The sequence below is a fragment of the Hyla sarda genome, chromosome 1 (assembly GCF_029499605.1).
Source record: "Hyla sarda isolate aHylSar1 chromosome 1, aHylSar1.hap1, whole genome shotgun sequence".
In the NCBI taxonomy this organism is placed as follows: domain Eukaryota; kingdom Metazoa; phylum Chordata; class Amphibia; order Anura; family Hylidae; genus Hyla; species Hyla sarda.
The window spans coordinates 580,601,375-580,745,553 of NC_079189.1; the positions used below are offsets into that span (position 1 = coordinate 580,601,375).

At 45.0% G+C, this 144,179-nt stretch overlaps 3 protein-coding genes and 1 pseudogene across 7 annotated transcripts in view; 2 read left to right on the top strand and 2 right to left on the bottom strand.

The window, feature by feature from the left end:
* Window positions 1–23,202: 23,202 nt before the first annotated feature.
* On the top strand, window positions 23,203–113,584 carry LOC130311939 (serum amyloid P-component-like). 2 transcript variants are annotated; one of them, XM_056552551.1, is made up of 4 exons: window positions 23,203–23,332; window positions 24,873–24,916; window positions 106,788–107,025; window positions 112,861–113,584. In XM_056552551.1, the coding sequence occupies exons 3-4, from the start codon at window positions 106,962–106,964 to the stop codon at window positions 113,490–113,492; spliced, it is 696 nt and encodes a 231-aa protein (XP_056408526.1). In that variant the 5' UTR covers window positions 23,203–23,332; window positions 24,873–24,916; window positions 106,788–106,961; the 3' UTR covers window positions 113,493–113,584. The 2 variants fall into 2 exon arrangements, with proteins under 2 accessions (XP_056408526.1, XP_056408527.1); XM_056552552.1 differs by lacking the exons at window positions 23,203–23,332; window positions 24,873–24,916 and adding an exon at window positions 29,663–29,677.
* On the bottom strand, window positions 41,851–42,878 carry LOC130311981 (serum amyloid P-component-like). The gene has a single exon (XM_056552553.1). The coding sequence runs from the start codon at window positions 42,876–42,878 to the stop codon at window positions 42,258–42,260; it is 621 nt and encodes a 206-aa protein (XP_056408528.1). The 3' UTR covers window positions 41,851–42,257.
* LOC130311965 (serum amyloid P-component-like) lies at window positions 72,758–73,381 on the top strand (annotated as a pseudogene).
* A 14,612-nt stretch (window positions 113,585–128,196) lies between the features above and the next one.
* C1H18orf54 (chromosome 1 C18orf54 homolog) overlaps window positions 128,197–144,179 on the bottom strand; it is a 17,794-nt gene continuing 1,811 nt past the window's right edge. For 2 of the 4 annotated variants that reach the window (XM_056544949.1, XM_056544959.1), the window contains 7 exons: window positions 141,871–142,146; window positions 138,172–138,903; window positions 137,927–138,068; window positions 136,216–136,327; window positions 129,510–129,641; window positions 129,165–129,238; window positions 128,200–128,365 (listed from right to left, as the gene is read on the bottom strand). In XM_056544949.1, coding sequence (XP_056400924.1) covers window positions 128,275–128,365; window positions 129,165–129,238; window positions 129,510–129,641; window positions 136,216–136,327; window positions 137,927–138,068; window positions 138,172–138,903; window positions 141,871–142,108 — 1,521 coding nt within the window. In that variant the 5' untranslated portion in view covers window positions 142,109–142,146 and the 3' untranslated portion in view covers window positions 128,200–128,274. Of the gene's footprint in view, window positions 128,366–129,164; window positions 129,239–129,509; window positions 129,642–136,215; window positions 136,328–137,926; window positions 138,069–138,171; window positions 138,904–141,870; window positions 142,147–144,179 lie in introns of all 4 variants that reach the window. The other 2 variants (XM_056544968.1, XM_056544978.1) reach the window with 2 other exon arrangements.

The window sequence follows — 144,179 nt, forward strand, 5'->3', positions numbered from 1 at the left end:
CACCGCAGTGGAAGGTACCCGGACAAAATTTTTTTGCACTAAATGCAATCCCCAACCTTTACTCCAGTGTGCAAAAGGAAATTATGGCATGTCTGGCACACAGTGTAGGGGCAAGGGTCCATCTGACCACTGATATCTGGTCTGCAAAGCATGGTCAGGGCAGATATATCACCTACACTGCCCATTGGGTAAACCTGGTGACGGCTGCCAAGCATGGGATGTGTGGCTCTGCAGAGGAGTTGGGGACACCGCCACGACTTGCAGGCAGGCCTGCTGCCACCTCCTCTACTCCTCCTACTCCATCCTCTTCCATTACATCCTTGGCCAAGTCCTCTTCCACTGCTGCATCTTGCTCCACATCACCGGCACCCCCCCAGCTCCTCAGATGCAATTCCACATCCCGGATACGGCAGTGTCACGCCATCTTGGCGTTGACTTGCCTCAAAGCGGAGAGACACACCGCACCAGCGCTCCTGTCGGCCCTGAACGCACAGGTGGACCAGTGGCTGACTCCGCACCAACTGGAGATCGGCAAGGTGGTTTGTGACAACGGAACAAATTTGTTGGCGGCATTGAGGTTGGGCAAGTTGACACATGTGCCGTGCATGGCACATGTGTGTAATCTGATTGTACAACGCTTTGTGCTCAAGTACCCAGGCTTACAGGATGTCCTGAAGCAGTCCAGGAAGGTGTGTGGCCATTTCAGGCGTTCCTACTCGGCCATATCACACTTGTCAGATATCCAGCGGCGAAACAACATGCCAGTGAGGCGCTTGATTTGCGACAGCAAGACACGTTGGAATTCAACACTCCTAATGTTCAACTGCCTGCTCCAACAAGAAAAAGCCGTCAACGAATATTTGTATGACCGGGGTGCTAGGACATCATCTGCGGAGCTGGGAATTTTTTTGCCACGTTACTGGAGGCTCATGCGCAATGCCTGTAGGCTCATGCGTCCTTTTGTGGAGGTGACAAACCTGGTCAGTTGCATCGAAGGCACCATCAGCGACATCATACCATTTGTTTTCTTCCTGGAGCGTGCCCTGCGAAGAGTGCTGGATCAGGCAGTAGATGAGCGTGAAGAGGAAGAGTTGTGGACACCATCACCACCAGAAACAGCCTTATCAGCATTGCTTGCTGGACCTGCGGCAATGCTGGAAGAGGATTATGAGGAAGAGGAGTCAGAAGAGGAATGTGGCTTTGAAGAGGAGGAGGAAGACCAACCACAGCAGGCATCCCAGGGTGCTCTTTGTCACCTATCTGGTTCCCGTGGTGTTGTACGTGGCTGGGGGGAAGAAGATTATACCTTCCCTGACATCACTGAGGACGAGGAACGGGACATGAGTAGCTTGGCATCCGTCCTTCTGCAAATGGGGTCTTTCATGCTGTCGTGCCTGTTGAAGGACCCTCGTATAAAAAGGATGAAGGAGAGCGACCTGTACTGGGTGTCCACGCTACTAGACCCCCGGTATAAACATAAAGTGCCTGACATGTTACCGCATTACAGCAAGGCGGAAAGGATTCAGCAGGTCCAAAATAAATTAAGAAGTATGCTGTACACAGCGTATAAGGGTCATGTCACAGCACAACATGGATCTAACAGGGGAAGAGGTGAAAGCAATCCTCCTCCTCCTCCCACGAACACGCCGGCAAGGATAGGATGCTGTACAGACATGCTGTTGATGGAGGACATGTGGAGCTTTTTAAGTCCTACGCATCGCCACAGCCCTTCGGGGTCCACCCTCAGAGAACGACTTGACCGATAGGTAGCAGACTACCTCGCCTTAACTGCAGATATCGACACTCTGAGGAGCGATGAACCCCTTGACTACTGGGTGTGCCGGCTTGACCTGTGGCCTGAGCTATCCCAATTTGCGCTCGAACTTCTGGCCTTTAGTGCAGCAGGAGGTATTGTCACTGAGAAGAGTAGTCGCCTTGGTCAAAAAAGTCTGGATTACCTCACCTTTCTTAAGATGAATGAGGGATGGATCCCGAAGGGACTGACACTGGGCGATACATTTGACTGAACAAGGCCTGATCAGATGAGCTGCCTTGGCCTAAAAATGGTCCACACGCTGCTGTATTTGAACTCTGAATGCCGAATGAATTGCGTGACTTATCCGCCACCAACTAGGGTTCAAGCCGCAATGTTTTAGGGCACTTTCTGCCTGGCGAAACAAACAGAAATTTTCAGGCCACTGCTACAGCAGCGGCTGCGACAATACCAGATTTTCCAGCCAGGTGTACATACCTCATTTTTCGGGACTCTGCTGCTGCACTTGTTATGGTGCTGCAATTTTTATGGCCGCTGCTACAGCTGCGACAATACCAAATTTTCCAGCCAGGTGTACATGCCTAATTTTTCTGGCCTCTGCTGCTGCACTTGTTATGGTTCTGCAATTTTTATGGCCGCTGCTACAGCTGCGAAAATACCAAATTTTCCAGCCAGGTGTGCATGCCTAATTTTTCTGGCCTCTGCTACTGCACTTTTTCTGGTGCTGCAATTTTTCTGGCTGCTGCTACAGATGTGGCTGCGGCAATACCCAATTTTTGATCCATGTGTACATGCCTAATTTTTCTGGCCTCTGCTGCTGCAATTGTTATGGTGCTGCAATTTTTATGGCCGCTGCTACAGAAGCGGCTGCAACAATACCAAATTTTTCAGGCACGTGTACATGCCTAATTTTTCAGGTACTCTCTGCTGACATCTCTGTCCATTTTTGCAACCGTGGATATAAGATGTATGCTAAGGGTAGCATGGTGGCTCAGAGGTTAGCACTGCTGCCTTGCAGCGCTGGGGCCTTGTGTTCAAATCCCACTATGTGCTGCCCAATATGGGGGAATCTTATGTGCTGCCTAAAGGGGAGCTCTAACTATGTGCTGCCTAACATGGGGGAATCTATGTGAAGCCTAAAGGGGGGATCTAACTATGTGCTGCCTAGAGGGGGGAATCTATGTGCTGTCTAAAGGGGAAATCTAACTATGTGCTGCCTAAAGGGGGGCTCTAACTATGTGCTGCCTAATATGGGGGAATCTATGTGCTGTCTAAAGGGGGGAATCTAACTATGTGATGCCTAAAGGGGGGCTCTATGTGCTGCCTAAAGGGGGCTAAAGCACGTTATTCCAAACCATTTAGGAATAATAGGTGATTTATGCCCTTTATGGATTAAAACCAGACTCTGCATCAACTATGTAATTTTCCATGGGAGTTTTGCCATGGATCCCACTCCGGCACACCACAGTCCAGGAGTTAGTCCCCTTGAAACAACTTTTAAATCACTATTGTGGCCAGAAAGAGTCCCTGTGGGTTTTAAAATTCGCCTGCCCATTGAAATCAATGGCGGTTCGCCCGGTTCGCCGGTTCGCAAACTTTTCCGAAAATTTTATGTTCGCGACATCACTACACATTATGTGAACCCTAATTGACCAGAATAAAAATATACATAGTATAATTTAATACATGGTATTCAGCCATGATTGTATATCCATACTTATGACAGTGACATACATTCAAATATAACAACAGTTTATATTGTATAAAACATATTGCATATTTGCCCTCAAGGTGCACATATTTTAATACAGAAAAATTATTAAAATTTTCCTTTTTACTTGTAGTGGTGAAGAAAACAGTGAGAATAAACAAACAAAAACAAAAAATAAAACAGTGATCACCCAGTGAAAAAAGAAAATAAGAAGAATAAAAGACCCAAGAGCCCGTGAAGTGAAGGGGATATGGTTCCATTTCATTCTTTATACCTTATAACGTCATGAGTCGTACAAAACTCATTTTTCTTTTAACTATTCGTATAACATATAAATTGAAATGAAACCCATTATAATCTTATTCTGTCTTGTTTATTACGCCACCCCTGTTGTTTTTCACACTAAAATATTCTTCCGGAATATTCAAGGCTGGATTATGAAAGGACATCAAATTTCTCTAAAAAAAACAAATACAAAAGAAAACAAGTTAAAAATCAAGGTGGATGCATATTACAAAAACGGTGCAAAACTATATTGTTCATTGAGACCCTCCTGGGCCATCGTACCTAAGGTAACAATCCAGCAGCTGTTCTTGACAAAATTTGCTTTGCATTGCCCCCTCTGATGCCACTTTGTATTTTATCTATTCCTCTAATCCGCAGTGATTTTGGATTGCACCCATGGACCTTTTTAAAGTGACGGCGCAAAGTTTTAAGCCGGGTCAACTCTTCAGTGCTTCTAGCTGCAACAATATCTCTTACATGTTCCCTAGTGCGGATCTTAACCCCTTAACGACGAAGGACGTATATGTACGTCCTCCACTGGCTCCCGCGATATGCCGCGGGGTCACACGGTGTCCCGGTGTCATATCGGGCCGGTCCCAGCGGCTATCAACATCCGGGACCCGCGGCTAATACAGGACATCACCAATCGCGGTGATGCCCTGTATTAACCCTTCAGACGCGGCGATCAAAGCGGACCGCCGCATCTGAAATGAAAGTGAAAGTAACCCGGCTGCTCAGTCGGGCTGTTCGGGACCGCCGCAGCGTCCCGAACAGCTTACAGGACACCGGGAGGGCCCTTACCTGCCTCCTCGGTGTCCGATCGATGAATGACTGCTCCTCCAGGCAGGAGCAGTCAAGCGCCGATAACACTGATCACAGGTGTGTTAATACACGCCAGTGATCAGCATGAGAGATCAGTGTGTGCAGTGTTATAGGTCCCTATGGGAGCTATAACACTGCAAAAAAAAAAGTTTAAAAAAAAGTGTTAATAAAGGTCATTTAACCCCTTCCCTAATAAAAGTTTGAATCGCCCCCCTTTTCCCATAAAAAAAATAAAACAGTGTAAATAAAAATAAACATATGTGGTATTACCACGTGCGTAAATGTCCGAACTAAAAAAATATATCGTTAATTAAACCGCACGGTCAATGGCGTACACGTGAAAAAATTCCAAAGTCCAAAAAAGCGTTTTTTTGGTCACTTTTTATGCCATTAAAAAATGAATAAAAAGTGATCAAAAAGTCTGATCAAAACAAAAATCATACCGCTAAAAACTTCCGATCACGGCGCAAAAAATGAGTCCTCATACCGCCCTGTACGTGGAAAAATAAAAAAGTTATAGGGGTCAAAAGAGGACATTTTTAAATGGATAAATTTTCCTGCAGTTAGTTATGATTTTTTCCCGAAGTACGACAATATCCAACCTATATAAGTAGGGTATCATTTTAACCGTATGGACCTACAGAATAATAAGGTGTCATTTTTAAAGAAATATGCACTGCGTAGAAACGGAAGCCCCCAAAAGTTACAAAATGGCGTTTTTTCTTTGATTTTGTCGCACAATGATTTTTTTCCCGTTTCGCCTTGAATTTTTGAGTAAAATGACTGATGTCACTGCAAAGTAGAAAACTAAGCCATAATATGGATTTTTAGCTGGAAATTTGAAAGGGTTATGATTTTTAAAAGGTAAGGAGGAAAAAACGAAAGGGCAAAAACTGAAAAACCCTGAGTCCTTAAGGGGTTAAGCTCCCTTGATGTAAGGCCGACATGTATTTTTTTCCATCCACATGTGGCATAATATACCACATGTGTGCTCGAACATGTTATGTATTGTCGAATTTCAAAAGTTTTATTACCATAAATGGAGCTAAAGTTCTTTGCCCTCTCCATATTTTCACATCCCTTACAATCACCACAGGGAAAAAATCCTATTCTGGGTGGTCCCAACCCAAATGGGTTTTTGATCTTAGCCACATAATGGCTCCTCACCAGGGAATCTTTCAAGCTTTTAGCTCTTTTTGCTGTCATTGGGACATGATCCGAGATAAAGTTTGACACTATTGGATCTACTTGTAAGACATATTAGTGTTTCTGGATCGCATTTCTCATCATGTCCCACTGACAGTTATAGTTGGTAATATATCTTGTCACATTTTGGTCCTTTTTTGCTCCTTCCTCCTGTTTTTTAGAAACTAACAGTTTCTCCCTCAAAGTATACCTTGCTCTGTGATATACTTGCTACACTGATCTCCTACTATATCCTCTTTCCAGGAATTGTTGCATTAGGTCTTTGCTTTGTCTTTCGAATTTATCTGTAGAGGAACACATTCTCCTCATCCTTAGAAATTTCCCCACCGGGACTGCCTTTATTGTACAGTATTGATGTGCCGATGTGGCATACAGTGAGGAATTCGTTGAAGTGGATTTCCTATACACATCTGTGGATAACAATCCATTAGATTCTTTTTCAATTTGTATGTCGAGGAAATCAATTTTATGACTATCATATTTGTGGGTTAATCGGATGTTCATAGTATTGCAATTTAACCGTTGAATAAACTGCTCCAATTGGAATGACGACCCCTGCCATATAAACAAAATATCATCTATATAACATAAAAAGAAGAGTCAGAGAGAAATGCACTCACCATCCACAGGGTTTATTTGCTGGAGTACGGACACATACAGCGGAGGCAGGGGCACAATGGGACAAGTTGTTTCTTGCTAATGTGCCCTTCTTCTAGCCGGTTAGAAGACCGGCTAGAAGAAGTGCACATTAGCGCGAAACAACTTGTCCCGTTGTGCCCCTGCCTCCGCTGTATGTGTCCGTACTCCAGCAAATAAACCCTGTGGATGGTGAGTGCATTTCTCTCTGACTCTTCTTTTTATGGATTACGCCTCTTGATTTGAGTTCCACCACCGACATGCACACCTATGCCTTACCTCACGGTTCGTGACAGCCTACATCCACGTGCATGACAAGGCTGAAGTGAAGATAGCTGCCGATTATATAGGGCTGTGACATCACGAGGGGGCTGGCTGATGATAGGCTGCATGCTGCATGTGATTAAGGGTCATCCCTCCTTCCCGCCTTTCCAGGATTCCTTGCCCCATATTCTCACATGTGGATCCGCCATTTTAGATGCCCTGGAGCCTGGACCTCACTAAGTGGAGTTTAATAAAGCGATTTGTGCGATCGAATTGCGGCGATATTTGCATTTGTTGCGAATCAAATTTTTCCTGAAATTTGTAATGAATTCGGATTCATCAGATTCGATCCGCTCATCCCTAGTGCTCATAGGTTACATAGTTACATAGTTAGCACGGTCGAAAAAAGACATATGTCCATCAAGTTCAACCAGGGAATTAAGGGGTAGAGGTGTGGCGCGATATTGGGGAAGGGATGGGATTTTATATTTCTTCATAAGCATTAATGTTATTTTGTTCCAGGAATGTATCTAATCCTGTTTTAAAGTTGTTAATTGTTCCTGCTGTGACCAGTTCCTGAGGTAGACTGTTCCATAAGTGCACAGTTCTCATGGTAAAGAAGGCGTGTCGCCCCTTGAGACTAAACTTTTTCTTCTCCAGACGGAGGGAGTGCCCCCTCGTCCTTTGGGGGGGTTTAACCTGGAACAGTTTTTCTCCATATTTTTTGTATGGGCCATTAATATACTTATATACGTTTATCATATCCCCCCTTAAACATCTCTTCTCAAGACTAAACAATTGTAACTCCTTTAATCGCTCCTCATAGCTAAGATGTTCCATGCCCCATATTAGTTTAGTCGCGCGTCTCTGCACCCTTTCCAACTTCGCAGTGTCCCTTTTATGGACAGGTACCCAAAACTGAACAGCATATTCCAGGTGAGGCCGTACCAATGCTTTATAAAGGGGGAGTATTATGTCCCTGTCCCTTGAGTCCATGCCTCTTTTGATACATGACAATATCCTGCCGGCTTTGGAAGCAGCAGCCTGACTGTTACGCCTAGCGCTCCGGGTCCCCGCTCCTCCCCGGAGCGCTCACGGCGTCCTTCTCCCTGCAGCTCCCCGGTCAGCGCTGACCGGGAGCGCTGCTCTGCCATGGCCGTTGGGGATGCGATTCGCACAGCGGGACGCACCCGCTCGCGAGTCGCATCCCAGGTCACTTACCCGTTCCCGTCTCCTGCGATCATGTGCTGGCGCGCGCGGCTCCGCTCTCTAGGGCGCGCGCGCGCCAGCTCCCTGAGACTTAAAGGGCCAGTGCACCAATGATTGGTGCCTGGTCCAATTAGCTTAATTGGTTCCCACCTGTTCCCTGGCTATATCTAGTCTCCTCCCTTGCACTCCCTTGCCGGATCTTGTTGCCTTAGTGCCAGTGAAAGCGTTCCTTGTGTGTTAAATAGCCTGTGTACCAGTACCTTTGCTATCTCCCCTGACTACGAACCTTGCCGCCTGCCCCCGACCATCTGCTACGTCCGACCTTGCTACTGCCTACTCCCTTGTACCTCGCCTATCTTCAGTATCTTCAGCAGCCAGAGAGGTGAGCCGTTGCTAGTGGATACGACCTGGTCACTACCGCCGCAGCAAGACCATCCCGCTTTGCGGCGGGCTCTGGTGAAAACCAGTAGTGGCTTAGAACCGGTCCACTAGCACGGTCCACGCCAATCCCTCTCTGGCACAGAGGATCCACTACCTGCCAGCCGGCATCGTGACAGTAGATCCGGCCATGGATCCCGCTGAAGTTCCTCTGCCAGCTGCCGCCGACCTCCCTACATTGGTCGCCCGACAAGAGCACCAGCTGTCGTACTTGACCTCCATGACACAGCAACTCCAGTCGCAGCTACAGCAGCTCCAGTCACAGCAACAGCAGCAACAGTCGCAGCTACAGCAAGTTCAGTCTCAGCTACAGCAGCAACAACCATCTCCTCCGCCAGCTCCTGCACCCCTTCCGCAGCGAGTGGCCACTCCTAGCCTCCGCCTGTCTTTGCCGGACAAATTTAATGGGGACTCTAAGTTTTGCCGTGGCTTTCTTTCCCAATGTTCCCTGCATCTGGAGATGATGTCGGACCTGTTTCCCACTGAAAGGTCTAAGGTGGCTTTCGTAGTCAGCCTTCTGTCCGGAAAAGCCCTGTCATGGGCCACACCGCTCTGGGACCGCAATGACCCCGTCACTGCCTCTGTACACTCCTTCTTCTCGGAAATCCGAAGTGTCTTTGAGGAACCTGCCCGAGCCTCTTCTGCTGAGACTGCCCTGTTGAACCTGGTCCAGGGTAATTCTTCCGTTGGCGAGTATGCCGTACAATTCCGTACTCTTGCTTCAGAATTGTCCTGGAATAATGAGGCCCTCTGCGCGACCTTCAAAAAAGGCCTATCCAGCAACATTAAAGATGTTCTGGCCGCACGAGAGACTCCTGCTAATCTGCATGAACTCATTCATCTAGCCACTCGCATTGACATGCGTTTTTCTGAGAGGCATCAAGAGCTCCGCCAGGAAAAAGACTTAGATCTCTGGCCACCTCTCCCACAGTCTCCACTGCAATCTGCGCCTAGGCCTCCCGCCGAGGAGGCCATGCAAGTGGATCGGTCTCGCCTGACCCTGGAAGAGAGGAATCGCCGTAAGGAAGAGAATCTTTGCCTGTACTGTGCCAGTACTGAACATTTTCTGGTGGATTGCCCAATCCGTCCTCCACGTCTGGGAAACGCACGCTCGCACTCAGCTCTCGTGGGTGTGGCGTCTCTTGATGCCAAGTCGGCTTCTCCACGTCTCACGGTACCTGTTCGGATTTCCACTTCAGCCAGCTCTCCCCTCTCAGCCGTGGCCTGCCTGGACTCTGGAGCTTCTGGGAATTTTATTCGGGAGTCCTTTGTGAATAAATTCCGTATTCCGGTGACCCGTCTTGTCAAGCCACTCCACATTTCCGCGGTCAACGGAGCCAGGTTGGACTGTACCATACGTTTCCGCACGGAGCCCCTTCTTATGAGCATCGGATCTCATCACGAGAGGATTGAACTTTTGGTCCTCCCCAATTGCACCTCGGAAATTCTCCTTGGACTTCCCTGGCTTCAACTTCATTCCCCAATCCTGGATTGGTCCACTGGGGAGATCAAGAGTTGGGGTTCCTCTTGTGCCAAGAACTGTCTAAAACCGGTTCCCAGTAACCCTTGCCGTAACTCTGTGGTTCCTCCTGTATTCGGTCCCCCTAAGGTCTTTAAAGACTCTGCCTGCCACAGGAAATGCCCCTCCCCCCCTCCCAGTTCCATCAGGCAAGCTTCGGTGTCCCCTCATGGCCCTCGTCCTGGTGTCACACTGCCCCGTGCCAGGTCTCGCCCTCTGCCCTCTCTCCCCATTCCTACTCCTGCGGTTCTGCCTGCCGTTGAGGAATCCCTCCATCCTTTCCCGGTGTCCTCATCCCAGGGGAGGCAGTTACCCGATAAAGAGAAGGGGAGACCTAAGGGGGGGGGTACTGTTACGCCTAGCGCTCCGGGTCCCCGCTCCTCCCCGGAGCGCTCACGGCGTCCTTCTCCCTGCAGCTCCCCGGTCAGCGCTGACCGGGAGCGCTGCTCTGCCATGGCCGTTGGGGATGCGATTCGCACAGCGGGACGCACCCGCTCGCGAGTCGCATCCCAGGTCACTTACCCGTTCCCGTCTCCTGCGATCATGTGCTGGCGCGCGCGGCTCCGCTCTCTAGGGCGCGCGCGCGCCAGCTCCCTGAGACTTAAAGGGCCAGTGCACCAATGATTGGTGCCTGGTCCAATTAGCTTAATTGGTTCCCACCTGTTCCCTGGCTATATCTAGTCTCCTCCCTTGCACTCCCTTGCCGGATCTTGTTGCCTTAGTGCCAGTGAAAGCGTTCCTTGTGTGTTAAATAGCCTGTGTACCAGTACCTTTGCTATCTCCCCTGACTACGAACCTTGCCGCCTGCCCCCGACCATCTGCTACGTCCGACCTTGCTACTGCCTACTCCCTTGTACCTCGCCTATCTTCAGTATCTTCAGCAGCCAGAGAGGTGAGCCGTTGCTAGTGGATACGACCTGGTCACTACCGCCGCAGCAAGACCATCCCGCTTTGCGGCGGGCTCTGGTGAAAACCAGTAGTGGCTTAGAACCGGTCCACTAGCACGGTCCACGCCAATCCCTCTCTGGCACAGAGGATCCACTACCTGCCAGCCGGCATCGTGACACTGACATTGCATGCTATTCTGTAGTCTGTGATCTACAAGTACACCCAGATCCTTCTCTACCAGTGACTCTGACAGTTTAATCCCCCCTAAGACATACGACGCATGCAGGTTATTAGTACCCAGATGCATAACTTTACATTTATCCACATTGAACCTCATTTGCCAAGTGGATGCCCAGACACTTAGTCTATCCAAGTCATCCTGTAACTTATGCACATCCTCTATAGACTGTAGCGTGCTACAAAGCTTGGTGTCATCTGCAAAGATAGAAACAGAGCTGTTAATACGATCCTCTATATCATTGATAAATAAATTAAACAACAGCGGTCCCAGTACTGAACCTTGGGGTACACCACTAATTACCGGGGACCAATCAGAATACGAATCATTGACCACCACTCTCTGGGTACGATCCATGAGCCAGTGTTCAATTCAGTTACAAACTAAAATTTCTAAACCCAAAGACCTTAACTTACCTGTCAGACGTCTATGAGGGACAGTATCAAATGCTTTAGCAAAATTCAGAAACACTATATCCACAGCCATTCCTCTGTCAAGGCTTCTACTCACCTCTTCATAAAAACAAATTAGATTGGTTTGACAACTTTTATCCTTAGTAAACCCATGCTGGTTATCACTTATAATACAATTATCCCCTATATATTCCTGTATGCAGTCCCTTATAAGTCCTTCAAACAATTTACCCACAATGCACGTTAAACTTACCGATCTATAGTTTCCTGGGGAAGACCTAGAGCCCTTTTTGAAGATTGGCACCACATTCGCCTTGCGCCAGTCCCTTGGCACAATACCAGACACCAGAGAATCTCTAAATATCATGAAAAGGGGTACAGATATTACTGAACTTACCTCTCTAAGAACTCTTGGGTGTAGCCCATCTGGCCCTGGAGATTTGCTTACATTTATATCACTTAACTTACCTTGTACCATCTCTACATTAAGCCAGTTCAGTACATTACATGATGTGTTACCAGCACTGACCTGGCCAATGTCAGCTCCTTTTTCCATAGTGTATACAGAACTAAAGAACCCATTCAGTAGCTCCGCCTTCTCTTGATCGCCCGTGACAACCTCCCCATTATCATTATTAAGGGGTCCTACATGCTCTGTCCTTGGTTTTTTTGTATTTATATATCTAAAAAAATATTTAGGATTAGTTTTGCTTTCTTTGGCCACCTGTCTCTCGTTTTTAATTTTTGCTGTTTTTATTACATTTTTACAGATTTTATTGAGCTCTTTGTACTGTTTAAATGTTATCGCTGACCCATCAGATTTGTATTTTTTGAAGGCTATTTTTTTGTTGTTTATTGCTCTTTTAACATCATTTGTTAGCCATGTAGGATTTAGTTTTAATCGTTTATATTTGTTCCCCTTTGGTATATATTTAGCTGTATAGTTATTTAGAGTTGATTTAAAGATGTCCCATTTACCTTCTGTATCAGTATTTGACAACACCTCCCCCCAGTCTATGTCCTGTAGTGCAGCTCTCAGCCCAGGGAAATTTGCCTTTTTAAAGTTATATGTTTTTGCTTTCCCCGCCTGTCTTTGTTTTCTACATTTTAAGTCAAAAGTAACTATATTGTGGTCGCTATTACCAAGGTTTTCCCGCACAGTTACATTACCAACCAGCTCTGCGTTGTTGGAAATGATCAGATCCAACAAGGCATCACTTCTTGTTGGGTCCTCCACAAACTGGCCCATAAAATTATCCTGCAATAAATTCAGGAATTGTCGTCCCTTTGTAGTTTTAGCCAACCCCGGACCCCAATCTATATCTGGATAGTTAAAATCTCCTATTATTACCACTGTACCTGCCCGGGCGGCCCTCTCTATTTGTTTATGAAGCCGAACTTCTATCTCTTCAGTGATATTAGGGGGTCTGTAGATTACCCCAAATATTATTTTTTCAGTATTTCCCTCCTTTTGTAATTCTACCCACAGTGATTCCACCTCCTCAAAATCATCACACACTATGGAATCGTTCACACTGACTTTCATACCACTTCTTACATACAGACAGACTCCACCACCTTTTCTGTTCATTCTATCCTTGCGAAACAATGTAAACCCCTGCAGATAAACGGCCCAGTCATGGAGTCCAGCCATGTCTCAGTGACCCCAACTATATCAATATGTTCCTCCAGTATCAAGGCCTCAAGCTCCCCCATTTTATTTGCTAGGCTTCTGGCATTTGTGAACATACACTTTACATTTCCATCCTTTATGTTATTGGGGTTAATGGTATTCAAGGGTGTAAGTTTTATTTTCCTATGAAGCCTATTCCTATTAACTATTCTAACCCCTCCCTCCGCTCCACCCCCAGGTACATTTATAATTCCCACCTCTCTATCTACACTATCTTCCCCCTCTTTGCTGTAGGTTCCCTCCCCCCAAGTCCCTAGTTTAAACACTCCTCCACCCTTCTAGCCATCTTCTCCCCAAGCACAGCTGCACCCTCCCCATTGAGGTGTAGCCCGTCCCTACGGTAGAGCCGGTAACCGACAGCGAAGTCAGCCCAGTTCTCCATGAACCCAAACCCTTCCTTCCTACACCAGCTTCTGAGCCACTTGTTTACCTCCCTGATCTCCCGCTGCCTCTCTGGTGTGGCTCGTGGTACTGGTAGTATTTCAGAAAATACTACCTTGGAGGTCCTTGCCTTAAGCTTGCATAAGGTGTATAAGGAGAAGTATTAGCAGCAGAGAGGAAAGTGCTCATGGGTGTATATGGAGAGGTATTAGCAGTAGAGAAGAAGTGCTCATAAGTGTATAGGAAGAGATATTAGCAGTAGTAAGAGGAAAGTGCTCATGTTGCTGTAGAGAACACTGGTGAGACATCACTTGGACTATTGTGTGCAGTACTGGAGACCATATCTCCAGAAGGATATAGATATTTTGGGGAGATTTCAGAGAAGATACTAAACTAGTACATGGATTGCAGGATAAAACTTACAAGGATAGCTTAAATGGGTACTCTTTAAAAAAAAAAAATTTCACCACCGCCGCAACACCAGTGCCCACGGGGGGGGGAAACGACCCACCGGCAGAGCGGCCCCAATGCCACTCAAACCAGTCTATGGGCCGCACCTCCCCGCAGACACGGTGCCATGGCAGCAACGGACGCCGCACAGCACCACACCAGTGTGAACAAGGTGTAATAGCACACTTATCTTCATATAAGATAGAGATAGGAAGAAGGCTATTCATCATATAATATAGGGATAGGCATAAGGCTATCCTTCATATAAGATAGGGATAGGCATAAGGCTATCCTTCATATAAGATAGGGATAGGCATAAGGCTATCCTTCATATAAGATAGGGATAGGAAGAAGGCTATCCTTCATATAAGATAGGGATAGGCATAAGGCTATCCTTCATAGAAGATAGGGATAGGCATAAGGCTATCCTTCATAGAAGATAGGGATAGGTATAAGGCTATCCTTCATACAAGATAGGGATAGGCATAAATCTATCCTTTATATAAGATAGAGATAGGTATAAGACTTTCCTTCATATAAGATAGGGACAGGCATAAGGCTATCCTTCATATAAGATAGGGATAAGCATAAGGCTATTCTTCATATAAGATAGGGATAGGCATAAGGCTATACTTCATATAAGATAGGGATAGGCATACGGCTATCCTTCATATAAGATAGGGATAGGCATAAGGCTATCCTTCATATAAGATAGGGATAGGTATAAGGCTATCCTTCATATAAGATAGAAAACTCTAAGAGAGCAGCACTCCTAGGGTCAATGCAGTGATGATAGGGTGCGTTCAGTTGCTGCAGATCCCGGTTACGAATCCCTCCAAATAGAAAACGAAAACCCAGGTCAGGTGATAGGGTGGCTTTTGTCTCTACATACTCGGAAGCATCACAAAAAATAACGAATATATTGAGGAAGCAATGGAATATCCTGAGGGATGGGCATGACTGCATCTCTGAGTTTGAGAACCCACCCCTGATGTCATATAGAAGGGGGTGCAATCTTAAGGATAAACTTGTCAAGAGTGACATAGCTCTGGTGAAATCTCAACAAACTTACTTTTCTGGGGCCAGTAAAGGCTCTTTCCCCTGTCGCTCTTGCATCAACTGCTTATATATGCAGAAGGGTAATGAGTTTACACATCCAGAGACGGACCACCAAAAATACAGAAAAAATTATGCACAAATAAACAGAGAATAGAAGAAAGTTAACAAAATCTTTATTAAAGTGTATCATTGATTAAAAAACAATAGTACAAATACATAATAAAAACAAGGCACCGAAAAAGACTACAGATGGGTAGGTGAGGACTGGAACTAAGTATAGAGAGGTAATAAATATAAATATGAGGTCAAAGGGCAATAAGAGTAAATATCAGAAGTGAAGATGCACCAAATTGCTGCTGAACGCAATAGTGGAATTGAGATCTTTGCCTGACGTGGTTATTAAACCATCAGACAAAGGTGGCAATATTGTTTTATGGCCAACATTCATGTACGAAAGGGAAGCATTAAAACAACTGTGTGATCCCAATTGCTATCGCAGGCTAACTTTTAACCCCACCACTAAATTTCAGATGGAACTAAAGACGATCTTGACTACAGCCCAATCAAGAGGGGTCATCACCAACAAACAAGTTGAGTATCTACAAGTGTCTAATCCCACGGTGGCAACATTTTACTTACTCCCTAAAATTCATAAAAATCCTAATACACCACCTGGGAGACCAATAGTCTCTGGTCGTAATAACATGTGTGAAAAAATTTGTAAACTAATTGATCATGTTTTACGACAGATGGTGGTTGTGCTTCCATCTTATCTCAAAGACACAACTGATGCTCTCAGGCGTCTCGAAGGGATTCATTTGGATGAAGACATGATGATAGTCACCTGTGATGTTGAATCACTGTACACCTCCATACGTCATGAAGATGGCATTCGAGCAGTTCGATCCTCTTTTCTCATGTCAGACTTGGATCCAGAAACGGGTGAGTTTGTCACTGAGTTACTTTTCTTTGCACTCACCCACAACTACTTCTTCTTCCGTCAAACGTTATATCTGCAAACCCAAGGGACCGCTATGGGGTCTGCTTGCGCGCCCTCATATGCGAACCTCTTTCTGGGAGCATGGGAGAGAGAGATCTTTATGACCCACCCCTGCCCACAGGTCGACAAGGTCCAACTGTGGGCAAGATATATAGATGATGTCATCATGATCTGGAAGGGATCGCAAGAAGACTTGGAAATGTTCATAAATGAATTGAACAATAACAATCTAAACATCAAATTGACGTTTAAGTGTGGTAGAATAGGAATGGAATTTTTAGATATTCTTTTCCATGTGGATGACGAAGGCTTCTTACATTCCAATTTGTATAGGAAACCGACATCGACAAATGCATTGTTACATGCCAACTCTTCACATCCCATGAAATTGATTCGAAGCATCCCTATTGGTCAGTTCCTTCGGGCTCGCAGAATCTGTTCATCCATGGAAGCATTTGAGACACAGGCGAAGGATCTTAGCCAACGATTTCGCGAATGAGGTTACGATGAAGCGTGTATCAAGAGAGCATACAAACGTGCCAAATACTCGGACAGACACTCCTTATTACAACAGAAACGATCACGCATCGACGACAACCAGGTGAGATTTATCACAAAATATAATTCACAATCAGGACATATACGCCAGATTTTGTCGAAATATTGGGATATACTTACTGTGGATCCTGTTCTTAGATTATACCTGAAATCACACCCGTCCATCACATACAAAAGAGCACCTAATCTTAGAGATGCTCTGGTTCAAAGCCACTATGGGGGCAAGAAACCTCAAAAAATATTTGGATCACGTGGCCCGAAATGGGAATGTAAACCATGTGGTTCATGTGTGGCATGTTGCAATGTAGTGGTGGACACACAATTCTGTGACTAGAAAAAAACTAGAGAATACAAGATCACACATACTATCTCATGCAATACGGTTGGCGTTATATACCATGCTACCTGCCCTTTTGGTTTGATTTATATAGGTCTCACCACAAGGGAATTTAAGAAGAGGATTCGTGAACATGTTTTGGGCATCCGGTCAGCTAAAGATGAAGAAGATGAAACTGCATTGACTACAATACCTCCTCATTTTAAGTCTCTTCACTCCTGCGATCCTTCTGGTCTTCAATTCCGAGGTATTGATCGAATCTTCCCTGGCCAACGTGGAGGGAATTGGAAAAAATTACTGGCCCAAAGGGAGGTTTTTTTGGATTTTTAAATTAAAAACCATCTATCCCCTGGGGCTTAATGACTCGCTTAGTTTTTCCCCCTTTTTGTTATTCCCTTTTTTCCTCAGTCATACCCGGAATGCCTCTTATGAGGTAGTTTCGATCCCATTGCCCTCATTCGTCTCCTATCTGTAGTGGGGTTCCTTGACGCTAAATCATTTTCCTCACCCTGATATGTCCTCTCTTTTTCTGTTGTGACCGTCCTAGGTTAGGCTCTCACAATGCTTTTATTCTTGGTTTTTAATCTAAGTTTTATAACTAGTTCTTATTTTGCTTTTCTCTTTTTCTTTTTCTCTCCTTTGCAGAGTCGTCTCCTGCGCCTTTGAGCCACCTTCGAGCCTTCTCCCATGAATCTATCTGTTATGTAGTATGCACTAGCACCTTATATTGCCCACATAGCCGTTCAGCCGCTTAACCCTTGTAGAATATCATACTTATGCATAATCTAATTTTGTATTGATCCGCATCCTGTCTACTCCTTCCTTATTTACCGTTCCCCATGCTTTTAGTCATCCGCCTGCCCATCCAAGTATTGCCAGACCCCTTTTTTATTTTCATTTCCTTTTTTCTCCTGTTGTATTTTTTATCATATGTTTACCTGGCTATCACAATGTATGTTTACCATGCATTAATATTTTTATTATTTGTTACATATATATATACACATATAGATTTCTATATTTTTCTATACATCAATTTTTGATACATTTTTATAATGTATTTATTATATTCTTGCACTTGCACCTTTATTTCATGTTTCACTCACCAGTATCTCAGTGTGTCTTACATACACTTATATATACACACATGTCTGTTTTTCACATACTAATTAATATTACACTTACTCACTTTCAGCAACTTTCCATTAGTAATCTCCATTCTTGGATATTTGCATCTTTTATTAGGTCTATTTATTCCTTACTATTATCTAAGGTTAATTCGTATATTTTACATTTACCGTACATTTATTCACTATTCACACATATATACTATTATTCTAAATATAAAACACAATAATAATATGTATTAAATTAAATTACATTTTTTTTTTAAATTTTATTTATTTTTTTATTTTTTTTTAACTATATTTCATTCATTATTTATTTATTCACTATTTGTTAATTATTTAATAAATTTTTTAAATGAATTAATTTATCTATTTATTTAGGTAGCATTCATTCACTTATGTTTTTAACTCTCTCTATCTTACCCACTGCATGATTATTATTTGGGTGCATTAGGTTACCTTTCATGTTCACGTTTGGTTTGCTGTGTTTCACTTTTTATTTTATTTTTCACTCACTCACTCCCGTTCCCTTCTCTCACTTCACTCATGCTCACACTTACCTCTTTCTTGATTTTATTTTATTTTATTTATTTTGATCACGTGGTACACTTATCACATGCCTTTACTTCCTTTTCCCTCTGCGCCTGCGCGCTTTCTCTTCAATTTTCGCTTGCGCCGTTTGATCCGGACTGCGCCTGCGTTCTCCTGCGTGGGAGCCCGGTCATGTGGTTGATGTACCACATGACCGTACCCGATTTGCGGCAGAACTCAGTGCGCCTGCGCACGCGTTCTCAAAGCCCGGTCACGTGATCACATTGATCATGTGACTCGGCTCTTCACCGGAAGCACGCCGACGGCGTCCCGGATATGTGAGTTCTGGCGGACACCAGCTCCAGGCAAACCCGGAACATCATTGGATACAGCCAGGTCTTATGGGCGGTGATATCTTTTAAGATGTATTGATTTTTGGAAATTTATGTCAATCTAAATGTGATGAGATGTAATTGGCTGTGATGCGGCATATTAGGCCGGTGAGAAGGTAGGATAGCCACACCCCCTGAGGAAGCCATTTAGTGGTGAAACGATCGTTGGGGTTGGTAGGTAAGGTCTGGCATACTTGTTCCCTCTGGTCCTTGGGTCTGATCCCTTTGTTTATTTTCTCCTTGCCCTCGTGCTTGCGTTCAGCAGCAATTTGGTGCGTCTTCACTTCTGATATTTACTCTTATTGCCCTTTGACCTCATATTTATATTTATTACCTCTCTATACTTAGTTCCAGTCCTCACCTACCCATCTGTAGTCTTTTTCGGTGCCTTGTTTTTATTATGTATTTGTACTATTGTTTTTTAATCAATGATACACTTTAATAAAGATTTTGTTAACTTTCTTCTATTCTCTGTTTATTTGTGCATAATTTTTTCTGTATTTTTGGTGGTGCTTCTATCATGCACATTACTTACCTCTTGGAGGTATAGTCTCTTATGTAGGTGTCTACATCCAGAGACGGGAAAGAGATATAAACTGAAATACTATGTGACATGTACAACGGATCATGTGATATAGGTCCTCTGGTGCCCCTGCCATCTTTTGTATGTAGGGGAAACTACTTTGTATGCCAAAAAGAGGATTAATCAACATAGGTACACGATACGCAAAGGACGTTCAGATCTACCAGTACCTAAACACTTTCTTGAAGCAGGACACTCTGAGAAGAAACCAAAGTTTATGTTGTTAGACCACATCCCCAGATCCAAGAAGGGAGGTAATCAAATTGCTATTCTTAAAAAAAGAGAGCTCTGGTGGATATATGAACTTAATTCATTAAAGCCACATGGGCTGAATGTGGATTTCAAAATCACCCATGATATATGTAATGCATGAATCCTGTTACATCGATTTTGCGTTATGATGAAGATTTCTCTTGTGTAAACATGATTTTAACATTTCTTTTTTATTTGTTATAGGCTGGAGGACACGGGCAACACCGGTAACAGAAATGGCGACAGACATGTAACCAAGAAAAATTTTTCCTGGAAGGGGATGGACGGCTGCAACCACATGCTAATTTACAATTGTGCCACATTATAACAAGGACTATGTTCACTTCTCCTGGATCCTGTTCTGTGCCACTTGTTGCCTAGGGCAACCGCCAACGCTGGTGGGACCAGAGGCAGACAGGGAAAGGTTAACGGGGCGGGCAGCGAGACCCGCAGCAACCCCGTTTGACCTATGGGCTAGAAGAACAGGTGGAGATTGCTGTGATCTGTTTGCCCTACATAAAGATGGCTGCGGTGGAACCAATAGCTTCAAGGCTCCTGCGCAGGCAGAAGCTTATACGTAACCTAGCAACAACCAGCGGATGTTTTAGCAGCAACGTCATCTCCGCTTCCAGAACGAACGCTGACAGGATCGGCGTTCTGTCGACATAACACATGGCTTTTGTTTACATGCTGTCTCCTGGATCGATCTGGTGAGTGCCCGTGCCCCCGCCCAGACAATCAAGAATGCGCACCTGCACATGGACACGTATACACTTGTTTTTATATACATATATTGTTTTAGATAGTTTTTAACTATTTGACACTTTAGCGTCCCGATATGGGAGGCCTTAAGGACACGCTTACTGCACTTTGATCATTATTTATTATGTTTGATGAACTGTCTTTATTGTATTTTGTAATATGACGTCACTAATTGATTGGCCCTGCGCGGCCATATATACCCACCAGTTTGCACATTGTATTGCTTGGTAATGGCTAGGTGAGCTAGCCGAAACGTCGCCACCTTCACGTTTGTGTGAATAAAGACCCTTTTTTCTGCAACATATGGGAGTGCGGTTGCCTTTCGTTTTCTTCATATAAGATAGGGATAGACATAAGGCTATCCTTCATATAAAATAGGTATAGGTATAAGGCAATCCTTCATTTATGATAGGGATAGGCATAAGACTATGCTTCAAATAAGATAGGGATAGGCATAAGGCAATCCTTCATATAAGATAGGGATAGGCATTAGACTATCCTTCATATAAGATAGGGATAGGTATAAGGCTATCTTTCATATAAGATAGGGGTGGTCATAAGGCTATCCTTCATATAAGATAGGGATAGGTATAAGGCTATCCTTCATATAAGATAGGGATAGGCATAAGGATATCCTTCATATAAGATAGAGATAGGTATAAGGCTATCCTTCATATAAGATAGAGATGGGCAAAAGGCTATTCTTCATATAAGATAGGGATAGGCATAAGGATATCCTTCATATAAGATAGAGATAGGTATAAGGCTATCCTTCATATAAGATAGAGATAGGCATAAGGCTATTCTTCATATAAGATAGGGATGGGCATGAGGTTATCCTTCATATAAGATAAGGAAAGGTGTAAGGCTTTCCTTCATAAACACCAATATAGAAAGAAAAGCTGTAGCAGACTGACGTAACAAATAATGACAACTTTATTGTTAAAAAGACATGATTTTAAAAAAAACATATTAACAAAGAGGAATGGCAGCTGAAACAGAGGACATCTCCTGAATAAAGTACATAATGATGCCAAAAATGGCAATTGCCACACTCTATGTTGCTACTAAGTCGTACTAAGGCGAAAGAGCTCGCCGAAACGCGTCACTTGTGATCCCCGTTTGGTGTCCCTGTGTTCTTCTACAATAAAACGGCTTCCTTGCTTTGGACCTGCAGTGCTGGACTTTCCTTTTCTTGTCAGTTTGCATTTGTACGTGGAGTCCACACGTTTCCCCGCACTGGGACGAGGAGTGGTGAGCTGGACACTGTGAGAGTGTGTGGTATACAGTAAGGTGGGTATATACAGGTTGCACACAACACGTAATATAAATGCGCCAGTACGAATGGATACAGACAATGCTATGCTGAGAGCGCAAGTAAATTTCAGGTATTAAACAATCTATCCAAAGTGGATTAGTGTAAAATGCGCAGCCAGGAGACGTCCACCCCTACGACTGTTTCGGACAGGAGTCCACTCCCGGAAGATGGACTCCTGTCCGAAACGGTCGTAGGGGTGGACGTCTCCTGGCTGCGCATTTTACATTGTATGTGTGGGTATTTCTGCAGTGTGCACCTTTTGTACTAATGCACTTTGGATAGGTTGTTTAAAGGGGTACTCCGGTGGAAAACTTTTTTTTTTTTTTTTTTAAATAAATTTTTTAAATCAACTGGTGCCAGAAAGTTAAACAGATTTGTAAATTACTTCGATTAAAAATCTTAATCCTTCCAGTACTTATTAGCTGTTGAATACTACAGGGGGAATTATTTTCTTTTGGAACACAGTGCTCTCTGCTGAATCATGAGCACTGTGCTCTCTGCTGACATCTCTGTCCATTTTAGGAACTGTCCAGAGCAGCATATGTTTGCTATGGGGATTTTCTCCTACTCTGGATAGTTCTTAAAATGGACAGAGATGTCAGCAGAAAGCACTGTAGTCATGATGTCAGCAGAGAGCTCTGTGTTCCAAAAAGAAAATAATTTCCTATGTAGTCTTCAGCAGCTAATAATTACTGGAGGGATTAAGATTTTTTTAATAGAAGTAATTTATAAATCTAGAAACAGACTATTTGGGATTGTGCAGCTCACAAAAAATTAGTCGAGGCTAAATGGAGTAGTACTTACACCTCAAAAAGTACAAACATTTTTAAAGAAATAAGAAAAAAGGGGGTACCATAAGCCTCCAGACTAATACCAGATATACTGGTACATGATGACTAAATTAGATAGATCATATTAATGATGAGAAAAAAAAATATTTTTTAAATTTATGCAATAAAAAACTATTTATTATAAAAATAATATTAATAACAGCGTCCTTGCACAGGGCCCTTGTGGGGGGGTAAATATAAACCATACAATAAAAATGCAATAAAATGTAGTTAAACGCTAAGTATTACTTCTAATAGGAAAGGGTCATTACACTAAGTACCCTGAAAGGCATCTAGAGAAAACTACCGCAATAATACCGCAACTCTACTGCATTATTTGACAATCCCTGAAGGACCGCTATCCACGACTATACAGACGCCCGTTCTTCAATCACCTAATCCAGCATTCCACCTTGCCGGTCTCTCTTCCATTCTTACCTGGCTGACGTCAGACGCCGAGGTTTCCTCCACGAGGCTGTTTCCATCTCCGGAGTAACTCCATCTATCTCCGAGACCAGCGGCTCTTCTAAGGCCTATGGCAGGCAGGCCAGCACTTCTACACAGCCTCGGGTCTGCATACCATCTACCTCCCGGACATCTAGCATTCAGCTGCATCTTCTACGATCTTCTATGAACTGCCTTTCCATCATAAGCTGGTAACTATAAATGGTGATCTGTTGTGCAAATTTGGACATTTATCAAATATCTATGCAGACTTTAACATACAATCACGGATTGTGAACTTTGCCGGTCCTTCCCCCCCCCCCCCTCGAATGAATGAATGAATTATCAGCCGCAGCATGATGTCCCCACATCGGGGAACCAATCATATGTGACCCGCGAGCGCTGTTCTGCTTCTCTCCCCCCAATGAATTATCAGCCAAGCGCTGTTCTGCTTCCCCCCCCCCCCCATTTATCAGCCAAGCGCTGCGGTGTCCCCCACATCGGGGAACTAATCCTATGTGACCCGCGAGCGCTGCTTCTCTGTACTGTACTATCCTGTGCCGGGGCTGCAAAAATAAACAAAATAAACTTTAACTTACCTTCTTACGTTTCCGCGTTGCTCCGGAACTGGCCTCACGGTCCCTCCGCTGCTCTTGCTGCTTCCTGGGGATGGGAATGTCACAGAGCCATCAGCCTATCACTTGTCGCTGCAATGTCCCGCCTTGGCCAGTGATAGGCTGAGCGCATTAATAATTCTCCAATCCCCTTCTGGGAGGGAAAACCCCCCTTCCGGGGAACAATACCCTAACTAATAACCCAATTAAAAATTAACTTTTATTCTTGTTTATTAAAAGATCATAGAAAATGTGAAAATTAAATGTAGTGATTTAAAACTTTCAGGAAATTCAGCGTGTCTTATATTAAATGCCCACTAGGTGGTGCTGCACATTAGTTGTGGAGCTATCCTATTCCTCACTATGCTGGGTCTCTACCACTGCATAGTAGCTCCACACTCTGACACAGGCTGTATTCCTGACACAGGCTGTTTTCGGCCGTATGCGGTTTCCCGACCGCAGGCAAAAACATGGTCGACCACGTTTTTGCCTGCGGTCGGGAAACCGCATACGGCCGAAAACGAAGCAGACCGGAGGCTGCGGTTCACTCCGGTCGGCTCATAGACATACATTAAATACGGTTCCCGAATACGACTGAGTGCGGGCGCCGTGATTAAGCCCCGCCCCCCTCCTCCCAACCATATACGGGAGCCGTATTTAACAAAACGTGGTGTGAACCCAGCCTTAGTCTGATCTTTTTCCAATACTCTTCCTTCCAATAAATAATTAGTTATGTCTTATATGACCATTCTCCAGGGTATCACCGTATTCTTTTTATTAATTATTCTTGTGTAATTCTTTCATATATATATATATATATATATATATATATATATAATACATTTTATATTATATTTTATATTTTTTTGTTTTTTACCCCTATTTATATATTTATTAGTCTATCATAACCTTATTTTTTCAGGTTATTAGATCTGTGTATTTATCGGTTACCATTCCCTCCCATCGTATGCCCGCCCCCTTAATCCTTATTTTTTTATTTTTTTTATTTTTGTTTACTATCTTATTCTCAACATATGTGTGTGTACGTATAGGCTTGCCCCAACAACCACAATATTATTTTATTTTTATCCTTGTCAATATAAATTTCTCGGATTATTTTATTTTGTTTTAATTCCAGATCTCATTCCTCTCACATCCCTACAGTACTCTCTTCCATCCATGGTAAGTATTTAATATCTCTAGGATCACTCCCAGTGGGAGAGAGGAGGGGAATCAGGGGGGGGGGGGGGAAGGGGAGGTTTTGGGGGGGGGGGGGGGGGATATGCAACCAGGATATGTATTATATTATTACGATATCTACTCGGATTTACTGATCATAGCTCATTCTACTCTCAGATTATACTGGGATTTAAATCTTCCTGTATTATAGTCTCCTCATCTTCTGTAGGGGGCTACCGACTTTCCGGCGATATAACCTGTATTTGCCAGTGTCGCTGAAAATTTTCACAATTTCCCAATTGATTTCTTATATTAGTTTATTTCTCAATATGTATACATCTAACTACAGGCTCTTTACTTTTTAAGTTCCTTTTCCTCAAGAAAGGGTGTCCTTCATTTAGACCTCTGGGATTTTTACTGTTGAGGCGATAAATCCATTTTGCTTCTTCTTTAAGCAATATCTAGTTTATATCTCCTTTTCTTGGGCCGATTTCATATTTCTCTAGGCCCCAGAATTTGATGTCATCCAACCTATTTCCATGTTTAGTTCTCATGTGCCTTGCTATAGGGGTATCTGTCCCTGTCCTGATTGTGCTGATGTGTTTGCTTATTCGTTTTCTCAGTTCTTGTTTGGTTTTCCCCACGTACAATTTAGGGCATGTGCATTTCGCCACGTAGATCACATTACGGGTACTGCAATTTATGAACTTTCTGATGTCATATTTTCTTCCATCTTGTGGGTTGGTGAAGTCTTTCGTCTTTGTCATAAACTTGCATGCGGCACAATGCCCACATGGGTACGATCCTTTTGGGGGATCTGGTAGCCATGTACCTGATTTTTGCTCTGTTCCTCCTTCTTTATGATGGCTGTGGACAAGAAGGTCTCGTAAATTCTTTCCTCGCCTGTAAGTTATACTTGGCCTTTCCGTTAATATTTCATTCAGGTCCGAATCAGACTTTAAAATCCTCCAATATTTGGTCAAAATGGTCCTTCCTTTAGAGGCATAGGCATCATATGTGCCTATGCATCTAATGGTCTGTTTCGCCATTGGTCCTCTTTTTGGTCCCAATAGTGTCGCCCGGTCACTTCTTTTCGCCCTATTATAGGCTTTCCTCATGCATCTCTTGGGATACCCTCTTGCGGCAAATCTCTCCATCAGATTATTACTTTCCTTTTGGAAGGTTCCTTCCTCGGAACAATTACGCTTGGCCCGTAGGTACCGACCTACTGGTATGCTTCGTCTCAGGGTTTCAGGGTGCCAACTCTCCCAATGTAAAAAGCTATTGGTCGAAGTTGGCTTCCTGTATATATCTGTTTGGATCCGCTGATTCTCATCTATATAGATGGTCAGGTCCAGAAAGTTTATTCTGCGTCCTCCAACTTCTGCCGTGAATTTCATGCCAATACTGTTATTGTTTAGTTTCTCTACAAATTCCCCAAACAAAAACCCATCACCATCCCAAAAAATTTAAACATCATCTATATATCTTCCCCAGAAAAGAATTTGCTCCATGTATTGTGAAAAAACATCACTAAAAACAATTGTGATTTCCCACCACCCTAAGAACAAATTAGCAAAAGACGGTGCACAGGCTGTCCCCATGGCGGGGCCCCTCACCTGCCGGTAGAGGGCACTGCCAAAGAGAAAGTAATTATGTGTTAAAATAAATTCAGTGTAAAAACAAATTGATTATGTTGGTGAAAGTGTATACTTCGTGTGGAAAGGAACGTGTTTACCGCAGTGATCCCCAAGTCGTGTGCTATATTGCTGTAGAGACTCTCTACATCAAGACTCGTTAACAAAGGGTTCCTATTTACTGTTAAATCATTTATTTTGAGAACTGTGTCCTTTGTGTCCTTTAAATGTGAAGGGAGGGAAGATACAAAAGGCGTAAGAATTTTGTGCACATATAAACTTATTTTCTCCGTTAGATTATTATTTCCGGAAACGATCGGACGGCCTTTCACTGGGTTTGTTGGTTTGTGTGTATAAAATAAGTTTATATGTGGACAAAATTCTTACCCCTTTTGTATCTTCCCTCCCTTCACATTTAAAGGACACAAAGGACACAGTTCTCAAAATAAATGATTTAACAGTAAATAGGAACACTTTGTTAATGAGTCTTGATGTAGAGAGTCTCTACAGCAATATAGCACACGACTTGGGGATCACAGCGGTAAACACGTTCCTTTCCACACGAAGTATATACTTTCACAAACGTAATCAATTTGTTTTGACACTCTTGGAATTTATTTTAACACATAATTACTTTCTCTTTGGCGGTGCCCTCTACTGGCAGGTGAGGGGCACCGCCATGGGGACAGCCTGTGCACCGTCTTTTGCTAATTTGTTTTTAGGGTGGTGGGAAAGCACGATTGTTTTTAGTGATGTTTTTTCACAATACACGGAGCACATTCTTTTTTTGGGAAGATATATAGATGATGTTTTAATTTTTTGGGATGGTGATGGGTTTTTGTTTGGGGAATTTGTAGAGAAACTAAACAATAACAGTATTGGCATGAATTTCATGGCGGAGGTTGGAGGACGCAGCATAAACTTTCTGGACCTGACCATCTATTTAGATGAGAATCAGCGGATCCAAACGGATATATACAGGAAGCCAACTTCGACCAATAGCTTTTTGCATTGGGAGAGTTGGCACCCTGAAACCCTGAGACGAAGCATACCAGTAGGTCAGTACCTACAGGCCAAGCGTAATTGTTCCGAGGATGGGACCTTCCAAAAGGAAAGTAATAATCTGATGGAGAGATTTGCCGCAAAAGGGTATCCCAAGAGATGCATGAGGAAAGCCTATAATAGGGCGAAAAGAAGGGACCGGGCGACACTATTGGGACCAAAAAGAGGACCAATGGCGAAACAGACCATTAGATGCATAGGCACATATAATGCTTATGCCTCTAAAGTAAGGACCATTTTGACCAAATATTGGAGGATTTTAAAGTCTGATTCGGACCTGAATGAAATATTAACGGAAAGGCCAAGTATAACTTACAGGCGAGAAAAGAATTTACGAGACCTTCTTGTCCACAGCCATCATAAAGAAGGAGGAACAGAGCAAAAATCAGGTACATGGCTACCAGATCCCCCAAAAGGATCGTACCCATGTGGGCATTGTGCCGCATGAAAATTTATGACAAAGACGAAAGATTTCACCAACCCACAAGATGGAAGAAAATATGACATCAGAAAGTTCATAAATTGCTGTACCCGTAATGTGATCTACATGGCGAAATGCACATGCCCTAAATTGTACGTGGGGAAAACCAAACAAGAACTGAGAAAACGAATAAGCAAACACATCAGCACAATCAGGACAGGGACAGATACCCCTATAGCGAGGCACATGAGAACTAAACAAGGAAATAGGTTGGATGACATCAAATTCTGGGGCCTAGAGAAATATGAAATCGGCCCAAGAAAAGGAGATATAAACTAGATATTGCTTAAAGAAGAAGCAAAATGGATTTATCGCCTCAACAGTAAAAATCCCGGAGGTCTAAATGAAGGATTTTCCTTTACACCCTTTCTTGAGGAAAAGGAACTAAAAAAGTAAAGAGCCTGTAGTTAGATGCATACATATTGAGAAATAAACTAATATAAGAAAACAATTGGGAAATTGTGAAAATTTTCAGCGACACTGGCAAATACAGGTTATATCGCCGGAAGGACGGTAGCCCCCTACAGAAGATGAGGAGACTATAATACAGGAAGATTTAAGTCCCAGTATAGTCTGAGAGTAGAATGAGCTATGATCAGTAAATCCGAGTAGATATCGTAATAATATAATACATATCCCGGTTGCATATGACCCCCCACCCCCAAACCCCCCCCCCAGACATCCCTAGCCCCCCAACCCCCCCCCCCCCCCCCCCGCATGCGCGCACTGACCAGCAAAGGAACTTGCATTCTACTAGACGGAGCTTGTGGTCCACGGAGAGTAGGAGTGAGAACGGCGCAAGCGTGGGAATAAGAGCGTGCGCAGTAGTTAGATGAAGAGGCCCGATGCCTCGACATCAATGGGCATGCGCGAAGCATGCGGCCGGATGTTACGGAACACCAAACCATAGCCTGATTGGATCAGCCCTTCACCGGCGCTTCGGAAGTGATGCGCCGATGTAAGGTTATAAAAGACATTGTCAGCACGCTGAACGCCATATTAGGCAGCTCTCTGAAGAAGTTTGTTCACAAACAAAAGGTTAGAGCAGATTCTACACATTTTAGACAGGAATACAGCCTGTGTCAGAGTGTGGAGCTACTATGCAGTGGTAGAGACCCAGCATAGTGAGGAATAGGATAGCTCCACAACTAATGTGCAGCACCACCTAGTGGGCATTTAATATAAGACACGCTGTATTTCCTGAAAGTTTTAAATCACTACATTTAATTTTCACATTTTCTATAATCTTTTAATTAACAAGAATAAAAGTTCATTTTTAATTGGGTTATTAGTAAGGGTATTGTTCCCCGGAAGGGGGTTTTTCCCTCCCAGAAGGGGATTGGAGAATTATTTAGTATAACCCATAACCCAATGGGTTTTGTTAGGCTGAGCGCATTGTCATGTAAGGAGCCGGCCGGCTCCTTACATGACAGTGTGCTCAGCCTATCACCGGTCGAGGCGGGACATCACCGCTGCCAGTGATACGCTGACGGCTCTGTGACGTTCCCATCCCCAGGAAGGAGCATGAGGCTCGCATTGCTGGACCGTGAGTCCGGTACTGGAGAAATGGGGGAACGTAGGAAGGTGAGTTAAAGTTTATTTTGTTTATTTTTGAGGCCCGGGCACAGGATAATACAGTACAGCGCAGCGGCTGATAATTATTTGGGAGAGGTGGGAGAGAAGCAGCGCTCGCAGGTCACATATGATTAGTTCCCCGATGTGGGGGACAGCACAGCGCTGGGCTGATAAACTGGGGGGGGGGAGAGAAGCAGCCCCCACGGGTCACATGATGGGGGGAGAGAAGCAGCACCCAGGGGTCACATGATTGGGGGAGAGAGAAGCAGCACCCACGGGTCACATGATGGGGGGGGATTTCCGTGAAATACCGTGGAACCGCCATAATTTACAAAAATACAGTGATACACATTTTTGGTCATACCGCCCAGCTCTAATTTATAGGCTTTCCTTCATATAAGATTGGGCCAGGGACTATTTATAGTATTTAGGATGTTGGGCAGACTAGATGGGCCGAATGGTTCTTATCTGCTGATACATTCTAAAAAATGTGTCAGCAGATGTTTAAAAAGAATACTCAATGGACATAACTTGTTAATAGACAATGTATTAGGATGTTTTCTCCAAGTAAACTTCATAAAATCTATAAGGTTATAAGGTTAGAAGTGGAGAGATATCAACCTACCTGCCTGGCCCAGAACTCCTAAGACCATCAACATCATCCAGACCACCATCTTCTCAATGGGGGAGATTTATCAAAACCTGTCCAGAGGAAAAGTTGCTGAGTTGCCCATAGCAACCAATCAGATTGCTTCTTTCATTTCTCAGAGGCCTTTTCAAAAATAAAAGAAGCAATCTGATTGGTTGCTATGGGCAACTCAGCAACTTTTTCTCTAGACAAGTTTTGATAAATCTCCCCCAATGTCCTTTGAAACTAATCTAAGAAGTATTCAGGATGTATCGTATCAAGTTCTCATGTAGTTTCCACCTGGACTTGAATATTTATTAACTAAATTTAAGCTGATAAGATCTGTCAGTTTCCTCCATGTGGCTTTGAAGAGCTTTAGAATAAAGAGGAACAATCTAACAAATTTCTCACGAATTTGTTTTGGAGGACGTATTTGTATTCTGCTGCACTTTGAGTCTCACAAATGAAGTATCCTTCACTATGTTCAGTCCAGTGGACTCATTCCACAGTATATGTTGGCATTTCTTCCCCTACTGATCCACCACATCTCCTGTTTGCCTATGTCCAGTCCTTCAATCTTCTCTCTCTCCTTTCAGGGTGGGGTACCAGGGCAAGGTTTTTTCTTATTTCTCATCCCCCATTACAGCATCATATTATTGTTTAACCCCTTAAGGACAACTGACGTAAATGTACGTCCTGATGAGCTGGGACTTAGTGCGCCAGGACATACGTTAACATCCTGTACATGACGCAAGCACAGGAATGGTACACGCATCATGCAAGGCAGGGACCTGCCAGTTATGGCGGACATCAGCCATCATGCTGATCTATGCCATTAACCCCTTAGATGCCGTGATCAATACAGATCACAGCATATGCGGCACTTTGAATGGATGATCGGATCACCCATGGCACTACAGCGGGAATCTGATCATCCAACATGGAAGCCGGAGGTCCCCGTACCTACTCCGGTGATCATCTTGGATCTTCTTCTCTGGTCTGACATCGAGCAGATCAAAGAAGAAGACCACCGCTAATACTGATCAGTGCTCTGCCTATGTATAGCACTGAACAGTATTAGCAATCTCAAGATTGCTTTAAAAATTCCCCTATTGGGGACATAAAAATTGCAAAATAAAAAAACATTTAAAAAAATGTGAAAAAAAACCTCCCCCAATAAAAGTGTCAATTGCCCCTTTTTCTCATTTTACCCCAAAAAGAAAAAAAATGATAAACACATTTGGCTTTGCCACGTGCGCAAATGTCTGAACTATGAAAATGTATGTAAATTATCCTGCAATGTAAATGATCCCATAAGGTGAACTGCATTAACGTAAAAAAAAACTTATGAAGTAATTAATGTCTCAGGAAGACAATAGAAAAGAAAACATGGGGGCACTCACGATACTTCATTCAGTGCAGGCTTCTTTATTCAGGTGATGAAGGAGCACATGTTCCGGCAGGGTGCCAGACCTGAGGAAGTGCTGGGATCGGCACGAAATAGCTATCCTCCCATACGCTCGCTCCTGGCGCCCCGCCAGAACATGTGTTCCTTCGTCACCTGAATAAAGAAGCCTGCACTGAATGAAGTACTGTGAGTGCCCCCCGTGTTTTCTTTTCTATTGTCTTGTTGAGATTGCCTTTTCTCTATATGGGTTGTGCACCGGTCGAAGTTCATGGTTGCATAAGTTGCTACCGTATCGCTGCACCAGCTGAGTAAGCCCTTAAATACTTAAATTATTTTCACAAGATTTACTGTGGGCCACCTATACAAAGTGGCGCATTGTGCTCCAGTTGGGTTTAAACAAGCCATTAACAGAAAAAGTATAATATAACAACATTTTTTTTTTCATGTGGTTAATTACATAATGGTCTTACCAGTACTGCAATTCCCAACAGCAGGGTGCAGATATGAAGAATCAAGCCTCAAAGCCACACTGAACTATGTATGTTAAGAAACCTACTTTCTCCCCAAATGTTGTACTTCTCCTTTCTTCTGTTCTTCTGCTTCCAGGTTAGAGCTACCCATAGATTGTCTACAGGCCTGACTTTTTAGCAGTATCTCCCATAAGTGAGTCCACCCCTCACATTATATACACAGTATCTCCCATAAGTGAGTCCACCCCTCACATTATATATACAGTATCTCCCACAAGTGAGTCCACCCCTCACATTATATACACAGTATCTCCCATAAATGAGTCCACCCCTCACATTATATACAGTATCTCCCATAAGTGAGTCCACCCCTCACATTATATACAGTATCTCCCATAAGTGAGTCCACCCCTCACATTATATATACAGTATCTCCCATAAGTGAGTCCACCCCTCACATTATATATACAGTATCTCCCATAAGTGACTCCACCCCTCATATTATATATACAGTATCTCCCATAAGTGAGTCCGCCCCTCATATTATATATACAGTATCTCCCATAAGTGAGTCCACCCCTCACATCATATATACAGTATCTCCCATAAGTGAGTTCACTCCTCATATACAGTATCTCCCATAAGTGAGTCCACCCCTCACATTATATACAGTATCTCCCATAAGTGAGTCCACCCCTCACATTATATATACAATATCTCCCATAAGTGAGTCCACCCCTCACATTATATATACAGTATCTCCCATAAGTGAGTCCACCCCTCACATTATATATACAGTATCTCCCATATGTGAGTCCACCCCTCCCATTATATATACAATATCTCCCATAAATGAGTCCACCCCTCACATTAAATATACAGTATCTCCCATAAGTGAGTCCACCCCTCACATTATATATACAATATCTCCCATAAGTGAATCCACTCCTCATATACAGTATCTCCCATAAGTGAGTCCACCCCTCACATTATATACAGTATCTCCCATAAGTGAGTCCACCCCTCACATTATATATACAATATCTCCCATAAGTGAGTCCACCCCTCACATTATATATACAGTATCTCCCATAAGTGAGTCCACCCCTCACATTATATATACAGTATCTCCCATATGTGAGTCCACCCCTCCCATTATATATACAATATCTCCCATAAATGAGTCAACCCCTCACATTAAATATACAGTATCTCCCATAAGTGAGTCCACCCCTCACATTATATATACAATATCTCCCATAAGTGAATCCACTCCTCATATACAGTATCTCCCATAAGTGAGTCCACCCCTCACATAATATATACAGTATCTCCCATAAGTGAATCCACTCCTCATATACAGTATCTCCCATAAGTGAGTCCACCCCTCACATTATATACAGTATAGCCCATAAGTGAGTCCACCCCTCCCATTATATATACAGTATCTCCCATAAGTTAGTCCACCCCTCACATTATATATACAGCATCTCCCATATATGAGTCCACCCTTCACATCATATATACAGTATCTCCCATAAGTGAGTCCACCCCTCACATTATATACAGTATCTCCCATAAGTGAGTCCACCCCTCACATCATATATACAGTATCTCCCATAAGTGAGTCCACTCCTCATATACAGTATCTCCCATAAGTGAGTCCACCCCTCACATTATATACAGTATAGCCCATGAGTGAGTCCACCCCTCACATTATATATACAGTATCTCCCATAAGTGAGTCCACCCCTCACATTAGATATACAGTATCTCCCATAAGTGAGTCCACCCCTTACATTATATATACAGTATCTCCCATAAGTGAGTCCACCCCTCACATTAGATATACAGTATCTCCCATAAGTGAGTCCACCCCTTACATTATATATACAGTATCTCCCATAAGTGAGTCCACCCCTCACATTATATATACAGTATCTCCCATAAGTGAGTCCACCCCTCACATTAGATATACAGTATCTCCCATAAGTGAGTCCACCCCTCACATTATATACAGTATCTCCCATAAGTGAGTCCACCCCTCACATTATATACAGTATCTCCCATAAGTGGGTCCACCGCTCACATTATATACAGTATCTCCCATAAGTGAGTCCACCCCTCACATTTTATATACAATATCGCCCATATGTGAGTCCACCCCTCACATTATATACAGTATCTCCCATAAGTGAGTCCACCCCTCACATTATATATACAGTATCTCCCATAAGTGAGTCCACCCCTCACATTTTATATACAATATCTCCCATAAGTGGGTCCACCCCCCACATTGTATATACAGTATCTCCCATAAGTGATTCCACCCCTCACATTATTTATGTACAGTATCTCCCATAAGTGAGTCCACCCCTCACATTATATATACAGTATCTCCCATAAGTGAGTCCACCCCTCACATTATATATACAGTATCTCCCATAAGTGAGTCTACCCCTCACGTTATATACAGCATCTCCCATAAGTGAGTCCACCCCTCACATTATACATACAGTATCTCCAATAAGTGAGTCCACCCCTCACATTATACTTACAGTATCTCCCATAAGTAAGTCCACCCCTCACATTTTATATATATATATATATAAATATATATATATATATATATATATATATGTAGTGATGGTGCCATGGTGGTGTTAGGAGAAATACCTGCTGTGATGCCAGGGCACCGTTATCCTATACATGGTCCGAGGTTGGGATCAGCTTCTCCTGGGCCAGACACAATGAGTAAATAAACACATCGATGTCAGGTTACGGATAACTGTCTATACTGAGCTAGGTGCAGATGGAATTAGTGGAGTGCAGCGTATCCCCTTGGGAGCCCTGTTGCCTGGCTGGGACTTGTGATGTGTCGTGCCGAGATGAATTTAAAAAAAAAACATTTTTTAAATCGACTGGTGCCAGAAAGTTGAACAGATTTGTAAATTACTTCTATTTAAAAATCTTAACCCTTCCAGTACTTATCAGCTGCCGTATATTACAGAGGAAGTTCTTTTTGAACTTCCTTTCTGTCAGACTACAAGTGCTCTCTGCTGATACTGTCTGCTGTCCATGTCAGGAACTTTTAAGAGTAGGATATGTTTGCTATGGGGATTTGCTCCTACTCTGGACTGTCATGTCTGTGTTCACACACAGCTACTGGATTTGCTTGTGGGTGAACAGTTTTATGTTCCCTGGCCAGGGAATAGTTAAAAGCATTTGGCTTACTAGCCAATAGCTCCTAGTGTGTGTACTTAAGATCAGCTCTGTCTAGACTCAGTGCTGTTGATTGAGATTATTTCATCAAGACTTGTTAACATGCTGGACATGCTGCTTTGGAGCTTTTGTTGAAACACTCTTTATTTGAGCTTTTAATCTATTATTTTGCTTTAGCATGCACTTAGCATTTTCTGGTTTTAGCCATGGTTAGGTGGCATGCTTATAGTAGATTTTAATCTGTGTTTGTATAGTTGGTTTTAGGATTTGTATATCCTTTCTGCTATGTATCTGTCCAGACTGTGTTTGCTCTTGTATCTGTTTTCTGTGTTATCGCTCCATGGGGACATTCCTCTGTCTACTGGAGGCTCTAATCTAGATATCCCTGTTACCTGTGCATAGTGGCTTCATGTATACTGGAGGTTTTCTGAAGGGATTGCAAATATTCCTGTCTTGTGTTTAGTGTGAACTGTGTTCTATAATTATATCCTGTTGTAACTGGGCATCCCTGTTGCCATTCCATGGGGACTCCTTGTCTACTGGAGGTGTTCTGAGGGATTGCGATTTATCCTGTCTTGTGTTCAGTGTGAACAGTGTTCTATAATTATATCCTGTTGTATCTGTTTTCCTGAGTTGTAACTAGGCATCCCTTTTACCTATCCAAGGGGAATCCGTGTCTACTGGAGGTTTTCTGAGGGATTGCGATTATTTCTGTTTAGCGATAGATCCCTGTTACCGGTCGATGGGGACTTTGTGTCTACTGGAGGTTCTGGGGGATTATGCTATATTCCTGTCTGTTCCTGGAGTCTGATTAGACTCATCCATTTTCCTGTCTGGTGTTTTGAACTCTATATGTTCATTAGTTCTTGATTTCAGATCTTTGGAGTTCTGTACATGGCTACTGATCTATAGTGTCCTCTGTTCACGACCACTGATCTATAGTGTCCTCTGTTCACAACCACTGAGTCCTCTGTTCATGTCCGCTGATTTATAGTGTCCTCTGTTCATGACCGTTGATCCATAGTGTCCTCTGATCTTAATCTGTTATATAGTTCTATGCTCCTGTTATGTTTCTGGTTTGTGACCGACTGTTTATTAGTATGTGTTTTTAGGCTCATGCACTTTAGTTCAGCTAGGGACCGGTGCCCAGTTGTCGATCCACCGTTTAGGGTGGATGGGCAAGTAGGCAGGGAGAGATGGTTTTAGGGTCAGTTTAGGGCTCACTCTCCCTGTCCCCTGCTCGGTCCCTGATATGGACAGTTTGTAAAATGGACAGAGGTGTCAGCAGAGAGCACTGTGATCAGACAGAAAGGGAATTCAAAAATAAAAAAAACTTCCTGTGGAGCATTCAGCAGCTGATAAGTACTGGAAGTATTAAGATTTTTAAAGAGAAGTAATTTAATTTAATTTCTACAAATAGTGAAGATCTATGCCAGTTTATTTTAGATGCATTATCTTATATTTTGTCTCACAATTTTATTAGTTGTCAGGACCAGTTTTATGTTCAAAGGACGGGTGCCTCAATAGGTGCTAAATCTTCCCCATTGGTGGCTAAAATATTTGTCCACTGGTGGGAGATTCAATACATCTTTTGTGACAATAATCCCTTTTTCTCCCATATCGTTTGGTATGGGAGATATGTGGATGATGTAATCGTAATTTGGTCGTCCTCTGAACATAATGCTTCCTTTTTTGTTGATTATGTTAACAATAATCCACACAATTTATTTTTTACATCTACCTGGCATAAATCTTCTACTCCTTTTCTTGACATCTTCCTGGAGGCCAAACAGGAATGTGTTCACACCTCTAAATATAGAAAGTCCACCGCAGTGAACACCATCCTGCAGGCTGAGTCATATCACCCTAAACATACGGTTTTAGCTGTCCCTGTTGGTGAACTAACTCGCACCCGCAGGAATTGCTCTACTGAGGAGGCTTTTCAAATGGAGTCCAAAAATATATATTTTCGCTTACGAGACAGGGGTTATCAACCCTGGTGTCTGTATAGAGTCAAACGTAGGGTTCAATCCAAAACTAGAGTGAACCTTCTTACTACCAAATCTAAATCTGGTTTATCTATTTCTCACTCTAAACCTACTTTTGTGCCCACATATAACCTGGAGTTTAACCCCTTAACCCCCTAAGGACTCAGGGTTTTTCCGTTTTTGCACTTTCGTTTTTTCCTCCTTACCTTTTAAAAATCATAACCCTTTCAATTTTCCACCTAAAAATCCATATTATGGCTTATTTTTTGCGCCACCAATTCTACTTTGCAGTGACATTAGTCATTTTACCCAAAAATTCACGACAAAACGGAAAAAAAAATCATTGTGTGACAAAATCGAAGAAAAAACGCCATTTTGTCACTTTTTGGGGCTTCCGTTTCTACGCAGTGCATATTTCGGTAAAATGACACCTTTTCATTATTCTGTAGATCCATACGGTTAAAATGATACCCTACTTATATAGGTTTGATTTTGTCGTACTTCTGGAAAAAATCATAACTACATGCAGGAAAATTTATACGTTTAAAAATGTCATCTTCTGACCCCTATAACTTTTTTATTTTTCCATGTACAGGGCACTATGAGGGCTCATTTTTTGCGCCGTGATCTGAAGTTTTTATTGGTACCATTTTTGTTTTGATCGGACTTTTTGATCACTTTTTATTCATTTTTTAATGGTATAAAAAGTGACCAAAATACGCTTATTTGGACTTTGGAATTTTTTGCGCGTACCCAATTGACCGTGCGGCTTAATTAATGATATATTTTTATAGTTCGGACATTTATGCACGCGGCGATACCACATATGTTTATTTTTATTTACACTGTTTTATTTTTTTCTATGGGAAAAGGGGGGTGATTCAAACTTTTATTAGGGAAGGGGTTAAATGACCTTTATTAACACTTTTTTTTTACTTTTTTTTTGCAGTGTTATAGGTCCCATAGGGACCTATAACACTGCACACACTGATCTCTCATGCTGATCACTGGCGTGTATTAACACGCCTGTGATCAGTGTTATCGGCGCTTGACTGCTCCTGCCTGGATCTCAGGCACGGAGCAGTCACTCGTCGATCAGACACCGAGGAGGCAGGTAAGGGCCCTCCCGGTGTCCTGCAAGCTGTTCGGGTCGCCGCGATTTCACTGCGGCAGTCCCGAACAGCCCGACTGACTAGCCGGGATACTTTCACTTTTGAAGCGGCGGTCAGCTTCGAAAGGGTTAATACCGCACATTGCCGCGATCGGCGATGTGTGGTATTAGCCGTGGGTCCCGGCCGTTCATGAGCGCCGGGACCGACGCGATGAGATGCGGGGTCGCAGCGCGACCCCGCTTCATATCGCGGGAGCCGGCGCAGGACGTAAATATACGTCCTGCGTCGTTAAGGGGTTAAGGATGCAGCCCTTTTCACCTTAAGGACTGAGCCCTTTTTCGCAATTCTGACCACCGTCACTTTACGAATTAATAACGCGAAAACGCTTTTACCGAATATTCTGATTCATAGATTGTTTTTTCGTGACATATTCTACTTTATTTTGGTGGTAAATTTTCGTTGTTACTTGCATCCTTTTTTGGTAAATAATCCCAAAATTTCATGAAAATTTAGAAAATTTTGCATTTTTCTAACTTTGAAGCTCTCTACTTGTTAAGGAAAATGGATATTCACAATAAATTTTATTTTTCTTCACAAATGCAATATGTCCACTTTATGTTGGCATCATAAAATGGACATATTTTTGCTTTTTGAAAAAATTAGAGGGCTTCAAAGTAGAGCAGCAATTTTCAAAAAAAATTCATGAAAATTGCTAAATCTGAAGGGACAGATGTTACAGAACTACAACTCCCAGCATGCCTGGGCAGTCCAGGCATGCTGAGAGTTGTAGTTTGGCAACATCTGGAGGGCTAACGTTTGGGCACCACTGTAACAGTGGTCTCCAAACTGTGACCCTCCAGAGGTTGCAAAACTACAACTTCCAGCATGCCCAGACAGCCTTTGGCTGTATGGGCATGCTGGGAGTTGCAGTTTGGCCTTCCTAGTGGTTGCCACAGTAAAGATCGCTTTACTTTCACTCTCAATCCCCCCCCCCCCCCCCCACCCCCACCGACGATTCCCTACCTGAGCCAGGATCCAGCAGTCTCCAGCGAAGATCCCGGGTCCCCAGGCATCTTCTCCTTCAGGGACGGCCTCCATCTTCTTCCCACGATCCCCTCGACATCCAGGGGCGGGCAGAATGGGGGGTTGCCATGGCAACCCCCTGTCCTGTGCTGCCATTGGTCAGAACTCTGTTCTGACTAATTGCAGGGGATAGGAGGAGATCGCAGCTCTGCGACCTCACTCCTATCCCTTAGGCTGATCGGGGCTGTCGCTGACAACTCTGATCAGCCCTATTTTCCGGGTGATCGGGTCACCAGAGACCCGATCAGCCCGTAATTGGAGAAAATCGCATGTCTGAATTGACTTTCGATTTTCTCCGATCACCGACATGGGGGGGTCTCAGGACCCCCCTGGGCGATGTGCCGGGATGCCTGCTGAATGATTTCAGAAGGCATCCCGATCCGGTCCCCAACCAGCTAGCGGCGGGGACCGGAATTCCCACGGGTGTATCCATACGCCCTGCGTCCTTAAGGACTCGGGATGCAGGGCGTATGGATACGCCCTGCGTCCTGAAGAGGTTAATGCCCATCTTATGTCAGGATCCGATGTTGGATAAGCATTTAAAAAATTGTATTAATTTCTCCAGTAGACGCGCTCCCAATTTAGGTAATCTGTTATCTCCCAGTGCTTTATTTTCTTCATCCTCTGCTTGCTCCCGCCCCTCATGGCTAAAATTGAAAGGATTTTTTAAATGCGGTTTATCCAGGTGCGTTGTGTGTGAATATGCCGTCAAGACTTCCACAATAGAGGTTCCTGACTCGAAACCCGTTCCTATGAAACAATTCATCAATTGTGAGTCCACTCATGTAAGTTTATAAAATTCAATGTAAAAGCTTTAATATTTCTTATATCGGTAGCACTAAAAGATAATTAAAGAAGAGGATTTAGGAACACTTGAGAGGAGTCAACAGCACTTCATACACAAACGCATCCAATGTCTCTAAACATTTTAAAAATGTTCATGGAGGTGGCACTTCAGATTTCTTGTTTTTGTGCATTGAAATTGTGAATCTACCGGACAGGGAAGGTGATCGCTTGAAAATTTTACACAACAGGGAGTTTTTTGGGATTTATTCCTTACATAATTTTCAACAACATGGTCTGAATTTACATTATTGACTGTTTTTGCAATTTGAGGTAAATTCAATGAATATTACTATATTTAATATGTACTTTTGTGTTGTGCATTCCACACTGACACTCAGCCATCATGTACTTAGTTTCTTTACAAAAAAAAACTTTTCTCATGTCTGCAATCTTCGAATTGTATTTGCCTGTGGCCATGGTGCTCAGCCGAAGGGAGAATGCACTTTTGGAACATATGGGGTTAATCCCAGGTTAGTGTTTTACTCACCTGTTCCACTTATTTTGCCCAATATACTCCCTGCCTTTCGGCTTCCCACCATGCATCTGATGAAAGGTCACATGACCTGAAACGAGTCATGCTAGGTGCTTTTTCCAAGGATTTTATCCATGTCTTCTATTGAAGTTTTTCCATGTCAATGCTTTTAAAGTGACGAAATAAAGGTAAAGTTTCTTACTCGCTGGCATCGCCCCTTTTCTTCTACCTAAACTTGGAGGATTTTCTTGCCGCGTGGTGAACTGGTGAGCTGACTATTGGTTGCTGTGCTTTAATTTACAAATCTGTTTAACTTTCTGGCACAAGTTGATTTACATTTTTTTTTTCCAGCGAAGTACCCCTTTAATACTGACTTGTGAGACGGGTAGATGAATCATGGTAGCTAGGTTCCTGCCAAGGTTACAGAGGCCTTCTCCGCCGGGGCATGAATGTCGACCGTACGGAAGATTCTTGCAGGATGACCAGGGAGATTAGATTTGAGCTAGGCCTCTCCAACACCTTGTGCTGCCAAGCTGCCTAAAGCAGACTGAAGCCACAGGACAGATATTGGTGCTGGGACACCACATATACAGTATCTCCCATAAGTGAGTCCACCTCTCTCCTCTTTTGTACATATTTTCTTCTATCTTTTCATGTGACAACACTGAAGAAATGACCCTCTGCTACAATGTAAAGTAGTGAGTGCACAGCCTGTATAACAGTGTTTAATGTTGTGTCCCCTTAAAATAACTCAACACACAGACAATAACGTCTAAATTTTGGCAACAAAAAAATTCACCCATAAGTGGTGCTCACTTATGTAGGATACGGTTTATAGCAAATTAGACCCTAATTTGTACTGATAAGGAGCAACAACTTGAAAGCAGAGTCATATTTTAACGGTTAGAAAAGGGTCGGACATTGACTTTTCTTGACAGTTTATTCCAGACAAAAGCTATTTAGGAAACAGAGTACAGGGAGTGAAATCTAATAATACCTTGTGTTTTACTTGGGTAACCTGCATGACCAAGAAAAATGTCACTTGATGTCCCAGTTGCTGGTATGAAAAGAGCCCAGGAGGAGGGCATTTTTCATTAGGTGCCTAGAGCCCCCTGTATTTAGTGCCTCCTGGTCCACACCTCTCTGTTCGACCTCTTCTTGTTCCCCTAATTGAATGTTAGAGCTGTCACTCAAGGAAGGTCTGCACATCTAAAGAGAAGACCCCACCTCCTGAGTACTTGTCTTAGTGGTATCATTACACACCCTGTCCCCTGTATAAGGCTAAAAACTACTTACACATTCCCTTTAACAGCATCACTATAACATATGAACATATTGCGGTGGGAAGACTCTATATACATTATACAATTTCACAAGGATAGGGATCTACATAAAGAAGTGTATTGACATTACCAGTAAGATTATACCGTAAAGCGTTCCAGTTAATGACATTACCACTTATTTCATTATCTGCAAAATAATCTATAATATTGTTATCAGTCAGAGCTTTATCCCACATATTAATATCTGCTATTTCTCCCACAAAGGACTGAGACGTTTCAAATCCTCCACCATATGAATCTTGTTCCTGACCAATAATAATGATAGGGTCAGCGCTGATCTTCATATTTGTTTTCCTATCGATGTTGTGCTTCTTCCCATCGATCCAAACCACCCAGACCGAAGAGTTCCACGTTGCACAGATACTTGTCCATTCTCTAAAATTATTGCCCTGTAATTTATAATACTGGTCAATATCACTGACTGATAGTGAAAACGTATTCATTTCTGGAGAATAATAGAGGAGAAAATCGTTAGATTTGCTCCATGTGGACAATGAAAATAAGGGATAACCCCAGGTCAGATCTGAGTGGAATCTCATGCAGACCGTAGCCTCTTCAAATGGGCCAGAAAGTTCTGGAAATAGCCAAACATATGAAGTGGACGACTGCTTTGGAAAAGCAAACAATTTCTCCTTCATATCTGTGTAAAACAACAAACAAACAAAAAAAACTGAGAATAATAAAACACTATAATATATAAACATTATACAACCCCTTCCCTCCACACAGGTTATGGCATTTTCAATTGTTTCTTTCTTAGGCTGCATTCACATCTCGGTTTTACACTACGGGTGCCGGATCCGGCTGGGGAAGGGGCAAACCGGGCTCTACCATACCCCAGGCAGCCCAGCGATGAACTCCATTCACTTTAATGAGCTGGCCGGAGTCAAACGGGTATACTACGGTTTTAGGTCCGGCCACAAAACTGGATACGGGTCAAAAATGAGCCGACCGGAGTCACCGTTTGACTCCGGTCAGCTCATTCAAGTGAATGGAGTTCAGCTCTGGTCCGGTTGGGGTACGGGAGAGCCCAGTTTGCCCCTCCCCCAGCTGGATCCGGCACCAGTAGTGTAAAACCGAGATGTGAATGCAGCCTTATCCTCAGCTGCAATTGATAATTTTTTCTTACAGCAAGAAAAAAGACAAAAAGCAGACAGGGATAAGCAACCATTGTCAGAATAACGTAGTGACGTGTCATTTCAATAGTTGTACCCCAAAAGATTAAACACTATCACAAAAATTAATCCAAAAAATCCATAAACATTCTTAGACATGTTACAAACAGTTTATAAAATCATGTTAAAAACGTATAGCACCAGTAACTACCTCTATGAATTACATGACATGATAAGGTGTGGTAAACAGAACCAAGTTATATCATATCTTAATAATAGTATGCAGGGATATGCACAATCAGTATCTATAAGTAAATAATATAATATAGTAAACAGACAATGTAGCAGCATACAAAAAGTCCCAGCATCTATGAATCAATAAAGCCTTACCAGACATGTAACAATCTCCAAAGCCGCCACACTATTCTTTGCCATACTTCCCTTGCCCTGCATCATAATACTACAAGTCCTGGTGTGGTAAAGTTTTCTGTGAGGCCGTAGTAAACTAAGAGGCATATGCGCAGTAGAGTCTCAATCAGTTTGGCCACTCCCCCAGCTCCCCGATTGGATGGGACGCACACATCTCAGCATAGCTCATCTTGCAGGGAACTTTACAAGAAGCGATGGGCATGGGCAGAGATTTCTACTAGAAAGCAGCGGGGACTAAGAAGAAACTGAGGGCTACTACTCCTATTTTACTGCTGCTGTTATTGCTATTCTTATTCTACTTCTCATACTACTACTCCTATTCTACTGCTGCTGTTATTACTATTCTTATTCTACTGCTTATACTACTACTCCTATTCTATTGCTGCTGGTATTACTATTCCTACTCCACTACTCATACTACTACTTCTATTCTGCTGCTGCTGCTGCTGCTGCTACTACTTCTATTTTGCTACTGCTACTATTACACCTATTCTGCTGTTGCTACTACTAATTCTATTCTGCTACCACTTCTACTACACCTATTCTGCTGCTGCTACTTCTAATACTATTCTGCTGCTGCTGCTACTTCTCCTATTTTACTGCTGCGGCTACTACTTCTCCTACTGCTATTCCTATTCTACTACAACCACTCTATGCCTACTTTACTACTACTAATACTTCTCCTATTTTACTGCTACTTCTACTCTATTCTATGTAGGAATGCTGTCTGTGCAATTAAACCTAGAAAATATACACAAAAATTCGGTTTAGATGATTTACTGCTTTGTGTGCGATTAAACCATGAAAATAGATGTAAATGAGCTTTAGACGGCTAATGCTTGTTAATGCTGTCTGTGCCATTAATCTCAGAAAATATATTTAAATGTGTTTTAAAGGGTTAATTCATGTTAAATTTAAACACATTTTTATCTGCTTTGTTATATTACAACCAGGTAGAAATACTGTCTGTGCGATTAAACCCATAAAATATAGAAAATCCGCTTTAGATGGCTAACGTGTTAAATTTAAATACTTTTTATTGCCTTGTTGTGTTATAATTAGGTAGAAATGCTTTGTGTGTGATTAAACCAAGAAAATTGATATAAATGTGCTTTAGATGGCTAATGCATGTTCAATTTACAGATTTTAAACTGCATTGCTATATTACAACCAGGTAGGGATACTGTCTGTGTGACTAAACCCTGAAAATATGCATCCATGCTCTTTAGATGGTTAAAGAGTATTTAATTTAAACTCCTTTTATTGAGTTATGTTACAACCAAGCATAAATGCTTTGTGTGCAAAGAAACCCAGACAAGACACGTACATGCTCTTTAGATGGCAATGCTATGTTCACAGCATTTTGCATTGCTACAATACAGGTCAGCCCATAGCTTTGCTCAGTTTTATAGATATTTGTATGTGATACTTGTTATAGGCTGGAACACTGCTGGCTGGGTATGATCAGACTTCTGCTGGCAGTGACAGGAGATCCCTGAGAACAGCCGGCAGATTAATGCTTAGTTTGCTGTAGAAATGTATAGATTAGAGTTTGTGCTCAGCCTGCTGAGGATTTTTGGAATTGTATAGGTCAGAATATGAGAAGGCTGTCTGGCTTCTGCAGAGCTTACTCCTTCTCTCAACGTCTGTCTCCAGAATGGTGGCTGCAAGCAATACATGAGGCTTTATTGGTGTCTAACACCCTACCTCCTTTGTCCTATTGGCCTGGAGCTGACACATAAATCATTTGATAACCTGAGGTCATGTGATAGTTGCAGGGTATGCTCGGCTACCCTGATGTCATCTCACTGTCCGTGTACTTCCTTCTTTCCTCTGGGCGCCAAAACACCAAGAGGGTTATTTACAAGGAGTGCAGTGTAGTTTTCTTTGGGAGTTTTGATTCCCGACAGGTATTTTCCCAAGGTAATTATTAATGTTTCCCTTCATTTTGCACTTTTCCCTACGTTTTGCTTTTTCTACAACTGTTCTGATCTGTCGGGTTTTTTTCCAGCTCAAATTCCCCACATTTTATGTGGAAACCTTAGGAAACATTTTGAGATTTTAAAAACTGTCAGGGACACGCCCCTTTTGTCGAGATCACACCCCGTTTCCCCGTGGTCACACCCCCTTTTTTTTCTCTCTGGTAAAATGAAGGGTTTTGGGTGCAAAACCTGAGAAAAAAGAGTCGGGATCACGTTAGTAAATAACCCCCCCCCCCCCCCCCCAATGTTCCTTATTGCCAAACCAGGCAATGTTAGAAAGTTTTGCAAGTCGCAGCCACCCTGAAATTCGGTTTAAATCCAAGTTTGCGGGGCTCAGCTTGCTCATCTCTAATTCTGACATATTGTTACGCCGAGCGCTCCGGGTCCCCGCTCCTCCCCGGAGCGCTCGCTACACTCTCCCCGCTGCAGCGCTCCGGTCAGATCCACTGACCCGGGGCGCTGCGATTCCGCTTCCAGCCGGGATGCGATTCGCGATGCGGGTAGCGCCCGCTCGCGATGCGCACCCCAGCTCCCGTACCTGACTCGCTCTCCCTCGGTCCTGTCCCGGCGCGCGCGGCCCCGCTCCCTAGGGCGCGCGCGCGCCGGGTCTTTGCGATTTAAAGGGCCACTGCGCCGCTGATTGGCGCAGTGATTCCAATTAGTGTCTTCACCTGTGCACTTCCCTATATCACCTCACTTCCCCTGCACTTCCTTGCCGGATCTTGTTGCCATCGTGACAGTGAAAGCGTTTCCTTGTATGTTCCTAGCCTGTGTTCCAGACCTCCTGCCGTTGCCCCTGACTACGATCCTTGCTGCCTGCCCCGACCTTCTGCTACGTCCGACCTTGCTTCTGTCTACTCCCTTGTACCGCGCCTATCTTCAGCAGCCAGAGAGGTGAGCCGTTGCTAGTGGATACGACCTGGTCACTACCGCCGCAGCAAGACCATCCCGCTTTGCGGCGGGCTCTGGTGAAAACCAGTAGTGACTTAGAACCGATCCACTAGCACGGTCCACGCCAATCCCTCTCTGGCACAGAGGATCCACTACCTGCCAGCCGGCATCGTGACAGTAGATCCGGCCATGGATCCCGCTGAAGTTCCTCTGCCAGTTGTCGCTGACCTCACCACGGTGGTCGCCCAGCAGTCACAACAGATAGCGCAACAAGGCCAACAGCTGTCTCAACTGACCGTTATGCTTCAGCAGTTACTACCACAGCTTCAGCAGTCATCTCCTCCGCCAGCTCCTGCACCTCCTCCGCAGCGAGTGGCCGCTCCTGGTCTACGCCTATCCTTGCCGGATAAATTTGATGGGGACTCTAAGTTTTGCCGTGGCTTTCTTTCCCAATGTTCCCTGCATCTGGAGATGATGTCGGACCAGTTTCCCACTGAAAGGTCTAAGGTGGCTTTCGTAGTCAGCCTTCTGTCTGGAAAAGCCCTGTCTTGGGCCACACCGCTCTGGGACCGCAATGACCCCGTCACTGCCTCTGTACACTCCTTCTTCTCGGAAATCCGAAGTGTCTTTGAGGAACCTGCCCGAGCCTCTTCTGCTGAGACTGCCCTGTTGAACCTGGTCCAGGGTAATTCTTCCGTTGGCGAGTATGCCGTACAATTCCGTACTCTTGCTTCAGAATTATCCTGGAATAATGAGGCCCTCTGCGCGACCTTTAAAAAAGGCCTATCCAGCAACATTAAAGATGTTCTGGCCGCACGAGAAATTCCTGCTAATCTACATGAACTCATTCACCTAGCCACTCGCATTGACATGCGTTTTTCCGAAAGGCGTCAGGAGCTCCGCCAAGATATGGACTCTGTTCGCACGAGGCGTTTCTTCTCCTCGGCTCCTCTCTCCTCTGGTCCCCTGCAATCCGTTCCTGTGCCTCCCGCCGTGGAGGCTATGCAGGTCGACCGGTCTCGCCTGACACCTCAAGAGAGGACACGACGCCGCATGGAGAACCTCTGCCTGTACTGTGCTAGTACCGAACACTTCCTGAGGGATTGTCCTATCCGTCCTCCCCGCCTGGAAAGACGTACGCTGACTCCGCACAAAGGTGAGACAGTCCTTGATGTCTACTCTGCTTCTCCACGTCTTACTGTGCCTGTGCGGATGTCTGCCTCTGCCTTCTCCTTCTCTACTGTGGCCTTCTTGGACTCTGGATCTGCAGGAAATTTTATTTTGGCCTCCCTCGTCAACAGGTTCAACATCCCAGTGACCAGTCTCGCCAGACCCCTTTACATCAATTGTGTAAACAATGAAAGATTGGACTGTACCATACGTTTCCGCACGGAGCCCCTTCTAATGAGCATCGGATCTCATCACGAGAGGATTGAACTTTTGGTCCTCCCCAATTGCATTTCGGAAATTCTCCTTGGACTTCCCTGGCTTCAACTTCATTCCCCAACCCTGGATTGGTCCACTGGGGAGATCAAGAGTTGGGGGCCCTCTTGTTCCAAGGACTGTCTAAAACCGGTTCCCAGTAACCCTTGCCGTGACTCTGTGGTTCCTCCTGTAACCGGTCTCCCTAAGGCCTATATGGACTTCGCGGATGTTTTCTGCAAAAAACAAGCTGAGACTCTACCTCCTCACAGGCCTTATGATTGTCCTATCGACCTCCTCCCGGGCACTACTCCACCCCGGGGCAGAATTTATCCTCTCTCTGCCCCAGAGACTCTTGCCATGTCTGAATACGTCCAGGAAAATTTAAAAAAGGGCTTTATCCGTAAATCCTCCTCTCCTGCCGGAGCCGGATTTTTCTTTGTGTCCAAAAAAGATGGCTCCCTACGTCCTTGCATTGACTACCGCGGTCTTAATAAAATCACGGTTAAGAACCGCTACCCCCTACCCCTCATCTCTGAACTCTTTGATCGCCTCCAAGGTGCCCACATCTTTACTAAACTGGACTTAAGAGGTGCCTATAACCTCATCCGCATCAGAGAGGGGGATGAGTGGAAAACGGCATTTAACACCAGAGATGGACACTTTGAGTACCTGGTCATGCCCTTTGGCCTGTGCAACGCCCCTGCTGTCTTCCAAGACTTTGTTAATGAAATTTTTCGTGATCTGTTATACTCCTGTGTTGTTGTATATCTGGACGATATCCTAATTTTTTCTGCCAATCTAGAAGAACACCGCCAGCATGTCCGTATGGTTCTTCAGAGACTTCGGGACAATCAACTCTATGCCAAAATTGAAAAATGTCTGTTTGAATGCCAATCTCTTCCTTTTCTAGGATACTTGGTCTCTGGCCAGGGACTACAAATGGATCCAGACAAACTCTCTGCCGTATTAGATTGGCCACGCCCCTCCGGACTCCGTGCTATCCAACGCTTTTTGGGGTTCGCCAATTATTACAGGCAATTTATTCCACATTTTTCTACTGTTGTGGCTCCTATCGTGGCTTTAACCAAAAAAAATGCCGATCCCAAGTCTTGGCCTCCTCAAGCGGAAGACGCCTTTAAACGACTCAAGTCTGCCTTTTCTTCGGCTCCCGTGCTCTCCAGACCTGATCCGTCCAAACCCTTCCTATTGGAGGTTGATGCCTCCTCAGTGGGAGCTGGAGCTGTTCTTCTACAAAAAAATTCTTCCGGGCATGCTGTCACTTGTGTTTTTTTTTCTAGGACCTTCTCTCCGGCGGAGAGGAACTACTCCATCGGGGATCGAGAGCTTCTAGCCATCAAATTAGCACTTGAGGAATGGAGGCATCTGCTGGAGGGATCAAGATTTCCAGTTATTATTTACACCGACCACAAGAACCTCTCCTACCTCCAGTCTGCCCAACGGCTGAATCCTCGCCAGGCCCGGTGGTCTCTGTTCTTTGCCCGATTTAATTTTGAGATTCACTTTCGGCCTGCCGATAAGAACTTTAGGGCCGATGCTCTCTCTCGTTCCTCGGATGCCTCAGAAGTTGAACTCTCTCCGCAACACATCATTCCACCTGACTGCCTGATCTCCACTTCTCCAGCCTCCATCAGGCAAACTCCTCCAGGAAAGACCTTTGTTTCTCCACGCCAACGCCTCGGAATCCTTAAATGGGGTCACTCCTCCCATCTCGCAGGTCATGTGGGCATCAAGAAATCTATGCAACTCATCTCCCGCTTCTATTGGTGGCCGACTCTGGAGACGGATGTTGTGGACTTTGTGCGAGCCTGCACTATCTGTGCCCGGGATAAGACTCCTCGCCAGAAGCCCGCTGGTTTTCTTCATCCCCTGCCTGTCCCCGAACAGCCTTGGTCTCTGATTGGTATGGATTTTATTACTGATTTACCCCCTTCCCGTGGCAACACTGTTATTTGGGTGGTCGTTGATCGATTCTCCAAAATGGCACATTTCATCCCTCTTCCTGGTCTTCCTTCAGCGCCTCAGTTGGCTAAACAATTTTTTGTACACATTTTTCGTCTTCACGGGTTGCCTACGCAGATCGTCTCGGATAGAGGCGTCCAATTCGTGTCTAAATTCTGGAGGGCTCTCTGTAAACAACTCAAGATTAAATTAAATTTTTCTTCTGCATATCATCCCCAGTCCAATGGACAAGTAGAAAGAATTAACCAGGTCTTGGGTGATTATTTACGACATTTTGTTTCCTCCCGCCAGGATGACTGGGCAGATCTCCTTCCATGGGCCGAATTCTCGTATAACTTCAGAGTCTCGGAATCTTCCTCCAAATCCCCATTTTTCGTGGTGTACGGCCGTCACCCTCTTCCCCCCCTCCCTACCCCCTTGCCCTCTGGTCTGCCCGCTGTGGATGAAATTTCTCATGACCTTTCCATCATATGGAGAGAGACTCAAAATTCTCTCTTACAGGCTTCATCACGCATGAAGAAGTTCGCGGATAAGAAAAGAAGAGCTCCTCCCGTTTTTTCCCCTGGAGACAAGGTATGGCTCTCCGCTAAATATGTCCGCTTCCGTGTCCCTAGCTACAAGTTGGGACCACGCTATCTTGGTCCTTTCAAAATTTTGTGTCAAATTAATCCTGTCTCTTACAAACTTCTTCTTCCTCCTTCTCTTCGTATCCCTAATGCCTTTCACGTTTCTCTTCTTAAACCACTCATCCTCAACCGTTTTTCTCCCAAATCTGTTCCTCCCACTCCTGTTTCCGGCTCCTCGGACATCTTCTCTGTCAAAGAGATCTTAGCTTCTAAAAAGGTCAGAGGGAAAACTTTTTTTTTAGTGGACTGGGAGGGTTGTGGTCCTGAAGAGAGATCCTGGGAACCTGAGGACAACATCCTAGACAAAAGTCTGCTCCTCAGGTTCTCAGGCTCTAAGAAGAGGGGGAGACCCAAGGGGGGGGGTACTGTTACGCCGAGCGCTCCGGGTCCCCGCTCCTCCCCGGAGCGCTCGCTACACTCTCCCCGCTGCAGCGCTCCGGTCAGATCCACTGACCCGGGGCGCTGCGATTCCGCTTCCAGCCGGGATGCGATTCGCGATGCGGGTAGCGCCCGCTCGCGATGCGCACCCCGGCTCCCGTACCTGACTCGCTCTCCCTCGGTCCTGTCCCGGCGCGCGCGGCCCCGCTCCCTAGGGCGCGCGCGCGCCGGGTCTTTGCGATTTAAAGGGCCACTGCGCCGCTGATTGGCGCAGTGATTCCAATTAGTGTCTTCACCTGTGCACTTCCCTATATCACCTCACTTCCCCTGCACTTCCTTGCCGGATCTTGTTGCCATCGTGCCAGTGAAAGCGTTTCCTTGTATGTTCCTAGCCTGTGTTCCAGACCTCCTGCCGTTGCCCCTGACTACGATCCTTGCTGCCTGCCCCGACCTTCTGCTACGTCCAACCTTGCTTCTGTCTACTCCCTTGTACCGCGCCTATCTTCAGCAGCCAGAGAGGTGAGCCGTTGCTAGTGGATACGACCTGGTCACTACCGCCGCAGCAAGACCATCCCGCTTTGCGGCGGGCTCTGGTGAAAACCAGTAGTGACTTAGAACCGATCCACTAGCACGGTCCACGCCAATCCCTCTCTGGCACAGAGGATCCACTACCTGCCAGCCGGCATCGTGACACATATACTAGCAACATAAAGTCCAAATACAGCGTGAACCCAGCCTAAACAATTTATCATTTTTTTTGCTATTGTTGTAGGTTTTTACCCTATTTGGATTTTTTTTTCAACTGGATTCTTTTTCACTAGATTTATTCATTTGGTACATTTCTTGAAAAATTGTGGCCAACTGATAAAAAGTGGCACATTGGTCTCCAACAGGGATTAAACAAATCATTAACAGAAAATCATAATATTTAACAAAAAACTGTTATTTTCCATACCTACGCAATTTTCTGACCACTTTAAGCCACATTTTTGTCCGCTAAAATTGTGACACAAACCATCAATAAACTGTTGGGATCTGAACAGTACATTTTGGTCAATAACTCAAAATTACACTGCTCAAAAAAACACTAAGGGAATACTAAGATAACACATCCTAGATCTGAATGAATGAATTAATCATATGAAATACTTTTGTCTTTACATAGTTTAATGCGCTGAAAACAAAATCACACAAAAATTATCAATGGAAATCAAATTTATCAACCAATGGAGGTCTGGATATGGAGTCACACTCAAAATCAAAGTGGAAAACCACACTACAGGCTGATCCAACTTTGATATAATGTCCTTAAAACAAGTCAAAATGAGGCTCAGTACTGTGTGTGGCCTCCACGTGCCCGTATGACCTCCCTACAACGCCTGGGCATGCTCCTGATGAGGTGGCGGATGGTCTCCTGAGGGATGTCCTCCCAGACCTGGACTAAAGCATCCGCCAACTCCTGGACAGTCTGTGGTGCAACGTGGCGTTGGTGGATGGAGTGAGACATGATGTCCCAGATGTGCTCAATCGGATTCGGGTCTGGGCAACAGGTGGGCCAGTCCATAGCATCAATGCCTTCCTTTTGCAGGAATTGCTGACACACTCCAGCCACATGAGGTCTAGTATTGTCTTGCTTTAGGAGGAACCCAGGGTCAACCGCACCAGCATATGGTCTCACAAGAGGTCTGAGGATCTCATCTTGGTACCTAATGGCAGTCAAGCTACCTCTGGCAAGCACATGGAGGGCTGTGCTGTCCCCCAAAGAAATGCCACCCCACACCATTACTGACCCACCGCCAAACCGGTCATGCTGGAGGATGTTGCAGGCAGCAGAACGTTCTCCATGGCGCCTCCAGAATCTGTCACATGTGCTCAGTGTTAATCTGCTTTCATCTGAGAAGAGCACAGGGTGCCAGTGGCGAATTTACCAATCTTGGTGTTCTCTGGCAAATGCCAAACATCCTGCACGGTGTTGGGCTGTAAGCACAACCCTCACCTGTGGACTTCGGGCCCTCAAACCACCCTCATGGAGTCTGTTTCTGACCGTTTGAGTGGACACACTGCTGGAGGTCATTTTGCAGTGCTCCTCCTGCTCCTCCTTGCACAAAGGCTGAGGTAGCGGTCCTGCTGCTGGGTTGTTGCCTTCCTACGGCCTCCTCCACGTCTCCTGATATGCTGGCCTGTCCCCTGGTAGCTCCTCCATGCTCTGGACACTATGCTGACAGACACAGCAAACCTTCTTGCCACAGCTCACATTGATGTGCCATCCTGGATAAGCTTCACTACCTGCAGGGCCGTTTGAAGGAATTTGGGGGCCCCAAGCAAAATGGACATGGAGGCCCCCCCCCCCCCTTCACGCACGTCACGCTCTAGGGCCGGCGTCAGGACGTAGTAACGCCGGCCCTTGAATGCTGGGAGCGCGACGTGAGCGAACGTCTATACGAGGCCCCCACATTAGGTTCAGCAGAGTTCCCCCACGTTAGGTGCTGCACAATCCCCCCACGTTAGGTGCGGCACAGTTCCCCCCATGTTAGGTGCGGCACAGTTCCCCCCCACATTGGGTGCGGCACAGTTCCCCCCACATTAGGTGCGGCACTATTCCCCCCATGTTAGGTGCGGCACAGTTCCCCCCCCACGTTAGGTGCGGCACAGTTCCCCCCCACGTTAGGTGTGGCCCAGTTCCCTCCACGTTAGGTGCGGCAGAGTTCCCCCCACATTAGGTGCAGCAGAGTTCCCCCCACATTAGGTGCAGCAGAGTTCCCCCCACATCAGGTGCAGCAGAGTCTCCCCACATTAGGCTAGCGGTGTTCCCCCACATTAGGTGCAGTATAGTTCCCCTACATTAGGCAGTATAGTTCCCCACATTAAGTGCAGTATAGTTCCCCACATTAGGTGCAGTATATTTCCCCCACATTAGGCAGTATAGTTCCCCACATTAGGTGCAGTATAGTTCCCCACATTAGGTGCAGTATAGTTACCCACATTAGGCTGTAGTTCCCCCACATTAGGTGCAGTATAGTTCTCCACATTAGGTGCAGTATAGTTCCCCCACATTAGGTGCAGTATAGTTCTCCCCACATTAGGTGCAGTACAGTTCCCCCACATTAGGTGCAGTATAGTTCTCCCCACATTATGTGCAGTATAGTCCCCCACATTAGGTGCAGTATAGTTCTCCCCACATTAGGTGCAGTATAGTTCTCCCCACATTAGGTGTAGTATAGTTCTCCCCACATTAGATGCAGTATAGTTCTCCACATTAGGTGCAGTATAGTTCCCCACATTAGGTGCAATATAGTTCTCCACATTAGGTTGGCAGTATAGTTTACCCCACATTAGGTGCAGTATAGTCCCCCCACATTAGGTGCAGTATAGTCCTCCCGCATTAGGTGCAGTATAGTCCCCCCACATTAGGTGCAGTATAGTCCCCCCACATTAGGTGTAGTATGTTCCCCCACAGACATACAGCCTCCAGCCATACAGTGTATGGCTGGAGGCTGTATGCCTGTTTACTGGCCCACTTCAGTGCTCCGACCACTGCTCCTCTGGTCCGGCCACCATAGCAGTAGGTCTCGGGACTGAAGGAGCGGTGGTCGGAGCACTGAAGCTGATGTGCCGCTGGTCACTTATCATGCTGGCCAGTGCATGTCCTGTTCGCTGCTCCGCGTTGCTTTCCGATGGGCGCACGCACGGGACGGGGCAATTGCCCTTTTCCCCCCCTTGGATCTGCCACTGCATGCATTATATACACACACAACACACTGTATACATTACATACTGTACATGCATGCTTCATACACACACAGATACTGTACACATTACATACTGTACATGCATGCTTCATACACACACAACACACTGTACACATTACATACTGTACATGCATGCTTCATACACACACAACACCCTGTACACATTACATACTGTACATGCATGCTTCATACACACACAACACACTGTACACATTACATACTGTACATGCATCATACACACACACATACTGTGCACATTACATACTGTACATGCATCATACACACACACACTGTACACATTACATACTGTACATGCATCATACACACACACACTGTACACATTTCATACTGTACATGCATCATACACACACACACACTGTACACATTACATACTGTACATGCATCATACACACACATACTGTACACATTACATACTGTACATGCATCATACACACAGACACACTGTACACATTACATACTGTACATGCATCATACATACACACACTGTACACATTACATACTGTACATGCATCATACACATACACACTGTACACATTACATACTGTACATGCTTCATACACACACATACTGTACACATTACATACTGTACATGCATCATACACACACATACTGTACACATTACATACTGTACATGCATGCTTCATACACACAACACACATACTGTACAGATTACATACTGTACATGCATCATACACACACACACACTGTACACATTACATACTGTACATGCATCATACACACACATACTGTACACATTACATACTATACATGCTTCATACACACACAGATACTGTACACATTACATACTGTACATGCATCATACACACACAACACACTGTACACATTACATAGTGTACATGCATCATACACACACACATATTGTACACATTACATACTGTACAGGCATCATACACACACAACACACTGTACACATTACATACTGTACATGCATCCTACACGCACACTGTACACATTACATACTATACATGCTTCATGCACACAACATACTGTACACATTACATACTGTACATGCATCATACACACACACTGTACACATTACATACTGTACATGCATCATACACACACACACTGTACACATTAAATACTATACATGCATCATACACAACACACTGTACACATTACATTCTGTACATGCATCATACACACACATACTGTACACATTACATACTGTACATGCATGCTTCATACACACACTGTACACATTACATACTGTACATGCATCATACATAACACACTGTACACATTAAATACTATACATGCATCACACACACATACTGTACACATTACATACTGTACATGCATGCTTCATACACACACACTGTACACATTACAGACTATACATGCATCATACACACACAACACACTGTACACATTACATAGTGTACATGCATCATACACACACACACATATTGTACACATTACATACTGTACAGGCATCATACACACACAACACACTGTACACATTACATACTGTACATGCATCCTACACACACACTGTACACATTACATACTATACATGCTTCATACACACAACATACTGTACACATTATATACTATACATGCTTCATACACACACAGATAGAATTGATTATGTTCCCCAACCAGGATGCCTACAGAGGTTGCAAAACTACAACTCCCAACATGCTGGGAGTTGTAGTTTTGAAACAACTGGAGGCACCCTGGTTGGGAAACACTGGTATAGATATACACATGCACTTTATATAGTCATCCACAGTAGTAACACACACACAGGCACAGTACATAGACATACACGTATGTACACACATATATATATCCACACACACACATGCTTATACACAAATACATGCAGGGACACCTACGTTAGTCAGGCCCCATGTTGAACAGCCTCTGCGGTCTCCTCTCCTCACAGCTCTCTCCTCAACCCTCCTCCTGCTCAGACAGCTGAAGGCTGAGAGAAGAGTCCGGGGCTGAGGGAACATACCAAGTGCAGCGGGGTGGGGGGGAGCGTGATTGTGGTGAGGTGAGAAGAACTCCAAAGCTGCAAATTAGTTTATTTAAAAAAAATGTCAGACATTTGGGGGCCCTCTTGTTTGACTGGGTGCCTGGGGTCCGGAGCACAAACTCCAAGAGCAGGATTGTTAATCGCTACAGGACGGGCAAGCACTGGCTGTGCTAGGGGGCCCCCAGCCAGCTAGGGGCCCCAAGCAATTGCTTGGTTTGCCTGTCCTGTAGCGACGGGCATGACTACCTGAGCCCCTTGTGTGGGTTGTAGACTCTGTCTCATGCTACCACTAGAGTGAAAGCACCACTAGCATTCAAAAGTGACCAAAACATCAGTAAGGAAGCATAGGAACTGAGTAGTGGTCTGTGGTCACCATCTGCAGAACAACTCCTTTATTGGGGGTGTCTTGCTAATTGCCTATAATTTCCACCTGTTGTCTGTTCCATTTGCACAACAGCATGTGAAATTGATTGTCAATCATTGTTGTTTCCTGAGTGGACAGTGTGATTTCACAGAAGTGTGATTGACTTGGAGTTACATTGTGTTGTTTAAATGTTCCCTTTATTTTTTTTGAGCAGTGTATATAAACTCATTAGCCTGGATTTACTATTCCCATCCCCCCAGTTTAGTGTCCACTATTTGCACACAATTTAGTCTCCTGTTAGTGCGCCAATGTTTTACTGAACACTATACTAGAAGAAACCCAAAAAACACATCCCCTCAGGCTCATATTCAAAGCCAGTCTGATTCACGCCTCTGTTTGAAATAAAGTTCCTGCAGATAATTAACCTAACAGTAAACTCCCTATATCTCAGGAACCGCAAAGCGTAACAAAATAAAAAAAAAACAGCTTTGGAATCATGGCTAGTGATGAGCGGTATAGGCCATATTCGAATTTGCGATATTCAGTGAATATACTGTATGGACGAATATTCATCATATATTCGCGAATTTCGCATATTCGTTCACTTTTTTTTCCATGCGAAATTCGTAATGCGCGATTATGTCTTTCAACTAACTACTTTCCTATTGGTTGCTAGGGATGTTGCTAACCTCTGCCAACTGTATTTGCATCCTTCTCTTTGGCCCACAAGCTAAAAGAAGGGAGGGATCGGGAGGTCAGGTACGTCAGGTACGGGAGCCGGGATGCGCATCGCGAGCGGGCGCCTCCCGCATCGCGAAACGCATCCCGACTGAGAGGGATATTGCAGCGCACCCGCTCCGGGAAGGAGCGGGGACCCGGAGCGCTCAGCGTAACAGTACCCCCCCCCTTGGGTCTCCCCCTCTTCTTGGAGCCTGAGAACCTGAGGATAAGACTTTTGTCTAGAATGTTGTCCTCAGGTTCCCAGGATCTCTCTTCTGGGCCACAGCCTTCCCAATCCACCCAAAAAATTTTTTTCTTTCTGACAGTCTTGGAGGCCAGAATCTCCTTCACGGAGAAGACGTCAGAAGAACCGGAAACAGGAGTGGGGGAAACAAGTTTGGGAGAGAAGCGGTTAATGACGAGTGGTTTAAGGAGAGAGACATGGAAGGCATTGGGAATACGAAGAGAAGGAGGAAGAAGGAGTTTGTAAGAGACAGGGTTAATCTGGCACAAGACTTTGAAAGGGCCAAGATAGCGGGGTCCCAGTTTGTAACTGGGGACACGAAAGCGGACATATTTAGCGGAGAACCATACCTTGTCTCCGGGAGCAAGAATGGGGGGAGTTCTTCTTTTCTTATCGGCAAATCTTTTCATCCGGGATGAAGCCTGTAAAAGAGAATTTTGGGTCTCTTTCCATATGGTGGAAAGATCACGAGTCACTTCATCCACAGCGGGCAAACCAGAGGGCAAGGGAGTAGGGAGGGGGGGAAGAGGGTGACGGCCGTACACCACGAAAAATGGGGATTTAGCAGAAGATTCGGAGACTCTGAAGTTGTATGAGAATTCGGCCCATGGTAGAAGATCTGCCCAGTCATCCTGGCGGGAGGAAACAAAATGCCATAAATAGTCACCCAGGACCTGATTAATTCTTTCTACTTGCCCATTGGATTGGGGATGATAAGAAAAAGAGAAGTTTAATTTGATCTTGAGCTGTTTACAGAGGGCCCTCCAGAATTTAGACACGAATTGGACGCCTCTATCCGAGACGATCTGCGTGGGCACACCGTGAAGGCGAAAAATGTGTACAAAAAATTGCTTTGCCAACTGAGGCGCTGAAGGAAGACCAGGAAGAGGAATAAAATGTGCCATCTTGGAAAATCGATCAACGACCACCCAAACAACTGTGTTGCCACGGGATGAGGGTAAGTCCATACCAATCTGTGACCAAGACTGTTCGGGGACAGGCAGAGGATGAAGGAGGCCAGCAGGCTTCTGGCGAGGAGTCTTATCCCGGGCACAGACAGTACAGGCCCGCACAAAATCAACAACATCAGTCTCCAGAGTCGGCCACCAATAAAAACGAGAGATGAGTTGCAAGGATTTTTTGATGCCCGCATGGCCTGCGAGGTGGGAGGAGTGTCCCCATTTGAGAATCCCGAGACGCTGGCGTGGAGAAACGAAGGTCTTCCCTGGAGGAGTTTGCCTGATGGAGGCTGGAGAAGTGGAGATCAGACAGTCAGGAGGAATGATGTGTTGCGGAGAGACCTCTACTTCAGAGGCATCAGAAGAACGAGAGAGGGCATCGGCCCTAATGTTCTTGTCAGCAGGGCGAAAATGAATTTCAAAGTCAAAACGGGCAAAGAATAACGACCACCTGGCCTGGCGAGGGTTCAGTCGTTGGGCAGACTGGAGATAGGAGAGATTCTTGTGATCAGTGTATATGATAACTGGAAATTTTGATCCCTCCAGCAGGTGCCTCCATTCCTCAAGCGCCAATTTAATGGCCAGTAGTTCTCGATCGCCGATGGAGTAATTTCTCTCCGCCGGTGAGAAGGTCATAGAAAAAAAAAACACAAGTCACAGCATGCCCGGAAGAATTTTTTTGTAGAAGGACAGCTCCAGCTCCCACTGAGGAGGCATCTACCTCCAATAGGAAGGGTTTAGATGGGTCAGGTCTGGAGAGCACGGGAGCAGAAGAAAAGGCAGACTTGAGATGTTTAAATGCGTCTTCCGCTTGGGGAGACCAGGACTTAGGATTGGCATTTTTCTTGGTTAAAGCCACGATAGGAGCCACAATAGTGGAAAAGTGTGGAATAAAATGTCTGTAATAATTGGCGAACCCCAAAAAACGTTGGATAGCACGGAGTCCGGAGGGGCGTGGTCAATCTAAGACGGCAGAGAGTTTATCTCGGTCCATTTGTAGTCCCTGGCCAGAGACCAAGTATCCTAGGAAAGGAAGAGATTGACATTCAAAGAGACATTTCTCCATTTTGGCATAAAGTTGATTGTCCCGAAGTCTCTGAAGAACCATGCGGACATGCTGGCAGTGTTCTTCTAAGTTGGCAGAAAAAATCAGAATATCGTCCAGATAAACCACAACACAGGAATATAGGAGATCATGAAAAATTTCATTAACAAAGTCTTGGAAGACGGCAGGGGCGTTGCAAAGGCCAAAGGGCATGACCAGATACTCAAAGTGTCCATCTCTGGTGTTAAATGCAGTCTTCCATTCGTCCCCCTCCCTGATGCGGATGAGATTATAAGCACCTCTTAAGTCCAGTTTGGTAAAGATGTGGGCACCTTGTAAGCGATCAAAGAGTTCCGAGATAAGAGGTAAGGGGTAGTGGTTTTTTACCGTGATTTTATTAAGTCCGCGGTAATCAATGCAAGGACGTAGGGAGCCATCTTTTTTGGACACAAAAAAAAATCCAGCTCCGGCAGGGGAGGAGGACTTGCGGATAAACCCCTTTTTAAAATTCTCCTGGATGTACTCCGACATGGCAAGAGTCTCTGGAGCAGACAGAGGATAGATTTTGCCCCGGGGTGGAGTAGTACCCGGGAGGAGGTCAATAGGACAGTCATAAGGCCTGTGAGGAGGTAAAGTCTCAGATTGCTTTTTGCAAAAAACGTCAGCATAGTCCATATAAGCCTTAGGAAGACCGGATACAGGGGGAACCACAGGGTCACGACAAGGAGTACTGGGAACCGGTTTAAGACAGTCCTTGTGACAAGAAGTACCCCAGTTCTTGATTTCTCCTGTGGACCAATCAAGGGTTGGGGAATGGCGTTGAAGCCACGGTAATCCAAGAAGAATTTCAGAAGTGCAGTTGGAGAGGACCAAAAATTCAATTTTTTCGTGATGAGGTCCGATGCACATTAGGAGAGGTTCCGTGCGGTAACGCACGGTACAGTCCAATCTTTCGTTGTTAACAGAATTGATGTAGAGGGGTCTGGCGAGACTGGTCACCGGGATGTTGAACCTGTTGATGAGAGAGGCCAAAATAAAATTTCCTGCAGATCCGGAATCCAAGAAGGCCATAGCAGAGAAGGAGAAGGTGGAGGAAGATATCCGCACAGGCACAGTAAGGCGTGGAGAAGCAGAGTTGACATCAAGAACTGTCTCACCTTTGTGCGGAGTCAGCATACGTCTTTCCAGGCGGGGAGGACGGATAGGACAATCTTTCAAGAAGTGTTCAGTACCGGCACAGTACAGGCATAGATTCTCCATGCGGCGTCGTGTCCTCTCTTGAGGTGTCAAGCGAGACCGGTCAACTTGCATAGCCTCCACGGCGGGAGGCACAGGAACGGATTGCAGAGGACCAGAGGAGAGAGGAGCCAAGGAGAGAAACCGCCTCGTGCGAACAAAGTCCATATCCTGGCGGAGCTCCTGACGCCTTTCGGAAAAACGCATGTCAATGCGGGTGGCAAGATGGATAAGTTCATGCAGGTTAGCAGGAATTTCTTGTGCGGCCAGTACATCTTTAATGTTGCTGGATAGGCCTTTTTTAAAGGTCACGCAGAGGGCCTCATTATTCCAGGATAATTCGGAGGCAAGAGTACGGAATTGGATGGCGTACTCGCCAACAGAAGAATTACCCTGGACCAGGTTCAGCAGGGCAGTCTCAGCAGAAGAGGCTCGGGCAGGTTCCTCAAAGACACTTCGGATCTCCGTGAAGAAGGAGTGTACAGAGGCAGTGACAGGGTCATTGCGGTCCCAGAGCGGTGTGGCCCATGACAGAGCTTTCCCAGACAGAAGGCTGACTACAAAAGCCACCTTAGACCTTTCAGTAGGAAACTGGTCCGACATCATCTCCAAGTGCAGGGAACATTGCGAAAGAAAACCACGGCAAAACTTAGAGTCCCCATCAAATTTATCCGGCAAGGATAATCGTAGGCCGGAAGCGGCCACTCGCTGCGGAGGAGGTGCAGGAGCTGGCGGAGGAGATGGTTGCTGGAGCTGAGGTAATAGCTGTTGTAGCATCACGGTCAGTTGAGACAGCTGGTGGCCCTGTTGCGCTATCTGTTACGACTGCTGGGCGACCACCGTGGTGAGGTCGGCAACAACTGGCAGTGGGACTTCAGCGGGATCCATGGCCGGATCTACTGTCACGATTCGGCTGGCTGGAGGTGGATCCTCTGTGCCAGAGAGAGATTGGCGTGGACCGTGTTGGTGGACCGGTTCTAAGTTGCTACTGGTTTTCACCAGAGCCCGCCGCAAAGCGGGATGGACTTGCAGCGGCGGTAGCAACCAGGTCGTATCCACCAGCAACGGCTCAACCTCTCTGACTGCTGAAGATAGGCGCGGTACAAGGGAGTAGACAAGAGCAAGGTCGGACGTAGCAGAAGGTCAGGGCAGGCAGCAAGGATCGTAGTCAGGGGCAACGGCAGGAGGTCTGGAACACAGGCTAGGAACACACAAGGAAACGCTTTCACTGCCACAATGGCAACAAGATCCGGCGAGGGAGTGCAGGGGAAGTGAGGTATAAGTAGGGAGTGCACAGGTGAACACACTGATTAAGCCTGCTGCGCCAATCAGTGGCGCAGTGGCCCTTTAAATTGCAGAGACCCGGCGCGCGCGCGCCCTAAGGAGCGGGGCCGCGCGCGCCGGGACAAGACAGACGGGGAACGAGTCAGGTACGGGTGTCGGGATGCGCATCGCGAGCGGGCGCCTCCCGCATCGCGAATCGCATCCCGGCTGAGAGGGATATTGCAGCGCACCCGGTCAGCAGGTCTGACCGGGGCGCTGCAAATGCGAGGATGCTGCGAGCGCTCCGGGGAGGAGCGGGGACCCGGAGCGCTCGGCGTAACAGTTTCCAGAGCATGGAGGCTCTACCAGGAGACAGGCCAGTACTTCAGGAGACGTGGAGGTCGTAGGAGGGCAACAACCCAGCAGCAGGACCGCTACCTCCGCCTTTGTGCAAGGAGGAGCAGGAGGAACACTGCCAGAGCTCTGCAAAATGACCTCCAGCAGGCCACAAATGTGCATGTGTCGACTCAAATGGTCAGAAAAAGACTCCATGAAGGTGGTATGAGGGACGCACGTCCACAGGTGGAGGTTGTGCTCACAGCCCAACACAGTGCAGGACATTTGGCATTTGCCAGAAAACACCAAGATTGGCAAATTTGCCACTGGTGCCCTGTGCTCTTCACAGATGAAAGCAGGTTCACACTGAGCACATGTGATAGACGTGACAGAGTCTGGAGATGCCGTGGAGAACATTCTGCTGCCTGCAACATCCTCCAGCATGACTGGTTTGGCGGTGGGTCAGTAATGGTGTGGGGTGGCATTTCTTTGGGGACCGCACAGCCCTCCATGTTCTTGCCAGAGGTAGTCTGACTGCCATGAGTGCACAGGTGAACACACTGATTAAGCCTGCTGCGCCAATCAGTGGCGCAGTGGCCCTTTAAATTGCAGAGACCCGGCGCGCGCGCGCCCTAAGGAGCGGGGCCGCGCGCGCCGGGACAAGACAGACGGGGAACGAGTCAGGTACGGGTGTCGGGATGCGCATCGCGAGCGGGCGCCTCCCGCATCGCGAATCGCATCCCGGCTGAGAGGGATATTGCAGCGCACCCGGTCAGCAGGTCTGACCGGGGCGCTGCAAATGCGAGGATGCTGCGAGCGCTCCGGGGAGGAGCGGGGACCCGGAGCGCTCGGCGTAACAGTTTCCAGAGCATGGAGGCTCTACCAGGAGACAGGCCAGTACTTCAGGAGACGTGGAGGTCGTAGGAGGGCAACAACCCAGCAGCAGGACCGCTACCTCCGCCTTTGTGCAAGGAGGAGCAGGAGGAACACTGCCAGAGCTCTGCAAAATGACCTCCAGCAGGCCACAAATGTGCATGTGTCGACTCAAATGGTCAGAAAAAGACTCCATGAAGGTGGTATGAGGGACGCACGTCCACAGGTGGAGGTTGTGCTCACAGCCCAACACAGTGCAGGACATTTGGCATTTGCCAGAAAACACCAAGATTGGCAAATTTGCCACTGGTGCCCTGTGCTCTTCACAGATGAAAGCAGGTTCACACTGAGCACATGTGATAGACGTGACAGAGTCTGGAGATGCCGTGGAGAACATTCTGCTGCCTGCAACATCCTCCAGCATGACTGGTTTGGCGGTGGGTCAGTAATGGTGTGGGGTGGCATTTCTTTGGGGACCGCACAGCCCTCCATGTTCTTGCCAGAGGTAGTCTGACTGCCATTAGGTACCGAGATGAGATCCTCAGACCCCTTGTGAGACCATATGCTGGTGTGGAATTATAAAAGTTTGAATCACCCGGCATTTCCAATAATAAAAAAAAAGAAAACAGTGTAAATAAAAACAAAAATAAACATATGTGGTATTGCCGCGTGTGGAAATGTCCGAATTAAAAAAAATATACCGCTAATTAAACCGCACGGTCAATGGCGTATGTGCAAAAAAATCCCAAAGTCCAAAATAGCGTATTTTAGGTAACTTTTTATATCATGAAAAGATTAATAAAAAGCGATCAAAAAGTCAGATCAATGCAAAAATGGTACCGACAAAACTTCAGATCACGGCGCAAAAAATGAACCCTCATAGCGCCCTGAACACGGAAAAAGAAAAAAAGTTATAGGGGTCAGAAGATGACAATTTTAAACGTATAAATTTTCCTGCATGTAGTTATGATTTTTTTCGGAAGTAATACAAAATCAAACCTATACAAGTAGGGTATCATTTTAACCGTATGGACCTAGAGAATAAAGATAAGGTGTAATTTTTACCGAAAAATGTACTACGTAGAAACGGAAGCCCCCAAAATTTACAAAATGGCTGTATTTTTTCAATTTTGTCGCACAATGATTTTTTTTCCGTTTTGCCGTAGATTTTTGGGTAAAATGACTGATATCATTACAAAGTAGAATTGGTGGCGCAAAAAATAAGCCATAATACAGATTTTTTGGTGCAAAATTTAAAGAGTTATGATTTTTTAAAGGTAAGGAGGAAAAGACGAAAGAGCAAAAACGGAAAAACGCCCGATCCTTAAGGGATTAACCTTTATATTCAATGTCATTAGAATTTTTTAATAATTAAAAATATGCAACGTGTTTAATTTTTTATAGCTAACTTCTTTGCCAGAATTTCTCTCTGCGCCAGAATTTGCACCCAAAAAATCAAAAACCCAACCAACTCTTCATTTTACTGGGAAAACCCGAAAAAGAGGAAAGGGAACGTGTCCCAGACATTTTCGAATAATATTTACTAAGGTTTCCAGAGGACGGGAGGATCAGGTCAAGCATGGGGCGATCCTCTGAGCGCCCCACGCTGGACCTGATCCTCCGGTGCTTCTATGTTGGAAGCATATATGCTGAGTATGTAATGAGTACAGGAGATCCTTTTTTCTCCTTCCATAGTTATACTCTTGTGTTAGGTTTTATATTAGGTTTTTTAAAGACTTTCAGAAAAAGGTTAGCCCTAAACCATTGCAGAACCTGAAGTGGTTTGTCCTTGATACAATATTTTACCAGTACAGGTTTGCTAAGAGGAGGTAAAGCTTGGGAAATCTTTAGGCCTAGTGGTGGCTGAAGGGACACTATGCATTTAATATGGAGATCTGTTCCAGAAAAACTATCCCTTAAATAGCAATCTTATAAAGATTTAAAAAAAACATAAAAGGGGAAAGATGTTTAAAAGCTTTAAAGGGGTCCTCCGCTGCTCAGCGTTTGGAACAAACTGGCTGTCACGCCCACTCCCATAGACTTGCATTGAGGGGGTGGGGTGTGACGTCATGAGTGGGCGGGGCTATGATGTCACGAGCTTCTGGTGCCAGCTCCAGTATTAGGAACAGTTTGCTCCAAATGCTGAGCAGCGGAGTACCCCTTTGAGGAATTATTTTATCCTCTATTCCTTAGCTTTTCTACATAAAATAGAATATAAACTAAGCAGGCAAATTCAAGGGCCCACTGGGTCTTGAAGGTCCCATAGCTATCTGGGTAAACCTGCTATTCTCTGGTTAAGTTGAGGGTGGGAAAACAGGAAAATGGGCCAACATACACTTGGAGCTCCAAATAATAAATAGGGTCAGCGTAATTTATAGTTATTAAAATGAAAAATGTTTTAGGTGGAAATGTTTTTAGTTTAGTTGTGGGTATTTTTGCATGTGCAGATAATATCGTAGTTGCTTCATCAACACTTCCCCATAACCCTGCTTGTTGGTGACTAGAGGCTTTTAGGGAAGTCAGGATAAGATAAAGATTTCATACAACGAATCTTATCTTGACTGTACTGTACATATCTGCTAGGTTTAGGGTAAAGCTGGTCATACTTTTCAGATAGCTGTTGACCAAATGTTCACCCCCACATGCACATATATTATGAATGAGAAGAGGGAAGTAAGCCACTGCCAGACACCTCCAGAGGCAACTTCTGTCCGAGAACTCCAGTGGCAGATTGAACATCCCATCTCTATCCAAACATCTGCCATCAGGCCACCATACATATTACACATCAGTTGATCCTGTTGATATTGTCAGGTTTGGCCAACTTTAATCTAATATTTATGTCCGTCTGTAGTTTTTAAAGAGTTTTCTCTTCTATACTGTGTAATTCTTTGCTTGAATATTACATTATAGAGGAGCTATAGTCACAAAACAAGACAATTGATCATCACTCCTCTATTTGCATTCAGACAAAGGCATAAGCCAAATGTAAGAAAATCATGTCCTCCCTGTGCTCAACTCCTGGACACCAGTAAAAACGTATTTTTGGCCAAACTATCGAGGCCATTTTTTATAAGGAGCCACTCTATCCATACACATAAGATAGCTGTCTGTCAAATAAAATCCTCCATCTCTTGAAAGCGGCTGTGTTGTATATATCACTGCAAACCCCAACCGACTGTTCCACTCCAATCACAGAACCTGAAGGACTGGCACCCGCTCTGGACAAGGGGTACTCCACAACTTGATGACCCTTGACTCCCTATTACACATTGAATAGAAGCTTCAATCCACAGTTATTATTAATATTGGTAGATTAAAGGAGTACATTAGTGGGAATTTTTTTTTATTTTTTAAATCAACTGGTGCCAAAAATTTAAACTGATTTGTAAATGACTTCTAATTAAAACTCTTAATCATTCTAGTAGTTATCAGCTGCTGTATGCTCCAGAGGAAGTGTCAGAACCCATGGGGTTAAGTGGTTCTGACAGTTCTCTCTGTTTTGTTTTGGTTCTGGGCTACGCCCAGCTGCCTGGCCTGGTCAGATCTGTCATCCCATATATTTACCCCAAAACAAGAAACATTTTTGAAAAGGGGACTGTCGTACACTCCTACGCCCAGTTTCGAATGGATCAAAGACGTGAATTTATTCGCAAGGAAGTTAGCATGGCACAAGGTACATAAGCATATTGAAAATAATCCGAGTGGAACAACTAGAGGTGATGAACAAGTTTTAACTGATCTACATGATCTACTTGAGGAGAATGAGAGTGGGATTAGAAGACCTTCCCCTCCATTCTCCAATTTGAAACCTAAATCTCGAACCACTCAATTAGGCACAGCTATGGGCACGGCATGTGCAACAAATTTTGCCAATTTATTTCTTGGGTGGTGAGAGGACACTATAGTTTTTTCTGATACTCACGAAAGATACACTCAGCACATTTTGTTTTGGGGATGTTTCATTTATGATGTTTCCTTGTTTTGGGGTGGCATTATTGATTTATTTAATGAGTTTGTATCGGCATTAAACACAAACACTATAGGTATGCTTTTCACTTCTAAGATACACCCGAGTACACGCGAGATCTCTCTTGAATCAGGAGGCAGCATTAAAACCTGGATTTACCGGAAACCTACATCAACCAATAGCTTCCTTGAGTGGGGCAGTTATCATCCTGCCCCCCTCAAGAGAGGAATCCCCGTTGGTCAATATCTTCGTGCTAGGAGAAATTGCTCCAGCAATGAAGAATTTCTGCAGGAAAGTAAGACCCTATATAGACGGTTTATCCAGAGGGGATATCCTAAAAAAGTGCTTCACAGAGCCTTTGCTAGGGCAAGGGACACTCCGAGACAGAGTCTTTTACAGAATAAGCCCCCTGAAAATCAACATCTTAACACAGTACGATGTATTGGCATTTTTGATGAAAATAATAGGCAAATTAAGAACATTTTACAACAGTATTGGCCAATACTACGCAGCCAAATGACATACATACCTGGGAGGGAAGGAGGTATTGTCCTACTTCTTTGAGCGGAACCAATGGAAATACCTGGAGGAAGAGAAGAGAAGAGAAAGAATTAATCCTTATACAGTGGATTCAAATGACATCAACTGTAAGAAAAGGAATAATAATGGTCCCTGTCATTGCTCTTCAATAATTAACAAATTAGAGTAGTGGATACAAGTAAAATTCTATTCTAACACAATGGAATATGGATATACAACACTAACCAAATCATTTATTTAGTTTAATATAACAGTGGATTTTTGTCTGGTATAACATATATTAAATGAGGCATGTACTCTGTTGTTTATTTGCCGATCTTGTTGGTTATTATTGTTCTAAATAGATATGAGAGATATAAATACTCACTTGTTATGTTAACATAAATATAGTAAATTTTTGTTAAATATTATTTTTATAATCATGTGTTATTCCAGTATCAATTACTATCCATTATTACTTGCAGGAATATATGTATCCACCTAAAGTTGTCTCATTTTGAAGTTCATATAATACCGTATTTATCGGGGTATACCACGCACCGGCCTATAACACGCACCCTCATTTTACCAAGTAGAGAGGATAAAAAGAAGAAAAGAGGGCAGCGCCTTGTGTAACCCTGCGAGTATAAGAGGATAGTGGCAGTCTAAAAGTGGACTCTCACCTGTGTCACCTCTTGGTTTTGATGCATATCACCCCATATGTCGGGTACCAAGGAACTGCAGGCCAGAGGAGTGATTGCTGGACACCGAATCAGTTGGTCCAGAGACAAAGGTTCATGAAAAGAAAAAAAACTCCAACTTCGGCGCTGTTCCAGTAAAGCACTGTTCCGTTTTTTAATCAAGTAAAACCATATTTATTGCACCAAATAAGTTTTACAGGCACATCAGAGGCAAGACGCGTTTCGGGTCACTACGTACCCTTTCTCAATTAAAGATTATTTGGTGCAATAAATATGGTTTTACTTGATTAAAAAACGGAACAGTGCTTTACTGGAACAGCGCCGAAGTTGGATTTTTTTTTTTTCATTTTACCAAGGATATTTGGGTAAAAAAAGTTTTTTACCCAAATATCCTTGGTAAAATAAGGGTGCGTGTGTGTGCATGTGTATACCCCGATACACTGTTTCTGACCCTGCAGAAGCCCCCAGGAAAGGCAGGGGGAGAGAGGCCATCGCTGCCCGCTTCTCTCCCCCTGCCTTTCCTGGGGTCTAGAGCCCTGCTGCCGGCCCTTCTCTCCCCCTGCCTGTCCTGGGGTCTAGAGCCCTGCTGCCGCTGCTTCTCTACCCCTGGCTATCCCCGTTGCCTCCCCCATCCCCGTTTTTATAATTACCTGTTGCCGGGGTCGGGTCTGCGCTGCTTCTGGCCTCCAGTGTGGCGTCCCCTTCATCGTTGCTATGCACGGCGCGGCGTATTGATGAGTGACTTGATAAGTCTCTGCACCTGCGTATTGATGAGTCTCTGCACCTACAAAAGCCGCTGCAGTTCATTGATTTAAAGCGCCCGCTTTAAGTCAATGAACTGCAGCGGCTTATCGGCGTATAATAGATAGATAGACTTTAGGCTAAACATTTTTGATAAATACGGTATATCAATTCCCTGTTGTTCACTAAGGGATAGGATACAAAATAAATTTAAGTGCTGGCGCAGATGTTAGTGCGCAGCACGGCCGAGATCAGCATGTAGTGAACACACAGATCATTACAGAGGTCATCGCGCAGCGCAATACTTACAGGGATTTTACACTAAGTAGCGGCGCAGGTGTCACAGCTCTTCCTTCAGGTAAGCTTTGATTCGCCGAAATGTCGGCGATAATCATAGGAGCATCCCGATGTCAGTGTGACAGATGGGATGCGGATTGGTCCGCACTTTGCAGTAACCTATAGGAATTCAGGAACTTTCCACTTCCTGCCGAATGATGTCATGAAGGGAGGTTTTAAAAAACCCTGGCTCGGCGTTTTTGCTCTCAGTGCCCGTGATCCTCTTGACAAAGCTGCGTTAAGCAGCGAAACATGTCAAGGGGGGCTGAGTTCAGATTTTAATATGGTGATCACTCCTTACCTGAATTGCACACTGCCAGTTTGGCACTAAGATATGTGGATTTATCCTTATCCATGAAGGAGTGATTAACACTGGAATTTTAATCCACTTTTTTGGTGTGTCTTTTGCAACTACAAAAGATTCAGTTTTTATATATGGGAAATAGGGTAACTTTTTGGGTTGCCTTTTGGTGATTTATAGGTTTAATTGGGAATATACCTGCCATATATTGGTCTTTTGTATTTTGAGATGACCTTGATGAGAACACCTGGTTTGGACCTATTTAAGCTGGCAGTCTGCTCTCATGCCTCTCCTGCAAAAGAACTCTTACTCCTAGCTACTATTTGTATTGTATCTTGTATTTATGCAATATTTGACCTATTGGCTCAGATATCAAACTCTTCTCCTGTTTTTGCGATTTGGCATTTCTGTAATCTCTTGGTATTGACTCGGCTTGTGGACTGCGACTTATTATGTGTGTATGTTTAGTTATTATTTCTGTTAGTGTGTGTGTTTCCATACAGGGTCCAGACCTTCGTCTTTATTATAATTTATTTTGTTGACGTTTGACTCCCTGCACTTATTCAGGCAGGGCCTGTCACCCTGGTTGTGGACCCTTCGCCTAGGGTGGGTACACAAGTAGGCAGGGTAAGTGGGAGTGGGTGAGTTTAGGGCTTCACTCTTCCCTGCCCATACGTGACAGGAAGTTGTGTATTTCTTTCCAGTCTGACCACAGTGCTCCCTTCTGACACTTATGTGCATGTCAGGAACTGTCCAGAGTAGTAGCATATCCCCATAGCAAACCTCTCCTGCTCTAGACAATTCCTGACATGGAGAGAGGTGTCAGAAAGCACTGTGGTCTGACTGGAAAGAATGACACAGCTTCCTCTGGAGCATACAGCAGCTAATAAGTGCTGGAAGGATTACGATTTTGAAACAGAAGGAATTTACAAATCTGTTTAACTTTCAGCCACCAGTTGATTAAAAAAAATTGTTTTCCACTGGAGTACCCCTTTAATGAAAAATAATCCACTGTTCCTCTTTATATTTTAAACCGCTTGACAGTCACATGATGTCAGTAGAAGGAAATTACATTTCTTCCAATGTACTGACAGATATTATCAGCTGTTCTCTACTCAATATATATTCAGACCAAGTGCAGGTGGAAGCTGCAATATATCTGTATTCAATAAAGCCTTTATGCAATATAAATCCTGAAATACTTTGTCTTCATAAATACATTTTGAAAAATATTGAGAAGATGCTGGTCCGAATGCTGTTGTGGATCTCAGCAGTTTGGGGCCAGGAAGGTAGGTTGATATCGCTCTACTTCTTACTTTAGTTGAAGTCAACTTATCCCATTTACATTACAATAGATATGAAGAATACTTAATGGTACTATTATTAAAAATATAAAGGAAAGGAAAGTATCCAGCACTACGGAATTCTTGAGACCGCAGCTTCTTTATTGTTAAAGGAGAACTCCAGAATTGGAAAATTATAGTCCATACTGCCGGCAGTAAAAAAGAAGTAAACAGGTATATACCTTCCTTCACTCCCCCGGTGCCTCCGGTAACCGGATCCAGCCTCCGCCGTGGTCCTCTCCCTGGTTGCCGGTGGTTGGCGAGTCATATCGCACCATTTGAGAAACCTTGGCGTGTTGTGCAGGCTCAAGTGTGTCCTTCATATAAGGATATACTGGCTAATGTCTCAATTTTACATCAGTTTTGAGGGTTAGCTAATGTCATTGTTTACATTAACCACAGTTGTGAAACCATTTTGTGATCCATAGGTGCAGGACCTCCACTCCAACGTAGGTGCACAACTGCACTTGGGGTTGAGCACCTTGTATCACCTTAGATCACGTCAATGTAATCATACTGCACTCAGCCAATCACCGGCCGCAGCAAAGTCCCGACTCGTCCGGCGATAGGCTGAGCGGCAGTGTGAGAACACTTCAAGACACACAGTTCTTCACTACACTGGCACCTGCAGTGCCGTATGACTCGCCGACCACCGGCAACCAGGAAGAGGACCACGGTGGAGGCTGGAGCCAGTTACCGGAGGCACCGGGGGAGCAAAGGAAGGTATGTACCTGTTTATTTTTTTTTACTGCCAACAGTATGGACGATAATTTTCCTATTCCGGAGTTATCCTTTAATCTTCAAGGCACATAGGACATAGTAAACAGTAACGCATTTCGGCTTGTTAACCAAACCCTATAATATAAAAAAAAATACAACTTGTCCCACACGAAAAACAAGCCCCCTTGTGTTAATTGTGTTAATGTTATCACATTGATTTTGTTACTTTATGTTTTTACACAGATATGAAGGAGAAATTGTTTGAATTCCCAAAGGAGTCATCCACCTCTTCTTATGTTCGGCTATTTCCAGAACTTTCTGGCCCGTTTGATGAGGCCACGGTCTGCATCAGATCTCACTCGGCAATATTCTTTATTTTCATTGTCCACTCAACATAAAGATAATGATTTTCGTCTCTTTTATTTTCCTGCATAGAATAAGTTTTTTTTAACAATGCGTAATGAACACCAGTTTTATTATTTGCTGGGCAATAATTTTACGGAATGGACAAGCATCTGTGCAACGTCCAACCCTTCAGTCTGGGCGGTGTGGAACGATGGGAAGAAGAACAATGAAGACGGGACAGCGAATGTGACGATCGGCGCTGACCCTATCATCATTATTGGTCAGGAACAAGATTCATATGGTGGAGGATTCGATGCGGATCAGTCCTTTGTGGGAGAAATAACTGATGTTCATATGTGGGATAAAGCTCTGACTGATAACAATATTACAGATTATTTTGCAGATAATGAAATAAGTGGTAATGTCATTAACTGGAACACTTTACGGTATAATATTACTGAAGATGTCATCATACTTCCTTATGTAGATCCCTATCCTTGTGAACCTGTATTCAGTTTATAGAGTCTTCCCAGAATAATATTTCCCTTATGTCATAGCAATGTCTATTAAATGGTATCTTTCAGATGTTTTAAACCCTCAGAACTAATGGCAACTATCTCTGCTGATCCACCGTCAGGTGGTTAACCTTAACCCCTTAAAGACCGAGCGTTTTTTCCATTTTTGAACTTTCATTTTTTCCTCCTTACCTTTTAAAAGGCATAACCCTTTCAATTTTGCACCTAAAAATCCATATTATGGCTTATTTTTTGCGCCACCAATTCTATTTTGTAATTTGTAATGACATCAGTCATTTTACCCAATAATCTAAGGCGAAACCCATAAAAAAAAAAATCATTGTGTGACAAAATTGAAGAGACGGCCCCGAACAGCCAGAGCCTGCAGGGATGAGGTGGCACTGGTGCCACCTCACGATCGCCCTGATTCGTCGGCCGGATTCCCGGCCGACCAATCAGGGCGCCTGCTGCGGGTGTCACTCCCGCAACCCGCTCCGCCCCTCTTCCGGAGGACGTGAGCGGGTGCGGGACGTGCACCCCGGGTGCTGGGGACCCCGATCCCCGGCGTTAATGTTGGGATCGGGGCCCCAGGAGCGACGACGGCGGCGGCGGCGGGACTGACCTGCAGCGTCGATCAGCAGCAGCAGGAGGTGAGTGACAGCCTCCTGCTGTTGCTTAGCAACAGCTCCCAGCATGCAAAAAGGGCATGCTGGGAGCTGTAGTTATGCAACAGGAGGAGGCAGACCACCCCAACTCCCAGCATACCCTTATGGGCATGCTGGGACTTATGGTTTTGCAACAGCTGGAGGCACATTCTTTCTATGGAAAAGTGTACCTTCAGCTGTTGTGTAACTACAACTCCCAGCTTGCACAAACAGCTAAAGAGCATGCTGGGAGTTGTAGTGGTGCATCTGCTGGTTGCATAACTACAACTCCCAGCATGCCCGTTGGCTGTCGGTGACTGCTGAGAGTTGTAGTTTTGCAACAGCTGAAGGCACACTGAGTTAAGTAGCAAACCAGTGTGTCTCCAGCTGTTGCATAACTACAATCCCCAGCATCCCCAGCCAAAGTAGTATGCCTCCCGCTGTTGCATAACTACAACACCCAGCATGCCCTTCCGCTGTCCGTACATGCTGGGGGTTGTAGCTTTTGCAACAGCTGAAGGAACACTGGTTGCAAAACACTGAGTTTGTTACCAAACTCGGTGTTTCACAACCAGTGTGCCTCCAGCTGTTGCAAAACTACAACTCCCAGCATGCACTGATAGACCGTACATGCTGGGAGTTGTAGTTTTGCAACAGCTGGATGTCCCCCCCCCCCCCAATGTGAATGTACAGGGTACACTCACATGGGCGGAGGATTACAGTAAGTATCCGGCTGCAAGTTTGAGCTGCGGCAAATTTTCTGCCGCAGCTCAAACTGCCAGCGAGAAACTACTGTGAACCCCCGCCCGTGCGACTGTACCCTAAAAAAACACTACACTAACACAAAATAAAATAAAAAGTAAAAAACACTACATATACACATTCCCCTACACAGCCCCCCTCCCCAATAAAAATGAAAAACATCTGGTACGCCACTGTTTCCAAAACGGAGTCTCCAGCTGTTGCAAAACAACTACTCCCAGTATTACCAGACAGCCACTGACTGTCCAGGCATGCTGGGACTTTTACAACAGCTGGAGGCACCCTGTTTGGGAATCACTGGCGTAGAATACCCCTATGTCCACCCCTATGCAAGTCCCTAATTTAGGCCTCAAATGCGCATGGCGCTCTCACTTTGGAGCCCTGTCGTATTTCAACGCAACAGTTTAGGGTCACATATGGGGTATCGCCGTACTCGGGAGAAATTGTGTTACAAATTTTGGGGGGTATTTTCTGCTATTACCCTTTTTAAAAATGTAAAATTTTTGGGAAACCAAGCATTTTAGGTAAATTTTTTTTTTTTTACATATGCAAAAGTTGTGAATCACCTGTGGGGTATTAAGGTTCACATTACCCCTTGTTACGTTCCCCGAGGGGTCTAGTTTCCAAAATGGTATGCCATGTGTTTTTTTTTTTTTGCTGTCCTGGCACCATAGGGGCTTCCTAAATGCGGCATGCCCCCAGAGCAAAATTTGCTTCCAAAAAGCCAAATGTGACTCCTCCTCTTCTGAGACCTGTAGTGCGCCAGCAGAGCACTTCTCACCCCCATATGGGGTGTTTTCTGAATCGGGAGAAATTGGGCTTCAAATTTTGGGGGGTATTTTCTGCTATTATCCTTTTTAAAAATGTAAAATTTTTGGGAAACCAAGCATTTTAGGTAAAACATTTTTTTTTTTACATATGCAAAAGTCGTGAATCACCTGTGGGGTATTAAGGTTCACTTTACCCCTTGTTACGTTCCCCGAGGGGTCTAGTTTCCAAAATGGTATGCCATGTGTTTTTTTTTGCTGTCCTGGCACCATAGGGGCTTCCTAAAGGTGACATGCCCCCCAAAAACCATTTGTCGCTCCTTCCCTTCTGAGCCCTGTACTGCGCCCGCCGAACAATTAACATAGACATATGAGGTATGTGCTTACTCGAGAGAAATTGGGTTTCAAATACAAGTAAAAATTTTCTCCTTTCTACCTATTGCAAAAATTCAAAAATTGGGTCTACAAGAACATGCGAGTGTAAAAAATGAAGATTGTGAATTTTCTCCTTCACTTTTCTGCTATTCCTGTGAAACACCTAAAGGGTTAATACACTTATTGAATGTCATTTTGAATACTTTGGGGGGTGTAGTTTTTATAATGGGGTCATTTATGGGGTATTTCTAATATGAAGACCCTTCAAATCCACTTCAAACCTGAACTGGTCCATGAAAAATAGCGAGTTTGAAAATTTTGTGAAAAATTTCTAAATTGCTGCTGAACTTTGAAGCCCTCTGGTGTCTTCCAAAAGTAAAAACTCATAAATTTTATGATGCAAACATAAAGTAGACATATTGTATATGTGAACCCAAAAATGTTTTATTTTGAATATCCATTTTCCTTACAAGCAGAGAGCTTCAAAGTTAGAAAAATGCAAAATTTTCATTTTTTTCATCAAATTTTGGGATTTTTCACCAAGAAAGGATGCAAGTTACCATAAAATGTTACCACTAAGTTAAAGTAGAATATGTCACGAAAAAATAAACTCAGAATAAGAATGATAACTAAAAGCATTCCAGAGTTATTAATGTTTAAAGTGACAGTGGTCAGAATTGCAAAAAACGCTCTGGTCCTTAAGGTGTAAAATGGCCTGGTCCTTAAGGGGTTAAGATCAGTTGTTGACCCTTTAGAGATCTCTGAAACATCACTCGTTGTGAAGTTGTTGCTCCTCCTCAGTACAGAGTAGACTGTATCTATTTTTATTATAACTGCAATTTTGCTGTGTCTGTACTGTCTCTCCAAACGTCCTTATTGTCGTTTCTCAAGACTCTCTGAAGCAGTGGTCTCAAACTGTGGCCCTCCGGATGTTGCAAAACTTCAACTCCCAACGGCTGTCCGGGCATGCAGGGAGTTGAAGTTTTGCAACATCTGGTGGGTCACATTTTGAGACCAGTGCTCTAAAGGGTTGGACATTGCTGTACAGAGTGGCAACCTATAGGTAGTGCTAGAGAGACAGTTTTCTTCCTTCTGACGGAGAACTAATTTGCATGTTTTATCCCAGCAAGCATTGCCACAAGGCACAGTCATTGCTCGGCTTTCTTTCACTCAGAGCAATGGTTCATTTTACTGGTGGAACCTTGTTTCTAAAAACCCTGGCTAAAGTAAAGAGTCTTTTTGGTAAGACCAGCCTACAGAAATGTCTTTGTTTCTGCTTGTCAGAGAGAGAGCAGACTTGTTAGGATTGTAAGGGTACATTCACACGAGCGGATCCCCAGCGCATATTACACTGCGGATCTGCCACTGAAGGACCTCTGTATGCTGCCTTTACAGGCAGACACACTGAAGCGATGTGCGAGTCGCTGCGCATGCCTGGTATGCGTTACCCCGCAGTACGCTGCTACGAGCAGACACACTGCAATGTGCGATTTGCCTCGCGCATGCACAGTATACTGGCACATCGCGGAAGCTCTCGGCCTAGCTCATAGAGCAGGGGGAGCGGCCACGATGTGTGCACATGCGCAGCGACTCGAACATCGCTTCAGTGTGTCTGCTTGTTGCGGTGTATTACTGCTCTGAGCAGGCACCTGTCAAGGCAGCATACAGTGGTCCTTCAGCGGCGGATCCACAGCATAATACGTGCTGGGGATCCGCTCGTGTGAACGTACCCTAAAGCTGTATCGTAAAGTATGAAGGGACTATGGAGGAGATTTATCAAAACCTGTGTAGAGGAAAAGTGGGTCAGTTGCCCATAGCAACCAATCAGATCGCTTCTTTTATTTTGCAGAGGACTTTATAAAAATTAAAGAAGCAATCTGATTGGTTGCTACGGACAACTGCCTTGCTCTTCCTCTACGCTGGTTTTGATAAATCTCCCCCTATATTATTAGCTGCCAGTGGAGAGAGGGAGATATTAAGGGAAAAGGTACCGTAATAAAAAAAGAATTGATAACATATTTTTATTACATTTTTTCCACAAAATATATAAACAAATATATAAACAACAAACCTAACATAAAAATAAAAAAAGGCACTGTGCAGAGTGCCCAGACAAGACTCAGAAGAGCAAAACGATGTAACGTGACAGCGATAAACGTCATGAAGCAAACCCAGAGCATAAAGAGGATATTAGGAGCAGGAAGAACTAAACCCTGGAAGACAAGTAATCGACTCGTAACTTCAACTAGAAGAAAGACTTCCTCCTTTTACCCCCAAGAAAACATAAGCATTCATATAAACTGAGAGTGTGTCCAGCTCACAACAGTAAAGCTGCTTTCAAACTATAAAGTTCTTCAGTTTTAAAGAGCCGTTATTTGTTCCGTTATGAAAACCCTTAAAAACGGCCATTAAAAAATCCCATTAAAAAACATCTTATCCCCTATCGAAAGGATAGGGGATAAGATGTCTGATCCCATGTCTATGGGACGGGGCGTTGCCACCGTTACGCCCCCTCCCATAGAAATGAATGGAGGGGGTGTGCCCTACGGTTTCCAAAACTGCAGACGCAGCTATGCATAGAATGCGGGCCGCTGCTGGGTACCCCCCCCCCTACCCCCACCCCCCCCGCGATCAGACATTTTATCCCGTATCCTTTCGATAGGGGATAAAATGTTTTTGCCCGGAATACCCCCTTAACCCCTTAAGGACCGGGCCATTTTACACCTTAGGACCGGAACGTTTTTTGCAATTCTGACCACTGTCACTTTAAACATTAATAACTCTGGAATGGTTTTAGTTATCATTCTGATTACGAGATAGTTTTTTCATGACATATTCTACTTTAACTTAGTGCTAAAATTTTACGGTAACTTGCATCCTTTCATGGTGAAAAATCCCAAAATTTGATAAAAAAAATGAAAATTTTGCATTTTTCTAACTTTGAAGCTCTCTGCTTGTAAGGAAAATGGATATTCAAAATAAAAAAAAATTTGGATCACATATACACTATGTCTACTTTATGTTTGCATCATAAAATTGAAGAGTTTTTACTTTTGGAAGACACCAGAGGGCTTCAAAGTTCAGCAGCAATTTTCAAATTTTTCACAAAATTTTCAAACTCACTTTTTTTCAGTGACCAGTTCAGTTTTGAAGTGGATTTGAAGGGTCTTCATATTAGAAATACCCCACAAATGACCCCATTATAAAAACTACACCCCCAAAGTATTCAAAATGACATTCAGTAAGTGTTTTAACCCTTTAGGTGTTTCACAGGAATAGCAGTAAAGTGAAGGAGAAAATTTAAAATCTTCATTTTTTACACTCGCATTTTCTTGCAGACCCAATTTTTGAATTTTTGCAAGGGGTAAAAGGAGAAAATTTTTACTGGTTTTTGTAGCCCAATTTCTCTCGAGTAAGCACATACCTCATATGTCTATGTAAAGTGTTCGGCGGGCGCAGTAGAGGGCTCAGAAGGAAAGGAGCGACAAGGGGATTTTGGAGAGAACATTTTTCTGAAATGGTTTTTGGGGGGGCATGTCACCTTTAGGAAGCCCCTAGGGTGCCAGAAAAGCAAAAAAAAAAACACATGGCATTATATTTTGGAAACTAGACCCCTTGGGGAACGTAACAAGGGGTAAAGTGAACCTTAATACCCCACAGGGGTTTCACGACTTTTGCATATGTAAAAAAAAAAAAAAATTCTTACCATTTTTACAAAGGGTTAAAGCAGAAAATACCCCCCAAAATTTGAAGCCCAATTTCTCCTGATTCAGAAAACACCCCATATGGGGGTGAAAAGTGCTCTTCTGGCGCACTACAGTTCTCAGAAGAGGAGGAGTCACATTTGGCTTTTTGGAAGCAAATTTTGCTCTGGGGGCATGCCGCATTTAGGAAGCCCCTATTGTGCCAGAACAGCAAAAAAAAACACATGGCATTATATTTTTGAAACTAGACCCCTTGGGGAACATAACAAGGGGTAAAGTGAACCTTAATACCCCACAGGGTTTTCACAACTTTTGCATATGTAAAAAAAAAACTAAAAAATTTTACCTAAAATGCTTGTTTTCGCTAAAATTTTAAATTTTTACAAAGGGTTAAAGCAGAAAATACCCCCCAAAATTTGAAGCCCAATTTCTCCCGATTCAGAAAACACCCCATGTGGGGGTGAAAAGTGCTCTGCTGGTGCACTACAGGTCTCAGAAAAGGAGTAGTCACATTTGGCTTTTTGGAAGCAAATTTTGCTCTGGGGGCATGCCGCATTTAAGAAGCCCCTATGGTGCCAGAACAGCAAAAAAAAACACATGGCATTATATTTTTGAAACTAGACCCCTTGGGGAACATAACAAGGGGTAAAGTAAACCTTAATACCCCACAGGGTTTTCACAACTTTTGCATATGTAAAAAAAAAACTAAAAAATGTTACCTAAAATGCTTGTTTTCGCAAAAATTTTACATTTTTACAAAGGGTTAAAGCAGAAAATACCCCCCAAAATTTGAAGCCCAATTTCTCCCGATTCAGAAAACACCCCATATGGGGGTGAAAAGTGCTATGCTGGCGCACTACAGGTCTCAGAAGAGGAGTAGTCACATTTGGCTTTTTGGAAGCAAATTTTGCTCTGGGGGCATGCCGCATTTAAGAAGCCCCTATGGTGCCAGAACAGCAAAAAAAAAAACACATGGCATTATATTTTTGAAACTAGACCCCTTGGGGAACATAACAAGGGGTAAAGTGAACCTTAATACCCCACAGGGTTTTCACAACTTTTGCATATGTAAAAAAAAACTAAAAAATGTTACCTAAAATGCTTGTTTTCGCAAAAATTTTACATTTTTACAAAGGGTTAAAGCAGAAAATACCCCCAAAATTTGAAGCCCAATTTCTCCCGATTCAGAAAACACCCCATATGGGGGTGAAAAGTGCTATGCTGGCGCACTACAGGTCTCAGAAGAGGAGTAGTCACATTTGGCTTTTTGGAAGCAAATTTTGCTCTGGGGGCATGCCTCATTTAGGAAGCCCCTATGGTGCCAGAACAGCAAAAAAAAAAAACACATTGCATTATATTTTTGAATCTAGACCCCTTGGGGAACATAACAAGGGGTAAAGTGAACCTTAATACCCCACAGGGTTTTCACAACTTTTGCATATGTAAAAAAAAACTAAAAAATTTTACCTAAAATGCTTGTTTTCGCAAAAATTTTACATTTTTACAAAGGGTTAAAGCAAAAAATACCCCCCAAAATTTGAAGCCCAATTTCTCCCGATTCAGAAAACACCCCATATGGGGGTGAAAAGTGCTCTGCTGGCGCACTACAGGTCTCAGAAGAGGAGTAGTCACATTTGGCTGTTACGCCGAGCGCTCCGGGTCCCCGCTCCTCCCCGGAGCGCTCGCAACATCCTCGCAATCGCAGCGCCCCAGTCAGACCTGCTGACCGGGTGCGCTGCGATACCTCTACCAGCCGGGATGCGATTCGCAATGCGGGTGGCGCCGCGATGCGCACCCCGGCTCCCGTACCTGACTCGCTCTCCGTCGGTCCTGTCCCGGCGCGCGCGGCCCCGCTCCTTAGGGCGCGCGCGCGCCGGGTCTCTACAATTTAAAGGGCCACTGCGCCACTGATTGGCGCAGTTGGCTTAATTAGTGTATTCACCTGTGCACTTCCCTATATAACCTCACTTCCCCTTCCCTTCCTTGCCGGATCTTGTTGCCATTGTGCCAGTGAAAGCGTTTCCCAGTGTGTTCCTAGCCTGTGTTCCAGACCTCCTGCCGTTGCCCCTGACTACGATCCTTGCTGCCTGCCCCGACCTTCTGCTACGTCCGACCTTGCTCTTGTCTACTCCCTTGTACCGCGCCTATCTTCAGCAGTCAGAGAGGTTGAGCCGTTGCTAGTGGATATGACCTGGTTGCTACCGCCGCTGCAAGACCATCCCGCTTTGCGGCGGGCTCTGGTGAAAACCAGTAGCAGCTTAGAACCGGTCCACTAGCACGGTCCACGCCAATCCCTCTCTGGCACAGAGGATCCACCTCCTGCCAGCCGAATCGTGACAGTAGATCCGGCCATGGATCCCGCTGAAGTTCCACTGCCAGTTGTCGCCGACCTCACCACGGTGGTCGCCCAGCAGTCGCAACAGATAGCGCAACAAGGCCACCAGCTGTCTCAACTGACCGTGATGCTACAGCAGCTACTACCACAGCTTCAGCAATCATCTCCTCCGCCAGCTCCTGCACCTCCTCCGCAGCGAGTGGCCGCTTCCGGCCTACGACTATCCTTGCCGGATAAATTTGATGGGGACTCTAAGTTTTTCCGTGGCTTTCTTTCACAATGTTCCCTGCACTTGGAGATGATGTCGGACCAGTTTCCTACTGAAAGGTCTAAGGTGGCTTTCGTAGTCCGGGAAAGCTCTGTCATGGGCCACACCGCTCTGGGACCGCAATGACCCCGTCACTGCCTCTGTACACTCCTTCTTCACGGAGATTCGAAGTGTCTTTGAGGAACCTGCCCGAGCCTCTTCTGCTGAGACTGCCCTGCTGAACCTGGTCCAGGGTAATTCTTCCGTTGGCGAGTACGCCATCCAATTCCGTACTCTTGCTTCCGAATTATCCTGGAATAATGAGGCCCTCTGCGCGACCTTTAAAAAAGGCCTATCCAGCACATTAAAGATGTTCTGGCCGCACGAGAAATTCCTGCTAACTTGCATGAACTTATTCATCTAGCCACTCGCATTGACATGCGTTTTTCCGAAAGGCGTCAGGAGCTCCGCCAGGATATGGACTTTGTTCGCACGAGGCGTTTTTTCTCCCCGGCTCCTCTCTCCTCTGGTCCTCTGCAATCCGTTCCTGTGCCTCCCGCCGTGGAGGCTATGCAAGTTGACCGGTCTCGCTTGACACCTCAAGAGAGGACACGACGCCGCATGGAGAATCTGTGCCTGTACTGTGCCGGTACCGAACACTTCCTGAAGGATTGTCCTATCCGTCCTCCCCGCCTGGAAAGACGTACGCTGACTCCGCACAAAGGTGAGACAGGTCTTGATGTCAACTCTGCTTCTCCACGCCTTACTGTGCCTGTGCGGATATCTTCCTCCACCTTCTCCTTCTCTACTATGGCCTTCTTGGATTCTGGATCTGCAGGAAATTTTATTTTGGCCTCTCTCATCAACAGGTTCAACATCCCGGTGACCAGTCTCGCCAGACCCCTCTACATCAATTGTGTTAACAATGAAAGATTGGACTGTACCGTGCGTTACCGCACGGAACCCCTCCTAATGTGCATGGGACCTCATCACGAAAAAATTGAGTTTTTGGTCCTCTCCAATTGCACTTCCGAAATTCTCCTTGGATTACCGTGGCTTCAACGCCATTCCCCAACCCTTGATTGGTCCACAGGAGAAATCAAGAGCTGGAGTACTTCTTGTTTCAAGGACTGTCTTAAACCGGTTCCCAGTACTCCCTGCCGTGACCCTGTGGTTCCCCCTGTAACCGGTCTCCCTAAGGCTTATATGGACTATGCTGACGTGTTTTGCAAAAAGCAAGCTGAGACTTTACCTCCTCACAGGCCTTATGACTGTCCTATTGACCTCCTCCCGGGCACTACTCCACCCCGGGGCAGAATTTATCCTCTGTCCGCTCCAGAGACTCTTGCTATGTCTGAATACATCCAGGAAAATTTAAAAAAAGGGGTTTATCCGCAAATCCTCCTCTCCTGCCAGAGCTGGATTTTTTTTTGTGTCCAAAAAAGATGGCTCTCTACGTCCTTGCATTGATTACCGCGGACTTAATAAAATCACGGTAAAAAACCGCTACCCCCTACCTCTTATCTCAGAACTCTTTGATCGCCTTCAAGGTGCCCACATCTTTACCAAACTGGACTTAAGAGGTGCTTATAATCTCATCCGCATCAGGGAGGGGGACGAATGGAAGACTGCATTTAACACCAGAGATGGACGCTTTGAGTATCTGGTCATGCCCTTTGGCCTGTGCAACGCCCCTGCCGTCTTCCAAGACTTTGTTAATGAAATTTTTTGTGATCTCTTATATTCCTGTGTTGTTGTGTATCTGGACGATATTCTGATTTTTTCTGCCAACTTAGAAGAACACCGCCAGCATGTCCGCATGGTTCTTCAGAGACTTCGAGACAATCAACTTTATGCCAAAATGGAGAAATGTCTGTTTGAATGTCAATCTCTTCCTTTCCTAGGATACTTGGTCTCTGGCCAGGGATTACAAATGGACCGGATAAACTCTCTGCCGTCTTAGATTGGCCACGCCCCTCCGGACTCCGTGCTATCCAACGTTTTTTGGGGTTCGCCAATTATTACAGACAATTTATTCCACACTTTTCCACCATTGTGGCTCCTATCGTGGCTTTAACCAAGAAGAATGCCAATCCCAAGTCCTGGTCTCCCCAAGCGGAAGACGCATTTAAACGGCTCAAGTCTGCCTTTTCTTCTGCTCCCGTGCTCTCCAGACCTGACCCATCTAAACCCTTCCTATTGGAGGTAGATGCCTCCTCAGTGGGAGCTGGAGCGGTCCTTCTACAAAAAAATTCTTCCGGGCATGCTGTTACTTGTGGTTTTTTTTCTAGGACTTTCTCTCCGGCGGAGAGAAACTACTCCATCGGGGATCGAGAACTACTGGCCATTAAATTGGCACTTGAGGAATGGAGGCATCTGCTGGAGGGATCAAAATTTCCAGTTATCATTTACACTGATCACAAGAATCTCTCCTATCTCCAGTCTGCCCAACGGCTGAACCCTCGCCAGGCCAGGTGGTCGTTGTTCTTTGCCCGTTTTAACTTTGAAATTCATTTTCGCCCTGCCGACAAGAACATTAGGGCCGATGCCCTCTCTCATTCCTCGGATGCCTCGGAAGTAGAGGTCTCTCCGCAACACATCATTCCTCCTGACTGTCTGATCTCCACTTCTCCAGCCTCCATCAGGCAAACTCCTCCAGGGAAGACCTTTGTTTCTTCACGCCAACGTCTCGGGATTCTCAGATGGGGTCACTCCTCCCACCTCGCAGGCCATGCGGGCATCAAAAAGTCCTTGCAACTCATCTCTCGTTTCTATTGGTGGCCGACTCTGGAGACGGATGTTGTTGATTTTGTGCGGGCCTGTACTGTCTGTGCCCGGGACAAGACTCCTCGCCAGAAGCCTGCTGGTCTCCTTCATCCTCTGCCTGTCCCCGAACAGCCTTGGTCACTGATTGGTATGGACTTTATTACAGACTTACCCCCATCCCGTGGCAACACTGTTGTTTGGGTGGTCGTTGATCGATTTTCCAAGATGGCACATTTTATTCCTCTTCCTGGTCTTCCTTCAGCGCCTCAGTTGGCAAAACAATTTTTTGTACACATTTTTCGTCTTCACGGTTTGCCCACGCAGATCGTCTCGGATAGAGGCGTCCAATTCGTCTCTAAATTCTGGAGGGTCCTCTGTAAACAGCTCAAGATTAAATTAAACTTCTCTTCTTCTTATCATCCCCAATCCAATGGGCAAGTAGAAAGAATTAACCAGGTCCTGGGTGACTATTTACGGCATTTTGTTTCCTCCCGCCAGAATGACTGGGCAGATCTTCTACCATGGGCCGAATTCTCATACAACTTCAGAGTCTCTGAATCTTCTGCTAAGTCCCCATTTTTCGTGGTGTACGGCCGTCACCCTCTTCCCCCCCTCCCTACTCCCTTGCCCTCTGGTTTGCCCGCTGTGGATGAAGTGACTCGTGATCTTTCCACCATATGGAAAGAGACCCAAAATTCTCTTTTACAGGCTTCATCCCGCATGAAAAGGTTTGCCAATAGGAAAAGAAGAACCCCCCCCATTTTTGCTCCCGGAGACAAGGTATGGCTCTCCGCTAAATATGTCCGCTTTCGTGTCCCCAGTTACAAACTGGGGCCACGCTATCTTGGTCCTTTCAAAGTCTTGTGCCAGATTAATCCTGTCTCTTACAAACTCCTTCTTCCTCCTTCTCTTCGTATTCCCAATGCCTTCCATGTCTCTCTCCTTAAACCACTCATCATCAACCGTTTCTCTCCCAAACTTGTTTCTCCCACTCCTGTTTCCGGTTCTTCTGACATCTTCTCCGTAAAGGAGATACTGGCCTCCAAGACGGTCAGAGGAAAAAGATTTTTTTTGGTAGATTGGGAGGGCTGTGGTCCTGAAGAGAGATCCTGGGAACCTGAGGACAACATCCTAGACAAAAGTCTGGTCCTCAGGTTCTCAGGCTCCAAGAAGAGGGGGAGACCCAAGGGGGGGTACTGTTACGCCGAGCGCTCCGGGTCCCCGCTCCTCCCGGAGCGCTCGCAACATCCTCGCAATCGCAGCGCCCCGGTCAGACCTGCTGACCGGGTGCGCTGCGATACCTCTCCCAGCCGGGATGCGATTCGCGATGCGGGTGGCGCCCGCTCGCGATGCGCACCCCGGCTCCCGTACCTGACTCGCTCTCCGTCGGTCCTGTCCCGGCGCGCGCGGCCCCGCTCCTTAGGGCGCGCGCGCGCCGGGTCTCTACGATTTAAAGGGCCACTGCGCCACTGATTGGCGCAGTTGGCTTAATTAGTGTATTCACCTGTGCACTTCCCTATATAACCTCACTTCCCCTTCCCTTCCTTGCCGGATCTTGTTGCCATTGTGCCAGTGAAAGCGTTTCCCAGTGTGTTCCTAGCCTGTGTTCCAGACCTCCTGCCGTTGCCCCTGACTACGATCCTTGCTGCCTGCCCCGACCTTCTGCTACGTCCGACCTTGCTCTTGTCTACTCCCTTGTACCGCGCCTATCTTCAGCAGTCAGAGAGGTTGAGCCGTTGCTAGTGGATACGACCTGGTTGCTACCGCCGCTGCAAGACCATCCCGCTTTGCGGCGGGCTCTGGTGAAAACCAGTAGCAGCTTAGAACCGGTCCACTAGCACGGTCCACGCCAATCCCTCTCTGGCACAGAGGATCCACCTCCTGCCAGCCGAATCGTGACAGTGGCTTTTTGGAAGCAAATTTTGCTCTGGGGGCATGCCGCATTTAGGAAGCCCCTATGGTGCCAGAACAGCAAAAAAAAAACACATGGCATACCATTTTGGAAACTAGACACCTCGGGGAACGTAACAAGGGGTAAAGTGAACCTTAATACCCCACAGGGATTTCACGACTTTTGCATATATAAAAAATATATTTTTTTTTCACTAAAATGTGGGTTTCCCCACAAATTTCCCATTTTTGCAAGGGTTAATAGTAGAAAAGACCCCCCAAAATTTGTAACTCCATTTCTTCTGAGTATGTAGGTACCCCATAAGTGGACGTCAAGTGCACTACGGACGAACTACAATGCTCAGAAGAGGAGTCACATTTGCAAACTTTGCTGAAATGGGGGGGACATGTCGCATTTAGGAACCCCCTATGGTGCCAGGACAGCAAAATACCCCCCACATGTCATACCATTTTTGAAACTAGACCCCTTGAGGAATGTAACAAGGGGTAAAGTGAGCCTTAATACCCCACAGGGGTTTTACAACTTTTGCATATGTAAAAAAAAAAATCTTTTTTTTCACTAAAATGTGTTTCCCCCCAAATTTTACATTTTTACAAGGGTTAATAGCAGAAAATACCCCCCAAAATTTGTAAATACATTTCTTTGGAGTAAGGACATACCTTAAGTTTTTGATGATTTTCGCTCCACGGGTGCACACCAGGTGTTGGAGTAGGAGGTCAGTCAGGGGCCTTGAGCTTATTATAGCAGCCAGGATGTGGGACCCCCCCTCAAGGAGCGTTAATGGGTGGGGAGCACTGAGCCCTAAAATAGGGGAACACTATGGGGGACAACAGGCCATAACTGGGGTAGACAGGTGAGGTACAGTGGCCCGTAATATGGGGTACAGTGGGCCAGAAAATAATATAATAATAAAATAGGATATGTTCCCAGAATGATGAACCAGAGCACAGCCAAAACTAAAAAAAATATGCCCGCCCCAAACCCTATGCTCTGAGTCATCATTCTGGGAATGTGAGGTGTGAGGCCATCCCTAACCTGTTGCCTCAAATGCGCACCTGCTCAGGTGGAGAGAGAGCGCTGCGCATTTGAGGCAACATAAAAAGTCCCCGATGATAGTGACTCAGTGACCTATGACCCATTTTTGAAAAAACACCCCCAGAGGTCTTATCAGGTTTTTTTTTTTTTTTCAGGTTTTTTTGGGCAATTTAGTGATTTATGGGGGTAAAATTTTGGAATGTACTCTGGACTTGGTACATTGGTCAAATTATGGAAAATTAAACTGAAAAGGGAAAATTTAGGGCTCCATGGAAGTGTGATACTCCCTGAAGCAGCCTATGCAGAGGCCCGGATTATCTGGGCAAGTGTCACACTGAATGGTGGTGTCCCTCCATCTCCCCTTCCTGTAACACACTCTGCATTTTTTCTGGGATCGTCCCTTCTTTCCACTGGGGGGGGACCTCACCTGGAAAGTGTTGGCCTGGGACGATCCTGGCGCCTATAACTCCAGACCCTTGGGAAGTCCGGCCTGATCTTTCCCGGTCAGCAAAGATCAGGAACCTTAGGACTTCTTCTTGGTACTGAAGGAATGTCCCCGTGTTGCCAGCGTACTGGGATAGTACAAAAGCGCGTTGTACATGGCAACCTGTACCATGTAGACTGCAACTTTTTTGTACCATGCCCGTGTTTTCCGCATGGCGTTGAATGGCTTGAGGACTTGATCTGAGAGATCAACTCCCCCCATATACCGATTGTAGTCCAGAATACAATCGGGCTTGAGGACCGGACCCACGGTACCTCGCACAGGGACAGGGGTGCTGCCGTTCCCATGAATAGTGGTGAGTATAAGGACATCCCTCTTATCCTTATACTTCACCAACAACAGGTTATCATGGGTGAGGGCACGGGACTCACCCTTGGGGATAGGCGTCTTGACCAAATTTAGAGGGAGGCCTCTCTGATTTTTCCGCGCGGTCCCACAAGCGGACGTCGATCTGGCGGAAAGGGATGTGAAGAGAGGGATGCTGGTATAAAAGTTGTCCACGTACACGTGGTAACCCTTACCCAGCAATGGGTACATAAGGTCCCAAACGATTTTCCCGCTAACACCCAGAGTGGGGGAACAATCTGGGGGTTCAATACGGGAATCTCGTCCCTCATACACTCTAAACTTGAGAGTGTACCCGGAGGTACTCTCGCAAAGTTTATAGAGCTTCACGCCATATTGCGCCCGCTTCGAGGGAATATACTGGCGGAAGATGAGTCTCCCCTTAAAACTGATGAGAGACTCATCTACCGAGAGGTCCCTGAGGGTACATAGGCCTCCAAAAATTTGGCCCCAAAGTGATCGATGACCGGCCTCACTTTGTAAAGCCGGTCATGGGCGGGATCACCTTGGGGCTGACATGCCGCATTATCTGCATAATGCAGGCATTTCCGAATGGCCTCATACCGGTTCCGTGTCATCGCCATACTGTAAAGCGGGGTCTAGTAGAGGACGTCCCCGCTCCAGTAATGACGAGCACTTGGTTTTTCGACTAGGCCCATATGCAGCGTGAGGCCCCAAAATGTCCTCATTTCCGCTGCATCAATGGCGCGCCATTCATTGGGCCTGGCCAAAAACGAATTGGGGTGGTGGGCAATGAACTGCTGGGTGTACAAGTTTGTTTGCTCCACCATTAGATTGACCAGGCTGTCACTGAAAAAAAACTTTAAAAAGTCCAGATCAGTGAACCCAGCCGTGTCAATCCGGATTCCTGAGTCGCCAACAAACTCAGGAATCCGTGGCTGATAATCCTCTGGGGGGCTCCAGACAGGGTCATCGGAAGGGGGCTCCGGTGCACTTGTCTGGGGGGCCGGACTCCTATTACGAGCGGCATTGCCACCCGTACTAGTGTCGGCCACTGGGTCACTCTCATGGGGGGTGCGTGGCCTCGCCTGGCGGCGTCTCCGCCGCCGTACAGGGGACTCATCATCACTACTAGATGATGAGGAGCGCGATGAAGAACACAAAAATATTGGATCTTCATCGTCCTCACTGGCAGATTCGGAGTCGGAGGCTAAAAAAGCGTAAGCCTCCACTGCCGAAAATGTCCGGCGGGCCATCGCCTTTTTTGTACGGTGGGGGGGGGGGAAGTATGTAGTGTGTGGTGCTTGGTGTACAAAGTGTAGAAAAGTAATAGAAAGAGAAAAAAAAAGCTGTGGCCCCCCCCAAAAAAAGGGGTGGCAAACACAGGTCCCTGGACCCCTAATAGGACCCTGGGTAACGGATCAGACCCTAATAGGACCCTGGGGGACCTATTAGGGGGTCAGGGGGGATTTTTTTTTTTATAAAAAAATAAAAATAAAAAAAGCTGCGCCGAAAAAAAAAAGGGGTGGCACGCGCAGCTCCCTGAACCCCTAATAGGACCAGGGGTCAGGGATCAGACCCTAATAGGACCCTGGGGGACCTATTAGGGGGTCAGGGGGGGGTACTTTTTTTTTACTTTTTTTTTACTTTTATTTAACTTTTTAACTATTTATACTCCTACCTGTCCCTAAAATGATCTCACCCTATTGTAAGGCTCCTGAGAGGGCTCCGGAGCTCTGAGAGGGGATCAACGGTCCTCTTCCTGCTGCTGCACCCGCTGACTGAACCAAAACAGCGGGTCCAGCAGCGGGAAGGAGCCGTTAACCCCTCCTCTGCCGCTCTGCTATTGGCTGGATGATCGCCAGCCAATAGCAGCGTTGCTGGGGCGGTGACAGTATTGTCACTGCTCCCCAGCAATGGTAGGTGATTGGTGGTGTAATTGTACACCGCCGATCACCATTTATTTCCAGGTCATCGGGTCACAAGTGACCCGAATGACCTGAATCGCTGAAGATCGCTTGCGTGATTTTGCAAGCGATCTCCGGCGATCGCCGTCATGCGGGGGTCCCGGGACCCCCCTCGGCATTTGCACGGCATGCCTGCTGAAAGATTTCAGCAGACATGCCGTTCCGATCTCTGCCCGGCAAGCGGCAGAGACCGGAAATACAACAGGACGTTCTCTAACGTCCTTGGGCATTAAAGCCCAGGTAGCGGGGACGTTAGAGAACGTCCTATGTCCTTAACAGGTTAAAGTGTATGGGATTTTTACATTATCCGTTTTAACTCATCATAGCCCGTTATTAATAACGGACGTTATTTTGTTACAGGAGAAAAATAGTGCATGTACCGTTTTTTCTCCGGTCACAAATAACGTCTGTTATTAATAACAGGCTATGACGGGTTAAAACGGATAATGTAATATAGACTTTAATGGGATTTTGTAACGGCCATATGGGATTTTGTAACGGCCATTTTTAAGGGTTTTCATAACAGAACATTATAATGGCTCTTTAAAACGGAAGAACTTTATAGTGTGAAAGCATCCTAACAGAAACAGTAAATAGAAGAAGGGCACCAAGCGGATCAATGTACTGTCAATCGGGGAGGCACAAAGGCACCCAAGGTATCCTGCAGGGCTTCCAAACTATACAAAAAACAAAAAATATTTTAATGCTTGAAATACTGAAGATACTTTAAAACAGTAATTAACAGCATTTTAGGATTTTTAGTTTTATATATATATAAAAAAAAAAAAAAAAACATAAATTCAAGAAGTATAGCAAAGAAAAATAGGATCAGCTCACCCGGCGTAGACCTGCCGCGACAGGATCCGCACCTATTCAAGAAGTAGTACATTTAATAATGCACATAACTTTTTTATATTTAATCATCAATTTAACTGCATGTAACCTTTTTTTTTTTTTTGGAGATGAATTGTATTTTTCAAAACATTTTGATATTTTTTTTATGTTTTTGGGGGATACTTTATGTTTGCTATGCAGTATAAATAACATGCTATCTATGGCTTATTATGGATGTGAAAAAAAAATATTTTTTAATGTTACATTAGCACATCTAAAGGCTTTCATTTTACTTTTGCAATAAATTTTATTGTGACTCTAATGTGGATCAGGGTGAGTTCCTGCCCTTTTGTATCCATCTGGGTGTAGCCACTTCATGCAACCCCTACAGGGTCAGGGAGTATACAAAAAGTATTACACCTGCAGGTACTAGCACACGCAAGGGGGTTATATAACATTAGACCAGTGCTTCTTAATTATTTTCTGTCATCCACCCCTAGGAAGAAGAAAAAATTTTGCGCCCCCCGCGCGACTGGAAATAGTATCATTTGTCTATAAAATTGTTATAAGTACACCTCTGCATAACACTGTATCCTTATTAACGTATATGAGAATAAAAAAAGAAAGAAATGTGGATCAATTTACAACAAAGAATAGCTTTATTAGCTTAACCTGGGGGTGGTCTATTGTATGGGGGGGGGGGTCGTATCTACTTGCGGCTCCTGTAATGGATATTGACCCTTTTTATTGGTATCTTCCTGCGGTGTGCTTTGTACCCCTTCCACTCCTGCATTCCTGCTATTATGCCCTTTTTTATCTAGGTTACCTTCAGGGCTTAGTAACTTTACCTGCAGAGTGTCTTTTTGCACCTTCCCCCTCCTCCTTTTGATCCAGGGTACTGTCTTCTAGTTCGTATACTTTTTCCTCCTCCATCCCCTGGTTACTATTTTTTTTCCCCTTTTCAGTTTTATTATCAGATTTTGTGTTTGTCCTACCTCCTCTCCTTGACCCCTGCTCTTTATGTTCTTTCTGTGCTTCAGCTCTTGTTTTCCCACCTGGTGAAGCTGCGGATGTATTTTTGCGACTCTGCCTTGATGACATGCCGGCGTCCTGCTCTTTCTCCTCTGTGAGTGGCACTAGGAACCGGCATATTGATTCCTGTATGTCTCCACGGGTCCTCTGCATGTGTCACGTGCGTTGGCGGTCACGTGGTTGTTACGCCGAGCGCTCCGGGTCCCCGCTCCTCCCCGGAGCGCTCGCTTCTCTCTCGCTACCGCAGCGCTCCGGGCAGCTCCACTGACCCGGTGCGCTGCGGTACCGTCTCCAGCCGGGATGCGATTCGCGATGCGGGTAGCGCCCGCTCGCGATGCGCATCCCGGCTCCCGTACCTGACTCGCTCTCCGTCTGTCCTGTCCCGGCGCGCGCGGCCCCGCTCCCTAGGGCGCGCGCGCGCCGGGTCTCTGCGATTTAAAGGGCCACTGCGCCGCTGATTGGCGCAGTGGTTCCAATTAGTGTGTTCACCTGTGCACTCCCTATTTATACCTCACTTCCCCTTCACTCCCTCGCCGGATCTTGTTGCCATTGTGCCAGTGAAAGCGTTTCCTTGTGTGTTCCTAGCCTGTGTTCCAGACCTCCTGCCGTTGCCCCCGACTACGATCCTTGCTGCCTGCCCCGACCTTCTGCTACGTCCGACCTTGCTTCTGTCTACTCCCTTGTACCGCGCCTATCTTCAGCAGTCAGAGAGGTTGAGCCGTTGCTAGTGGATACGACCTGGTCACTACCGCCGCAGCAAGACCATCCCGCTTTGCGGCGGGCTCTGGTGAAAACCAGTAGTGACTTAGAACCGATCCACTAGCACGGTCCACGCCAATCCCTCTCTGGCACAGAGGATCCACTACCTGCCAGCCGGCATCGTGACAGTAGATCCGGCCATGGATCCCGCTGAAGTTCCTCTGCCAGTTGTCGCCGACCTCACCACGGTGGTCGCCCAGCAGTCACAACAGATAGCGCAACAAGGCCAACAGCTGTCTCAACTGACCGTGATGCTACAGCAGCTACTACCACAGCTTCAGCAATCATCTCCTCCGCCAGGTCCTGCACCTCCTCCGCAGCGAGTGGCCGCTTCTGGTCTACGACTATCCTTGCCGGATAAATTTGATGGGGACTCTAAATTCTGCCGTGGCTTTCTTTCCCAATGTTCCCTGCACTTGGAGATGATGTCGGACCAGTTCCCTACTGAAAGGTCTAAGGTGGCTTTCGTAGTCAGCCTTCTGTCTGGAAAAGCTCTGTCATGGGCCACACCGCTCTGGGACCGCAATGACCCCGTCACTGCCTCTATACACTCCTTCTTCTCAGAAATTCGAAGTGTCTTTGAGGAACCTGCCCGAGCCTCTTCTGCTGAGACTGCCCTGTTGAACCTGGTCCAGGGTAATTCTTCCGTTGGCGAGTATGCCGTACAATTCCGTACTCTTGCTTCAGAATTATCCTGGAATAATGAGGCCCTCTGCGCGACCTTTAAAAAAGGCCTATCCAGCAACATTAAAGATGTTCTGGCCGCACGAGAAATCCCTGCTAACCTACATGAACTCATCCATCTTGCCACTCGCATTGACATGCGTTTTTCCGAAAGGCGTCAGGAGCTCCGCCAGGATATGGACTTTGTTCGCACAAGACGTTTTTTCTCCCCGGCTCCTCTCTCCTCTGGTCCCCTGCAATCCGTTTCTGTGCCTCCCGCCGTGGAGGCTATGCAGGTCGACCGGTCTCGCCTGACACCTCAAGAGAGGACACGACGCCGCATGGAGAATCTCTGTCTGTACTGTGCCAGTACCGAACACTTCCTGAAGGATTGTCCTATCCGTCCTCCCCGCCTGGAAAGACGTCCGCTGACTCCGCACAAAGGTGAGACAGTCCTTGATGTCTACTCTGCTTCTCCACGTCTTACTGTGCCTGTGCGGATATCTGCCTCTGCCTTCTCCTTCTCTACTATGGCCTTCTTGGATTCCGGATCTGCAGGAAATTTTATTTTGGCCTCTCTCGTCAACAGGTTCAACATCCCAGTGACCAGTCTCGCCAGACCCCTCTACATCAATTGTGTAAACAATGAAAGATTGGATTGTACCATACGTTTCCGCACGGAGCCCCTTCTAATGTGCATCGGACCTCATCACGAGAGGATTGAATTTTTGGTCCTCCCCAATTGCACTTCCGAAATCCTCCTTGGACTACCCTGGCTTCAACTCCATTCCCCAACCCTGGATTGGTCCACTGGGGAGATCAAGAGTTGGGGGCCCTCTTGTTTCAAGGACTGCCTAAAACCGGTTCCCAGTACCCCTTGCCGTGACTCTGTGGTTCCCACTGTAACCGGTCTCCCTAAGGCCTATGTGGACTTTGCGGATGTTTTTTGCAAAAAACAAGCTGAGACTCTACCTCCTCACAGGCCTTATGATTGTCCTATTGACCTCCTCCCGGGCACTACTCCACCCCGGGGCAGAATCTATCCTCTGTCCGCCCCAGAGACTCTTGCTATGTCGGAGTACATCCAGGAAAATTTAAAAAAAGGCTTTATCCGTAAATCCTCCTCTCCTGCCGGAGCCGGATTTTTCTTTGTGTCCAAAAAAGATGGCTCTCTACGCCCTTGCATTGACTACCGCGGTCTTAATAAAATCACGATAAAGAACCGCTACCCTCTACCCCTCATCTCTGAACTCTTTGATCGCCTCCAAGGTGCCCACATCTTTACCAAACTGGACTTAAGAGGTGCTTATAATCTCATCCGCATCAGAGAGGGGGATGAATGGAAAACGGCATTTAACACTAGAGATGGACACTTTGAGTATCTGGTCATGCCCTTTGGCCTGTGCAACGCCCCTGCCGTCTTCCAAGACTTTGTTAATGAAATTTTTCGTGATCTCTTATACTCCTGTGTTGTTGTATATCTGGACGATATCCTGATTTTTTCTGCCAATCTAGAAGAACACCGCCAGCATGTCCGTATGGTTCTTCAGAGACTTCGTGACAATCAACTTTATGCCAAGATAGAGAAATGTCTGTTTGAATGCCAATCTCTTCCTTTCCTAGGATACTTGGTCTCTGGCCAGGGACTACAAATGGATCCAGACAAACTCTCTGCCATCTTAAATTGGCCACGCCCCTCCGGACTCCGTGCTATCCAACGTTTTTTGGGGTTCGCCAATTATTACAGGCAATTTATTCCACATTTTTCTACCGTTGTGGCCCCTATCGTGGCTTTAACCAAAAAAAATGCCAATCCCAAGTCTTGGCCTCCTCAAGCGGAAGACGCCTTTAAACGGCTCAAGTCTGCCTTTTCTTCGGCTCCCGTGCTCTCCAGACCTGACCCATCTAAACCCTTCCTATTGGAGGTTGATGCCTCCTCTGTAGGAGCTGGAGCGGTCCTTCTACAAAAAAATTCTTCCGGGCATGCTGTTACTTGTGGTTTTTTTTCTAGGACCTTCTCTCCGGCGGAGAGGAACTACTCCATCGGGGATCGAGAGCTTCTAGCCATTAAATTAGCACTTGAGGAATGGAGGCATCTGCTGGAGGGATCAAGATTTCCTGTTATTATTTACACCGATCACAAGAACCTCTCCTATCTCCAGTCTGCCCAACGGCTGAATCCTCGCCAGGCCAGGTGGTCTCTATTCTTTGCCCGATTTAATTTTGAAATTCACTTTCGGCCTGCCGATAAGAACATTAGGGCCGATGCTCTCTCTCGTTCCTCGGATGCCTCGGAAGTTGAACTCTCTCCGCAACACATCATTCCTCCTGACAGCCTGATCTCCACTTCTCCAGCCTCCATCAGGCAAACTCCTCCAGGAAAGACCTTCGTCTCTCCACGCCAACGCCTCGGAATCCTCAAATGGGGTCACTCCTCCCATCTCGCAGGTCATACAGGCATCAAGAAATCTGTGCAACTCATCTCTCGCTTCTATTGGTGGCCGACTCTGGAGACGGATGTCGTGGACTTTGTGCGAGCCTGCACTGTCTGTGCTCGGGATAAGACTCCTCGCCAGAAGCCCGCTGGTTTTCTTCATCCTCTGCCTGTCCCCGAACAGCCTTGGTCTCTGATTGGTATGGATTTTATTACAGACCTACCCCCATCCCGTGGCAACACTGTTGTTTGGGTGGTCGTTGATCGATTCTCCAAGATGGCACATTTCATCCCTCTTCCTGGTCTTCCTTCAGCGCCTCAGTTGGCTAAACAATTTTTTGTACACATTTTTCGTCTTCACGGGTTGCCCACACAAATAGTCTCGGATAGAGGCGTCCAATTCGTGTCAAAATTCTGGAGGGCTCTCTGTAAACAACTCAAGATTAAATTAAACTTTTCTTCTGCATATCATCCTCAATCCAATGGACAAGTAGAAAGAATTAACCAGGTCTTGGGTGATTATTTACGACATTTTGTTTCCTCCCGCCAGGATGATTGGGCAGATCTTCTACCATGGGCCGAATTCTCGTATAACTTTAGAGTCTCTGAATCTTCCTCCAAATCCCCATTTTTCGTGGTGTACGGCCGTCACCCTCTTCCCCCCCTCCCTACTCCCTTGCCCTCTGGTTTGCCCGCGGTAGATGAAGTGACTCATGATCTTTCCACCATATGGAAAGAGACCCAAGTTTCTCTTTTACAGGCTTCATCTCGCATGAAAAAGTTTGCCGATAAGAAAAGAAGAGCTCCCCCCATTTTTGCTCCCGGAGACAAGGTATGGCTCTCCGCTAAATATGTCCGCTTTCGTGTCCCCAGTTACAAACTGGGTCCACGCTATCTTGGTCCCTTCAAAGTCTTGTGCCAAATTAATCCTGTCTCTTACAAACTTCTTCTTCCTCCTTCTCTCCGTATTCCTAATGCCTTTCATGTCTCTCTTCTTAAACCACTCATCATCAACCGTTTCTCTCCCAAATTAGTTTCTCCCACTCCTGTCTCCGGTTCTTCTGACGTCTTCTCAGTGAAAGAGATACTGGCCTCCAAGACGGTCAGAGGAAAAAAGTTCTTTTTGGTGGATTGGGAGGGCTGTGGACCTGAAGAGAGATCCTGGGAACCTGAGGACAACATCCTAGACAAAAGTCTGCTCCTCAGGTTCTCAGGCTCTAAGAAGAGGGGGAGACCCAAGGGGGGGGGTACTGTTACGCCGAGCGCTCCGGGTCCCCGCTCCTCCCCGGAGCGCTCGCTTCTCTCTCGCTACCGCAGCGCTCCGGGCAGCTCCACTGACCCGGTGCGCTGCGGTACCGTCTCCAGCCGGGATGCGATTCGCGATGCGGGTAGCGCCCGCTCGCGATGTGCATCCCGGCTCCCGTACCTGACTCGGTCTCCGTCTGTCCTGTCCCGGCGCGCGCGGCCCCGCTCCCTAGGGCGCGCGCGCGCCGGGTCTCTGCGATTTAAAGGGCCACTGCGCCGCTGATTGGCGCAGTGGTTCCAATTAGTGTGTTCACCTGTGCACTCCCTATTTATACCTCACTTCCCCTTCACTCCCTCGCCGGATCTTGTTGCCATTGTGCCAGTGAAAGCGTTTCCTTGTGTGTTCCTAGCCTGTGTTCCAGACCTCCTGCCATTGCCCCCGACTACGATCCTTGCTGCCTGCCCCGACCTTCTGCTACGTCCGACCTTGCTTCTGTCTACTCCCTTGTACCGCGCCTATCTTCAGCAGTCAAAGAGGTTGAGCCGTTGCTAGTGGATACGACCTGGTCACTACCGCCGCAGCAAGACCATCCCGCTTTGCGGCGGGCTCTGGTGAAAACCAGTAGTGACTTAGAACCGATCCACTAGCACGGTCCACGCCAATCCCTCTCTGGCACAGAGGATCCACTACCTGCCAGCCGGCATCGTGACAGTGGTCCTCCGCGTCGGGCTGCTACTGGGGCTGTGCTGGGACAATCTCCAGTGATCGCGCCGCGCTGCTCCCTCTCTCCAGCCGTAGAGTTGCTAGGCAACCGACGCCATGTGGGATGCCGCTTGCGAGTGAGTATTTGCCGAGGTCAAACGATCCCCCCTTTACGGAGCCCCACTATTTGAGAAGCACTGCATTAGACCAAGTGGTGTTTTTTTTCCCAGTAATGTCACCTCCCTTGTCCATGAGCTTTGTCTGGTATTACAGATTTCTGAATACTGCAACACCAGATAAAACCCAATGAACAATGGCTGACATTTGTCAAAGGATGTCTAGTGTAGTTGTTTTTCTCCACTCTTTTTTTATTGTAATTTTGACTTATGCGCAACAAATTTATCAAAAAGTCACAAGGACAATGATAAATTTGATGTGTAATCCATGCTTTGTACATTTCCTTAAAGGAAATCCCCTATACAAATGATAGGGGATAAGATGTCTGACTGCGGGGGGCCTGCAATCTCCCTATACCCAGCGTTCGTTTAGAGCATCGGATACAGCATCGGAAGCTCGTAATGCCATGGCCGTGCCCCCTTAAAGCAAGTCTATGGGAGGGGCAGGCCCGTCGCTAAAGGACAGGCAAACCAAGCAATTGCTTGGGGCCCCGAGCTGGCCTGGGGCCCCAAGCAGAGCTGGTGCTTGTTGTGCTTCCTATAAGGCTGCAGCTGCTTGAGCGCTCTATAGAGAGCCTCAGGCGGCTGCAGCACTCCTGGTCACCTCCCGAGTTCCTCCCCTTCCCTGTAGCGTGGTCCAGCTCCACTTCCTCCTGGCTGTCAGTTTCCTTTTCCCGGCCGGACTGACAGGAAGTGTACACTGAGTGCTGACTTCCTTTCAGTCCCGACTGAGTGACTGCCAGGAGGTAGAGAAGCTCGGGTCCAGGGAAGGAGCCTGAGGTTGTAACTAAGAACATAGGTAGGGTAGGGAGGGGAAAAAAATATAGGGGGTGGCGGGATTAAAAAAAACATAGGGAGGGGGGAGTAAGAAGGACACAGGGTGGGGGAGGGGGGAGTAAGAAGGACAGGGGGAGGGGGGAGTAAGAAGGACAGGGGGAGGGGGGAGTAAGAAGGACACAGGGAGGGGGAGTTAGAAGGACAAAGTTAGGGGGGAGGGGGACTAAGAAGAATATAGGACCTGGGGAGTAGGAAGCACACTGGGAGGGGAGTAAGAAGAACATAGGGAGGGGGAGTGGGAGTAGTAAGAAGACAGGTTTTCAAGATTGAAGGGTGTTTATGACCTTTATGACTTTCTATTCTCAAAGGACAACATGAAGCAGACAATAAAGAATGGAAAGCTTCATGAACGATGCAAAAAATTGGAACAAACCCTCCATGACATTGATGCTGATGACTTGGCACTTGAGATCAATTCCAGACCATGTAGCCACTTCCCCATTTGACGTGCTTAATTACATATACAGTGAGAAGCAATTGGATTTGTACAGTAATTTAAAGGGGTATTCCAGGCAAAAACTTTTTTATATATATCAACTGGCTCTGGATTGTTAAACCGATTTGTAAATTACTTCTATTAAAAAATCTTAATCCTTCCAATAGTTATTAGCTTCTGAAGTTTTCTGTCTAACTGCTCAATGATGATGTCACGTCACGGGAGCTGTGCATGATGGGAGAATATCCCTTGCATGATGGGAGAATATCCCCATAGGAGCTGGACAGCTCCCAGGACGTGAGTCATCAGAAAGCAGTTAGACAGAAAACAGCAACTCAACTTCAGAAGCTAATAACTATTGGAAGGATTAAGATTTTTTAATAGAAGTAGTTTACAAATCTGTTTAACTTTCCGGAGCCAGTTGATATATAAAAAAACGTTTTTGCCTGGAATACCCCTTTAAGCATTGTTTTGCGTCTACTCCTGACTCTCCCTGTGTCAGTGGCCTCTGGTGAGAGGAGCTTTTCAGCTTTGAAGCTAATAAAAAATTACATGAGATCCACCATGGGCCAAGAAAGGCTCACGGGACTGGCACTTACATCAATTGAGCGTGATGTTCGCCACTCTTTGGACATGGAGGACATTGTGATTGCCTTTGCAGAAAACAAGGTTCGCAAACAGCAGATTCAGATAATTTGCACATGTTTGTAAGAACTGAAAAATGTTAATGTGAGTGTGTGTGTGTGTGTGTGTGTGTTTTTTAAGTATGTTGGATTTAGTTATTGTGCACTTTTTTAATGTATATTGGATTGTATGGTACAGTGGTGTTTGTTGCAAATGTTCAAGTTGTTGAAAATGTTCAAATTTCATGCATATTAAATGCAAGAGCAGTATTTGCACTATAAACCTTTTTTATTTATATAAAGTGTGGGTGAACTTAAACTGTATGGCTATGCTGTGGTTCCTGTAGGCTTTGCGTACTTAAAGGGGTACTCCGGTGAAAACCTTTTTTCTTTTAAATCAACTGGTGCCAGAAAGTTAAACATATTTGTAAATTACTTCTATTAAAAAATCTTAATCCTTCCAGTACTTATTAGCTGCTGAATGTTATAGAGGAAATTCCTTTCTTTTTGGAACACTGATGACATCACGAGCACAGTGCTCTCTGCTGACATCTCTGTCCATTTTAGCAACCGGTTCAAATCCCACTAAGGACAACAATAAATAAATAAAGACATTATTATTATTATTATAACATCAGCAGAGAGCAGTGTGCTAATGATGTCATCAGAGAGCATTCCAAAAAGAAAATAATTTCCTCTGTAGTATTCAGCAGCTAATAAGTACAGGAAGGATTAAGATTTTTTAATAGAAGTAATTTACAAATCTGTTTAACTTTCCGGAGCCAGTTGATTTAAAATAAAAAATGGTTTTCACCGGAGTACCCCTTTAAGGACTCAGCCCATTTGGACCTTAAGGACTCAGACACTTTAATTTTTACGCTTTAGTTTTTTCCTCCTCGCCTTCAAAAAATCATAACTCTTTTATATTTTCATCCACAGACTAGTATGAGGACTTGTTTTTTGCGTGACCAGTTTTCCGTTGTAATGCCATCACTCACTTTACCATAAAATGTATGGCGCAACCAAAAAAATACAATTTGTGTGGGGAAATTAAAAAGAAAACCGCAATTTAGCAAATTTTGGAAGGTTTTGTTTTCACGCCGTACAATTTATGGTCAAAATGACATGTTGTTACGCCGAGCGCTCCGGGTCCCTGCTCCTCCCCGGAGCGCTCACGGCGTTTCTCTCCCTGCAGCGCCCCGGTCAGACCCGATGACCGGGAGCTCTGCACTGACATTGCCGGCGGGGATGCGATTCGCATAGCGGGACGCGCCCGCTCGCGAGTCGCATCCCAAGTCACTTACCCGTCCCGGTCCCCGGCTGTCATGTGCTGGCGCGTGCGGCTACGCTCTCTAGGGCGCGCGCGCGCCAGCTCTCTGAGACTTAAAGGGCCAGTGCACCAATGATTGGTGCCTGGTCCAATTAGCCTGATTAGCTTCCACCTGCTCCCTGGCTATATCACATCACTTCCCCTGCACTCCCTTGCCGGATCTTGTTGCCTTGTGCTAGTGAAAGGGTTTAGTGTTGTCCAAGCCTGTGTTACCTGATCTCCTGCTATCCATATTGACTACGAACCTTGCCGCCTGCCCCGACCTTCTGCTACGTCTGACCTTGCCTCTGCCTAGTCCTTCTGTCCCACGCCTTCTCAGCAGTCAGCGAGGTTGAGCCGTTGCTAGTGGATACGACCTGGTTGCTACCGCCGCAGCAAGACCATCCCGCTTTGCGGCGGGCTCTGGTGAACACCAGTAGCCACTTAGAACCGGTCCACCGGCACGGTCCACGCCAATCCCTCGCTGACACAGTGGATCCACAACCTGTAAGCCGAATCGTGACAGTAGATCCGGCCATGGATCCCGCTGAGGTGCCGCTGCCAAGTCTCGCTGACCTTACCACGGTGGTCGCTCAGCAATCGCAGCAAATTGCCCAACAAGGACAGCAGCTGTCGCAGTTAACCGCCACATTACAGCAACTTCTGCCTCTGCTACAGCAGCAACCATCTCCTCCGCCAGCTCCTGCACCTCCTCCGCAGCGAGTGGCCGCTCCTAGCCTCCGCTTGTCCCTGCCGGACAAATTTGATGGGGACTCTAGACTCTGCCGTGGATTTTTGTCTCAATGTTCCCTGCATATGGAGATGTTGTCGGACCTGTTTCCTACAGAACGGTCTAAGGTGGCGTTCGTAGTGAGCCTTCTTTCAGGAAAGGCCTTGTCTTGGGCCACACCGCTCTGGGACCGCAATGATCCTGCCACAGCCACAGTCCAGTCCTTCTTCGCTGAAGTCCGTAGTGTCTTCGAGGAACCAGCCCGAGCTTCTTCCGCCGAGACTGCCCTGCTGAACCTGGTCCAGGGTAATTCTTCAGTAGGCGAGTACGCCATCCAATTTCGTACTCTCGCTTCCGAATTATCTTGGAATAACGAGGCTCTCTGCGCGACCTTTAAAAAAGGCCTATCCAGTAACATCAAGGATGTGCTGGCCGCACGAGAGATTCCTGCCAACCTGCAAGAACTTATCCATTTGGCCACCCGCATTGACATGCGTTTTTCTGAGAGACACCAGGAGCTCCGCCAGGAAAAAGACTTAGATCTCTGGGCACCTCTCCCACAGTATCCTTTGCAATCTACGCCTGGGCCTCCCGCCGAGGAGGCCATGCAAGTGGATCGGTCTCGCCTGACCCAGGAAGAGAGGAATCGCCGTAGGGAAGAAAATCTTTGTCTGTACTGTGCCAGTACCGAACATTTCTTGGTGGATTGCCCTATTCGTCCTCCACGTCTAGGAAACGCACGCACGCACCCAGCTCACGTGGGTGTGGAGTCTCTTGGTTCGAAGTCTGCTTCTCCACGTCTCACGGTGCCCGTGCGGATTTCTCCTTCTGCCAACTCCTCCTTCTCAGCCGTGGCCTGCTTGGACTCTGGTGCCTCTGGGAATTTTATTCTGGATTCTTTGGTGAATAAGTTCTGCATCCCGGTGACCCGTCTCGTCAAGCCGCTCTACATTTCCGCGGTCAACGGAGTTAGATTGGATTGCACCGTGCGTTACCGCACAAAACCCCTCTTAATGTGCATTGGACCCCATCACGAAATGATTGAATTTTTCGTCCTTCCCAACTGCACCTCTGAGGTCCTCCTCGGTCTGCCATGGCTCCAGCTTCATTATCCCACCCTTGACTGGACCACCGGGGAGATCAAGAACTGGGACTCTGCTTGCCACAAGAAATGCCTCTCCCCCCCTCCCAGTCCCATCAGGCAAGCCTCAGTGCCTCCTCCTACACCTGGTCCCCCCAAGGCTTATCAGGACTGTGCCTTGCCTCCTCATGGTCCCCGTCCTGGTGACACCCTGCCCCGTGCCAAGCTTCACCCTCTGCCCTCCCTCCCCATTCCCACTCCTGCTGTACTGCCTGCCTTTGAGGAAACCCTACAATCACTCCCGGTGTCCTCGTCCCATGTGAAGCAGTTGCCGGACAAAGAAAGGGGGAGATCTAAGGGGGGGGGTACTGTTACGCCGAGCGCTCCGGGTCCCTGCTCCTCCCCGGAGCGCTCACGGTGTTTCTCTCCCTGCAGCTCCCCGGTCAGACCCGCTGACCGGGAGCGCTGCACTGACATTGCCGGCGGGGATGCGATTCGCATAGCGGGACGCGCCCGCTCGCGAGTCGCATCCCAAGTCACTTACCCGTCCCGGTCCCCGGCTGTCATGTGTTGGCGCACTCGGCTCCGCTCTCTAGGGCACGCGCGCGCCAGCTCTCTGAGACTCTGAGACAATGATTGGTGCCTGGTCCAATTAGCCTGATTAGCTTCCACCTGCTCCCTGGCTATATCACATCACTTCCCCTGCACTCCCTTGCCGGATCTTGTTGCCTTGTGCCAGTGAAAGCGTTTAGTGTTGTCCAAGCCTGTGTTACCTGATCTCCTGCTATCCATATTGACTACGAACCTTGCCGCCTGCCCCGACCTTCTTCTACGTCTGACCTTGCCTCTGCCTAGTCCTTCTGTCCCACGCCTTCTCAGCAGTCAGCGAGGTTGAGCCGTTGCTAGTGGATACGACCTGGTTGCTACCGCCGCAGCAAGACCATCCCGCTTTGCGGCGGGCTCTGGTGAACACCAGTAGGCACTTAGAACCGGTCCACGCCAATCCCTCGCTGACACAGTGGATCCACAACCTGTAAGCCGAATCGTGACACATGTGTTCTTTATTCTCTGGGTCAATACGATTAAAATTATACCCATAATTATATACTTTTCTATTACTGTTGCGCTTAAAAAAAATCGCACACTTTTTAACCAAATTAGTACGTTTAAAATCCCCCTATTACGAAGACCTATAACTTTTTCATTTTTCCGTATAAGCGGTGGTATGAGGGCTCATTTTTTGCGCCGTGATCTGTACTTTTTATTAATACCATATTTGCTTATACAAAACTTTTATTACATTTTTTATAAATTTTTTTAGGAATAAAATGTTATAAAAAAGCAGCTATTTTGGACTTTTTTTTTTTTTTACGTTCACGCCGTTCACCGTACGGGATCATTAACATTTTATTTTAATAGTACGGATATTTATGCACGCGACGATACCAAATATGTATCTAAAATCATTTTTTTTACACTTTTTGGGGGTAAAATAGGGAAAATGGGACAATTTAGGTTTTTATTGTGGGAGGGGGTTTTTCAAATTTTTTTACTTTATTTATTTACTTTTTTTTACTTTTATTTTTACACTCTTATAGTCCCCATAGGGGACTATTTATAGCAACCATTCAATTGCTAATCCTGTTCAGTGCTATGTATAGGACACAGCACTGATCAGGGTTATCGGTCATCTTCTGCTCTGGTCTGCGGGAAGGCAGATCAGAGCAGAAGACTCCCGGAAGACAGCGGAGGCAGGTGAGGGGACCTCCGTCTGCCGTGCAGGATGATCGGATTACCGCGGCAGCGCTGCGGGCGATCTGATCATCCTGTTAAGTGATCGCGATGCTGCAGATGCCGTGATCTGTATTGCATGGAGCCTAATAAAGTTATGACATAAGAAATAGTTGGGGTATCTTAGTTTGGGGATATTAGTCTGAGGGTTTATCCCTCAGTTGTGTTGTGATCTGTATTGATCACGCCATCTGAGGGGTTAATGGCGGACATCCGCGGGATCGCGGGTGTCTGCCATTACCGGCGGCACCCTGGCTGCGATCCACAGCCGGGACCTGCCGCGCATGATGCCGGCATCGCTCCGATGCCCGTGGTTATGCTCAGGACGTAAATGTACATCCTGGTGCGTTAAGTACCACATCACCAGGACGTACATTTACGTCCTGCGTCGTTAAGGGGTTAAGGTGGGGAGGGGATGGAGGGGGGTGCTCCATGTCTATTTTGCTTGGGGCCCCCAAATTCCTTCAAATCGCCCTGGGGAGGAGGAATGGACATGCTTATGTTGTGAGATTAAAATAACACTGTGGCTAGCTTTTTGTGAACTAGTATTTCCTGTTTGACTTTTCTTTTTTTGACTACAAATCCCACAATTCCATTTTCCTCCCTCCCACACATCAGCCACCCCACCCATTGAAACATAAATGAGCTGCATCCATTCAAAAGACCTGTAGTTTTCAATCAGGGTGCCTACAGCTGTTGCAATAGTTGCAGTTGATCTCTCTCCCACCAAGCGATCCCTCCACCCATTGAAGCAGACAGGCTCCCTGTCATCAGCTGACTAGTGAGTCAGGTCTCGGCCGCATTGCAAGCTGGGAAAAATCTGAGACAACAGTCATTTTGTATGCTGGTAAAAATTGGAGTGAAAATCACAAAAGAATTGTGAGAAAACCGTCACACACAGGTACAGACACTATATTATGAACTACACTAACTTTACAGCCCCTGTAGCATAGTCAAATAAATAAAATTCCTGGAATACCCCTTTAATTTCTATGGGAGAGCCGAAGATACCAGAGTATCTTTGGTGCTCCTATAGAATGAAGCACATGCCATCTCTGAGAGACACTTATCCCCAATCCTGTGGATAGGGGATGAGTTTTTTTTAAACGGACAACTCCTTTACGAAATATTCATTATGGTTTCTGCTTATAGTCAATAGAAGAAGAGAATGTACATTTTCAGCATTCATTTCAATAATACAGATTGTGGGTAAAACTACACATCATTTATTTTTCCCTAGGCAGAAAAAAAAAAAAGTTATAGGGGACAAAACAGGCCAAATGTAAGCATACTCATAAAAAAATGGGTCTGTAGATGGGGAAATGAAAGGGTTATGGCCATTAAAAGGTATGGAGGAGAAAAAAAAGGTTTGAATAATGATAGTAACACTTTAAGGGACAAAAAAAATTGTCTCATGGTTCCTCTTTCTATTTTTAGGCTCTCAACGTGTCTGCAGAAGGAAATGATATTTCATCAGAATGGCGTTGTCTGCCGGATCTTATCAACTTATGGACTAGTTAAATATCCAAGCCAAGTCAAGGTGAAAGCTACATTAGTACTGTATTTGGGTCAAACCTTTCATCCAAAATATTCTTTCCAAAATCAGATTCAATGGACATTGAGAAGATGCTGGTCTGGATGCTGTTGTGCATCTCAAGAGTTCTGGGCTGGACAGGTAGGTCGTCATTTCTCTACTCTACTCTAAAATCATGGCTAAATTGCGAGAAAACACATTAAAAACACTGTAAAAAGCCCACTATGTGAACACAAAGGACTTCAGGATATAGGTGAATACCAAATTTAATTAGTTCAATAAATGACTTTTCTTTGTAATTTTTTTTATTTGCTTAGCATATTCTGATTTTCATAGCTTTTTTTTACTTTCCCATTAATGGAGGGCTTTTTTTTGGTGATGGTTGATCGGTATATTGTGTATTTTTGTATACACCATGATATCACTTATGTTGTTTTTTTTTATTGCATTTATGATAAATGGGAAAAGGTTTTTATTTTTTTAAAGACTTCAGGGAAAAGGTCTGAAAATGTATCTGCCCATAATGACCGATCATCCTTAGCTTTCTTTTTTCCGATTTATTCTGGTAAAATGAAATTGGTTGCTACGGGCAAATGAGACAAGTTATTTTCTCAGTTTTGATAAAACCAAGCCTAGTTTAACTGATTTAATGTTGTTTGATTTTTGGTTAAGAAAATAAATAACATAAGCCTGTCTGTCAACTAAGGACTACATTGTCCGATATCACCAGAGCTGATGGCTTTAGACTAGAAAAAGACCCCAAGAAGTGGCCATATGTTGATAATGTATGGACGGTTTCTTCAAAATGACTTCATAAAATCTAAGATTTTGTTAAAATCTCTGCAAAAATGTGATTAGCTCTTTATCCTCAAAACTGGGGCCATTGCTGGGATCTAAAAAGATTCAGGACTCGAGCTCCAAGGCACATTTTTCCCCCACCTTTATTTGTAAAAATAAATTATAAATGTAAATATATACAGTATATATATATATATATATATATATATATATACATATATATCTCAATGTGGGTATGTGTGTGTGTGTGTGTTTAGCATTTAGCCAAATGGCTAAAGATATTGACATTACATTTGGCAGACATGTTACTAATATGTCAACAACAAACATAGGATAGGTGATTTAACCCTTACTCACCCCCATTTGCCAGGGTCTGGGTTTTTGTTTAAAGTCCCATACAAGTCTATGGGAAATATATGTTACTGCATAACTTCCAAATGGCTGGAGATATTTCGATAATACTTGGTCACATGTTACTTATATATCCACTTAAAATATAGGATAGTTAATGAAACCCATAACTACCCCCATTTGTGAGGGTCAGGGTTTTTGTTTAAAGTCCCATGCAAATTAATGGGAAATGTATGTTCCCACATAACTTCCGTACGGCTGGAGATATTTCAATACCTGGTACACATATTACGGGTTGGGATATGAGGACGGATATGAGGTCAGGATAGGAGGTCAAGATAGGAGGACGGGATAGGAGGTCGGGATAGGAGGTCGGGATAGGAAGTCAAAATAGGAGGTCGAGATAGGAGGTCGGGATAGGAGCACAGGATAGGAGGACTGGTTAGGAGGTCGGGATAGGAGGTCGAGATAGGAGGTCGACGAGATAGGAGGTCGAGATAGGAAGTCGGGATAGGAGGTTTAAATAGGAGGTTGAGATAGGAAGACGGGATAGGAGGACGGGATACGTGGTCGGGATAGGAGGTAAGGATAGGACGTCGGGATAGGAGGTTGAGATAGGAGGTCGAGATAGGAGGATGGAATAGGAGGACGGGATATGAGGACGGGATATGAAGTCGGGATAGGAGGACGGGATAGAAGGTCGGGGTAGGAGGACTGGATAGGAGGTCGGGATAGGAGGACGGGATAGGAGGTTGGGATAGGAGGTTGAGTTATGAGGACGGGAAAGGAAGTCAGGATAGGAGGACGGGATAGGAGGTCGGGATATCAGGTTGGGATATGAGGACGGGATATGAGGTTGGGATATGACAACAATATATGAGGACGGGATATGAAGTTAAAAGCTTCCTCTGTTGATTTTCCTCCCCAACAAGGATTAATAAGGAAAAAACGGACAACACAGGGTACTCAGCTATATATATATATATATATATATATATATATATATATATATATATTAGGGCTGTACAATATTGGGAAAATGTGCAAAATATTGCCATTTCATGTCCAATCCCCTCCATTTTACAACTATCCACTCTTATGCCCACCGCCCATTTTACATCTCCCCATTTAATTTCTATCTCCCCTGTCACATTCTCCCCTCATGTACACATCTTCTCCCATCACATTTTCCCCCTATGTCACATTCCCCCCTCCCCCTGCCACATCCTCCCTCTGTCACATTCCCCCCTCCCCCTCCCACATTCTCCCCCCCATAGTCACATTCCCCCTTGTCACAATCTCCCCCTCTGCCACATCCCCCCCTTGTCACATTCCCCCCCGTCACATTCCCCCTCCCCCTGCCACATTCTCCCCCCCCATATCACATCTCACCCCCACTGTCACATTCTCCCCCCCTGCCACATCCCCCCCTTGTCACATTCTCCCCCTCTGTTACATTCTCCCCCCCCCTGTCACATTCCCCCTCCTGTCACATTCTCCCCCATATTACATCTCCCCCCCCTGTCACATTACAGTATGCCCCCATCACATTACAACCCCTGTCACATTATCCCTGCCCCGTCACCCCCCCCCCCCCCCCTGTAGGTAGCTTTTCGCACTGCAGCAATACACTGGGTTTCCCAGGCGGTTTTCAAATCTCCCACCGGATCTGGGAAACCCCATCAGCCAATCACTGGCATGACACGTGACACAGCTGTGGCCAGTGATTGGCTGGAAAGGGAAAGGTCCTACTACTTGTATGGTAAAGAGGAGACACCAGACCGCACGGAGACGACCAGCATCAGCAGGGACTGGGAGTAGGTGAGCAGAAGTTTTTTTTATTTTTCTCCCTGCGCCCTTTTACTTAGCTCAGTGTTTTTCTACCAGGGTGCCTCCAGCTGTTGTGAAACTACTACTACCAGCATGCCTGTCCGGTCCGGGCATGCTGGGAGTTGTAGTTTTGCAACAACTGGAGGCACCCTGGTTGGGAAACAATGACTTTTAGTATTTAAATTTGTTTTTACCTGCTCTGGCCGGCCCCTGCCTGCAGCAGCACACGGGAGCCGGGATGAGCAGATAATCGCAATATCGCAAAAAGCAAAAATCGCGATTCGATTCCTTTTGCAATATATCGTGCAGCCCTCTATATATATATATATATATATATATATATATATATATATATATATATATATATATATGGAAAGCACATATAGTGCGGGTGATGCTGATCAAAATGATACTCACAGCGTCCATATTGGCCCAGCCGTTCCTCAGCAATTCTTTTTCTTTTTATGTAAATTAGGGCCTTGGGGCATAGGCAGAGCTCCGAACCCAGTTAGGGTCACGCTGACGTCATCTTCGCCGGGCGCTCTGCCTGGCTCATCAATATTCATAACCCCTCCCTGCTCTTGCGCATGCGTCATACACAAACACAGGGGGCAAGAGCAGGGAGGGGGGTTATGAATATTAATGAGCTAGGCGGAGCGCCCGACCGGCGGAGTTGACATCAGCATGCCCCTAGCTCTGTTTGGAGCTCCGCCCATGCCCCAAGGTCCTCATTTGCATAAAAAGGAAAAGGAGAATTGCAGTGGAAAGGCTGGGCGCTGTGAGTATCATTTTATTAGCATCACTCGCACTACAAGCCTATGTGACAGCTTAAAGGGGGTACTCAGCCCCTAGACATCTTATCCCCTATCCAAAGGATAGGGGATAAGATGTCAGATCGCCGGGGTCCCACTGCTGGGGACCCCGGGGATCGCTGCTGTAGCGCCCCGCCATCATTACTGCGCAGAGCGAGATCACTCTGCACGTAATGACGGGCAATACAGGGCCCGGAGCATTGTTACGTCACGGCTCCGCCCCTCGTGACGTCACGGCCCGCCCCCGTCAATACAAGTCTATGGGAAGGGGGCGTGGTGGTCGTCACGCCCCCTGCCATAGACTTGCATTAAGGGGACGTGATGTCATGAGGGGCGGAGCCATGACGTCACACTGCTTTGGCCCCTGTATCGTTTGGATAGGGGTTTAAGATGCCAGGGGCGGAGTACCCCTTTAAGAGCGGGTGATACTGCTACACTACATTGCCATAATTGTACAGACTCAAATAAAGATAGCATGTCACATGACATAATTTTTTTGTCTTTTATCATACCTCCCCATGACATGCCACTCCAGGGAAGAGTCAGGGCCCGTCAAGGAGATCGCGTGGGGTCCCAATGCTCGGACCCCCAGTGATCTAACACTTATTCCCTATCCTGCAGATAGGGGATAAGTTATATTTCTATGACAAATCTCCTTAAGTAATGTAAGTAATCTCCTTATTTTGGCCTGGCCAATGCCCATAATTCAAATCTGACGTGTTTAACTATATTAACAACTTCAGGATGCTTTCACTTTTCCAAGTGATTATGAGAAGGCTTTTTCATGGCACTTTATATTAAGGATTCATTTTGGCCAACAGCTTCAGCTATCATTTGTGAAAAACTCTAAAATGTTGCAAACTTTTGCAAAATTTTCAATTATTTTAAAGGGGTATTCAAGGAATAAAAAACAGGCCTTTTTTCTTTCAAAGACTTCTCCCTGTTTGTCTCCAGGTTGGGTGTGGTTCTGCAGCTCAGTTCCTTTGAAGTGAATGGAGTCAAGTTGTAATACCACACCCAAAGTGGAGACATTGAGGGAGGCGTCTTTGAAAGAAAAAAGGCCTGTTTTTTTTTTTTTTTTATTCCACGAATACCCCTTTAAGAAATAATTATATAATTAAATATTATTATTTCTTAAAAGCAGAGAATGTCACCTTTCAAAAATGCAAATTTTTAAAAAAAAAATTGAAACTTTAAAGTTTTTCACAAATTATAATATAAATTACAATTACTAAATCTCAGAATCACCTGGATAAGTTAAAACATTTCAAAGTTATTAGCAAAGATAGTGAGACAGGTCAGATTTGAATAATGTGCCTTGGGCTGTAATTCCACCAAATTCCAACTTTGGAGTTACTGTCTGTTTCAAAAAGTGTGGACTGACGGACGCTTTTTCATAGACTTAAAGGGGTATTCCGCCCCTAGATATCTTATCCCCTATCCAACGGATAGGGGGATAAGATGTCTGAACATGGGGGCCCCGCTGCTGCTGCACCCGGCACTCGTTTAGAGCGTCGGATGCAGCGCCGAAGCGCCGGAGGCTTGTGGTGTCCCGGCCACGCTCCCTCAATGCAAGTCTATGGGAGGGGGCGTGATGGCAGTCTTGCCCCCTCTCATAGACTTGCATTGAGGGGGCATGGCTGTGACATCACAAGCGGGGCACGGCCATGACGTCACGAGACTCCGCCCCACATCGCCAATCATTCGGCACGAAGTAAAGTTGCTCCGTGCACCAGATGTCTGGGGTGCCACAGCCGAAGTTGGGGGGGGGGGGACCCTTGCAATCAGGCATCTTATCCCCTATCCTTTGGATAGGGGATAAGATGTCTGGGGGCAGAGTACCCCTTTAAATAGAACAGATTAATTTAAAAAAAATGTTAAAACTGCTGATTTTTAATACTATTTTGTTTCTGGTTTTTGCTTTGATTTTACAATGTGTGAACGAAGCCTAATAGTGCTAGTAAAAATACAACGCATCCAACAAAAAACAAGACCTCATACAGCTATACCGATAGAAAAATATATTTTAAAAAAAGTTACAGCTCTTGGAAGGCAGGGAAATTAATAAATTAAATATCTATTGTGTTCACCTGTGTGGAGGAAGGAATTATCTTATGTGTATGTATTATAGTGTTTTATTATTATTATTATTTTTATTATTATTATATTTTTTTTTTTTACACAGATATGAAAGAGAAATTGTTTTCTTTCCCAAAGCAGTCGTCCACCTCATATGTTGAACTATTTCCAGAACTTTCTGGCCCATTTGAAGAGGCTACGGTCTGCATGAGATTCCACTCAGATCTGACCCGGGGTTATTCCTTATTTTCATTGTCCACTCGGAGCAAATCTAATGATTTTCTCCTCTATTATTTTCCAGGATCTAATAAGTTTTCACTATCAGTCAGTGATATTCACCGGTATAATATATTACAGGGCAATAATTTTACGGAATGGACAAGTATTTGTGTAACCTGGAACTCTTCGGTCGGGTCGGTGTGGATCGATGGGAAGAAGTACAACATCGACAGGACAGCGAATGTGACGATCGGCGCTGACCCTATCATTATTATTGGTCAGGAACAAGATTCATATGGTGGAGGATTTGAAACGTCTCAGTCCTTTGTGGGAGAAATAACGAATGTTCATATGTGGGATAAAGCTCTGACTGATAACAATATTATAGATTATTGTGCAGATAATGAAATAAGTGGTAATGTCATTAACTGGAACGCTTTACGGTATAATCTTACTGGTAATGTCAATACACTTCTTTATGTAGATCCCTATCCTTGTGAACCTGTATACAGTTTATAGAGTCTTACATATATTTATTACGTCAAAGCAATGTCTATTAAAGGGAATCTGTTGGCAGAGTTAAAGGGGTACTCCAGTGGGGAAAAAAAAATCGTAATCAACTGGTGCCAGAAAGTTAATCAGATTTGTAAATTACTTCTATTAAAAAATCTAAATCCTTCCTGTACTTATTAGCTGCTGAATACTACAGAGGAAATTCTTTTCTTTTTGGAACAAGGTGCTCTCTACTGACATCTCTGTCCATTTTAGGAACTGTCCAGAGTAGGAGAAAATCCCCATAGCAAACATATGCTGCTCTGGACAGTTCTTAAAATGGACAGAGATGTCAGCAGAGAGCACTGTGCTCATGATTCAGCAGACAGCACTGTGTTCCAAAAAGAAAAGAATTTCCTCTGTAGTATTCAGCAGCTAATAAGTACTGGAAGGATGAAGATTTTTTTTAACTTTCTGTTTAACTTTCTGGCACCAGTTGATTTAAAAAAAAAAAAAAAAGTTTTCCACCGGAATACCCCTTTAACCCCTTAAGGACCAGTAACCCCGTGTCATATCACGGCGGGCCCGGCGTCATAGTGAAGCCGGGACCCGCCTCTAATAGCGCGCAGTGCCGATCGTGGCGCCGCACGCTATTAACCCTTTAGCCGGCTAAAAGTGAAGGTGAAAGTTGCCGGCTAGCTCAGTCGGGCTGTTCGGGATAGCCGCGGCTAATTGCGGCATCCCGGACAGCTGACAGGACAGCGGGAGGGCCCCTACCTGCCTCCTCGCTGTCCGATTGCCGAATGACTGCTCAGTGCCTGAGATCCAGGCATGAGCAGCCATGCGGCAGAATCGTTGATCACTGGTTTCTTATGAGAAACCAGTGATCAGCATAGGAGATCAGTGTGTGCAGTGTTATAGGTCCCTATGGGACCTATCACACTGCAAAAAAAAAGTGAAAAAAAAAAGTGAATAAAGATCATTTAACTCCTCCCCTATTAAAAGTTTGAATCACCCCCCTTTTCCAATAAAAAAAAAAACCACAGTGTAAATAAAAATAAACATATATGGTATCGCCGCGTGCGGAAATGTCCGAATTATAAAAATATATCATTAATTAAACCGCTCGGTCAATGGCGTGCGCGCAAAAAAATTCCAAAGTCCAAAATAGTGCTCAACAAAATAGTGATCAATAAGTCCTATCAATGCAAAAATGGTACCGTTAAAAACTTCAGATCACGGCGCAAAAATTGAGCCCTCATACCGCCCCATACACGGAAAAATAAAAAAAAGTTATAGGGGTCAGAAGATGACAATTTTAAACGTATTAATTTTCCTGCATGTAGTTATGATTTTTTCCAGAAGTCTGACAAAATCAAACCTATATAAGTAGGGTATCATTTTAATCGTATGGACCTACAGAATAATGATGAGGTGTCATTTTTACCGAAAAATGAACTACATAGAAACGGAAGCCCCCAAAAGTTACAAAACGGCGTTTTTTTTTCAATTTTGTCGCACAATGATTTTTTTTCCATTTCACCGTAGATTTTTGGGCAAAATGACTGACGTCATTACAAAGTAGAATTGGTGGCGCAAAAAATAAGCCATCATATGGATTTTTAGGTGCAAAATTGAAAGAGTTATGATTTTTTAAAGGCAAGGAGCAAAAAACGAAAATGCAAAAACGGAAAAAACCCCGATCCTTAAGGGGTTAAGCCCTTAAAGGGATACTCCGGTGGAAAACTATTTTTTTTAACTCAGTTTAACAGATTTGTAAATTACTTCTATTAAAAAAATCTTAATCCTTCCAGTACCTTTTTAGCAGCTGTATGCTACAGAGGAAATTATTTTCTTTTTGAATTTCTTTCCAGTCTGACCACAGTGCTCTCTGCTGACACTTCTATCCATGTCAGGAACTGTCCAGAGCAGGAGAGGTTTGATATGGGGATTTACTTCTGCTCTGTGGCTAATGCCTGATGTTAGAGACGCTTGAAACATGACTACTGGTTAGTTGTGTGTGTACTTTCACTCTCAGAAAATAAATAGTAATTCTCCTTCCTTAGTCAATTTTTAAGACTGGTCAGTGTTGGACATCACCTTACAGATTAAAGGGGTAAAACTGTTCCGAACACTGGAGCCAGCGTCGGGAGCTCGTGATGTCATAGTCCCGCCCCCCTCATGATATCACAACCCACCCCCTCAATGCAAGTGTATGGGAGGGGGCGTGACGGCTGTCACGCCCCCTCCCATAGACTTGCATTGAGGGGGCGGGGTGCGACATCATGAGGGGGCAGAGCTATGACATCACGAGCTGCCGACTCAAGCGTTCGGAATAGTTTGTTCCAAATGCTGAGCAGCGGAGGACCCCTTTAAAGTGGTACTACCGTGGAAAACTTTTTTTTTTTTTAAATCAACTGGTGCCAGAAAATTAAACAGATTTGTAAATCACTTCTATTAAAAAATCTTAATCCTTCCAGTACTTTTTAGGGGCTGTATACTTTAGAGAAATCCAAAAAAGAAATGCATTTCCTCTGATGTCATGACCACAGTGCTCTCTGCTGACCTCTGCTGTCCATTTTAGGAACTGGAAAAAAATCTCCATAGCAAACATATGCTTCTCTGGACAGTTCCTAAAATGGACAGCAGAGGTCAGCAGAGAGCACTGTGGTCAGGACATCACAGGAAATGCATTTGTTGGGGGGGATTTCTCTTTAGTATACAGCCCCTAAAAAGTACTGGAAGGATTAAGATTTTTTTAATAGAAGTGATTTACAAATCTGTAACTTTCTGGCATCAGTTGATTTAAAAAAAATGTTTTCCACGGTAGTACCCCTTTAACTAGAGTGAGAGTTTTCTTCTGCAGGAAAGCTTACTTGAATGTTTTACCCCACAGGGGTATCAAAGCATGTAAAGTTGTAGCTTGGCTTCTATTACCCTGGGCAACAGATCAGTTTATTGCCCTAGCCCTGTATCTAAAAAACCTGGAAAAAGTAAGGAGTCTTGTTGGCACCCCTGACACCCAGCTAGTATTTTACTGTGCCAACATTATATTTACTTCTGATTAATAGAAAGCGTAGCTTGGCAGAGTTATTCCGCCGCTATGGGGGTAGGTCATGATGTTATTATGACCCTATGACCTTTGGTCACCAAAAATGTAAAATACTGTGTTTCTCCGAAAATAAGACTGAGTCTTATATTAATTTTAATCAACAAAAACACACTAGGGCTTATTTTCAGGGTAGGGCTTATTTATTTATGGTACCGTATGTACATTGAACAACATTTAACGGTATTTACTCCCCCCCCCCATCATTATCATGTGATGGGCACAGCTCTGCCCCCCAACATCCCCCAGTTTATCAGCCCAGCGCTGCATCCCATATCGGGGGACTAATCGGATGTGACCCGCAAGCGCTGCTTCTCTCCCCCCTGCCAAATAATTATCAGCCACTGTGCTGTACTTTGTATTCCTGTGCCCGGGCTGCAAATATTAAAAAAAAAAAACTTTAACTTACCTTCGTCCTCTGTTCCCGCATTGCTAAGGAACCGGCCTCATGGTCCCTCCGCTGTTCTTGCTGCGGTCCTGGGGATGGGAACGTCACAGAGCCTTCAGCCTATCACCGGCCGCAGCGATGTCCCACCTCGGCCGATGATAGGCTGAGCCGACTGTCATGTAAGAAGCCGGCCAACTCCTTACATGACAATGCGCTCAGCCTATCACCGGCAGAGGCGGGACATCGCTGCGGCCGGTGATAGGCTGAAGGCTCTGAGACATCACAACACCAGGAAGCAGCAAGAACAGCGGAGGACAGTGAGGCCGGTTCCTTAGCAACGGGGGAACGGAGGACGAAGGTAAGTTAAAGTTTGTTTTTTAATATTTGCAGGCTGGGCATTGCCTAGGTCAGTGGTCTTCAACCTGCGGACCTCCAGATGTTGCAAAACTACAACTCCCAGCATGCCCGGACAGCCGTTGGCTGTCCGGGCATGCTGGGAGTTGTAGTTTTGCAACATCTGGAGGTCCGCAGGTTGAAGACCACTGGCCTTGGTCTTATTTTCGGGGTAGGGCTTATATTGCAGCCCGCCCCGATAATACAGCTAGGGCTTATTTTCGGGGTAGGGTGTATTTCCGGGGAAATTGCCAAAAATGTAAACCATGCAATTCATGTCTCTGGGCTCGACTATATACCCGTAATTGTTCAGCTCATTGATTAGCGCCTGGCTGTACTTTTTTTATTATCATAAATTAACATACAGGTATTCTAAAATATGCAGATTTATTGGTTAGGATTAATAAACATAAATGAGTATATAAGCAATGATTATATGTATATATGAATCATCAATCAAATTTTTAATAAAGCATTATAAGCTAATTTTAGTAACTTACATATAGTAAAAGGATAATTTAATATCATCTACAAGATATTAAAGGAAAACTGTCAGCTTTCCTGCCCCGCACTAACCAGTGGTACTGGCTGGTAGTGCGGGGGATGCTGATCAGTTTGATCCTTACCGTGCCCGGAACCGCCGCGCCGTTTGCCAGTTATCTTCTATTATCAGTATATTCAAATGAGGTGCCAACTGGCACTCTGACGTCAGTGCCCGACCGCAGTGTCTCCCAGCTCATCAATATTCCCCCCCTCTCTTCATTACGGAGCAGTCCGGCACTGACGTCAGAGTGCCAGTTAGCATCTCATTTGAATATACCGATAATAGAAGATAACGGGCGAACGGCACGGCGGTTCTGGGCACTGTAAGGATCAAACTCATCAGTGTCCCCCACAAAAGCAGCCAGTACCACTGGTTAGTGCAGGGGAATAAAGCTGACAGTTTTCCTTTAAGTCTTAAAGAAATATGAACATACTAAGCTTATCTTAGTAGTTACATTCAAACTACATGTTACGAAAATTTTATCAGTTACAACAATGTATTCCAGGATTTTTTATTTTATTTAACCCCTTCATGATCCAGCTAGTTTTGGCCTTCATGACCCAGTCCGTTTTTTCAAATCTGACATGTTTCTCTTTAAGTGGTAATAACTTTGGACTGCTTTTACCTGGCATAGTGATTCATAGATAATTTTTTCGAGACATATTGTACTTTATATTAGTGGTAAATTTTTGTTGATACATGAAGCGATTTTTGTAAAAAAAACTCGAACATTTTCAAATTTTTCACAATATTTTAAATTCTCTATATTTGAAACTCTCTACTTGTAAGAGAAATAGTCCTGCTAAATAAATATAGTTATTAATTCCCATTCAACATGTCTACTTTATGCTGGCATCATTTGTTAAACATTCTTTTACTTTTTTACGACATTAGAAGGCTTATATTATTATGAGCATTTTTTCAAATTTTCCACAAAAGTTCAAAATGAAAACTATTTATTCATCCCAAATGTGCGAAGAGCGACGTTTTGATGGTCTCACACCATCATTATCAAGCAACTATTGTTACATCATGTGACTTTTTATGGCCACGCAGGACCATAAAAAGTCACATGATGTAACAATAGTTGCTTGATAATGATGGTGTGAGACCATCGAAACGTCGCTCTTCGCACATTTGGGATGAATAAATAGTTTTCATTTTTTTCCCCATACCTTGAGTGCCACAGCATCTTCTTTGGAACTACGTATGCAGGATCCTGGAACCGGATCCTAGCTGAAGGCACCTACTCACGTTTTTAGGAGTGCTGCTTTCTTCTTTGACATATATATATATATATATATATATATAACACAAAAAAAAAGGATAAGTTGGCCAGCACATACTAATACCAAACTACTGCTTGGACCTGGCGTACAGGTGCACACCACTACCAGCACCTTATAAAGATGGGTGGGGTGCAGGAGCCAACATGGAGGTAGCCATTCCCCCATATGTATAACACAAACAAGGATAAGTTGGCCAGCACATACTGATGCCAAACTACTGCATGGACCTGGCGTACAAGTGCACGCTGCTAGGCTAAATATACATAAACAGAAAAATACAGCAGCACACTGCTAATACAAAGATACAGATAAAACATGAAATGCTATATAGCTATAATGCAAAAAATGAAAGAATTGAGGTGCTTTGCTCACCATTTGGCAGCCAAATAGTTTGGACCATCCCACCGCAATAAGGTGACCTATGTATATATACGTGTTCCTTTACAAAAAAAAAAAAATTAAAGTGAAACTAAAGCATGCCGGCGGGCACAGTGTCGGCAGCTCGGGACGGGTAAGAGACACTGGGGGAAGGGGGGACAGGTAAGGGACACTGGGGTCTCCTAGCAGAGCAGTATGTGTGTCACATACACTGCACTGCTCAGGAATTTTCTGGAGAAACGCTGCCATCAGCTAATCAGATTTGACTAGCTGATAGGAGCGATCGCTGTGAGGGGGGGGGGGGGGGTGGGGGGTGGGGAATCTTCCCGGTCATGACGTACATGTATGTCATGGGTTGGGAAGGGGTTAACCCCTTAAGGACCCAGCCAATTTTCACTGTAGGACCTGGCCATTTTTTGCACATTGACCACTTTCACTTTAAGCATTAATAACTCTGGGATGCTTTTACCTTTCATTCTGATTCCGAGATTGTTTTTTCGTGACATATTCTACTTTATGCTAGTGGTAAAATTTTGCATCATAAAGTTGACATGTTTTTACTTTTGGAAGACATCCAGAGGGCTTCAAGGTATAGCAGCAATTTTTAAATTTTTCACCAAATTTTCTAAATCGAAATTTTTCAGGGACCAGTTGTTTTGAAGTGGATTTAAAGGGCCTTCATATTAGAAATACCCCACAAATGACCCCATTATAAAAACTGCACTCCTTAAAGTATTCAAAATGACATTCAAAAGGTTTGTTAACCCTTTAGGTGTTTCACAGGAATAGCAGCAAATTGAAGGAGAAAATTCAAAATCTTCATTTTTTACACTGGCATGTTCTTTTAGACCCAGTTTTGGAATTTTTACAAGGGGTAAAAGGAGAGAAATCTTCCTAAAATGTGTAACATAATTTCTCTCGAGTAAGGAAATACCTCATATGTGTTGTCAAGTGTTCGGCAGGCGCAGTAGAGGGCTCAGAATGGAAGGAGCGACAGTGGGATTTTGGAGAGTGAGTTTTTCTGAAATGGTTTTTGGGGGGCATGTCACATTTAGGAAGCCCCTATGGTGCCAGAACAGGAAAAAAAACACATGGCATACTATTTTGGAAGCTACACCCCTCATGGACTGTAACAAGGGGTACAGTGAGCCTTAACACCCCACAGGTGTTTCAAAACTTTCCATTAAAGTTGGATGTGTAAGTGATTTTTTTTTTTCACTAAAATGCTAGTTTTTCCCCAAATTTTACATTTTTACAAGGGGTAATAGGAGAAAATGCCCCCCAAAATTTGTAACCCCATCTCTTCTGAGTATGGAAACACCACATATGTGGACGTCAAGTGCACTGTTGGCGCACTACAATGCTCAGAAGAGAAGGAGTCACATTTGGCTTTTGCAAATCAAATTTTGCTGAAATGGTTTTTTGGGGATGCATGTCCCATCACGTCTCTGTATACCATCATTGATCATTATCTCGGCATCTCCTCAGTATCCCACTTCTTGAAAAAAGATCCCACCATGCCTCCTCTCCAGCAACAATTTATTCTTGAAAGCCCCAGCTGTCACTATGAAAAATGGACAAATAACATCCCGTTTGGTCAATATAAGTGCATCAGACGCAACTGTACCAAAAACTCAGACTTCCAAGAGCAAAGCACCATCTTTGACCAGCGGTTTACAGCAAAAGGATACCCAAGTTAACTAATTACTCAGAGCAAGCAGAGTCAAGAAACTCAGCCAAAAAGACTGCCGCAGCTCCAAGAACCCCCACGAATGAACCGCTAAAGAAATCATGAACCCACAACATTTCTATAATTTCATTACCACTTTCAGCAGTGACAATCGGCAAATCTAAAAAATACTCGATTCCCACTGGAAGATCCTGAAACTCAACCCTTTCCTCAAAGATATCCTGCTCATCAGACCTAATGTCACATTCCGAAGGAATCTTTCTCTCAAAAATATACTCGCACTCAGCAAACTAAAAAGTAAGAAAATAACGATTCCACCCTACTGATGACTCAAGAACGCATATGCAGCTACAAATGCAGTAAACCTGGTTGTAAATGCTGCCTAAACATATCTAACAAATGCAAGAACTTCACATCCAAAATCTCCAATGCAACCTATCCGATCAAGAGCTTCATGAAGTGCAGCACTGCATACGTCATGTATCTCCTCCAATGCCCATGAGGCCTTCAGTATATCGACCGGACCATACAACCTCTCCACTGTTGGATCAACAAGCACAGATCCAACGTCTCCAGAAGCTACCAACTGCACAGTGTATCTCAACATGGAGCACAGCAGCATAATTGCAATTTTGGATCTTTTACAGTTACTCCCATATAGCATGTCCCCAGTGAGACCAACCAACGATATGCCAGCTTGCGCAGAAGAGAGAATTTCTGGATATACAACCTGAAAACACTGGTCCCCCAGGGACTTAACGAGTACAGCGAGAACGTGACCTGAATGTCACCTGGACGTCAACTACCTGCCCATTCCATATCTTTCACCCCCCTATTTTTGCCTATTTTATCTCTTTACAGTTACCATCATGTTCCAGGATCCCAAACCCTGTTACATCTGTGAGATCCTTCTGCCGACATCAACACCATGATCCACGGCCACCATCCAGCTATATCCCGACTGGGTACCAAAACTTCCACAGCTGGCATAGCTGACATCCCTCGACTCCACCGGACTAGATGCTGTTTGGTCGCTGACTCTCTGTACAAGCCTCCGATTAGTTCTCTTTTTTGAACATCCTTTGCCGCTACTCTGAATTTCAGTATAGAACATATCGAAACATAGGTCTTGATCCTGATTGGTCGTCATCCCACTGGGCAAGCTTCTTATTTGGCTCCCTCCTTCAAACAACTCTTTGCCGCCTCTCAGAACCCATTGTTGAAATCACTGAATTATAATTAGATATTATATATAATTATCTGATTGGCTGCCATCCTCCTGAGGGATGATCTGATTGGCTCTTCCTTTTCTAACACTGCCTCATCCCGTCATTGGACTTTACCATACAGTACTATGAACCAGACCACTCTTCTCTGATTGGTCGCTTCACTCGAGGCAACCAATGGAATGAATGAATTTCCTTTGAGCAGACAGCCATGTATCACACAATAATTCTGATACATTTATGTCGACCCCAGCCGGCACTGTACGTCACCGAGGATCTCGACAGTAATTAGCCCATTTCTCCTCCATATTTTCCTGACCAGAGCGCACCAAATTTGAAATATGGACTGCCTAGCTGCATCTATAATGCACAGCCACACCCCTTATTGTACTTATTTACATGGTTTATTTGCATTTCTTAGGTCTTTTTTAGATCCATTATGTATATGCTAATTCTTGCCATCATCCTCCCCACCCACTTACTTTGGCACCCTTTTTGAACATATTTCTAGCCTACCTGCTCTGTCACAGACAAACAACTTTATTACTTGCAATTTACCAAGGGAGATTACCTTTCCGAAACGCCTCTTGCCACGACCTGCCGTTTCATGCATTAAAGGTTTTTATTTTATTTTGTATGTTTTACTAAGTTTTTAATAAATGACCTATTGAAACCATCTGCCACTGGCTTCCCAGATCTTCTTGGTTGGAAGCACCGCTGCAATTACAATTTTCATATACCTCTCAGTGCACTTACATCATGTCTCATATATCTATTTATTTAGGGCAAGTTTAAAAAAAAATGTTCAAAAAGAAAAAAGTTCCCCTAAAGTGTTTTCTATTCCTTACTCTTTTGTTTTCTAGTTGAATATTTTATTATAGCACATATAATGTCACAAGACAAATTACCATCTAATCTTAAAATGCGTTCAGACATTGGGAAAACTTACAAAACACGAGACATAATTCCAGATTTGTCAATCGGCCTGTAACCATAACCAAAATAAAATTTATAGCCATTTCTGCATGAAGCACAGCCTTATTTTTAAGACTTTAAACTTGGCCAAAAACATGTGCAAACGTGGCCTTAGATTGGTCACTTTCCTTGCTACTTCCTCGAATATGTAAGGACAAGATCAGCACAATAAGAAAAACAAACGTGTAACATAGAAACACCTTATCATACGCTACCACTATAAGGTCACCAATATAATAACAAATTCCAGTATACGGTGACCATGGACAATGGATATCAGGTTTACACAGGGTCTGGAGAGAATACTAACCCTGCAGACTATAGATAAGTCATAAAAGGTCTCCATGTAGACCAGGCCTTTTTCTTAATTTTTCTGAATTTACAAATATCTAGTTTTACATTATTCTAAATTTACAAATAACTCCCAAAATTTGTATAATTTTTTATTTTTTTTTATTTACTTCTTTATCTTAAATATCCTGTTGAAACTCCCAAAAAGGGATAATTTTGGCATTTTTTTTTACAAATTTCCAATTCTGTTCTAACTCTCAAATAGGGATAATTTTTGGAACATTCTAAAAAAAAAAAAAAAAAAAACTTTGTGTCTTACAAAACCTCTGTGTGCATGCTAACACCCTGCCAACAACCAGGGATCCTTTATGCAAGGTGTTTGAATCATACAATCATACAGTGTGTTTTTAAACAAGCTGTTAGTTACCATGGATAACCGCATGTCACTGTAACTTTGACATTAGCTTAGTCTTAAAACCACATTGCAGGTTTGCGGAAAACTTGTTTGCTGTGAACCAAACATTTTCTGTAATTTCGGCGAGTCCAGAGAACCGAACTTCTCAAAAGTTCATTCGTCTCTATTTGCAACCTTCAGTTTGAATTTTTTATGGATAATCTTATTCACAATGACTAAGGCTGCCCCCGAGCCTGGTTCATACTCCCTTCCAGACATCTTGATGTACATAAAATGTTGGGAACGAGTTAAAGGGGTACTCCGTCGCTAAGACATCTTATCTCCTATCCAAAGGATAGAGGATAAAATGCCTGATCGGGGGGGGGGGTCCCGCTGCTGGGGACCCGCATGATCTTGCACGCAGCACCCTGTTAGAATCAGTCCCCGGAGCACGTCTGCTCCGGGTCTGATTACTGGCGATCATGGGGGCCGGAGCATTGTAACGTCACGGCCCTGCCCCCGTGTGACGACACGCTCCGTCCCCTCAATGTAAGCCTATGTGAGGGGGCATGACAGCTGTAACGCCCCCTCACATAGGCTTGTATTGAGCGGGCGGAGTGTGAAGTCACACGGGGCGGGGCCGTGACGTCACAATGCTCCGGCTCCCGTGATCGCCAGTAATTAGACCCGGAGTGAAGGTGCTCCGGGAACTGATTCTAACGGGGTGCTGTGTGCAAGATCACGGGGGTCCCAAGCAGCGGGATCCCTGCAATCAGGCATCTTATCCCCTATCCTTTGGATAGGGGATAAGATGTCCTAGCGCCGGAGTACCCCTTTAAATGTGAGCAGGAATTGACTCAGAACAAGTTTTCAGTCTCTACATGTAAACTCCAGTCTTTGGTCACTGACAGCAACCATAAATCATAAAAATAATAACCTGAGGCATGATGACAGACAGCGAGAATCTAGTCAACATTTGAGCCCCTGGCCCGTGAGTGCTAGAAAAGGTAAACAATCACCAAAAAAACAAACAAATAAAAAACTGAGAATAACAAAAAATAACTAAACCCTCTTGAGAGTAGAAGATAGACAAAACCCATTCTAGACACGGGTAGGTGACTTCCTTTCTTTCAGACATATAAGGGTATGTTCACATGGTGGAATGTCCGTGCATAATCCATTCCGCAGTGGCAGAAGTAGTGAATGTAGTAAAAGTCCGGTTATCATCGTTTTCAGGATAACTGCATACTGCAGTTGGGAGTGGCTTTAGTTTTGAAGATGGATGTACAGACTGCGCTAAACGCCCACCTTCGTTTTGCAACATCCACAGAGAAGTCCTCAAACAGCAATATCTTCATGCCATGGATAACAAGCGGCTTGAGATTGCCTCCAATAGGCTCTAAGGGTATGTTTACACTGGGTAATTTGTAAGGAATCTCGGCTGGTGGAGATTCTATCTTGTGGCGGTCAGCGAAATCCTTCGGCTGTAGGACTGTGCAGCCCTGCACCTTCACTACTGACTGCAGTGCTGTGTTCGCGGAATTCCACGCAAAACATTCTCCAACGCTGAAATTCCGCAGTGTAAACAGGTCTGCTGAACACTCATTGACACTAATGTTAAGGGTTCACACTGCAGAATTCCGACGAGCAATTCTGCGACAATTACTCAGTGTAAATATACCTTAATGAGGTTGACTTATGATTAAAGTCAAGCAATTTAAAGAGTAACTCTTAACAAAGTAAACTTTTAATATATTGTTCATTATGTAATAAGACATTTTGCAATTTACTTGCTGTTAAAATTCTCAACCTTTGTTTTTAATGTAACTGAAAAAACGGCCACTAGGTGGCTCTGTTCTGTTCCCTGCACTAGTTTAACAGTTAGTTTGGTCTCCTCCCGGCCTGGCAGGAGACCAAACTCAGGAAGTGTGTGCGGGGCATGGCGAGGCCCAGCTCTCGCAGGCTTCAGTGATGTCACGCCTGCTGGGGAACACCCATATTCTCTCTACAGGAGCGAATGAAATGTGAAATTTTTTTAAAGAAGTATATTAGAAAAACTATTGTTTTGCCAAGATGTACAACATATAAAAAGTTTTTAGATCTGACAGTGCCCATTTAAGCATGGCTACTCACTGTTCCACCTCATCCAGCCTGGCAAAATTAAAAGAAAACTGTCACCAAGTTCACCCACACTAAACCCAATACACTGGGTTATAGTATGGGTGAACAGGAATCCATACATGGGCCACTTTTTTATGCTTTGTCGCCAAGTTGTCGTCTGCTAAAGTTACGCTTCACTTGCGCTCTGAAGGCTGGTCCTCCGCTGGCAGCCTTGCTTTGGGTCCCAGAGGAAGGGGCCTTAGCCTGCCCCCCTTGTTCGCATATTCATTTCCCCCGAGTGCAGTGCGTTGGGAGAGCGCCCTGTGCAGTGAAACTGCGCATCACGCCGGTCCCTCGCTACACCCGGAAGTACCTCTTTCTAAAGTCTCGCTACTCCCAACTTTCAGGTGTAGCGAGGGACCGGCGCATGTGCAGTTACACTGTATAAAGCGCACTCCCAACGCACTGCGCTCAGGGAGGAATGAATATGTGAACAAGGGGGGCGGACTAAGGCCTCTTCCTCCTGGACCCAAAGCAAGGCTGCTAGCAAGGGACCAGCCATCAGAGTGCAAGTGAAGGGCAAACAGAACTTTAGTGGATGACAACTGGGCAACAAGAAAGCATAAAGTAGTAAGTGACCCATGTATGGACTCCTGTTCACCAAAACTGGGTGAACTTGGTGACAGTTTTCCTTTAACATGAATTTCTAATTGCTGCAGAGTGCTTCTCAGAGTGTTCTCCAGTATTTTTTGTATGCTGGGGGCAATATGCTTAGCTACCTGAGCTGCCAGCAGCTGGTGATCAATCAGGCTGGGGGTGAGGGGGCAGAGTCTGGGACTGTAGCAGCGTGTAAGGCAAAGAAGCAGCCGCACTGCGGGAGGGAGCAGGAGTATCTGGCAGCTCCTCCATCTTTGTCTGTGATCCCTGAGCACGACAGAGGACACAGGAGCCATGTTGGTCATGGTACACTGTGCAGCTTGCACCGAGGTGTCTGGTTGAGAAGTGGACCACTTGAGGCCACGTTCCATGCCTGGCATTGAGCAGGAACCTATCATGTGCATATGGCCCAAAATCTCTAAGGAATGTTTCCAGCACCTTGTGAAAAGTATGCCATGAGGAATGAAGGCAAAAGAGGGTCCAATCCGGTACTAGCAAAGACGTACCTAATACAGTAGCTAGTCAGTGTATATTTATAATATTAATCATTTGATAAATAAAAGTTCAAAGGTTTACGTAACATCTTTCTGTGACAGTATAGATTGGATTTTTCCTAAGTCTGCACATGGCATCATAAGAACCAAGGGGCAGCAGTTCTGAGTGCAGGACACAGACCCCTTATGAAATCTCCTTGCATGACTACAAGTTGGAAGTTACTTTGCAAAGAAAAACTAAATCTAGAGAAGCCGCTGTGCAACAACATGATGGAAAGTGATATTTTATACCAAAAAGCAGTAAATGTGAAGCTCAATACATATAAATAGAAATATGAACTTTTGCATAAACACTGGGGAACACTGTAAAGAATTCAGAATAAAAACACATATAAAACATGGAAATTATAAGAATAATAAAGTGACAGTTATTAAAGGAGAAGTCCAGTGGTGACTCAGTGGTTTACAACTTATCCCCTATCTTAAGGATAGGGGATAAGTTGCAGATCGCGGGGGTCCAACCCCTGGGGCCCCCGCGATCTCCTGTACGGAGCCCCGACAGCCCGCGGGAAGGGGGCGTGTCGACCTCCGCACGAAGCGGCGGCCGACACGCCCCCTCAATACAACTCTATGGCAGAGCCGAAGCGCTGCCTTCGGCAATCTCCGGATCTGCCATTGAGATGTATTGAGGGGGCGTGTCGGCCGCCGCCTCATGCGGGGGTCGACACCCGCTATCTCGGCGGAGAGCCGGGGGGCCCCGTACAGAGAGATCGCGGGGGGCCCCAGCGGTCGGACCCCCCCGCGATCTCAAACTTATCCCCTATCCTTAGGATAGGGGATAAGTTTTTCACCACTGGACTACCCCTTTAAGTCATTCACTGCTACGTCGGCAGGTCTTGCTTGCTGTCTTCCTTTTTCTTTAGGTCACAGTCTCCTACAAGCTCCTTGAGCCGAGATAAATGTTGCAGAGCCCTAAGGAGAAAAAGAAACAGAATTTATCCACACCTCATCTCCTCACCTTCCAAATCCCATTAGTCTATGTCCTCCAGCATTGAAAAAGTCTTTACACCCTTTAACTTTTTCAGGTTTTGTTATGTTGAGGCCTTGTAAATGTATTAAAAAGGAAAAACAAACAATTGGCATGAGACAACTCTGTGAATGTCCTTGAGTGGCCAAGCCAGAGCCTTGATATGAACCCAATGGAACATCTCTGGTGAGACCTGAAAATGGCTTCCACTGATGGTCCTCATCCAACCTGACAGAGCTTGAGAGGATCTGCAAAGAAACATAGAAGAAAACCCCCAAATCCAGCTCTGTAAACCTTGTGGCCTCATCCCAAGAATACTGCAGTCTGGAATCAATGCCAAAAGGTGTTTGAAGTCCTGAGTAAAGGGTATGAAAACTTATGTCACTGGAAGATATTAGTCTTCCTTTTCAATAAATTAGCAAAGATTTCTAACATTCTATTCTCACTTAGTCATTAAAGAGTATTGAGTGCGGAATAATGGGAAAACTAGATTTATTTTAGCACAAGGGGCAACATAACTATGTAAAATAAGTGAAAGGTTCTGCAGACTTTCCAAATGCATCGCACATTAGCGACATTTTTCATAGGAAAAGGATATAACACTAAACCAGCTCTGTGCCCCTCTTCACTCTGTAAATTGTTAGGTGTCCCAAAAGTCAGACCCTGACTGTGATGGCAAATCCTAGCGATAGGCCCTTTTTATAAAGTTTTGACCTAACATCAGATTTCGTGACCAGAACTTACTTTTGTAGCGACTTATTCACCGGAAAAATCTCTTGATCCACCCTCTGTATTTCAGACTCTGCCTCTGTAGAAATCTAAGACATATAAAAGTGGTCATCAATAACTTCTCGATACAGAAATGCTATCACTTCATATGCTTGTGCCTGAAGTCATACAACTTGCGCTTGGATCTGTAATGCAAGATAACATCAAGTCTGTTTCCTCATTCCTATTAGTGATAACTAAGAAGTATCCCTGACTGAGCACCTTCTGCTTACATGGGTTTTCCAGTGTTATACCGGCCGTGTGAGGATGTTTGTACACAGGGGCACACACTATAATCTTGCCATGGAGACCGACACTCACCTTCTGGAATTCCTTGACATGATCAGAGCTGGTTTCCTGATTGAAGTTTTGCTGGAAGGCTTGCAGATTGTAGAGCATGTGTTTCAGAGCCTCTACAGGACCGTGGTGATCCCCGCCGGAAAAAGAATTAGTCTGAAAATTAAAATACACTGTCTTGAATAGGGCCTGTATTCAGAGTCAGTGAAAGAGGTTTTTTTTTTCTCCTTTTGCTTTATTGTTAGAAGGCTCCGCGGAAATTTTCACACAACGTGGTGTAAGTCGCCCCTTACCGCTTGCAATAAAACACTGGCACATATTTGCCTCAAATATTGTAGAGCAATGGAGTAGACTTCAGTGTATTTAATTAAAAAAACAAACAGAAAAAAAAAAAAAAAAAAAAAAAACACACACACACACACACACACACACACACACAACACTAACCTGTTAAGGATGAAGGGCGTACCTGTACGCCCTGGTCCCATTATAAGAGTTTAAAGCATGCTCACAAGCTGAGCATGCTTCATACCCCATGGGTCCTGGTTGCTATCAGCAGCCAGGACCCAGAGTTAATTCCGGATATCGCCGATCGGACCGATGCCCGGCATTAACTGCGGAGTCTGAAATGTTAAGAAAACGATCCCAGCAGCTCAGTGGAGCTAATTGGGACCACTGCGGTGAAATCACGAAGTTCTGATCAGCTGAGAGGCCCTTACCTGCCTCCTCACCGTCCAGCCGGTGATCTGATGCTCCCAGCCAGCCATGGCAAGCTGGAGTAGCAGAACACCAATAACACTGGTCAATGCTGAGCCAAAGCCCAGCATTGAACAGTGTAGGTGATCGAAAGATTGCATGGTACAGCCCCTATGGGGACTATAACAAAGGTAATAAATGTGAATAAGCCCCTCCCCTAATAAAAGTTTGAATCACCCCCCCCCCCCCTTTCCCCATTTTTTAAATAAAATAATGTAACCAAACATAAATAAACATATGTGGTATCGCCATGTGCGTAAATGTCCCAACTATTAAAATATAAGGGTAGTTAAACTGCACAGACGATTGTGTACACGTAAAAAAATACCCAAGTCCAAAACTGAGCATTTTTGGTCACTTTATATATCATAAAGAAAAAAGCGATCAAAAAGTCCTATCAAAACACAAATGGTACCGATAAAAACTACAGATCACAGAGCAAAAGCCCTCATATAGCCCTGTAAGTGGAAAAATTAAAAAAGTTATAGGGGTCAGAAGAGGACAGTTTTAAACCATTTGCGTAGCTCCCATTAACATCATCAATAGGTAGCTGTACAACTTCTTTACTGAAAACTCAGCAGCCAGTAAGTATTGTAAGTTTTAACAGAAAAAAACATATAAAGAGTATATGAACATGCAACCTAGGGTGCAACCTAGTATGAAGTCTCATAACAATAGCCAATCAGACTGCATCACAGGTGATTAGGTGACCAACTCTCAGGTATATTCCTTCTTCTTTGCTGCTCAGCAGTGTGACTAGATAAGTACAGAATTTTCTCTCACACAAAATTCTCACTTTTCTTAATTATTTCCATTGCTATTCAATTTAACAAAAATTGTTATTTTTCTCCTCTTATCTTTCATCTATTATAATATCTTAATCTCTTTATTTCCTATATATCACTTCATAGTTTTCTCTTATATTCCGTTTACCTTACAATCATTATTGTGGTATTATTAACCTTTGGTTTACATTCAATTTACCCTATTTCCTAATTTATCCATCTTATTCTTTCATATATTTTATATTAGACTGCGACTCTTATTTTCATATCGCACATTCTGCTCGTCTTTCCCCCGGTCATTCCGGTCCCTGTTACCGCTTCATCTTTTCTACATTATCCCCGTTTCATTTCACCTCACCTTATTCCATCTTTCCCCTTGTCGTCACCGCCGCCATTATCGCGGCTCGAGCACTCCCTGTCCTTCTCCGGCGCTCGTGCAAGTCTCGCGTGACTTGCTGACAGAGAGGTCATCCTCTGTCTAGAGTCCACGGGATCTCGTCATTCTCCTCAGAGTGACTGAACCCGGAGGACGCATAATTCCCCTCACAGCATATCAACTTTTGGATACTGCATCCAATTGTGCAAATTGTTTTATTCTTAATTTTATTTTAAATAAGTCATATATTCATTCTCCATCCTATACTGCCACTCGGTGGCTGTTTTTCAATATAGCGTATTTATCGGGGTATACCACGCACCGGCCTATAACACGCACCCTCATTTTACCAAGGATATTTGGGTAAAAAAAGTTTACCCAAATATCCATGGTAAAATGAGGGTGCGTGTGTGCGCATGCGTATACCCCGATACATCCCCAGGAAAGGCAGCGGGAGAGAGGCCGTCGCTGCCAGCTTCTCTCCCCCTGCCTTTCCTGGGGTCTAGAGCCCTGCTGCCGGCCCTGCTCTCCCGCTGGCTATCTGCGCCGCTGCCCGTTCTCTCCCCCTGACTATCTGTGCCGGCGCCCCATTGCCGGCGCCGATAGCCAGGTGGAGAGAAGCGGCGCCGACAATGGGGCAGCGGCGCCGACAGCAAGGGGGGAGAGAAGGGGCAGCGGCACCCATTCCCGGCGCCGCTGCCCCGTTGCCTCCCCCCATCCCCGGTTGCATAATTACCTGTTGCCGGGGTCGGGTCCGCGCTGCTTCAGGCCTCCGGTGTGCGTCCCCTGCGTCGTTGCTATGCACGGCGCACTGACGTCATGCGCCGCGCAGCGATAGTCAGGGGGTGAGAACGGGCAGCAGCGCCGATAGCCAGCGGGAGAGAAGGGCCGGCAGCAGGGCTCTAGACCCCAGGGCAGGCAGGGGCAGAGAAGCCGGCAGCGCTGGCTGTCTCTGCACCGGCAAAGCCGCTGCAGTTCATTGATTTAAAGAGTCCGCTTTAAATAATTGAACTGCAGCGGCTTATCGGCGTATAACACGCACATAGACTATAGGCTAAAAATGTTAGCCTAAAAAGTGTGTGTTATATGTATGTATATATGTTATATGTGTGATAAATACGGTATTTCCTACATTATATATTCCTTCATATTCCATTATAGTCATTTTCATTGATATCGGTTACAGTGTGCTTTGGACATTAACTGAATCTTTAATTAATTATTCTTTTAATTAATTCTTCATTTAATTAATTGGTTATTTTTCCACATTTAATTAATTAATTTTAATTATTTACACATATTATTCCTTAACCATATTTCTTACAGATACCTTTGTTTTTGCTCTCTACATTTATATTTCAGAATGTCTGAAGAAAATAAAAATTCTTCCACAGAAAACATCCTACCAGAGAACTTGCAATCTTTGGTGGACGCTTCTATTTCAAAATCCATTAATACAGCGCTACAATCCGCAGTCTCTGCGTTACAAAGTTCCATTGACAAATCAGTGTCATTGGCCATAGCTCGCTCTAACTCAGCGACTATGGGCTCTGTACCTCCCCCTAACTCCTTCAGACCAATTCTGGTCCCCTGAGGAGTCAGTGTCCCAATTGGCTAAGGGACTTAAGGGGCCAGGTAAGGCAAAGTCCAAGAGACGCCATTCTTCTGACGGCCCATACTCCCCTAAACATGGTAAAAATACCTCAGGAGTACGCCAAGATACTTTGCAATCTCATAATTTAGAAATTGATCATTCTGCTACTACTAGTGGTTCACATAAACCACTAAATTTACCCTCAACCCGTGAGGAAGCTCAATCCATCAGGGTTAAGAAGTCTAGCTTCAGAGCTAAACCAGACTCTTTCAGAGTATCCTCCTCCGATGAGTCAGCTGACTAAAATTGAGGACGTTGAAGAGATACTATATGTCTCGGAGGACAGTGATGCTAATCATGATGACCCTGGCAATCAGGAAGACACTATGTTGATTGAGTCGGGTGACACATATTTTGACCCAGCATTAATATGTCATTCACGTTCTGGGGAATGGCTACCAAAGGCTAAAGTAGCCGAATTTATATCATTATGGGCCAATAAACCTCTTGACAAACCTTCACGTAATAAATTAAAGGCAGAATGCCCTAGGCCAACTCTGCCAAATAATGCCTCGTGCACCCCAGAATTGGATCCACTCATCGCAAAATTTCTATTTAAATCTGGTAACAACCCAAAAAAGGGAGTGGATAGAAGTTTTAAGTCAGGACAAGTTAATGGACCTATTGGGCCCCCTTACAAAAATTTGGGATTTAGCCGAGGAGGCTTCCACCTCCAATACCCCAGTAGATACCGAAACCCTTAAAGGGTGGGCCCAAAGGGCTATATGTATTTTCAGGAATGCTAATGCTTCCCTTTCCAACGAGCAAAAAAACGCTCAGTTTTATTCAAAATCGACCCCCAATTGACCAATTTGGCCACGGTAGAGTCTCCCAATCCCACCAAGGGAATGCTCTTTGGGGATGATTTTATTAAGGAACTGAATAAATATGTCGGCCTTTTCTCCTCCCTGAATAAGGCCCAAGTATCACTGAAAAAAGTTCTCACAGCGAGTTTTTGGAAAGGCCGGAAGAGGACTGAGCCACTTTTCCGGACGTTCTTCCCAAAATAAGTACCACAGAGGCTCCTTCCCCCAATCATCATCTCAATCTTCAGGCCCCTCCTCCGTTCCCCCTCCCTTTTTTCCATACAGGGGCAGACCATGGAGGGCCAGAGGTCAAAGAGGATATCCTCGTTCAAGACCTCCCACAGGTAAGCCTACCTCAATCTTCTTCCCAAGATATTCCGCTTGGGGGGGGGGGGGGGGGAAGACTCCTGTATTTTTCCCACAATTGGAAAACGATTACATCCGACTCTTGGATCCTGAACACGGTCAAGGGTTATCAAATAGAATTTGTCACTCCCCCTATCCAAACCTACCTACCTCATCCGATACAATTTTCACAAACAGACAAAACTCTTAAAGATCAAGAAATCAGAGACTTAATTACCAAACAGGCAATTATTCCAGTTCCATCCCACTCACCAGGTTTTATCAGCAATCTATTTCTGCTGGAAAAGAAGGATGGAGGTCACAGATCAGTGATCAATTTGAAACTACTGAACAATCTAGTGATTTATCGACACTTCAAAATGGAGGGCATACATTTACTAACATTTCAATACAAGTCTATGGGAGGGGGCGTGGCGGTCATCACGCCCCCTCCCATAGACTTGCATTAAGGGGACGGGCCGTGATGTCACGAGGGGCGGAGCCATGACGTCACGCTGCTCCGTCCCCCGTATCGCCCGTCATTACGCACAGAGCGAACTCGCTCTGGGCTGTAATGATAGCGCGGTGCCGCAGCGGGAATCCCAGGGGTCCCCAGCAGCGGGACCGCGGTGATCTGACATCTTATCCCCTATCCTTTGGACAGGGGATAAGATGTCTAGGGGCGGAGTACCCCTTTAAAGGCGGCCAATTGGTCCTCTGACTCTTTTAAAAATCTTTTATTTCAGACCTGAATCTCATGTGTCTATGTTATTATTGTAATAAGAAAGTAATTTTATTTGATACATGTCAATAATTTTATGTTATTTCAATTAAGCTTTGAACTAGCATAATACTAAGCGTCTTGTCTTGTCATAAAATTGGGAATTTTCCTATCCTAAGTGACGGAAAATTTGGATTTTATTAAAGACAAGATGCGAGTATTATCCCTCCCTGGACCCATCCCTATAATATGTTTTCTGTCTCTAATTATTCAACAGCTCCACAATAGACTCCATGCACCATTGGACATCATCTTTGAAGTCATTGCATGGGCCCTATATTCCTTCGGCTTCCATTCATCCTACATTATCTTCGTTGTCAACTTCCTATATTCTTCTACCAGTTGGATGATATTCCGCAAAGAAGAAGGAAGATACCTGTGATGCAGTCTGATTGGCTATTGTTATGAGACTTCATACTAGGTTGCACCCTGGGTTGCATGTTCATATACTCTTTATACAGTGGTCCCTCAACATACGATGGTAATTCGTTCCAAACGAGCCATCGTTTGTCGAATCCATCGTATGTTGAGGGATCCGTGCAATGTAAAGTATAGGAAGCTGTACTCACCTGTCCCCGCCGCTCGAGATGGTGTTCCAGCCGCTCCCGATGGTGATCCCCGGCCTCCGCTGGGCTCTCCGCTGTCTTCTCCGGTCCTCTTCTGTCTTCCGCAAGGCCTTACTGGGCCTGCGTAGCGACGCCATTACGCCGCTGCGTACGCCATTCCTATTGGATGGCGTGCACAGCAGCGTATTGACGTCATCGGAGAGAGGGCCGAGAAGACGCCGGAAGACCAGCGCTGGACCCGGAGGGCACCCCGGAGCATCATGGAGGGGTAAGTAATACTTACCGCACCACACGGGGAACATTAAGCTGCTATCCGGCAGCAGCTCAAGCATTTTGCGCTGTCGGACAGCAGTTAATGCGATGGCCCCGACATAAAAAAGCATCGCATGTCGATGCTGACATCGACATGCGATGGCCTCTGAGAGGCCATAGTATGTCGATTTCATCATATGTCGGGGCCATCGTAGGTCGGGGGGGGGGGGGGGTCACTGTATGTTATAAAAAAGTCTTTTTCTGTTAATACTTACAATACTTGCTGGTTGCTGAGTTTTCAGTAAAGAAGTTGTATAGCATAATACTCGCGTCTTGTCTTTAATAAAATCCAAATTTTCCGTCACTTAGGATAGGAAAATTCCCAATTATAAATCACTATTTAACTTACCGTATTCTCTTGCTGTACACAATCCTTCAGGAAACCTTCTACAAGATTTGACTTAAAAGCTTTGAGCCTCTTAATCTCCTCGTCTTCACACAAGACATGGACAGGGGATTTGCTAAAAAAAAAAAAAAAAAAAAAAGTTTATTTGGTTACTTTGTTCCAGTTACAAATCCCAGAATGCATTGCTTTTCCTCAGCTCTTCATCACAGAACTCCCACCGTGCCCACAGCATTTCAGCTAGTTCCCCACCCAGAGCTGTTACAGAACATCTAATTCATCCAGCTGCATTCATTTCCTGTCTGCTCCTCTGCCTGTGTCATTGCTCAGCACAAGGCAGCATGCTGTAAACACACCTCATTCTCCCAAAATGCCCCAATAAAAGATAGAAATGTGTATGTGTGGGGGATGGTGATGTAGGCTGCAGGGGCTTATCAGAGGTGATGAGTTGAATTGAACTTTTGGTTTAGATTTGATCTTCAGCAACATGCTGAGTACCGCTATCCTTTCTACAGTTTTGGGATTTACATGGGCTTAAAGCATTATGGTCATTAAAAATAACTTCTGACGTGTTCATCAGACATGTCAAAAGTTGTTGATCGCACCAGGTTTCACTTCCGAGACCCAAGTTGATCGTGAGTTATTTGCTGGGGAAGCAGGTGGCATTGCACTCCGCTGAATGGCCGGCGGAGAAATCATTACATTTCTCTACATACAAGTCTATGCAGATAAATGTACGGATCTCTTAGCCTGCCGAGGAGTGGAGCGCAATGCTGCCCGCTTCCCTGGCGAATAACTCACGATCACACTGGGTCTTACTCCTGAAACCTGGTAGGATCAACAACTTTTGACATGGCTGATCGACATGTCAAAAGTTGTTTTTAAATTACAGGAACGATTTATTAAATAGAGCACCACTGCTAATTAATTTTAACTTTTCTCTACTTAAATATGAACTGTTTTCAGCAACATCGACTACTCCTAACCTCCTAGTTCCGTCTGGGTTTCCTGCTTCTGAAGTTTACTACTAGGGACGTTCAAAAAGTTTCAGCACTTTTATATTTTCGTTGAAAGCGGTGAAGGTGGAAGGAGTTTTAATTGGTTGTGTCTTAGCGTGTCATGTGACTAAGGAAGGTGGCTAAGCAGAAAAGTGATGTAATGTGTTTTGCAATAGCAGTTAAAGGGGTACTCCGGCCCCAAGACGTCTTATCCCCTATCCAAAGGATAGGGGATAAGATGTCTGATCGCGGGGGTCCCGCCGCTGGGGACCCCCGCAATCTAGCATGCAGCACCCACCTGTAAGCACGGTTGGAAGCTCTCAGTGTTATGCCTCCCGACCACGGAGACGGAGTGTCGTGATGTCACGACTCCGCCCCCGTGTGCAGTCACGCCCCAACCCCTCAATGCAAGTCTATGGGACTTGCATTGAGGGTGCGGGGCGTGACGTCACATGGGGGCGGAGTCGACACGTCACGATACTCCGTCCCCGTGGTCGGGAGGCATAACACAGAGCTTCCAGCCGTGCTTACAGGTGGGTGCTGCATGCTAGATTGCAGGGGTCCCCAGCGGCGGGACCCCCGCGATCAGACATCTTATCCCCTATCCTTTGGATAGGGGATAAGATGTCTTGGGGCTGGAGTACCCTTTTAAAAATTTAAATAATGTGGAAACTATTGAATGTTCCTCATACTGTAGTGCTTGTTTTATAATATCTTACTACGAATATGGGACTTTTTCCCAGGAGCGCTCAGCCTCCAGGACTTCCTCAGTTCGGGGGCTTTGGTTATTAGGCAGAAGCTGCTGTGATGTGTCTTGGTGTATGATGCCTCCTGCTTGTTCTGATTCTGGCACAGGATGATCTGTAATGAAGGAATAAAAAAGTTATAATAAACTTTGCCTAACAAACCATGACAGGAAGGAGGAAACATCCCCTGCCAAGAATAATAATAGGGCGATGCTTACTTTTCACAGGTGTATGTAAATTCTCTAAGATATCCAAATGAGACCGGGCAGAATGCTTTCTACTGTTTGTGAGGTTGCCAGAATTAACCATTTTGTAGCCTCGCTGGTCATAGTGAATTAACTGTGAATGGTCCGAAAAGTTGAGTGATGAGCAGCCAGGTAACTGGTACTGGGGTATTTTTGTGACTGGATCAACTCTATGGAGAGTCCTTGTAACGTGGCTATCTACATCATCCAGAAGTCTGTGGTCCCTTAACCAGACTGGATATTTGACGTCAGGAATACTAGTGATTCCAGACACCCCCAGTTCAGATCTCTGACTGGTCAGCCAGCGCGGGTAACTCTTATACAGCAGAGACGTTGAATTATTGTCAAGTCCAGAATGGTTTTCTCTGTCCGTTTCTCGCAATAAATAATCCCTCTGACTTTTTCCTCTACATTTCTGAAGATCCTGAAAGCGGAGCCTGTGGTCTCGAGGGTCTAGAGCGTGGATGTCTGTCCGTTGGAGAGATGAAGAGGTTAATGGAGAAGTCAGAGCCGCCACATTGGGAGAGAACCCGTATTCTTTCTTCAGGTTTTTCCTTCTTTTCCGCTCAGAGGCTTGAGAGAAGGACAGGGATCCATCGGTAGGGAAGCCCAGGAGATCATCTGTGGTCAGGCTTAGCAGGTCGGGGTCACGAGGAACGTATCTGCTCCTGGTCAGAGATCGTTTGTGCCGAACTGAGGAATTAACTGCACACAGGATAAGAAATAATTATTATACTAGCATCTATACACCGGACCATCACAACTAAACTAATTTTTGTTAAAGTGTACCTGTCCTTTTAAAAACTTCTGACATTTCCTAGGTTCATGTCAAACCAGTCCAATCAGTAGAACGGGTAAGAAAATTGCCGCTCTGCGTATATGTAACTGATAAAGTGCCTACTAAGCGGGATAAATCACTTTAACATACCAGAATAACAGATGTATCAGCTCTTTTTAATTTATTACTTATTATTTTATTTTTATTGTTGTTTTAACAAAGCTTTTATTAAGGGAAAAAATACATATAGGGGACATTTATCAAGGTATTTAGAGCCTTTTTTTGCTTACAAAAGTCGCCCATGCACCTAAACATATTTTTGTGCAACTTTTGTGGGTAAGCAAAAAGTTACAAACAGCCTTACCTAAGCAAATTTCAGTTTTCACTTTGCAGTGCTCAGGTATGTATGATGTGCGAAAGTCCCAAACCCCCTTCAAAAGTCACAAGTCTGCTCCTGGTCAAGTACAAAACTCCGTATGTGAGCAAATTAAAAAAGTCGTCGTCGGAGGGTGAGATGAATGGCGATGGGGTGTGTCAAGAGATGAGCGGGGGCTGCGGGAGATGAGCCGCGGTGGCGGAGAGATGAGGGTCGGGGCAGTGGAGCTGGCCGGCTCCCAGAAATATGAAACTACACTGTAATTTCATATTTCCCGGCCGGTGCCGTGATTGGCCAGTTGGTCTCGGCCAATCACAGCACCACCCGGGAAATATGAAATTACAGTGTACTTTCATATTTCTGAGAGCCGGCCGGCTCCGCTGCCCTGGCCCCCCCCCCCTCCCCTCATCTCTTCCTCTGCCACTAGCTGTTACAGGATTACAACTCCCAGCATGTCCTTTCAGTGAGGACATGCTGGGAGTTGTAGTTGTAGCGGTGAGCGGGCTGGTGGTAGATGCAGGCCGTCCGGCTCCCCGGAATATGAAACTACAGTGTAATTTCATATTTCCCGGTCTGAGCTGTGATTGGCCGAAACCGACCAGCCAACTGTTGCTATACTACAACTACCATCACAGGAGTTATAGTTTAGGAATGGGGTGCCTCCAGCTGGAGTTGTAGTTTAGCTACAAAGGGCCTCCAGCTGTTGCTAAACTACAACTCCCATCATGGGAGTTGTATTTTAAGAATGGGGTGTCTCCAACTGTTGCTATACTACAACTCCCATCACGGGAGTTGTAGTTTAGCTACAGGGTGCCTCCAGCTGTTGCTAAACTACAACTCCCATTACGGGAGTTGTAGTTTAGGAACAGCGAGGAGTTGTAGTTTAGCTACAGGGGGCCAACAGCTGTTGCTAAACTACAATTCCCATCATGGGAGTTGCAGTTTAGAAACAGCGAGACTTCAGCTGTTGCTAAACTGGAGGCACGCTGCTAAATTACAAATGATGGGGGTTGTAGTTTATCAACAGCTATAGGCTTCTTGTTTGGAAATGCTGGTTTATGGTCGTTTTCACCAAGAGAGGGCCAAGTGTATGAACCAATTTCTGTGTTTTTTTTTTTTTTTCTTATCATTTCAGATCCGTGTATGCAGAGGACTACGTCAATGTCCAGTGTGTTTTTTTTTTCTTTTTGTTTAATATTAATAAAATGGCTAACAAGGGCTTGTGGGGAAGTTTTTTTTAAATAAAAGTTCTTTAAAAAAAAAGTGTTCTTATTTTTTAATTTACTTTACAAGCTTTTTTAATTTACTTTACAGGCTGTCCAGGCATGCTGGGAGTTGTAGTTTTGCAACATTTGGAGGCACCCCGGTTGTCCTAAGACTGGAGGCACCACTGTCCTAAGAAATGAAAGCTGTGCTGTGATGATCGACAGTCTGCAAAAAACTATCCAGGCAAAATTATCGCATATTGGCTATATTATGAGATTTATTATATATTTATCTATTGACGACTAAAAAATGTGTTTGCCTGCTAAGGGTGCGCTCACACGGCCGTCTGTCCCCGTTTTTTTGTCCCAGTTTCGGTTCCGTTCTTGCAGGCTGTAAACAGATTAAAAACTGTTTTTAAAAAAATCCCATTTGTGTCAATGGGATTTTTTTATTTTTTTTTTTACAATTCGTTTACATCCGTTTGTACCCGTCTGCGCTCATTTCCGTTTTTTTGAGGGCTTGAGGGCAGAAAAAACGGCACATGCATTTTTTCTTCCGTCAAAAAAACTGAAGAAAAAAACGGATACAGTAAATTTAACATTGAACTCTATGGAAAACGGATAAGCCTTTAAAGGGGTACTCTGGTGCTTAGACATCTTATACCCTATCCAAAGGATAGGGGATAAGATGCCTGATCGCGGGAGTCCCGCCACTGGGGACCCCAGGGATTTTGCCCGTGGCACCCCGTTTGTAATCAGTCCCCGGAGCGTGTTCACTCCGGGTCTGATTACCGGCGGCCACAGAGCCGACAGGGTGTGACGACACGCCTCCGCCCCCGTGTGACGTCACGCTCCCAGCGGCGAGACTCCCGCGATCAGGCATCTTATCCCCTATCCTTTGGATAGGGGATAAGATGTCTAAGCACCGGAGAACCCCTTTAGTGTCATCCTTTTGCATCCGTTTTTTGATCCGTTTAAACTTCTGAGCATGCTCAGAACAAAAAAAATAAATGTATTTTTTAGTTTATTCACTGAACAATAACGGATCCAAACGCATAACATCCGTTATTGTCCTTTTTTTTTATTTTTTTAAAGTCTGTTTTTATTTTTGACGAGAGAAGAACGGGACGGGTCTAGACGGCTGTGTGAACGCAGCCTTAGTTTTTCAGTTTAGGAGCCAATACACATGACCTGTTCTTATATCCCAGTACAGTCAGCAGTCTGGGAATACTGGGTGATGACGGATCTGATGTCTCCGGCTCAGCTCTGCCCTCTTCTGGTCTCCGGTGAATCCTTCTCCTTACATTACATACCTCTTCGGGGAGATGTTATGAGTGCAGGGGATGGCTGGACAGTGATCTTCCCGGTGCTGGACGCCTCATAGTCCACAATATAATCCTCCAGGGCTTTAGTTGCAGAGTCGTACAGTCTGTCCTTGTACTGTATAGAGGCTGCGGTACGGTCGCCATCACTACGACTACTGCTCAAACTGCAGCTAGCCAGGAGTGACGAGATGGAGATGGAAGAATCCGGAGAGCTGGATGTGGCCATTTCTCCAAGCACATGTCAGTGCCCTTCATATAGTGCGGCTGGAAAATAAAGTTGTGCGTCAGAAAAGGGCACACATCACCGGGAGAATTCATTGACTTCCTCCCATGTCTCTTTAGCATTAAAAGGGGTACTCCGGGGGAAATTTTTTATTTTTTTTTATGAACTGGTGCCAGAAAGTTAAACAGATTTGCAAATTGCTTCCATTAAAAAATCTTTACCCTTCCAGTACTTTTTAGCAGCTGTATGCTACAGAGGAAATTCTTTTCTTTTTTAATTTCTTTTTTTGTCTTGTCCACAGTGCTCTCTGCTGACACCTGATGCCTGTATCAGGAACTGTCCAGAGGAGGAGAAAATCCCCATAGCAAACCTATGCTGCTCTGGACAGTTCCTGACACGGACAGAGGTGTCAGCAGAGAGCACTGTGGACAAGACAAAAAAGAAATTCAAAAATAAATAGAATTTCCTCTAGTAAACAGCTGCTAATAAGTACTGAAAGGATTAAGATTTTTAAATAGAAGTAATTTACAAATCTGTTTAACTTTCTGGCACCAGTTGATTTAAAAAAAAAGAAAAGTTTTCCACTGGAGTACCCCTTTAAATTGTTAATCAGGATAACTTTTTTACTTCTATAAATTTAAAGAGGTACTCCGACATCAGGTAAACATAAAACTGTTGCAGAAGCCTATAGCATTGTTTACCTATCTACCCATGATCTGAATCCACCCAAATTCCATTCCATCTTAGTCCTGTGCTTTCTGATTGAGTAGTTGTTTAGTACAATTCCCAGAATGCACTGCTTCCCATCACAGCCTTCAGACACCCCCCCCCCCCCAGCACTCCTGTCAATTCCCTTCCCAGAGCTGTTGCAGAACATCTTATTTTCCAGTAGACTACCACACAATTAATGAGGTTGCAGTAGCTGTAACCATTCCCTGTCTGCTCCTCTGCCTGTGGAAATGTTAAAGGGGTACTCCAAGTGAAATTTTTTTTTTTTTTTATCAACTGGTGCCAGAAAGTTAAACAAATTTGTGAATTACTTCTATTTAAAAATCTTAACCCTTTCAGTACTTATCAGCTGCTGTATGCTCCAGAGGAAGTTATTTTCTTTTTGAATTCTGACCACCTTTCTGTCTGACCACAGTGCTCTCTGCTGACAACTTTGTCCATGTCAGGAACTGTCCAGAGCAGGAGACACTGACAGAGGTGTCAGCAGAGAGCACTGTGGTCAGACAGAAAGGAAATGCAAAAAGAAAAGAACTTCCAGAGCAACAGCAAATCCCCATAGCAAACCTCATCTGCTGCGGAGAGATCCTGACATGGACAGAGGTGTCAGCAGAGAGCACTGTGGTCAGACAGAAAATACATTCAAAAAGAAAAGAACTTCCTCTGGAGCATACAGCAGCTGATAAGTACTGGAAGGGTTAAGATTTTTAAATAGAAGTAATTTACAAATCTGTTTAACTTTCTGGCACCAGTTGATTTAAAAGAAAAAAAAAAAAAAAAAAGGGGTTTTCACCAGAGTACCCCTTTAAGCAAAAGGCAGCATGTAGTACACACACCTCATAGACCCTAATGTCCCAATAAAGATATATGGGGGAAATTTATCAAAACCTGTCCAGAGGAAAAGTTGACCAGTTGTCCATAGCAACCAATCAGATCGCTTCTTTCATTTTTCAGAGGCCTTTTCAAAAATGAAAGAAGCAATTTGATTAGATCTAGATCCCTTAGTAACCAGACAGCAAAGGATAATGCATTGTCCTGGAAGAGAGGGAGGAGCCGGGGAGCTGCAGAGACAACACCACACTGACACTAATAGGACTACACAACTTCCTGACATAAGTAAATCACGCAAAAGCATGCTGAAGCCTCTACAAGTTGTGATAACACTATATTCATAGTATTAGTTATATATCTTAGAGCGAAAAGCTACAGTTCTAATGTTGGTTTGCAATTCACTACAGCCAATCTGTATAGTTTTTGTCATGTTTTATAAAAAAAAATTATTTCTTTTTCAGATGCCTAAAACTTTCCTACTTTTCTGTCTATAAGAAGCTATATGGGGGTTAGTTTT

Excerpts from the sequence above, each read along its gene's own strand:
- LOC130311939 (XM_056552551.1), top strand. The coding sequence starts at position 106,962 with ATGGACATTGAGAAGATGCTGGTCTGGATGCTGTTGTGCATCTCAAGA. Across the intron at positions 107,026-112,860 it reads AAGAGTTCTGGGCTGGACAG|ATATGAAAGAGAAATTGTTT; the intron begins GTAGGTCGTCAT and ends TTTTTTACACAG.
- LOC130311981 (XM_056552553.1), bottom strand. The coding sequence starts at position 42,878 with ATGAAGGAGAAATTGTTTGCTTTTCCAAAGCAGTCGTCCACTTCATAT.